At 38.9% G+C, this 144,179-nt stretch overlaps 2 protein-coding genes across 5 annotated transcripts; one reads left to right on the forward strand and one right to left on the reverse strand.

Annotated features, from left to right (window-relative positions):
- Window positions 1–29,841: 29,841 nt before the first annotated feature.
- On the reverse strand, window positions 29,842–83,704 carry LOC141927238 (neuroserpin). 2 transcript variants are annotated; one of them, XM_074834320.1, is made up of 9 exons: window positions 83,594–83,704; window positions 56,247–56,514; window positions 54,290–54,520; window positions 51,402–51,596; window positions 50,351–50,555; window positions 41,941–42,038; window positions 35,753–35,839; window positions 34,404–34,493; window positions 29,842–32,606 (listed from the first exon to the last, which is right to left on the reverse strand). In XM_074834320.1, exons 2-9 carry the CDS (start codon window positions 56,494–56,496, stop codon window positions 32,530–32,532), a joined length of 1,233 nt encoding a protein of 410 aa, XP_074690421.1. In that variant the 5' UTR covers window positions 56,497–56,514; window positions 83,594–83,704; the 3' UTR covers window positions 29,842–32,529. The 2 variants fall into 2 exon arrangements, with proteins under 2 accessions (XP_074690421.1, XP_074690422.1); XM_074834321.1 differs by lacking the exon at window positions 83,594–83,704 and adding an exon at window positions 79,783–79,931.
- A 133-nt stretch (window positions 83,705–83,837) lies between these two features.
- PDCD10 (programmed cell death 10) lies at window positions 83,838–97,303 on the forward strand. Of its 3 annotated transcripts, none has more exons than XM_074834322.1 (8): window positions 83,838–83,970; window positions 91,167–91,378; window positions 92,023–92,076; window positions 93,399–93,516; window positions 94,165–94,291; window positions 94,670–94,748; window positions 95,051–95,133; window positions 96,819–97,303. In XM_074834322.1, exons 2-8 carry the CDS (start codon window positions 91,283–91,285, stop codon window positions 96,898–96,900), a joined length of 639 nt encoding a protein of 212 aa, XP_074690423.1. In that variant the 5' UTR covers window positions 83,838–83,970; window positions 91,167–91,282; the 3' UTR covers window positions 96,901–97,303. The 3 variants fall into 3 exon arrangements, with proteins under 3 accessions (XP_074690423.1, XP_074690424.1, XP_074690425.1); XM_074834323.1 differs by having other exon boundaries at window positions 83,841–83,975; XM_074834324.1 differs by having other exon boundaries at window positions 83,841–83,970; window positions 91,256–91,378.
- Window positions 97,304–144,179: the final 46,876 nt, after the last annotated feature.

A 144,179-nucleotide genomic window follows, 5' to 3' on the forward strand; every position in this document is an offset into this window, starting at 1 on the left:
AAGACGTGTAATGCTGAGAAAAGGTGAGAGCTAAGTACTGACTGAAAAAGGGATTGGACCCCTAAGCACAGATGCAGTCCCTCGTTTGAGTTTCCTTGAGTTCAGAAAAATGGAACTTTGTACGTTTTACACAGAAAATTAAAATTGCATCAAAGACACGTCTGACTTCATCATTCATGCCTCTTAACAGGACCATCCTTAAACTGGTTCAGTGCTCAGGTCATAAAGAGTAATTGTAGCAAGAAAATACACTGTATGTAGAGTAGGAATGGGAAATATATGATGTTAACACATAGTAAAAATAAAATGATCAGTATGAAAAAGAAAAAAAAAAAAAAAAGGCTTGGATTTCACTCCCCAAGGCTGACTGGACCGTTTCCTGTAGGTTGACTGTTCATGAACTTTCTGGTCATTCCCAATTTGTTACTGTCCACGCTTGTCTCGTCCCTGTTATGGTCATTAGGTTTATTTTTATAGCTGCTTTTATCCAAAGCATATGTTGCCAATGGCCTTCTTTCCTTATCTTCAGCGCTTTCAATTACATAATGTAGCATGGTACCTGGCAATTCCAAAGCAAATGTATCTTGGATGATAGATTACAAATGAAAAATGAATGCTCTGGGACATCTTAATAGCTTATTTCCACTCATGCTTCCTGCCAGTGTGCCTCTGCATGTCTCATACATGTATCCAAATAGATCAAAACATCAGTCACTATATTCTCTAAATTCATTTTTTCTTTCAGTGCTGAGAGCAAGGAAATCATCAAAAATGCTGAAGGTTCTTTATTGAACAGCGAAATTTAAGTGGCAGTGATCGAAAGCTGCCTTACATAGGCCAGAAAGTATTTGATTTTAATCAGTCAGGAAGGAAATGGTAAAACAAATGAATATACTCTGATCTTCAAAAAGAGGTTCTCCAGGGAAAGGGGAGAGTGTTCTGCTTCTCAAAGGTTAACAGCCTCATAGTGCCCTTTTTGGTAACCCGATCCCTGATCTGTGAGTAGTTTCCTTCCTTCCACACAGAAGAATAAAGCTGTGCCTCTGCAGCTTTGAAGTCACTGGAAGTTTTGCTGTTGAATTTAATGCTGGAAGGACTTTGGTAGTCACTTGTGTTCGGTGAGGGAATATGCAAGCGCTGAAAGCATCGCTGTGCTGGCATCACTGATACACAGATACCATGAACAGAGGCCAGACACAAGAAAACTAATCCCCTTCCTGGCCATAGGGACATGCAAGTCAGTTCCTGGAGGAAGAGCTAGACCATGTTTAGCCACAGCCAAAGCAGAGCCTGCCGTGCAGCGCGATGTGCAGCCCTCAGTGCCGGCTGTTCTGTGGTTTATGATGATGCAGCAAGCACCACGATCCACCACCTCACCCAGATCCTTTCCCACAGCATATTTCAAAGTGTGCCAGGCACAGTTCTTACAGGTACAGAGACCTGAGAGTTGACAAGGACCTCAGGAAGTCACTTGTGATGTCCTTATAACCGTTTTGTGCTCCAGCACAGGCTAAACTCTTGGGAATCATCGACAAGTTATTTACTCTGTAGAGGTGTATAAATTTGAGCTTGAGCATTAACATACATGATGATGAATTACAGCCTTAATTGATCACCTCTGATTTGCCTCTGATGCACTCTGTCATCATAAGACATTTTTGCAAGGTCTCCTTTTGCAAGGAAAGCCATTGCTTTCCTCCTCACTGTATTCACATCTAATACTGGTGCTGCAACGCACAGTCCTGGAGAAGGATATTGGCTCAAAGTCTTTATGTCCTGAGTGATTTAAATAATTTGGACCAATATAAACATGGTGTTTTTGCTTCATGTTCTACAAGGTTAATGTGTGTATGAGCAAACATCTTTGAAATGCTCATCAGTGTTTGATGATTTCTTCTCCATTACAACTTTATTTGCTTCCATGACCCACGTACTATAATACTTAGAGATTTTTTAAACCCTGCTCTGGAGTTCCTGGGATTATAATAAATGGATTAAATTAAAAGACTTGTTTTCCCTCTGTCCATTTAAAGAATCTGTCTTTTGATTTGATATTGCTCACTTTTTATTTTGTATTGAGATTTAGACATAATGAGAAATAAAGAGACAGTTAAAATGAGACTTGGGAACTCATTTCTGAGCTCTATCACCCCTGGACTTCTCTCATGATGTTAGGCAAGACTTTGGGAACACTTTGTTAAATTTTCATGAAATGTCAGGTTTGAAGGAATCTTTGTGAATAATTGGAAATTGATTTCATGATACTTTGATACTGAGCTCACAGGTGGCAGCTATTATTTTAATTTCAGAGTGCAATCACAATGATGAAATCTCAAAAGCTCTAGCAAAAAAAAGGCTCTACTTCTGTTCCATTCCTTCCAGATTTTCTTGAAGTCATAGATTAGGTTTAGATTAGGCCACTCTGTAACATAACTGTGGAAAAGCAAGGGAGTAAAACTCAAGAGTAATTTGCTGCAAGCCTATTTTTTCTTGAGTGAAGCTGAGTGTAAATTTGGCAGGAAAAGGAAGTTAGATAGTAATAATCTAATTGAGAACCCAAAATGTGTATTAATTTACGCCTGATTTGGCATGAACTTCAGGCCGGTTTCAAAAGGTTCCTGCTGCTGGGATTTCTAGTTGACTGGTAATGTTGCAGTGCAGCCAGTGTGCTTCCTCAGTCTATGGCTGCTGTCCAGTCAACCAGCTGGAACCTAATTGCTCTTTTTTCCCAGTTCCCCATGTGACATTGTTAATAGTGAACATCTCAGTTAAATCTCATTGCAGCAAAGTGACTCAAACATCACCAGTACATTCTTGCTCCTGGATGCACTTTAAATAAAATCCGTAAGGCTCCCCAGATATTACTTCATATTTCTCTGGGATTCCAAAGCCAGAGCATTAAAACAATGAAAGGAAAAATTATGAGAGTAGAACCAACTTCCTGTCTGGAAAGAATAAATCACTGTCTGTGCCTCTTTCTTGTGACTGACCCAGGACTCGGGTCTAAAGAGCAAAGCCTCTGAGCGTGATCCTAGAAGAGAATCGATCGGCTCCTAATTTCATGTGCAAGAAGTGGGTGGTAGGAGCTTGTAACTGAAATGTCAACCCATGGGACTGGAGTGATTTCCCCTCTCAGTCTCATTTTCTAATGCCAAATTCTGGGAAGAGAGCCTAGTCCTCAAGTGCTTTTTATTGTAACATGAACATGGCTGATTTGAATGCTCCTTAGTGTCTGATACCTCAGGAAAAGACCGTTTCCCTTTCCCGTCTCCAGACTCAGCAGTCCCAGCGAGCTGCTCACTGCTGGCTGTCTCTGCCCAGGGCAGTGAGGGTGGTCCTTCAGGCTCTGTTTTCTCTCTGCTTTAGCTCCCTGCCTTGCTTCTGAGGAGATGGTGTTTTCTCACATACATCCTCAGTTAAGAATAATAAATTTCATCCTTTGTTTTTACCCTTTCCGTTCCCAAACCCACAGTGGGGGTTTTCTGTTGGTTACTGTATCATACTATATCTGCATTGACTAAATACTAGATCTGAGGTTGACTACTAGCCTCATTCCTCAGAAAGCTTTCAGGTTTTCTGTTATCTTCCCCATGTGAAAGGTTCCTGCTCCTCTGGCCCACTTTGCCATGCTGTACAGCACACAATGTTCTGCTTTTCCCATTTCAAAGCTCTGGTTGCCTTGTTGTTTCTGTGTAAACCACATCATCTCTCTCTGAATCTGTAGAAGCTTGTTGCTGTGTTGAACTGCACCCTCTGGATTCTGTGGTATGTTTATGGAGGGGTTTGTCGTAGCGTGGTCTGTTCCCATTGCTGGGGTGGACTGCACTGCCTGGATCTAGTTATCAAACCCTGTGAGCATGGAAATAGTGGGAAGGAACTGGCCTGCTTCTGTGAATCGCAAGAATATTTCCTGAGTGTGAGCCCTCAACCTGACACCTCTTTGCAGTGGTCCATTGTCTTTTTCCTTTCACAGCAGTTGAAAATACTCTGAGAGAGATACTGTTACACATTCCAAATCTTGTGATCTAGCTCACGCAGTATTTTGATCAACAGTTTTGACTGCTAGGCTGTGGGAGATGTAGGGACGGTCTTAAGGGAGAGCCTGGAAGCTTTTCAAGGTGGTCATTTCTCTTGCCTGAATCCAATAGAGACATTATCAGAGCTGCTGCGACCTTTCTGCTGCTAAGTCATTGCACTGCAGAGCTCGACAGGGCTGAGCAGTCATTACTCCTCCCCCTGTAACTGAACCAAACCGAGCCTGCAGCCAATGCACAGCAGAGAATTTATTGACTGTCTCTGGAATTAGGCAATTCTGTTAATTGTCTTCATTTTCCAGGACTCTGTCATTCTTTTCCTGAACCATTAGTGGCACAGCTATTTGTGCATCAGTATGAGCTGCCTGGAAAACTAAAATTGAACAGCAAATGAATCAAAGACAAGGACAGATACTTCTCAAAGATAATTGTATTCAGATATCCTGGGGAGTCCTTACAAATCCCTTTTCAGGTTCCACAGCTCTTTTCCCTCATTGTGGCTCTGGTTTGAGGAACCTCTATTAAGAAACAAAACATTCCTAAACAGCACCAGCAACAAGTTGAAAGATTTCTTTCCTCTTTCATGATTTACCTCCCCAGTGCTCTTAGCCATACCAAATTCCCAAGCAAGGATTTTTTTCATTATTTTTTTAAATTTTGAAGTGGCAAAATGATTGGGGTGGGTCTGTGTTTCCCATCTACAAAGTACATTAAAGAATACTAGGACAGTGGTGGGACATAAAGGGGAAAACTGCATAGCCTGTTCTTTAATTCTGGATTTTTTTTTTTTTTTTTCTTCTCTCCTTCACAGCCTGGATGTTAATCCCCATTCCATTTCCAACAATAGACATGTGGTCTGAACTTGGACATATTTTAGGTAAATGCAGTGGGAGTCAATAATTGTGAGTTGTTGTCTACATAGAGTTCCTAGACAAGAAAGTCACCCAATATTTTTAATTCAACAAACTTGTGACACTCAGCATACACATTATGTCTTATTTACATGACACTAATCCATACTTACTTGAAGTCTGCAGTATCACAAATGCATTCAAAATAATTATATTTCTGCTTCAATACCTCTTTGATAACAAAATATAGTAACTTCCATATACAGGATTTATTGTACCTTTTAAGTGAGGTGATTCTAGCACATCTGCGATCCTACAAAAATACAGCGCTAGAGTAAAGTACACATTTTGAAAAAACCCCTGATATCTGGGGTTGAACAGTCCTCTGGCAGTTTTGGGATGCCATCCAGCATTTTCAAAGTTGGCAAACTGGAGAATACACTTAAAGAGAGACAAAAGAAAAACAGAAATTGAGATAAATCACCTTGCAAAATGTTGAGAACAAAATAGACACTGAGAAAAAACAAATAGCGGATTCAAACTTATCCAAAATAGATTTGTATTGATGGAAATCTTGATTTGTCATTTGTTGCAGAATTTATCTGATAAAGAGCTAATTAAAAATATTCAGTTTTTACTCTGTTGCACAAGTTTTACATCCTAGACTCAGTAAAGAACTACAAGTATCTACATTTCTATTGAATCAAACCAGTTGTCTAACACAAAAGAGAGGACACAGTGTTAACCTAGACTGAATTTCCTAGACTGCTGAAGACCAAAGATTCAGACTGAAAGAAGCGCAACGCAACTTTTATCCTTCTGTGATGAAGAAACTGGGCTCCCTGCAAAGCTTTTTGCGCTTTTGTTAAAGGTTTTCATTAAAGACTTTCTTTTAAACTTCTATTATTTTTCCCTTCCCAGGAAGAGATGACTTTTTAGCCACATGCTGTAAGGTTTATCTCAAAAATATCAATGCTGCCTTCTGTAGATGGCTGACATGACTCTGTTTGTAATGGGGAAAAACATGCAACCATGCAGATTTCTGAAGAGTTCAGAAGGAACACGCTTCCAACTTCCCAACCTGTGTGCAATTTTTTTTCATGGCAACAGGGTTTTGGAGTCAAAGCAAGTGGCGAAGAATGGAATAGGGGTGTGAGTGTCAAAACACACATGAGACTTAGAATAAATTATCTTCCCCTGAATTCTCTACTCTATCTCAGATTTGGATTTTCATTTCCAGTGCCCAAGGCAGCTCTGTTAAGTCTACACTACACTGCACTGCCTGCAACATGTATCTACTGAGTGGGGTATTCAAGGCAGTGCAATATCCACAGTGCTGCCACAGAAAGAGGAGAGAACCCAGAAAAATCAAATGAAGGTAACTCGGTTTTCTCTTCCTTTAGCTCCAATCTTTCAACACATCCTTCTGATTCCATCTCTGACATGTAATGCAATTTAGACTCTTTTCAGAATACACGAGGGATGCAATGAGACTGAAGAGAGTTTGAATAATAGGTAGTTCCTATTAATAAAAGGGAATCTAATTTATCTGCCCTACTCACTGTCTCTAAACTTGATCCATAGATTTAGTTCAGCTCAAGAACTGCCAGTCATGTGATTAGAAAGCCTCCTAGGCAGTATCGGAATATTCTGTGGCTATTATCAGATACTGGCTCATCAGCCCATGTTCTGGGAGCATTTAAGACAGTTGAGACTATGGGAAAATAAAAAGGTTGCTTGGGAGAGCTTGTTGTATTTGAGATTCTATTCCTTTTGAACTCACTCACAAACATTTCTTTGTGTCGATCAACTTTTGTTGGCTGCGAGATGGCAAGACTTACAGTTGTCTGTATCTTTCTTGAAACTCACAGGGATTCCTCTTGAGTATAAGGGATTCAAGTGGAGTATGTCTGAAGTCTGATATTCCACTTAGTGTCAGAATGTTATTTTCCGCGAGTGATAAATGCTGAATCTGAGGTACCTTTGGCAGCTGTTTGAAGGATGTAAAGTGGTTTTTGTTGACATTTAGTTCTCTGCATCTGTAAAGAACAAAGCATATGACATCACTGATCACCTCTGTAATAGTATATACCTGTAAGCCAACACAGGGACGGCTCTTCACATTGTTGAGATCATGGCCACTTAAGGCTTCCAATGAGAAATACAAGAATCTGATTCCTCAAGACCTGCTTTCACACTGGTTTTCCATTTGTGCTATTTTTGCCTACCCATGGATGGCGAGATCAGATCTGTTCACTTTATACTCTCAGCTTTCTCTTTATTGTACAATGGATACATCATTATTCCTGTTCTCAATATTACAGCTTTCCATATATCTAGACATACGACAACACTAGCAATAAATTGATTGTAAAACTATAGTTGTCATGGTCACACTTGGCCTCTCTGCTTGGGTTATGTTCCACCATCTCTTCGTATAGATTCCTTCAGTGTTGAACAACTTTCCCTTTCAGAACAAATATCACTGAACTTGATGAGACTTGTTAATTATTCACCAGGAATAAAGGGGACATCATCTGATCTCCTTGCAGGATATTTTCAACTTGGGGATGACATGAACTCAGAATAGCAATATACTGATGGATTCTGAATATAATACTCCCCAAAATATCATATTTTGGCAGTTCTCAAGAGTCTGCTCCAGCTATTACTTAAGTAAACAATAATTTTTATTTCTATGATATTACATAAAAACAGAAACAGGACATTTTGTCTACCTTGGCAACCTTATGGCACTTAGGTCTGTCAAAGCATTGTCCACCAACCAAAGTTTTTCCACCCGAATCAGTCTTTGGAGAATCCTTTTGAAGTTTTCCACCTGGTAAAGATCACCCAGGTCCTGAAATGAAAGGTTTAACTCCTGGGAAGGGAAAAATAAGACAAATCACATATTATTTTTTTTCCTTGCTTTCTAAAATAACTGTATCATTAAATCTTTTCAATGTCAGAATTAGTTAAAAGGTGAATCTGTTTTATTATGCTGCTCTTATACAATTGGTGGTGTCAGTTGCCAAATTCACCTTAGAATCATAGTGGTGCACTGTGCAATTCTTTGAAAGTAAAGAAGAAAGAAACCATCTCTTAAGCATGTGAATCTTACTGTCCAGCCCCTCCTTCCTCTTTGCATGGGGATGCCAGTGTGTGTGCTCTGGGTGGAGAAAGCAGGACTAAGTGACCGTGGTTTATTGGTTTGGCTTCTAAACTCACCTGGAAAAATAGTGTTGTGCAGCAGCCAGATACCAATATTCTCCAGTCTGTATCACGTGTTTATGCATAAGGAGAGGCGTGACCCAGAGTGCTGGGTCTCAGTGTTAGATGAAGGTACTACCTGGCTTCCTCTTTGATCTTAGGGAGGTTGTAACTTACCACTGATCAGACCAGCAATAATATAGTACCTCCAGCCAAAAGAACTGCTCAGGCTGGTATGAGGAGGGAGTGAAAGAGCGGAAATGAAACTATTCCATTCTCTAGCTATTCATTTATCATCAATTTTTGAGGAAAGCACTAAGCAGGTAAAGAATGTCACTAGCTCTTATATGCCTGAGCACAAATGAAGCCCTGTCACAACACAAGAGTTTACTTTTTTGGGTCACAACCCAAATAACAGCATATTCCAGTGTCCAGCTTGTAAAAACCTTCTGTTTTACAATGTCATGGTGCCAACCAGAGCTTTAAAACTGCTAACTGCAATGAGCAGCCAGCACATTATTATTTGGCTTATTTACTACTACTGTAGAAAATGTTAATGAGAAACTTTTACAGCACAGTTTTCCCAGTTCTCTTGCAGCTTCTTTTGCCACTTCTCTGTGTCAGTTATTTGTTTTCTTTTTTTCAAAGTATGTTCTTCTCCTCTGAAAAATAGCTCTTCTTCTGAGGGCCCTGGTCAGAAAAAAAAGATTTATAATAGTGGATGTGATATGGAACTGGCACTTAGTCACTTGCTGAAAGATTATATATATGGCTGGGAATATATCTGAAATGAAGAAATATATATAATATTACAGGTGTGTAGGTTTGCAGGCTGCTAAGATGTAAATTAATGTGAAGATTTTTCTACCATTTCTGGGCTCATAATTCAGCAAGCAATCTAAGGTTGTGATGATTTGGTACATGGTTAGTAAATGAGGTTTCTTCTACAGCTCAGAATAAAAGCTTTTTCTAAATGGTTGAGCATAAGCATCTGAGTTCTAACGTACTGTTTCTATATATTCTTTCACATGCTATGAATTTATATAGTGGTTATGTACTTAGTCTTTAATTGTCCTGAGAAAGGAATATGTTTGTAACTTCCAGACCACTTACAACAACTGCAACTGGTCATTAGTCATATTCAAAACCTCATTTGTATTAAGAACGACACATGCTGAAGACTTAAAGCCTTAAGGTTTACTGAAATACTTAGAGCTATGGATATCTTCAGATTCCTTACTAAAGAAGGGAAAGTGTGGAATTTTTCCACTGTTTAGTCCCAAACATGCAAACACTGGATTTTAAAAGCCACCTTCCATTCTCTATTTTGAGTGTGTCTGCAGATTGCAACTGGGCCAATTCAGTCTTAAAATATATGTGCCACTGTTTGCAGGACCGGATTTCACTCTTGGTTTCTTGTTTGGCATATTGTTATTGCATTCTGAATAGTATTTAAAAGTTAATGAACTTTCAAGAGCAGTAATTGGCACCACATTAATACTAAAAATTTTCAAATTACAGTTCTGGCTTTTGTTTCCCATTTTCAGAATTATGAAGGGTATTTTCCTAGTGATTAAAAAAGTAAGCATGTACAGTATGGGACGAAATCCTGCCCCTTTTCAAAACAAAGGCAGACTCCATTATTTAAACTCATAACATTTAAGGACATATGGTTTGAGTAAATAGAGTTAAGGCTTAAACGTGGATATGTCTTTTTGATCTTTACCTTCTCTCACTCGGGGACAATGAAGCTGATTTCCTCGAACATCATGTTCTTCTATGTCACACCAGCCAAGATACTTGAAGGAATCAGAAGGAAGCTTAAAAAAACACAAAGATATAAAAGAATCAGTTAAGGTTTTTCAGTTTCTGGCATTGTATTTTCTCGTATTTCTGGCCTTATTACAGTAGAAATAATATTCATACATGCTTACAATGTTTTCTGCCTTAATGCCATCTGGTGAATAGCAAAATGATGTGTGGAAGTGAGGATACAATGGCATGCATTGCGTATGCATATATATGTAAACTCATTTCTGGACAAGCTTACGTACAATATATCCTGAATGCAACTGAGGCACTAAATCTTAATACAGAAAACCTACCACTGCAGTTGAGAATATGAGGTTTCTGCCCATTTGCTTTTTCACTACAACATGTTTCATAATTTCCAGAGCATCCATCTCCCAGGAGGGAGCAAGGACCAAAGTTTCTAACTCTGTCTGTAGTCTGTGGATGAGGTGTGATTTGCGTCCTGCCCAATGGACACAGCACCACGATTGCCTACTGTGGGGGAACCTCTCAGGGCAATGCAGCTGGGCATTTGCTTGAACTTCCTGCATTTCTGTCACTGGAAGCCTTGATGGTGGATTTGAAGGGGGAGGAGAGATGGAGCAGACACCTCTGACTCATCGCCTGCAGTTGGAGCCACATCCAGAAGCTGATAAATGCTGTGGGAATTCACAGTTTAAGTGCAGAGTACCACAGCCCATTCTGGTTTACTTCCACAAATAGGTTCAAATATCAGAGAGAGATCTCACAGAGTATCTGTATTGTTACCTCTTAGAGCACTCCTGGTTATGTCATTTTATAGCAAATGTACTCAGGCTCTTCAGGACTTTTTATATACTTGCCCATTGCATCCAGTTCTCTGCAGTGTCCTTAAAGGCTGAGTCAAATCCCTTGCCACAGCTGACACCATATCATATAATCTTATTTATAATCTGACCTAGCTTTGGAAGATGAAAGGAGACAAAACGTAATCAGCTTCAAAGCTGAGGAAGAGATTTCTGCCTTAGTTACTCTTTGTCAGAGTCTCTCTTCTACCAACTTGTAAGCAGACTGGTAAACCAAACACTTACTGGGGAAAGTAGCCCAGAATCACAGTTCTGCCTGATGATTCCTCTGTTCTGTGAGAAGACTGGTGCAATAGTGTGTGTATCACTTAGGACTGAGCAGCAGGATGAATAGGGTTTACAGAATTTTTGATTGCTTGCAGTCAGACCTGAGGAACTGGAGAAGAAATGTTAAACCAGTAATTGATTCTGTTCAGAGAAATGCAAACTATTTTATAATAGAAAAAACAAAGTAGCAAGGGGTAGGATTTACCACCAGACAATAGCCACATGATCCTGAGGTCAAACTGTAGGTAATGCCCTCTAGTCCCTCAATGAGACCTCTTGCCTAAGTACGGTTTACTTACACGTATGAGGCTTTCACAGATGTGTCCAAACATTAGACAGAGGAACTTACTGGCAGTTTGTTAGAAATACTTGGTCTTGGAGAAAAGGGAGAACTGAACTTGTTCAAGAGCATGATATGTCCCCTTCTACCCTCTATAGCCCTGCTTTTGTGGATCCAGGGTGTATGAAAAGGTACATCAACTGCATATTTATTTTAATCCCTTGAGTATGTTTCAGTAGAATATCAAGGCTCCAGAGAAGAGTTGAACTTTATTCAATAGAGTCTTGAAGTCATGTGCTTGTGTGCTTTACTAGTTCATTGCCTAAGAACAATTTCAAAAGTACATTTTATACACCCCAAATGATACAGTTTCTCCAATTGTGCTTCAGAGAGACTGAATAATTTGCAGACCGGCAGCTGCAATTTAGACATTTACCATGGAATACTTAAAAAAAATATTTTAATTTAGTAAGCGTGTGCATACAGCACTATAATTTGACTTTTACTGTACAAGCTTGGTGAAAGCTTGCCAGAAAGTATCAGCTGTCAGTAAGCATCATTAAAACAATTATAGTCAGGAGCAGAAATGGAGAATAAAAATGCAGCTTTAAAATGGTCTAGTGAGGATGGTAATGCAAGTTTCATATTGAGTATAACAGACAAGCTAAATAGAACATCAGTTAAAACTTATGATTACATATTATTGGCAAATAATCCTGAAGAGACATATACTGTTGACCTTGCTAGGATTGTTTTGTCTTTTTTAAACATCAGCAAAAGCCAGTATTACATCTTTCCTGGTTTTTGCCTGGAAGTGCATACAGATCGCACAGAACAGTACTGACATACGAAAGTGCTCCTTCCTTCATGCTTTATGGTGTTGTTTTTTTTTTTTAATAGGATCAAACCAGCTACAATAAACCGTAGATGACTTAAAGAAGCTGAGCAAGATCAGCATTTCTGGAAATAACTGCTATTTACTTAGGCATTTTTAGAGGTCAGCCCATTTTCATGTGTGTGCGCTGCTACAGATCAGCAGGCATTCACACACAGAGCAACCCTGTGAAAAGAGGGTTTACATTTGGTCGATATTAAAAAAAAAGTTCTGGGAACTCTTGCTTAGCCTTATCTTGCTATTTGTTTTGCTTCTGCTTCTTTGTATGTTAAATGAGGTCATACCAGAGAAATATGTAGAAATTCTATTATATTTAAGAGAAAGATCGGTAATGTTTTCAGTTTTGGAAAGCAATTTGTTAGGATGTATTCAAATGACTATTTATAACTGCAAGACTTTTCAAAACCTTCCTCTCATCTAGATACTACCTCCTCTGCTGAGACATGAATATACACTTCTAATCCCTTGAAATGTGGGATAAAACATTTTAGCTGAACCATTTACCATGATATCTATCCTGATCTTTTGGCAGAAACCCACTCACAAAATTCTGTATCAGTAATAGAAAATAAAACATAAAGTTCCAGAATGAATATGTGATAGATAAGACTTCTCCAATCAGGTGGGTAGTGAGATTTCTATTGGAAAGAGTGACAGAAGGAAACATTTTTCATCTCAAAACTGCCTGTATTTAATAAGCACCAGCTGGACCCTATCATTATGTCACAGGAGATTTTTCTGAAGGAGCAAGTGCAACACCACTTTTCTCTCCCTTGCTTTGTTTTCCTTACTATTTTGCTGCAAAACTGATGCAAAAGAAATGGTAATGAATGAGGCAGGACACAATTCCAAACAATTACAGATCACAGAATACATGAAAGTAACAAAATTTTCTGCCTTGATTGTGAGGCCCTTCGGCTGGATATGAATCTCCAATGACACCTCTGGGAGCAGCACACTAGATTATGTCAAGCATTAGGGGGAAAAAAATTAGATTCATGATGTCTGTCCAGGCTGAGTCATTTCCTCTCACTTTGCCTGCAGTGAGAAATTGGTGGTTATCATAAATCATAGACCTAAATTCTTATGAGAGAGGAATTAATTTCACTAATGGAAACCCTCTGTGGCAATAGCATACCTCCATTCTCTCTCTTCTTGGGGTGTGTGTGTGTGGGGGATAATCTATGATATGTTTTAAGCAGAGATACTTGACTATATTTTAAGAATGCTATAAAAGAGGATTGGAAAGGAAACTTAAAATGGTAAGAGGGAAAAACCTTGTGTGTGACCAACTTCTAATTTCTGAGGCTGGCCCTCAGTCTAGTTGTTTGTACCATAGTTACAGCTTTGCCACTGATATCAAATCCATGTACAAAATTTCAGAATACTCAAGTCAACATTAAACATCTAAAAGCTCCATCTGGTTAAAGTATGATTTCTCCCACCTAGCTGGGGTTGCCAGCCTTCAAAGCCAGGCTTAGCAAATTTTCCTGGTTCCCCCTACAGTCAGTGGAGACAAGGCGGTATGTCCACACACCCACTTACTCAACCCGGCCTCGATGCCTGTTATTTTCAGCTGGAGTGAACCACAGCCCACACCATCTGCACGAGGAGCCCAAAGGCTTTCCTGAGAGTGGACACAACTTCAGAACATCTGAAGTGTGATGAGGAGGATCCCACTTTAAGTGCCTCAAGGGTGCTCTGAAATAGCAGGATTTCTGATCACTTCGAAAAAGCTCAGGGAAAGCATTCTGTTCCATGTAGCATTATTGAAATATATAAAGTAGCCATTTCATCTAAATAATTAAACAAACAAATTGTAGAAAGCAATCCTTTGCTAGCACCTTGAAATCTAGAGTGTTGCATATGAGCTGAATAGAAGTAACAGGGAGTGTGGGGGTACTCATGATTAACCCAATGTGTTTTATGCATTTTCCTCAGTGGAAGTCCCAGTGGGGAATTAAGTGGCTGAAATATTTTGTAAACTGGAAGGAATGAGTACAGAACAGCTACTGTATTTTTCAAAACATGATTTATGGGGTATCAGGCCATATCTTGGAAAATCAGGCACTTCTATAGAGTTCACTGACAAACCTCACACTTTATCAAGATGTCAATGTCAGTCGTGTGTCCGTGAAATGGGTCTGCTTCTCCTCCCACTGACATCTTGGCAATATTTTTATAGGCAACAAAATGCTGCAGATTTCCTAACTGCAGTGCAAGTACCTTTGAGTCCAGATGACTTTATGGGTAGAATATATTAAAAGTCCATGAAATACTTTGAAGAGCTATAGCTGAGCTACTTCTGAAACTACACCAGTGAAAGATATTCTGAGTGAAAAACATTTCTCCTGTGCATTATTTTAGATATTTGGTCGTTAAGAAAAGACTGTCAGTCAAAAGACTCCTTTCTCCTGATATAGCTGTCAGCCTCTATAAACAAAGAGACTCTACAGCAGAGGTTCAGCTTTCCCTCACAGAAAAAAACAAATGGAAATCTCAGTGGGAGTAAGGATAAAGAAGGTTATAAACAAACTCTTGTGATTGGGATTTGCAAGGCTTTTGTCCCAGTGTTTCGAGCAGTTTTGGGGTCTGGTCTAGCTTCCAGTAGTCTTATCCCCAGCTACTTTTCATGAACAAGCAACCTTGTGCAGGCTTAGCTTTCACGGAACCATGGGTGCTTTCCCTGTAGATGTGAAATGCCCTTGATAAAAGATTTGGGAACAAGCAATAGGGCTATTTATACCACCTCCGCATATTCAGAGTCAGAATTCCCATGGTGCTTGCTTCACATCCCACCAAATCACAGAACATGGATGATGGAAAGGCCCGTGCTCCCGTGGAAGTCTGGTCAGATTTGTATTTAACAGCAAAGTGCTCCACGCTCCTGCTACTATGGAAGCGAAAAAAGGGACCATTCTAAAAGAACCAAATCTCATGTATTTTAAGATCATCCTTAAGAAAAAGAAAAAAATGCAAACAAATGAAGAAAAGGGCGATAAATCCTCCCAAAGCAAGGAGTTCTTATATCTAGGTCAGAGCTGCTGGTTTTGCATAGGCTCTAAGAGAGATGGTTACGGATCTGTCCAGACCACTTGCACAAATAGCTGTTTGCTCGCATGATACAAACACCCAGTTATTTATGTTGTCTCAGTCAATTGCACATGACAAAGCTGATCAACATAAATGAACTGCAGGTTTAACTTACAAACTCAATTTGTATAGGTATTTAAAAGACAGCAAACTCAGAATTCAGGCTGTGCTTTGTTCATAATGCACACAATTTACTGTTCTGTAGCAGCTGTTGCTTGTATGCAAACATTTGTTATGAGAACTCTCTGAACTTAGAATAGTAGAGGACTTGGACGTAGTGTTTCCATGCTCTATTACCTTTCAATTACTTTTTTATAGAAGTTTTATGAGACATTATGCAACATTTTGAACCAGTTTGAGCATAATTTAGTGACAAACACACCTGTAAGTTATGGTTACAATGCATCCTTGCTGTTAGCTGTATCATCAATTATCTTGCTTTATGCATCATAAAATTGCCCCCCCGAAAGACATAATTAACATAATTAGGTCTTATCACCATAATTATACATTCCTAGCATATTAACTAACATTCCGTGCAGCTCTTCATGGATCTAACTTGCAATGATACAAATTCCACATCTCAATCAATGTGCCTTTCAGGCATTTTTACAACAAATTACACATTTTTGTTGAGACACCTTTTGTCTTTCAGTAATCAGCCAATGACATCAAGAAAAAAAAAACATTTTTCTTCCTGTTTTCACTGCACAACAATCTCCATCAGCAATACAGGTTGGTACATTTTAAAAAGATACTTAATCCTGTAACACTATCTTTGTTGTCAAAGCATGTCAAGCCAGCTGTGCAATGACTACAGTTACTTCTCTTCTTTCACCCTCCTACCTTTCAGACATGTCTTGCTGTTTCATAAAATCCTCACATCTTGCATAAGGCTATTTGTCTACAGCCAAAGCTTATCTTCCCATCTTTGCCCCTGCATAGAGAGGTAGTTCTACATCCTCTGGAGAGGTAACCTGCAAGGATCCTGGCTGGGGCTGTATGGATTCACTGTCTCCAAGGAAACACTGTCACCTCGCAACGCAGTCACGTTAGAGCTATTGTTACCAATCTCTTAAGCACATCAAACAAATTCCTGTGCTGATCTAGCTGGTATCAATGAACTGTCTTTCCAGAAGGTGGCTAAAGATAGGTTGGTGATACCTGTAGCAAGATACGTGATCATCCGGATGAATCTCTGGTGTGCTCACTCCAGCGACTTCACTTTTCTGAATTGCTTTCACAGTTTTGCCCACTTGAAGTTTATCTTTTCTTTGCTTAAAATATCCCCTGCTTAATTAATGGCTGTTAAATGCTTTATTAATTTACCCAAGAACTCTGGATGAAAAGAAAATTGATACTTAAAGAGCCTCATATTTTACATAATGTTCATGAAAGTTCTTCCTGAGCATCTCTTCACTCTGTTGAATGTCCTTGCCTCATTTGAACGTGCTCAGCCATTTTATAAACAATCTTCCAGGCTTCCTGCTTGAAGTGTGCATCTGAGAATGAAAACAAGAGACTCTTCTCTTGGTGGGAACTGACAGGTCAGTTTTGTGTCTATTTTTATATTTTTCTTAAAACATTAAAGCTATAGGTTAAAGCTATAGAATAGTGAAGCTATTCACTTCAAAATGTGTTTGATATAATGCTCATTTGGTTCACTCAGACAAAGTGTAGACACTGGCAGTGTGCCACTGATGGAACTGCAGCAGCCCAGTATTGTTAGGGGCTCTGGTGAGTTCCTGCTGAAGCTTAGAGATGGCTTTTAAACTCCAACAGTAGTTACAGGAACCAAGTTTCAGTGCTGTGCGGTGTAAGGTTATAATAGAGTGGTCAGTCATGCCCTATTGATCTGCATCTCCCACATCACAAGCATAGTTCCTCCTTCACTTGAGCTCCTAGGCTCCATGCTGAAAGAAGAGGGGATAAATAGATCAAGATCAATGTGGAAAAAAGTACCCAGTAAAGCCCTCTGCCCAGGGATATTCAACTGGAAATACCATATAGTCACAAACCTCTGTGGTTCAGACTTCCTACCTTTCAATTTCTTCACAGAAAAATTATTCCCTATCCTCCCTTTCCTTCAGATTTCTCTTTTCTCTGCTTGATCATTGTAAAGGCTGATCATTATAAAATCTTTCTGTATAGCAAGGCATATTCTTTCTCCAACAGTGACTGAAGTCTCCAAAACATTCTCTTAGAAATTCTGCTGGCAAACTTCACTGTGACAGTAAAGCACAGGAGCATAATTTTTATCAGAAAATTTCAGCTCCTATGCAACGGTATTTTGTGGTTCCAAATGCTGAATTGTCAGATCATTATCTGAAATTTAACAAAGTCGTCATTCCACACAGGTTTCTCGAAAACTTTAGGTGGAATAAAAATAGGTTATTACAGGGTGGGCAAAGGACGGCGTGTTACGAGTTTCAGGTCACTTGAGCATATCTTTTCTCTATCTACCAAAAAAAAAAAAAAAATTCTAAATTAAACAAGACTGTAATTTGGGGCCTTTCTACTTGCCATTTTTCCTCTATATATAAAATGAAAGGTACTGGTCCACATCACAGCCTAACGGGCTTCAGATCTTCTATGGCAAATGCATTCCTCATAAAGCATATGAAAAATTATCTATGTGCTGTTTCAGTGAAATTACATATTTAAGATGGTGTTGGCCTTTCCATTATAAACACTATTTTTCAGATCTTTACAACCTTCCCATAAAAATGTGCTTCTGCCAAGAAATTCAGCAGCATGTCCCACCCCTGCAAGAAAGAAATAGTTTTTTCTACTTTATCCAATTTTGATACGTAATTTTGTCTTTGAAATGGCTGAGAAGGGCTAATACAGGGTGGGTATCAGTCTCAACCACGTGTCTCTCCCATCTACATTCCACCGATCGGATGCTTCCCCACATGTCCTACAGGTATATGAAATATGTATGAACTGGGCAGAATAGGTCTCATCCCAAGATCTGATTAATGATGGAAACAATTCCAATTATTATGACCGCTGTAGGCCACAAGAGGCCCTATTGTTCTGAGTTTGCTCCAGAGAGTTTGTAGTCTAATTGAACAGAGCAGACAAAGAGTAGGAGAAAGGAAATAATATTATCCCTCCCCCTTTTACATAGAAATAACTGAAATGCTCAGACCATGAAATCCTGGCGCTGTGGTAGTCAACGGCAAAAATTCTGTTAATGTGAATAGGGTCAGCATTCATACAGGATTCACAGAGACTGACTTCATTAAGATCAGACTAGATGAACAATCTGGCTTTAAAGTCTATGCATTTAAATGGCTGAGTCATTCTGATCTGACATTGTGTTAATCATCGTTAAAGGATACTTAAATGGCACTTCTCTATTATAACATTTTTCTGATTCAGGGATAGAGCAGTTTGTAAAAATCAGTTTGTTGATGTAATTTCATGTTTTTTATATAAAATTCTTACTTTACCTAGTGTTAGTTTGATACTTATTGGTGATATCAAACCATTAGGTTGATGCCACCAGTAAAATCAGATCTAAAAACTTCACGACATTATAGCGACAGCAGAAAGTTAATTTCTATATTGATTTTACCTGGTTTGGTTATATCCAAGAATTCATGGCATTCCTGTTGGATTAATCAGTTAGAGACAGAATTTCTTTGAATAATTTGTTAGTATAAGCTGCCTAGATACTCATAGGAAGCACTAGAAAAGGAATGCAATATGAAACGCATATATGCTCATCTGTGCTTAGGCAGATAAGCAGGCACACTTGCATAAACTAACCGGTTATTTTGCTGAGTTACCAAGGCAACAAATTTCTTTTTGTCCTGCCTATTCAGTATTCCAGTAAACTATTTGACTCCCACTGGTAGGACTTGGAGAGCATTCACAGGGAAAAGCCAAGTACAGCAGAATACAGCCTGGATAGAAGAAGAGCAGAGTTAGTGAAACATTTCATCAGGGTTACCAGACAAAAAGGAATCAACAACTAGCCGCATAAATAATTGAAGTGAAAACTATATATGTCTGGTTTTCTAAGGTGTTATAAACCCAGGAATTCCAAGAGGGCTGGAGGGGCTGTAACCAACAAGTACTGAAACTTTTTTCTTTCTTCTGGAAAAACAATGGGCTTGCAAGTCATAATATCTGGCACTGAAGACTGAGTCTTTCCATTGACTTTATGGTCTTTGGATCAAGCCATAAAAAGAGATGTTTATGGGATGAAGAATGGGATTTTTATTTGGTTTAGGAGAAACTTATTTCAGTATCAAATCTGACTTTTCTAATAAAATGTAGGTCAACAATTTCTGGATAAAGTAGACTTTTCCTGACACTAAAGAAAGATCACATATAAGTAATGTTTTGAGATTTTTCGTCTCAAAAGTTTCTTCTCAAAAAAATAATGGACATAACTTGCCATCTCTTGCACTGAGCAACTTATCTGTGCATGTATGAAATAGAAAACAAAATCATATCCCAAGTGAAGTTGGTGGCATGCAGAACTCCTCTTGATTGATGTGTAATAATGATTTCCCCCTTTATATGTCTCACTGAGATGAGATATATTTCTGCTTTCACCTTAAAACACTGCTTTTTATATTGAACAAAATTATTGCATCCCTAATCCACAGATGCACATAAGCTTATGCTTAACCTTTTAGCCCTTAAGAGTACTGCCATTGAATTCAACTGGAGCAGAATCAAACTTGCATGTGAACATAAGAAAAACCCAAAAGTTATCTGCCAGGTATCTGCCAGATATCTGCCAGATTTTTCACAAGAGATTGAACCGAGCATTCTTTTACAGAGGTCATGGTTTAGAGCTCATTGAAATTGATAGGCAAACTGCCATCCATTTTAATGAGCTTTCTGTCAGTCTTCACTTGTCCAAATGACAGTTCTGTCTAATTCTTAAAATTTGAAACATATTATCCAAAGCTGCCAAAACAAACAAGATCAGACATTTGACGAAGACACCCAGAGATGAAAACTCCTCTATGAGGGCATCCACATCTTTTCTTACGAATCTTGTGTTTCGTCTTTTCATATGTTAATTGTTAATAATTCCTGATGGAATACAACATTCATTAAGGACTTCCTAATTTATTGAACACAAGTCTCATCAGGTAATTTTAATCATATGAAAATCATTCTAAATTAATTTTGATAAACAATTTCCTGTTGCAGCCTTGTAGGCTTCCTTTTACACTGTGTCATTTGAAGCAGTATCACTCATTTGTCTCCTGTCTAACTTTCATCATTGCAGATGCCACCATATTTCCATAAATTGCTGTATTTATTTATGTAACTGCTGCCAACTGCTAAAGAGTTATGTTTCCTTTTTTTGTGGAGAATTGATTACCTGAATTATATTGAAAAAATTGTTTCACTTCATCCATCAAAACCCTGCCTTCCTGAAACTCAGATCTTGCAAATATGGGAATACTTAGGAGTCACTAGAGCACTCCTTTATTAAACTGGCTTTACGAAGTTGTCATATGTTAGATATTTAAGATAAATAGGCATAATCTCTTTAAGTATGGAATGGGAAAACTACTCATAATACATTTGACTCATTCAGTCTGCCATTATCAATACCAGTGGTTCTCAGATATTTAATACTGGGCAGCCTTTCCTTTTGTCTGAAATACTTTGCACCTTTCCCTCCCTTTCTTTCCTCCCCAGTACCTTCCTGTACCTCACACATATATCTGTTTCATTCATATACTGAAATACATTTAGTTGTGTGCATACACACACAATATAGCAAACCCCACCTGCACAGCAAACCCATTTTACATGCATGTTTACAGATATGCGTATTTGTTCATGCACATATTTGTGTGTGTGTGCGTATACACGTGTGCACGGTTACATATGTAACTAATGTGCAAAGACAGGCAGGGGAACAGGGTGTAAGTATTCTTGTACAGATAAAAATTTCATCAAAGACCACTGAATTTCAGTACAAATGTGCTTTAAAACATATCTATTCTCTTTCAAATGTCTATCCATTCTTACATTTGTTTCAATGATGCAATACCTTTTACTGAACTACACTTCTGGTTGACGTTACTCCATTGCTGGGCCAAGATGGTAAAAACTACCCAGCTCTACATATGCTAAGAAAAGAGTGAAAGAACAGGAAAGCATGCAAAAGCAATAGAGTTGAATGATAAACATAATTTGGTTGTTTAAAATTCAGAAACACCTGCCCCCACTGCAATGAAAGAAGGAACTGAGAATTACAAACGTGTATTTACAGGCAGAACTTGTTCCTGACATCTCTGATTTTTTTATCCCTATTCTTTCCCCGAGTCTTTTTGCCAAAAAAGATGTAGTTCAAATGAATGTCTTGTTATTCGCTGTCTGCAAGGATAAAAAAGATGTTCTCTAGCTGAAAACAGAAAGCAGAGCTTCCGTGACCATGGGGAAAAGAAGAGAGAAGCATTATGAGGAGAACCATCTATTTTTATTAAAGGTGTTGTGTTCATGCAGCTTTTGTCAGGAAATCCAAATACTTTTCTCCCACTTGCTTTCAGTTTGAAAAAATGGCAGCCTTGTGTTACAAGAAAGGAGAAACAGCCTTGTTTCTCTCCAGTGCTTTTTTTATAGGAAGAAGACAGACGCACTGTAGCTGTCCACAATTCCTGCATTTCAAGTTAGAAACTGGCATGTCTTGCCAAAAGAAATTAAATGTAATGAAAATGTGTTTCTGGTCAAAGTCAGAGACTGCATTTGCTGTACCACAGTATATGAGTCCCGAGGGCTACACGACGTTCTCCTTTCAGCAGCACTGGGGGTGTTTAAGCATTCTTGGCACTGGTTTTCCATTGCTTTGTCCCTCAGCTAAGTATCTGTACCTGCTGCTAAGCAGGTGTGAGTGCTAGCCTCACCAAATGGGGATGTCTGAGTAACAAGCAGTTTGCATTCACAAGGCACAGATATAAATATCTATTTTAAATCAGGTCTACTGACTTCAGTAGAGAAGGGATTCTTGACTCATATATATTCAAAAGACAAGAATACCTTAAAGTATCTTCAGCTGGATGATGCACCTTCCCCTTTCTCGCCACAATAGTGTCTTTCCACTCAAGTTTTGGTACTGCAGGGCACCAAATCTTTTGGCGGGACATCCCAGAGCATGTGTTTGTAATCACTGATAAGGGGAGTGCACCATCAATATGCATTAGCCTTTCCTGCCAACTGATTAGTTTCAAGCAGGGCCCAGTAAAGACAATCCACTGGCTTGAAAAAGAATGACTTCATCCAGTGCCTCTCTCTGCTTTAGCAGTTTTCATCCAAAATCCCCTCTGAAGACAAATCTATAATTTTTCATGGGTTCGCTTCCCACCCCCCCTTACATTTTTGCTTTAACAGAGATGAGGCAATAGAAGCAGCAGCTTTTCTTTAAGAAAAAAAGAAAGATTAAAACCCATACTATTCAGATCCATCCTGATCTTTGGACTTCAATGAGTCTAAGGCCACTGCTGGCCTAAGGTGGGGTTATGAAGGTGCTGTTAAACTACTTTATGTTACTATATTCTCCAGTCACAGACCTGTCAGGCCACTGAACTAGTCTCAAACATAAGCTATACCCATCTTTCAGCTGCTCCACTTTGACTTGCCCTGCCAGCTCCACGCTGTATCCCAGCAGTTGGGAAATAGGAATTTTCTTTTCTCCTTGACTCGCACTGGGGAACGATGGGGGCCTTGTCTTCAGCAGAAAACGTTATGTGTTGTTGCTTCTTCAGGTAAACAAAACATATTGAAAAACGAAGTGACCAGGTGTAATTCTCTTGATTGAGGTAGTTTAAGATTTCCGCTCATACTTGTACTTTAATATCTTCTTTCAGACCTCACAGGTTTTGCAGTTAAATTGTGAAACATCAGCAGCTGAGCTTCAGTAGTATTCCTCCTCATTTTGCATGCTGCCTCTGCTGTTTTGTAGAGCTACTGAATACAAAATGAAGCTGCAAGAGTGTGTTTGTTCTATGGCTAGCAAGGCATGAAGTACTTCTTTCTACAGCTGTGGAGTACATCCAGAATATTCATAACAGTGTTGCAGGAGATGTGATTCAATGTGTGACATTTGGTGTGCTATTGTGTGACACCAGATGATTAATGCTCACAGCAAAACACAGGCTGGTTTAAATAAACAAAATTAAATATATTTTTATGATTACAGAAATCATGTGTTGCATCTCTGAGGGAACATCAGCTGCTGCTCCCAAATGCTTCATATTTGTTGGCTTGTTTTTAAATGCTTTGATTGTTCGCTGGATTTTTCTACCACATAAATCCATTGACACTTTGGCCCAACAAGGCGAGTCAGTGATTTGGGACAGTAGCTTGGGACACAGAGGGTAGCTGCACATCAGTCTTCATCTTGGTTTATGATCAGCAATTTACAGCATCATATTGTTCCAATTTTCAGCCTTAGAAAGACATCACGAGAGTTTAAAAGGGCAGGGACCTTAACCCAGTGCCAAACTAGCAGGGTTCTTCCTTCCCTGCCCCAAGGCCATTAGACTAACTGTATTTGTTGGTCACTCAGCACGAGGGTTACTGTCTCTGTTCCAGCAACGCCAGTTTTCTGTGGAATGAGACACTTGGACTACAGTCAAATGGGTGGACCAGAGACCAGTTCTGAGTCCAGTGTGTGCCCGGGCAGTGCTTCAGCCGTGATGCATTGGAGCAAAAACCCCTGTGATTCAAACTACCATCCCTCTGCATCCCCCTCACCACGTGAAGGGAACACAGGCATGCAAACCACTAGACTGTGTCACACACTAGTCAGTGACTACAGGCACAGGAGCCGAGGGGGAGCCAAAAGGAGCACCAGCCTGATGGCAGAGGCAGAGCCACCATCACTCTTTGGATCGTAGATCTTAGCTGACAAGGCAGTAAAATACCATTTTCCTGCACAATAGCCTTCTCCCATATGAAGCAAAACCTTAACCTGCAAGGTTCTAGGTAAATTCTGAGCTTGAGGACAGGAGCAAAGACTGGGATTTTATACTGTTCTACCAACTGTGTTGGGTAAAAATGAGTCCTAACTGCTGTGTCTGTGCAGGCTTCGATAGTGTTACAGCAGCTTAAGTCACCAGCAGTGTTACTGCCACACTTACAACGGCGTGACACACAAAAGCACAACACTTAGATACCCTTTAGTTTATTTGGAGACTGTCTTCCATGTGTCTGTGCTGAATGTGAACACACCTGCAAAATGAATAATCTCCAAGCACCTTTTTAAAAAAAAAAGTCTTTGTACAGAAACTCTAAAAAATAAGCTGGGCTTTACAGCACTGAAGGAGATACAACTCTGAAACCTGTTTTCTACTTCAAAACCTTTGTCTATGGAGTCATCCATATGCATTTCCTAGGGAAACAGCAAAAACTTCAATCTGCCTTTTCCTTGAATGCTCTTCAGCTTATCATGCTTACAATGAAGGGTGGGAAATGGGCTGCCAGATGGTTAATGGCCCTTCTGAAAAATAGCCTTTTACGTTCCTTTTTGGAAGTCACTTGTCATGGAACTATCATAATATAATCTCTGTACTCTTGTCGTTCATAGAGGAAGCATATTTTAAGCAGGTGTTATCAAGGCTATTAGAGCCTGAATTAACTTGTCTTAAAGATACTTCTTAGTGTACTGCCAATAAATCTACTAACAGGTTGCTGTATCTAGAAAATACATGCAAAGTAACACGGAGGCAGCATATAAGGGAATGAGTTCTGCCAGCTCAACTGGGGGTCATGGCTCCTCCTCAGGGCCCTCCATGTCAACAGTGGCTGGGTGGCTGGTGAGCTTAGCCACTGCTCATCGTCTTAAACACTGATACCTGTTTATTTCCCCAGGATTCTCTACCTTCATCTGTCTGCTTATATTTACCTTGTGAATTCTCTGTGCAATGGTTGTAGGCAGAGGAACGTACTGCCCGCAGTTTCAAGAGGCCTGAATTCATCTTATTTAACTTCAGGGACCTGAAGACAGGAACCTAGCCAAGCTAGGCTCCCTAAACAGTTACTGAGAAAAGGAGAGGGGCAAACAACCCTTTTATTCCATTATATGTATCCTGCACCAAAGAAAAGTCCTCCAGCCTCTAAACCAAGAGGCACAGAGTAGCTTCATTATTCTGCACTGCATTATCCTATGGCTTCATGCAAAGACACATAGGTTAGGTTTTGCTTACTTATTGTAACATAATAGTAAAACAGTAACAGCATTTGTGATTCTCATAGTATGTCCACATTTAATGGAGTGCATGCATGTGTGTAGACATATGCTTACAGTCTTGACATTTTTTCTGTAGAAAAACTGTAATTAGAAGTCCATTTCATATTTTCAGGTAAATCACCTGAAATAATTTTTGCAAATGGGGCAAAAATTGAGTTCTTACTAATCACCTGGTTCTTTGTACTCATGCTTCAGGGCAAAGCCTGAGAGAAATCTGCACGTGGTTCAAAACTGACTGAAACTAATGGCAATCTTTTTTTGATGCACTACAAAGGGATTTGGAACTGGCTCCAGATGACTCTGATTAAATTTAGCTTTTTCTGATGATGCTCTTTGCTGCGAGTGTTTTGGACACCACTTGATTTTTTGCTTCATTTAAACATTTAAGGTTATGGAACTAGATATTCCTTAATTTCTGCTCAGAGGTAACTGCACTTTCTCCCTTAGGATGGCTCACGCCTACCTTGTTGTAATCGTCATAGTGAAGAGGAAGAACTGGTAATGTCCTTGGCTTTTGTAAACGCCTGATACAAGGCAAGCTATTTTACTCATGGTTCCACGCTGTCTGTCCCACATGTGTTATGATTCAAAAGGTCAGTAATCAAGAGATCACCTCCTCAGAACACTTCGTTCCATAGATGTATACACATTCAACTTGGAACACTGGAAAATAAATGAATTTAAAAAGCTCAAGGTTAGCCTGTTCAACTTGCACCCTCTTAGCAGTAAGACTAGCTCTGAAATACTGTGACAATTCACAAATAATTTCTCTTCAAATAACCTGAAGTGAGTTTATAAACTGTAGCACATTGTCTCTGATTCTCTTTTTGTTTAGACCAAGGAGAAAATTCTGTAGAGGAATAATCAACGGAGACACAAAACGTAAAACAGGCAGTAGCAACACTAGAATTGGTCTCTTTTACCTCTCTGTGGGTTTCACTGAGGGCTTTAATAGCAGCTCAGCTGATGAAGACATATCCTCGGTTCAGAGGCAGCAGGAGACTTTTATCTGGTCCTGCTCCTGGAAAACAACAGACTGTCACTATATGCTGGTAATTCCAAGCTGCAGCCTGACTCAAAGAGAATGTTTCCCAGGAGAGCCAATGAATTTTAAGACCGGTATTTCTCTTGCAATAAGCTTGAGAAATTTTATTAATTCCTGTGTCAAACTATGCCAGCTTTCCGGCTGTTACCTTTAGAAATATGTCATCTAAAAGTATATTGACAATGGAAAAAACCTTAAATAAACAGGCTTTTTGCATTGGACTGTTGGTGACTGATGAGATTTGGCATTGCCCAGACCATGATCCTTACAGGTCTCAGGGCAAGATGGACTTCATGGTGTCTTTTATTTCTTAGCATGTTTTGACATATTTCTTTCATTCTATTCAGGCAGTGCTATCATACAGTTACTGCTTGTAAGCATTCCAGCACTGCAAGCTGCTTTGTTTTAAAACATGACTCTTAACAAATACATGTAAATAGAGTAAAAATGTTAAACTATGATTGGGTCTAAACTCTTTCGGTAGCATTAAAATAGTTGAAGTAATGGTTGAAGCCCATCTAAATAAATTGTTCTTAAAGAAAAAGCAATTTTTCTATGGTCAATTCCAATACCTTAATGAGAGCATAAAAGACATGATTTCAACACAATCCAGATTTCCTCCATATGGGTTTTTCTTTCCCTTACTTAAAAGCACTTCAACACAATTAAATAATAATTTTTTCTGTAGGAATTCTTCCCTCAGTTTGTCCTAAAGATGACTCTTCCTTAGGGAAGAGAAGATGCGTGTTTTTGAGAAACAGATAGTAAAACAACTCGTTATCAGTAAAACACGGGTCATGTCTGAAACTTCATTCATATTGTGATTCAGTGGGGCTGAAAAGATAAAAACTCAGGCAATGGGCTAAATTCTCTAGCTGCAGGAACAATTTCTGTCATTTTCCTCAGCCAGGTCGTAGTAGACCTAGAATTTTCCTACCACTATCTGTGAGATTAGTTTCCAGAACACAGTGTTGCAAACACATCATTAAGAAAAGAAACTTTCAGACGATTTGATCACAGTTGAAAGTGGAGAGTGCCGCGAAGACTTTTGCATACCATGCTTTTTAGGAACAGCTGCCAACATTTTGACCTTTGCTGTGCTTGGCTCGGAGTTGCACCTACCCGAGAATAATTAGCTGCCCAACTTCCAGGCAGAGCCATTAACGGAGTTTGGAGGCCACATTTGTAAGGTGCTTTGAAAAATTCTGAACAATTTCTAAAATAGCAAATGGAGCCGAGACTTGTCTACTGTTTGGATAATACATTTATCTTCACCACCCTTCTCCATTTACCTGCCTGCCAGAGCAACTGTGAATAAGTCTGATATCCTTCATTAGCCTTACAGCCTTGACTATTGCACTGTGCTACCGTCTGTAAACTGCAATTTAAACTGCATTTTATTACATGAGTTTTGTCTATCTTTTTATTCAGTTTGCCTAATGCCTAGAGCAATTGGTCCGTGACTCAAGCTTCTAATTAGTGCTGTGAAATGAAAGACATTCATGTGGATGTTGTTTTAAGAGCAGTACTATATAAAGAGAACAGCATTTGAGAAGCTCTGGTAGATGGGGGTAACAGATAGCGTTGTTCATGAGTTTTACAGCACCAAGTACGTTTGTGTATTGCGAATGGTTTCTCATTTGTAACTTTGTTTTATAGCCCTTAACTGATGCCAGTTGGAAGCCAAAGACAAGCTACTGAACCCATTACCAAAGGTCCCCAGTAAGCAGGCAGAGCCTTCATTCTGTCTGGACCCCCGTAACTACTGCAGCTTGATCCAAAATCCTTGGGGGCTACAGACAGCTTTACAAGCCAAATTAATCTACAATTTCTCATCAGCTGTGTCTGTAGATGCAGAGTAGCTCACAAGGGAAGTCAACCCACTTCTTGCTGGTATTATTTGAGTTACTAAGATAGTTTTTCTCCTCCCTGGCACTGGGTTTCAGGGGTAAATCATCCATCTCTTTAATCCATGTATTTCCATTTTCTACTGTAGGGACAAAAGCAAAGATTGCCCATTAAAAGGGACAGAAACAACTCAAGAATTAGCTTGTAAACACCAGTTTTGGAGTATGCCTTGTCTTTTTTAGAAAATCCTCATAGGAACAATATTGCCTCCTCTCCATGAAGAGTAGAACACCCGACAGTGGTGTCACCTCACTGTACAAGGGCAGAACACGCTGGGAATCTGCTCGCACAGAAATTCTAGTGACTGTACGTAAGGGAGTGTACAGCAAGGGAGGGGGGAAATAATGGTAAACAAAAGAACAACAACAGAACAATAGGGTCAGTGTATCAATGATTTCAACCATAGATATTCCTCTCTTGTAGTTAAGAAAATGTGTCCTATCACAGCACTGATACTCTGAAGTAACCACACAGTACAGCTCTGCTGCTGTTCATGGAGATGAGTTGAAAGAACAATCTTTTTCTTTTATTCACCCTACACCAAGTGCACAAAACAATCATGCAAAAATTCCCTTACGAGCAATGAACTTAATACAGCAACCTGTTATCAAGAATCAGAGAAAAGTTTGCAACACAAAGCAGGTTTTTTCTGGGGGTTTGTTCCCACCATCCCCATTTATGAATCTCAGGCACTTGGGTCTCATTACACTCTCAAAGTCAAGCCACTCTCCTTGATTTTCCCAAGACCTACACACACTTGAGCACCATTCAGGCTCTTTGGCTTTCCAGCAGTGCCAGAGGATCACTGTCAAGGGGAAAATGCTTCCCAGCTTCTTAGGATAGAGTGACATCTTGTGGTGTCTTCTTTTGTCCATCATTGAAAAACAAAAGTTAGCTTTGACTACAATTTTTGTTTGTTTCCAGCATAACACTAAAACCTTGTTTGTCTGAGGAATATTATGTACTTGATTCACAGAAATGGATACAACAGAGTTTGCTTTGCCATCATCAAGGCTTGGGGAAGAATAGTGAAAATTAGTGCTTGGAACAGCAGCAAATCATTCTAATTCATCCAACATGACAAATTTTTGCTTGAATGTAGCACTAATCTAGAAAAACTGTTTGGTGCTCAATCATGTACAGGTGGGATTCTATTAGTTAAATAAGTGAGTCTCCAGTGGTAGCACCACTACTGAAAGGATCTGTAGGGAAAGTACTCTTTCCAGTTGCAGCTCTGAAAAGCATTTCCACCTGGGCTCCAGAACATGTACACAAGAAAGAGAGGAGATGACAGCATTAGGCAGCTGCATTTCAGACTTAAACTCCATCTGCATCACAGAAAGATCTCAGTAGACAGTGTCACAACATGGGTCACTTACACAGCACAATTATAGAAGTTTCAGTAATTTATTTTCTGATATAGCCTCCAACACAAAATACAATTTTTTTTTTTAAGACTACATACCTAAACTCACATATGAGCCACTAGTGACAAATTCCCCTTACCAAAAGAAATCCAAACAAAAAGACAAAATAATTTTGCTAGTTTTGTCTTGAAAAAGCAATAGCATCTTTGAAAGGAACATTATACAAAATCTAGATAAAAACCACAATGGAATAGTATTCATATTCCTCAATAAATTGGTAACAATACTTGAGATATTATCACTACTGAAAAGCAGTATTGTTTGAGAGCTGTTCTCATTGTGGTCTACAAATAACATCTTTGCATAATTTGGTAATACATCAATTCATGTTGTTGAAAACCAGACAATTCTTGATTTTCAAGAAACATGAACTGGCTATTTTGTATCTGTAAGGACTAGGAGATCATCAAGTGAAATAACTAGCGTTTGCATTTCTGTTTCTGGTTTTCCTATATGCCCATTTAGGCAATCCTCAGAATCAGATGTGGAATATGTAATTCCACATCATTCCACTTATACCTCTGCTCAGTTTAACTGCTAAGGAAGTCTGCACTTGCCTGATATCCTCTACAAATATTTCTGACTGGCAGCTGTCCTTCCATAATTCCATGGCTTTAGTTCAAATCTATCTTCCGTCCTTCCCTTGTAAGAAGCATCTATGCTGCAAGGAACTAATGCAAAGAAAACACAAAATTCATCAGGAAGAACTTTTGATGGACTGAAAATAAACATGATTGAAGGTTGTCATCTGCTTTCTCACATCTTTCCAAATCAGACTGAACACCTCAAAAATTAGCCTGAAAAAAATGCAATAGCTTAAAAATTAGGCTCCAATAAGGTTACAACCACAAGAGATCCTTAGCATATGGGTCGTTTTTACAGGCATTAGGTGATGTTCATAGAATCATTTAAACATGAAGAACCAGCCCTTGGGTGACCCCATGTCAAAGGAGCTGGTTTTACCTGCAGAGACTAGTTCTAGATCTTGGTAATGTTAGCCCCTGCTCCTTCTTAGAAGCACTCCCTTTTTATCTCTCCCAAGAACAACACTTTTAGCTATACAGAACTAAAATTACAATTTTTGTCTAAATTTGATTACAAAAACTGTCCCACCAAGTCCAGACTATAATATTTTAAGGGTAATAAGCAACAGCAGTACACTAAGGAGCTACATTTTCTTCTGTGCAACAGAACTAAACAATTCAAGGAGGCAGGGCTATTCTCTGGGGAAGCATAACCAGCCCCCACAGAGAACATCCATCACTTTGCAGTTTGATCTGCATGATTTGCACCAGCAGTATAAAAGAAGTAAACGATGTGTCAAATTTTGGAAATTCTCCTTCCATGAATAACTTTGAGAGCAATATCTATGCTGTTTTGAAAGGAATGTATGCCAGAGAAGCCTATAACTAAAGTTCAGCCAATATGCATTTGTTTCTATAGAAATCAAAGGACAAAACTCCTATTGACTGAGAAGAAAGCCACTTGTTATCCAAAAGTTTGTATTTATGATCTGCTTCAAAGGAGCTCCTCCCCTCTCTTCTCCTACTCTCTTACCTTTTTAATAACTTCTGTTCTTTTTATATTTTGCACAATGAGGAAGGAAATAATTATATGCCTCTCTGGTGACAACTGGTACTTCTCCGCTTGCAAATGGAAAACAGCAGCTAATTCCCCTCCCAATATTTACTTGTGGTGTGTGTCATTCTCCTCTGTCAGCTTATTCTCAATAAAAGGGAATAAAAAGGATTATGTTGTTCCTTTAGACATTTATTTATGAATAGAACATTTTTAGACACTTAATTTTAAGGGTAGGTTGTTTTTTTTTTTTTTTTTCCCCTGTTTGTTTTTTTTACTCTGAGAAAGATCATTCTAGATCCCTGAAGTGAGATACTGCAAAGCTTAGGTTAAAGCAGAACAACTACTTTGGGAGAAAAATATGTCCACACGAATGACATGACTATTCAACTATTTTACTTCAATCACATACATGGCTAATTCTACACTGACTAGTCTCAAATATTCATGCGATCAAATTTTATTGGCATCAACACTTACGGAAGGTGAATTGCAGAGTCACATGCAGGAGCATTCATAAAAGCAACATTTTAGAATCACACGTGGGAGAGTTCACACAAAGTCTACCACAGTTATTTTATAGAATAAAATCCACTAGGCTTAATTTGTTCCATTAACTTTGATGAGACAGCATATCGCAGTCTGTTTACTACTTTTACAGGAACAGATCACATTTTCCAGATGTAGTTCTTCAATATAAATTATCATCAAGGTTTGCCATTTGCATTATTCAGAGCTGCACACATTCTGCTCCTGTCTCATTGATCAAATCAGTCTTTGGACTGTAAAAAAAATTACGAATAATGGGTTTGCAGTTTTTTGCTTTACAATTCACTAGAACAAGAAACAGTTGTTGACATGTACACAATTTTATTTTAAGGACACGGCAATCACAATGACAGAAACAGAACCATTACTTTAATACTGTAAGCTTTCCTCTGGGAACTGACTTGCACACAGTTAGATCCAAAAGCATTTAAACAGTATCTTGGGGGAAAAACACAGCAAACCTTAAATATATTAACTTCAAACTTTATGTGCTTATCTCCTCTTTTTGGTAGCTGTTGGCAGTTAAAGCTCTTCAAAGTCATGGCCACTTGTATTCATTGCTTCAGGGTGCATTACCCTTCCCATGAATAACACAGTACCTGTGGAAAAAGTGGGAAGGGAGGAAGGAAAGGAAAGATGTCAGAACCAAAAGAAAAGTTGAGGTTATAAGATGATGAATACTGGTAATAAATTTTAGGGCATGCGGTGCACAATTTTTATAGGAACATATGTCTCAGAGAACTTGGTACCCATGAAAGGCAATGGATCAACAGCCCTAGAGAAGGGGACCTCTTTGAATTCAGAACTGATACAGTACAGACAAGAACTGTGAGATCTTCTGCATTTCAGAGCCCCTCCACTTATTCTAAAAAGGCCTGATGGAAAACCCACCAGAAATTAACACAAAGGTTCACTTTCATTTCAAAGGTTCAGATGAAGGTCCATGAAGTACGGCCACTGGTGCCAAGTGCCTATGATGCAGGACTGGTTTCTAGGCTGGGGGGACTCCAGAGGTGGCAGCTAACCTTAACTGAAGTGTGAACACCTAATGAGAGTAACCTTTGTGATCACTTCTGACCCTCGCATGCCTGAGCTGCTGGACAACGTTCCTCAAAATTAAAAGTGAGCTCCAGAAGCTCCACACCAATCAGTTAGTGGTTATTAATAGATAGATACTTTGAGTTCACAGATTTACTCCACATTAGAGCATGCAACCCACAACAAGGAATTCTCTGTATGAATACGCTCCCCTACGCTATTTAATCACCATTTACATCTTCCCTGTTTTTATACATTTCTATCTAACCTGTTTAAAGACAGTAATCAATCATGAGCACCCAGAGTATTCTTGAGAAGAAGCACAATCATCACAAATTTTTTTTCAAAATGTTTCTAATCTTAGATTTCTAGATTAGTAACGAGCTTTTGGGATTTAACTACAGTTGTTGACAATTCCTCTTTCTACATGCAACAGCAAGGCCCATGCAACATTAACAACTGACCCAAAATTACTCTGTTCTGATTTAAACTTTTCTTTTTGGGGAAATTTTTTTTATATTGAGTAGAGAAAAGAGCAGATACCCTCCTCCAGATACATTTTTGCCTAATTATATGTCTACAACAGCAAGGAAACTCAATTTAGTTTTGGTCAAAACTCCCCCCCAAGAGTTGGTATCATGCCTTGTGCATGAGTGACCCTACCTAGCTAGACTGTATTACTGCAATCTAAATGATTTAATAAACATTGATACCTATGATGGGGATCTCAAATACAGAAAAAAACCATCAAACCAAATCTACTGGAGTTTGCTTGTAGAACATGTAAGATACCACAACACACAGACCAATGACAGTTTCTGGGTGCACGGTAATGGTTTGTGATCCAGTCACATCCACATCGTTAAGACAAATTACAACTACAAAACTAAGGAATTACTTATTCATCATTGCCCGTTTTGCTAGTGAGTGCTGTTCTCATCCCTCGCCTGCCACAGAGCACTTCAAGAGCACAACAGAATTATTCATAGCTGTAATATCTGTCCATTATGCAAATCATTTGGTACCAGGAACATATCTCACTGGTCTTACTGCAGCCAAGCTCTTACAGAATGCAATGATTATGGATATTCAGGGCAGTAACACTGTGCTCTCTGAAGAAAAATGGTGAATTTTCTTCCCCAGGGTTTTTGATCATGTAATCGTGAATATTTTTCAGGATTATGTAAGATTTTGGTGTTTTACCTCGGAGAAACATTAAGGGGACATAGAAAAGGTGAGTCTTTCAATATTAGGTATTTTAAGACAAATTAGGGAAAAGTCATTTTACGAGGCCAGCTCATTGATCAAAATATGCAATTTTCTTGAAAAAAATGTGGAAGAGGCTGCAATATTCTCACCTGTTCTTCTGTTTCTGACCAGAAAGAAAAAGGGATGGTCAACTATAACCTGGGGATACAGCACTGCCATTCTGCTAATGGCAATCATTCCTAAAGGAAAAAGAACATAGGCAACTTGTTAAATGTCACTGCATAATCCCCTGCTCTTTATGAGAGATACTTGTGAAGCTCATGAACAGACACCAAAGTCCTGCACTCTCAGCACTAAGCGTCACCAAGAAACAGCATGAAAAAAAAATCTCACTGAAAATGGAAGAGACCTACAGATTCACTGCATGACTGTTTATGCCTTAAGAATGATTAACAATGGAGAGTGGCACAATTTCCCAGGCTGAGGGAGCAGCTTATAAATTTTAAGATCCAAAACCTTAAGAGGAGTTATGACTCCCGTTCAGTTGTAGAAAGAAAATGCATTACGTTAGACAGCACTGCTGACCTGTTTTAAACAGCTCCAAGCCTGCAGTTGATAGTAAAAGGTAACCCTTAATAATTATGGAATATGCAACTAAATGGGCTTATCTTGCAGCTTTTAGCTTGAGCCTTTAAATAATACAGAGGTTGAAAGTAAAATTAACTGGGAACCAGGCAGAATTTGACTTTTTGTTATTTTTATTTGGAGATGCATGGATTTCTCCAGGACATTGTTTCCCAGTGTTTCATTTACTTTTACATTTTCACTGCACTGTTTATAAAGACTCATGCATGCCAGTAATCTCTGTCCATATTAATGTTACAAGTTACAGATATTCATGACCAGAGAAGTAATTCTTCCTTTCTTCAAAGGCTGGTGCAAGTACAGGCAATGAGAAATCACCTAACGATACATATAGGCAACTAATGTAACTTATTTTCAAGAAAAGCATGTGATAACCAAATAAATCAATGCTGGCCTCCTACCATTAATAGGGGACAGCTACATTTTTGCATTGAGTTCTTCCCATCTTGCATCTCTGTATACAAGCTTAGTAAAATGCAATTGCCACAACTCTCAACTCCTAACTATTCTGGATCAAATGCCTCTGACCATCTCAATTAGCAGATAAAAAATTACGAATACTTAAATTCCATTAAAAAAAAATAATTGCAGTCTATACCCTCCTGACAATCAGAAACAAAATAAAGGTTTTCCACAGAATGGTCAAAATTCTTTGTGAAACATACCATGATAAGAAAATGCTAAAACTTTTCATTTCCAGAATTCTCTTCTGAAAAGCAGTATACTTGCTATGCTGTGTCTTCATGCTATATACTATGTAGCTTTCCTTGCTCTACAGCAAGTCAGTTTTAAAAAATTAACTTAACACAGAATAACCAGACATTTGATTTAGTTCTGCTTTTCAGTCAGGTACCTGAGGCAGCAGCAGCTTCTGATCCTTCCTCATTAACTTCTAGAAATGCCTTGTGAAATGCCTTTGCAAGGTAAAGTTCCTTGTTATCTGAAGAGGAAAAGGAAACATGAATTTCAAGTGGCTCTACAGTAAGATTGAAGTATTTTAAAAAACTCAAAACAAACACTGCCGAAACCCCCAACATTATTATCCACCTATATCAAGTAGGGAAGGATAAGACCTTTGTGCATAGGAATTGTATTAAAATACTTTCTGCCAATACCTTTAATAGCACCATTTATCTTGCTTAAATTTCTAGTGCTCTCCTATGCTACGTATATTAAAATAGGATGGCACTACCTAGAGCACCAGTACACCAGACAGAGTAAAAGACAATCCTTGAACACAAGATTTCAAATGCAACTATTGGGAAAAGGGGTTATGACAGAATTTCACTTCTGCATTAGGTGCAATATAGGCTTCCTCCAGGAAAATTAGGTATTTTCTTTCTTCCTGTCATTATATTTAAAAGAAGCTAAAGAGAAATATTTATTGCAAAAACCACCATGGAACTTGTTTTTTTTCAGTCTTGTCTGTTTGTCATCCCTCTTTGTCAGAATTTTAATTTCAGTCCAAGGCTACTCCTGCTTAAGTCAGCGGACGTTTCATTACTTTTCTTCAGTGGCTAAATGATCAGACCTAGTGGAATACTCAGCACCTTTCAGGAAGCAAGACACGTGACACCATTTAATCTGTTTGACTAAGTTTCATCAGTAAGACATAACAAGGATTAGATATACATTTATTGTACCTGCATAAAATCCACAGTAATGACAGAGCACAACTGGCAGTTAAGAAAGGAATAAAAGCTTTCTCAACAGGGAGATACACAACCATGAAAAACTAATCTAACCACCCCAGTGAGACAGCTATACCGTTTTGCATTTCTGATCCTTCACTAAATGTTCAACACCAAAAGTCTAGCTGACAGTTGACTAAGGAGGGAAAGCTTGGGACTATTCACCCAATTGTTACCCATTTATTTTGGCTTTCACGATAGCCACTAGTTCTAATACTAATGCAAGCCAAACCCACGAGAGACAACAGTTTAAAGTGTCTCTCCCCAGCAGATCTCATTACTGCTACATACACTCAGAACTGAAGTAAACCTCCTAAGTCCAGCTGCTTACCTTAAATCTCACCAACAAAAGCCCCAAATCATTGCCTTTGGGATTGTGTGTAGTAACACATATACTAGATTGCTAAATACTGTCCTAGTTCTAGGCTTCAGTTCCAAGCCTTCAGTAATGCTATCTTAAAAGCTGGGATAAAGTTTCCACCATGTTACTTTAAAACAAGGGACACAAAGCATCTGCTTAGCTTGAACACTAAGCATAACTCTCACAGTTTTTGTCTCTTTCATTGTTAACAGAAAGGCCACTTGAGAACACTAATATCACCTTTAAGGCTCAAGCATTACCTGTAAAAAATAAATCACAAGCTAACCAAATACTGCAATCAAGTGTTAAATAGTCATCCCCTAAAGCTCCCATTCCATTATGGGCCCATTAAGACTCAAGTTTTCAAAAAACTTTTTAGAACAAACACTGGATGTGCAAGCACATTTACATAGGTGATAATGGATAGATACCTAAGGCAAAAAGGGTGACAGATCCAGGCACCTCAGTAATTCCTGCTGTGCATGTCTCACTATGTCTGTGCTGTCTTAGTAAATGTGCCAGTCAACAGGATTCTTAGTAAGTTTATTGGTCAGTTCTGCAAATTTTAGCTTCCAGGCAGCTGTATTGTGCCACCGTTGCTTGAGTCCATTTCAAAGCTCTAGGGAGCATTTGAGCTATAGGGCACATACCAAAAGAAAACAATAACTTTGCAGCCTTTATAGAAAAATGATGTTTTGGAGTTCCTTATCTTAAACCCAAATACATTTTTATGTTTAATAACAAAGAAAGAAAGGCCCACTTAGCCTAATCACATATTTCCATCACAGACTCTTTTTTTTTTTATTACAGCACTTAAGCCTGCTCTTCTGACCTGTAATATTCACCACAATACTCAGTATATTTTCATCCTGAACGCTTTAGTTTGCATAGGGTGGTGGTGCTTCTGGTACTCCAAGGTATATTTCTGGTCAGAACATTTAGCATCTCAGAAGACTGGTCTCCATCTGATGAGCTTATAGACCCTAATTCAGACAGCATAAACATTGCTAACATTTGCCATCAGGTATAATACTAGGCCTACTTGTAAATGTTTTCAGGATCTGAGTATTAACAAACCCAACAATATTTTGTTGACAGAAATACAAAAAGTGCCACTGCAGATGAGACCAGCATGAGTCTAGCACACTGTGCCAGCTATAGTATTATTGTTGCTTCAGAACAAGAAACAAGAAGCCTTACAGATGAAAACCACAGCACAACCTACAAGAAAATATCCTTACACCCAGCATGTGCCTTATACCCTAAACCAAGTTTCTAATCCACTGAATATATAGAATGCCTTTATTCGATGTAGTATAGCTATTTTTGCTTGCTCCGAAGCAATTATTCTTTTTAATCCTACCAATCTCATGACCTCAAGGAATAACCGCAGAGATCTTTGCTGGGTAAGTTTTCCATAAGAGAAGTACTTTCTATTTGGTTTCAGTTTGTCTTTCACTTCATTGGATGTCTTTGTCCTTGGATGGTGAAAAGGGGAATTCCACATCCCAATTTACATTCTCCAGACTCTTTATATTGCCACCATCACATCCCTCTCATTTATCCCTCCCTGAAGTAAATGAATCTATTTTCATATGGAAGCATAATGTTGTCACTGCGCGTTGCGGCAGTCTTCTCTTTGTTCTAGTTTGTGATTGTTAAATCACTGGCTGCAATACTTCATATCATACACATCTTGTTTTTATTACACATCTTTCTTTTATGGCTTTCACTGTGGATAAGATGGGGCTTACTTGAGTATCTACTATCATGTCATTTTTCTCTCTAGTAACTTCTATGAACCTGGATTTTCATGAGAACCAACATGATTTTATTGTCAGCACCTCAGAACTAAGTCCCATGGAGATTTGGTACCAAAGTTTAAGCTTTCTGCAGGACCCTAGCCTAGATACCATTAATGTGTGGGAGTAATCTGAAGCTTACTTCTAATGTACATAACTCTGTTAGTATCACACTTCATTTGTCATTACACTCCATATGCTTGCAAACTCCTACTCATAGCTGCCAACTGGTTGCTCTGCAAGTCTCATTTTAAAGAAGCATGGAGGTTTATGGGCTTTTCTAGCTTAGATTGGCCCAGAAAAATTATACCTACTTCAGCCAAGACATCGAAGAGCTATTTACTGGACTGATGCTCTTCTAACTACTTTATACTGTGAAAGTAAGTCATTAAGATCACTTCACTGCTCACTGAAATGCAGGTCACCTTGAGGTTAAAAGCAGTCGCCATTTAAGGCATTATACAACAGTAAGAAATATTATAATCTTTTGAAAGAGAAGGGAAATTTTACTATTGAAATTAGTTCAAGGGTAAGTCCTAGGTGGTGTCAAAATACTCAAGTAGTGTGTTTATGCCCTGTGTAAATTATAATATCCCACATACCAGAAGATGTTTCAAGATTATTCTGAAACACCTGATGGAGTCTGAGATGCGAGTAAAACCTGCCAGTCTTTTGCTGAAAGCCAGAGCCTGAATACATGCAACTAGACAGCCAAATAGGAACGTCCTCCTACTCACCTGTGTTAATTGACCAAGAACTTAATTTCTGCAAGCAAGTAACATTTAAAATGTGTATTTGGTTTAATACTTTCTCTTTGGTTTCTCACAATCCAGCTATCCCAGAAGGTAAAGCTGACTCTTCTATTTCCATTTTTCAGATTGAGTGCAAAAAGCAAAAAAAAAAAACCTAAATATTGAAAAATAAGTCTGTAATCCTGCAGTTTGATTTATATCCACTAAACCCACATAGAATTTCACTGAACTCAACAATCTGTGCCTGGATCTGATTACAGGATTAGGGCTGCTGTTGAAATTGCAGACGGCTTTCCTTGACAATAATCCAAAAGCAAGAGCAACAGGAGAGGGGGAGGACAGTATTTTTAAACGCAACAGAAATTCTCAAAAATCTCCTTAGATTTCTTTTATGATTTGTATCTTCCTAAATTAAAAGTGTCCAGACAAACATTTTGCTCAAATACCTGCATTTAGGGTTTCATGAAATGCCTAATTTTCCAGAGGGGTGACACTGAGATGCATGTAAACTTCTGGCTTCAACTTCCCTGTTACCTAACATACTGTTCAGGTATTTGTGAAAGCAAGCTTTCAACATTTTTTTTTCATGATTTTTTTTTCCTCCCTTCCTCCTCCCTCCCCATTTTACATTGTGAAATTAGAGATAGGAAACATATTCTGTATTTTAATTACTTAAAATCCCATCTCCACCACATCAACAGCAGAGTTTTCATGAAAAACATTACTTCAAAAACTTTTTTATTCTTAATTTACAAATGTCCTTTTCATCACCTGGTAGCACATACACTTTTAAGTGAAAAGCAAGAATGTTACAGTAAAACTTAGCAATTCTCTCTATACACTGTTCTACATTGCTTAAGTTAATCTTTAAATGGCAGAGGAGTTAATTCAGTCAGGCAAAACATGGTATTTTGATTTTGTACAGTACAACTGTCAAAAATATTAAACATTAAAAAAATCATTAGACACATGGATTAAAACACAAGCACGTTCCAATCTTTCTGCTAACCTCTCAACTACAGAATTAGTCCCCCATACATAGGTGAATTTTACATGAAATTAAATAAGAGCCAAGCACTGCCTTTGTGGTTCAAGCTCCCGTGCATTTTCCATTCTCCTTAGTACTCCTCAAGTAAATACTTTTCTCTATATAGACCAGAATTTATTGCAAAGCTTACTTTTCTTTGGGGTGGCAGAGAAATTGAAGGTGTTTTTCTTCAGAAAAATGGTATTTCTTTAAAGAAGGATTTTTCATTTATTCAAATTCTTTTCACATTAGCTAACTCTAGCCTTTCCCACAATTTCACCAGAAAAGCGGAAGCATCAAAACTGTGGAATACACTATAAAAAGTATTTCAAACTTCGCAAAAATGAAAAGGATATGAAAGGATATGAAAATCGCAAACATTTCTACTGTAAATTTTAGAGAAAAATTTGCCTTCATTACAACCATTTTGAATAAGCCACACAGGTGTGATTGCTTCCAGAGACAGACAATTAAAAACAGGTATTTCACATCAGTCAAGGATCTATCTGGCTGATTAGGCAGTAACCCATAGCACAAAAGAACCCATACAGGGAGCAGTATATAAGCATGTTAGAAGAACAATGACAGCAATCTCACACTGGTGCATGCTTCTAGATAGAGAATAACCGGGTTTGTCAAAATGCGGGTCTGGATAGACCATGCTAAATACAGGGCTTGTGTGGCTACTTTCACACAAAAATGAAACAACTTCTCAGGCAAAGATGACTCACTAGCTTTTGTGCCACTTCAATACCTTTTAGGAAGTATTAAAAGCATAAATATCTAATTTCCACCTGAATTTCTAAATGTATTGGATATTTCAAGTTCTGAAAAGAAAGTGTTGACAACATATTGAAATAGGCAAGCAGCATATGTGACTAAATTGCTTTTATCTTGGAACTCTTCCTTTCCTACACTGCTTCTATACAGCAGGTATCTGGGGAGATGACGAACTGTACAACAGCTTAACGCTCTTAATGCTGTGAACAAATAGCCTCAGGAGGCAAAAAACGACAACCCCCTTGTTGTGCGACTCCCACATCCCTGATGATGGCAACATCAAGGCACTGAAGCCATATATTGCTCTCATGTGGCTCTGTCTCTTGCAGAGTATTACACTTTCTCTACATTTCTAATGAGACCCCCTTCTGAATTACTCAGAGTGAACTTTCCCAGGTCAAAAATCCCCCACCCCACACACCCCCTCTCTGATGGATTTCTCCCCTGCCCCACCTGCTCCCACAGTGAGCACACTCTTACATTATGCAAAAATCACAAAGGATCAAAAAATTGCTTAGTAGGTTTGGGGTTTTGTTCCATAAAACCACTCTGAAGAGCTTTTTGGCTCTCTTTAGGTGATTTTAGTACTTCCTCATATACCCTGAGAAACAACACAAGAACCTCTTACCGGACATGGCAGTGAGGTCAGCACTGCTGCTGAATAGCTCTGTAATTCCCAGACCTCTCCAAACATCTTTCAGATCGATTTCCTGTTCCACTGTGAACCTGGAGAATGTAAGAGAAAATTACAAAAAGCCCAGATATAAGCAGTACTTATTGTTATTAGAATGTTAAAATTTCTAGGTAATGACAATTGAAACACCAAAGTAAATAATGTAAAGTAGGAGACTCTGTGCTGGCAGTATAATATAGTGACACCTTCTACAAAAATGCTTACAAACAAATTATTCTCACAGCTGGAATTTTTTTTCTAATGCAGAAGCAATCAAAAATATGCTAATAGTATGCACAGTCCCTGACCATAAAACCTCAGTGCAAAATTATGCAGTAGCTAATGTAAATGCTTACTTTTTATACAAAAGGTTTACTATAAAAACTGAATTTAACTGTACACATACTAGAATAGAATATCAAATAAGGCAAAGGACAGCACAAACTTCACAGACAGCTGTTGGCAAAGGAGGAGTAGGAAAGTAAGAAAGATACTCCATTTTTGTTTAGACAGTATGAGCAAAGGCCAGCAGTTATGAACAGGAATATAAAGTATTTCTGACTCAGCTTCCGATTACTCTGGTGGCAAAATTTTAATTGGGTTTCGATTGTGAGTAAAGAAAAGAGAAAACAAATAGTTGTTAGCACAAGTGCCCATGTGAGTACAACCTGGCAGGATTTCAGGGTTAGCTTGCAAAGCCGTGTTCTGGGCTATGTTACTATGCTGGAAGGACAAATTGAGATTTATCCCAAGGGCAAGATTTAAGGGCAAAAGCTTGTTCCATTTACAAAGACCGCTTTTCAAACATTATAAAAGTTATGCCTGTTGTCAGTAAGAGGAAAAAAGACTCAAGTCCTTTATGTATGGCCAGAAACAGACTGGACAGCTGGAGAAAAAGAAATATATCAGAACAATAATAAGAATGGCAGCCCTGACTAGAAAATAACAGAAGTCTACAGACAACCACAAGAGACTAATTATAAATGTTTGTTATGGGTGAGTTATGGGTTCTCTATAGAATGATCAAACAAATTATTACTGATTTACATTATGCTGACAGTGACTGGTTATAACTGTACAACACAAAATATATAGCCCATGAGGTGGTGTTACAGTTTTTCCAGCGAGCCATTCAGTTAGAAACAACTGCAATTCCACTGCAGTCCTTAGTGATGGGTCTTACCTGTGCTGGAACCACAAATAAAATATGTGCTTCTGTGCAGTTTCCTTTTTCAGGATTAAAACTCCTCAACTACTTGGAAGAACACAATCTTTTCAGAAGAAAGCATCATAGCCCAGAACTTTGAGCAGAGAACAGCTGATGAGGAGCCAAGATATACAGTACCTCAGCACATACAAGCCTTGGCAGCTTGAAAAAGAATAATGTGGACATCAAAAGACAACTGGATAAGAGTCAAGTGGATCTTCCTCACTTACAACATTTACACAGAATGAGAAAAGTCCAATACACAATCTACATTCATAATGAACTTAGAAATGCCATTAGAAGCCAAAAATCTATGATGGGATAGATATTAGCCATGACCCAGAGAAGAATTTTATGCAAGTTAAAATAAGATCTGGAGATAGCTCAGGATCCATAAATCACTGGTAGCATCTCAAGTGTTCATGTGCCCTGTCCAGATGAATTCCAGGATATGCCTGGAATAAAAACACAAGAACTGATTGTTGTGATTTTATTGTTTTGGCAGTTCTCAAAAGAATCCAAAGAGGCCAACAATGATTTATGTACTAGAGGAAGCCTCTCATGGTGTTCTGGCATATTCTGCATCAGTGTGGCAGCATTTGTTAAAAAAAAAAAAAGAAAAAAAAAGAGATTACCTGAAAAGAGCCAATAGTATTTTAGGAGATGGAAATGTGTCCTGTTAGCTCTCTTCTCCTCTTAGAAAGCTGTGGACACTCACACTGGTCAAAAACTACAGTGGCAGGATGCTCACAAGACCTGATGTATAATTTTACCTTTAAGATAAGAAACAAATCTACAAGTTGCTCATTCAAATTTCCCTGGCTTCTAGGCTCCAAAACTACAGATCAGTTTTACTCTCCCTACTCACTTGTAAAGTAGGCCCAGGTCTGTTTTAGAGACCTCAGTAAAAACCCTAAGAAAGATGACCTGAGACTTGATTCCTAATGCTAAAGTTAAACAGTACAGAAGTTCTGTCTGTGCACATTGACTAAACCCAGAGGGAAAATTCAGAAATATTTCCTTCTATATTAAAACTATTTTATAACATTTTGAAAAATATGTCCAACTGTACCTACCTTACAAACATCCAGAAAAAAAAGTAAATTAACATTAAAATGTGTTTTATAAAAATTTCAGAATGGTGTGTTTTCCCCTTTTTGGCTTTTATTTCACCACAGTTAGTACTAAATTATCAAGCTTTCAAGACAATTTAGCTATTAACTAGCAATGTCAAACTAGTAAGGAATATCAGGACAGTAGCAAGAAAAGTCTGCATGAAAAGCCGAATCTGAGGTCACAAATAAGAAAAATAACTGCAAAAAAGCACATTTTCTTCCAACTGCAGAGAATCACTGTAATATATAAATGGAAATCAGGTGGGTTTAAGTCTCTGGACCACTAGACAGAAAATACGCTTATCTGCTACGTGATGAATTATGACCCAGAAAGAAAGCATGACAAAAGATACTTCTGCATCCTAATCAAAAGGTTTGGGGGATGTTTTTGAAAAACCCCAACCCAAACCTGTAAAGCCTCAGCTGAATATGCATCTGAAAAAAGAAAATGCACACAAGTTAATTGGTTATATTGATAAAAAAATACCTACGTGAAGAATAGTAGCAGTCACTTAACTACTGGATATAGGCTATACCTGACTGAAACCTCTGTAAAGGCAAATACTAAGCAAGTGGATGAGTGAAGGTCTCTACAGTATCTACAGAAGTGAGTTCCTGCTTTTATGACAAAAATACGGTAGACCAAAAATACCACATCAGCTCTATAAATACCAAAGTATCCCCTTACAAAAATAAAACTAATTACTTCCCTTCTCCCCTTTTAGCTTTGTCATATGGTAAAAACCCACCCTAACCCACTATTAAAAATAGTATCTCCCCCTCCTTTCTCACATGCTCTGAAGAGCAGGGAGAGTTACAGATAAGCTAGTAATGATATTTCAAATATTTAGCTGACATCAGAATTAGTCTCTTTTGAAAAATAATGGGGGGGCTTTTTGAAATTTAATTTCAGGCTACGTAATCCAAAGTAAACATTCGGTATGAGTTATCCTCCAGTCATATTCAGATTTCTTTGCATTCCTTATAGACAGTGATGTAGGTATTCAAAATCAAAGCTGACAACCTAGAATACAGGAGAGAATTTAAATCTCATTTCCCAAGCCAGGCATTTGCTGTACCTTCAGAATTTGGAAACACCAAGCTATATGATACTAGCCCTGACACATGGTTATTTGCAGTGTTTGTCACATATAATGAACCAGATGGTCATTTTTTTTTTTTTTTCCACAACCTTTTAGGTGTTTCTGATGCTAAAAATACAATGAAAAATCAATTTCAATACTTCAGTATCAGAAGTCATGGAGTGGTTGCAACCAGGAGCATTAAAAACCACAGAGGGAAATCCAAGAAACAGACACTGAAGAAAAGATGAGGTATTTTCACCATAGGACCAGAACAGAAAGACTGGTCTGTTGGGTCCAGAGGAGAGCTTCTGTACTTAAGCCATTCTAGAAGGTTCACCAACACACATGTTCATGGATATATGCTTCTCTAGACCACCTCAGAAAGCACTGAGCAGAAAGATATTAATAAGGGATAGTGACTCTGCCTATCATCTGCTAGCCAAAATCAAGAAGTGAAGATGTGAGTTAGCTCTGTATTTATTTTTACAATGTTCATTTCTAAAGACTCTCTACTTCCTACATGTAAAATGCAGTCCAAATAGCTGAACTTCCCTTGATTTCCACCATCTTTGGATCTCTCCCATATGAAATGAAGAACAGAATGAGATGCCTAGGAAGTAGAATTAGACTGAGAAACTAACAAGTAGTTCTCTGGAGAGTTTAGCAGAGAATGATGATATTTTCTTAGAATTTAAAACTTACACAAGCATTAGATTAATGATTAGATTAAAATCCACAGTCTCCTTAGTTATGTATGTGAACCTTTAGGCTTTGTACAGAGCATTAACTTTAACATAACATACCAGGCCATGTTTCTTCTATTTTACAGAAGACAGAAAAAAAGATGGCTTCATCTTTCATGATGCTGTGCAACCCTTCTGAAATGCTGAATTTTTTTGTGAAGTCCTTAGAATTGAAGTCTTTTCGTGAAGTCCTGATCCACAGAATCAAGAAGGATTAGGGTACACTTTCTAGTTCACTTCTGTTGTATAACTACAGCCTAGTGTGATTCATCCCAAAGGCTATAATTTCAAAAATTACTAAGAGTTCTGAATGAACCAAAGCAAGAAATACCAGGCTTTCAGATTGGTTCTAATACATTAAATTCTGCAGAACAAAGCAAACAAAGGAATGGATCTATTGCTTCAAATAACAATATTCTTGCTTGAAGGACAGGCCCTCAGGATCTGAATCACTATTTTAACCCAGCAAGCAGCCTACAATACAAAGCTGCCAGGTGATATCAAATCCAACGTTTTGGTTGGAATTTCAGCTAGGTTGTCCTGAGGTGCTAGAACCAGTCTGCATGATTTAATAGCCTGAAAACAAACAAGCAAGCAACAAAAAAACCCCACTAACAGCAAAACCAAAAAAACCCAGCTGCTCTGACCAGGTAAAGCAAAGCAGGTTATGGTTCTTTCTCTGGCAAGGTCCTTCTACCCATGGCTAAAAGCAGAGCTGCAAAAGTTGGCTGAGTATGTATTTCAGTGGGACAGTTTTATGTCTCTTCTGTGACTGTATCTCAAGAACAATCAGCACTGGCCTACTCCTCATGAAAAGGGGACTCAAACATGTTAAAAAAGGCAGGATGTCTGTTTTTTTTCTTTTTGTTTGGTGTTGTTTTGTTTGGATTTAGTTTCTTTTTTTGAGAGAAAACAACCTTCAGCTAAAAAACCCTTACCATTTCAACACCTTCTAAGTATTTTAAAGGTATTTTAAATGCACAAAAAAGAAAGAACATTATTATAGAGAGCTGGGCATACTGGAACAATCCTTAAGAAGAGATCTGCAGGCTGTAGCACTGTTATTAGGTACTAGCTCCTCCTATGCTCTTCAAATAATTTATGTTAGAGAGACAGCTTTGTAAATTAGATTCATGGTCTGTTTCACTCCTATGCAAAAAGTGGATTAAAATGTTGATCACTTTAGTCTGGGTTAAGCTGGAAACAATGATTTGAAAATGAAAATGAGAAAGTATAATTTAACTATTCTGTACAAATCTCTCCTTTGCTATTAAGAGGAATAATACACAATTTCATTTGCACACAGATAATGCAGACAGAAATTGGGAAGTTGTGATTAACTCTGCTTTGGCTAGTCATTCAGGTCCTATTACAAATGTGTAAATGTCCTGGTATCAGCTGGAATAAAGTTAATTTTCTTCCTAGTAGCTGGTATAGTGCTGTGTTTCAGATTTAGGATGAGAATAATGTTGATAACCCACTGATGTTTTAGTATAAACACTGCTTAGCAACAGTTAAGGATTTTTCAGCTTTTCATCCTGCCCTGCCAGCAGAGGCTGGGGATGCACAAGAGGCTGGGAGGGGACGCAGCCGGGACAGCTGACCCAAAGGGCTCTTCCACACCATACGATGTCATACCCAGTATAGAAACTGGGGGGAGCTGGCCGGGGGGCACCATGGCTTGGGGATTGGCCGGGCATCAGTCAGCGGGTGGTAAGCAACTGTATTGTGCATCACTTGTTTTGTATATTCTGTTATTATTTTCTCTTCCTTTTCTGTCCTATTAAACTGTCTTTATCTCAACCCATGAGTTTTACTTTTTTTTCCTCCGATTCTCTCCTCCGTCCCACCAGTGGGGGGGAGAGTGAGCAAGCGGCTGCATGGTGCTTTAATTGCTGGCTGGGGTTAAACCACAACAATAAGTTTTAAAAATGTTCACTTTATAATTGGATAGCATCTTTCAGGATATAAAAATTTAATTTTATTCCACTGCTGCTTTCAATTTCTCAGAGGACAGAGCCCGCAGGCCACATTTCATAACATGCCTTTCTGAGTCAGAGCATAAAATATTTATGAAGTGTTTATTTAGAGCATTGATAAAATCCTGTAGATCACCTCTGAATCCCTAATGGAAATCCAACACCTTGGGAGTATGCAATCAATCTTTGGAATTTTTGTAAGAAACTGCAGTATTACTATATGGAATTTCAGGCTCATGATAGTTATCTGTTATAGTCTGAAAATACTGAAGGTAATCAGCACCTGGTTGTACCTGTTTTACTTTTGTATAGCCTTAATTCACAAGTGTTTACCAAGTTCTTTGAGGTTCTTATCTAAGAGAGACAGGCACAGCAACTAGCCTGAGGACGGAATAAATAAGGACATTTCATGACCATACAAAACCTAGGTCTCAAACTCATGTCTGAGAACCTGGCTACAGAGAATCCTGGAGTCTCTGGTTTTGGTTAAGAGCATACAAACCCCAAAACTACCTCTATAAACTTAACTCAAGTCATAAACATAATGAATATGTTCTCAATGACATTCATGTATTTAACTTTAGATACCTAATTCTTAAATTTGGAAGCAAGTTTTCACAGATTCCCTGTATAATCAGTGGAGAGAGAGAGAGACTTCAGTTGTGGATCTCGCACTCTAGACTCTGAGAGAAGATGTCCAACTTCAGCACCTGACCCGCAGGCTGTGAAATGCTCCAGTTATAAAAGGAAGACTTAAGGGATGCAAGAATCCTCATATTTTACTTCTCATTAACATCTAGGTAAGCTTTGCCCAAGCCTGCAGGAGAGATAGTCTAGGAGAAATGCATCTTAGTGGACTGTTAATACTAAAGCTCCTGGGACCTGAAGTGCCAAGAGAAAAACAAACAAACAAAATCACAGGAATGGTGTACAGTAGGTTCAATTTGTTTAAAACCTGCAATGCAGCTCTTTGCTGCTCTCCCTGCTTCTTGAAAGGAAATACTACTTAAAGAAAGGAACTCTTACTATGGGACAGAGAGAAATAGCCCCCAAAAGCTTCTGTTCCCTCGCCACTCTGACTCCAAGTGTAATGGCTTTAAAGAGAAGTGGAATTCCATCTCGAGTTGGAATCAGGGCATGCTGACAGCACCAGTCCATCTCAATCTGATTTATCCTGGCTAGCCTTGTTTTATTGTGCTCAGCTGCAGTTAGCTTCTTGAAAGTCTTTTCTTTGGAAAGGAACCTGATAAACGGCAGGGATTCTTGCCCTCCTCTTTACATGTGAAATATAACAAACTCAAATCTCGAAGGCACCTGAAAACAAGGAACTATTTTAATGATTAAAAGGATTCACTACAGTTTATTTTTTCTGCTGCTGTATACCCACTGCACAGTGCCACAAAAGTAGAATAAGTGAGTGATCCACAACAAACTTCTGCCATGTTGTTATATAAACACTTCAATGAAATCAGTATGAATCACTTGAAGGACATCATCATCCAACTATACATTATTAGTGACATTTAGTAGTAAACAACTGTTACTAAGTCAAGTGTAGGGCAAGCATGAAAAATATTTGAAGGTAGATAAAACAGAATTCTAGGAAAGATAACCAAGTGGTATATGTGAGCAAATATGCCACTGAGCACACACAACTTATGTCTACAAATGAACAGAAGTTTCGTCCCTTCTAGTAGTAATGTCTTGTTATTCTATTGCTCCTCTAAGGAAAAAGAAACCAGCACTTATTACAACTAAGAAAAAAGACAGAAGACACAAATTGACTGGAATTACCTCTCGAAGCTCGACTCTTTGTATCTACACAGACACACACCATTAGAACTTTTTAAATTAGCAGCACATAGAAATTTAATTAGGACCTAAAGGAAACATTTAAGCCTTTGTTAATTCAGACTTGCAACATTTCTATGGCTCCTGTCTAAATGGAATTCATCCATAACGCGTTGTGCAATACTCTGAACATCATTCAGAGTGGATATATTCCTGATGACGAAGTTCTCCTTTCTGGAGCTTACATATGAAAGGGATGCAAATGCAGTGCTCATCTGCTGCTCAACCACTGCACACCCCCTGGGCTTTCCTGTCAGAGCAAACTTCACGTGGGTGCTACATAACTGCAGACTTGATCGAGAGGTTCAAGTTTTACCTACTCTGCTACTCGGATCAATTTAAATGCAGTCTTTCCCCTTCTGCTAACATGGGAGCATATTCTCACCTTGGTAAATACACTTCCACTTTTTGCTTCTTTACAGAATTAGCCCATTCATTAATCAATGAGGCTTTGACCAGTGGTTCCAATGTGATGAGTGGAACTTCCTGTCTGGAGAGAACGATCATCATACTGATCTCATCCCCCTCATATGGTATTTCCAGAACTTGATAGATACCGCCTGCTTCGTTGGAACCATCACTGAACTCTCCTACAAAAGAAAATCAACAACAAAAAAGCTATTAGAAGTATTTTCTATTTTCTTCTGTCTTCACTGGGGATAGGGGAAAACCAGAAGGCTAATACTAGGCAGTATTTACTAGATACTGGAACTAAAAATGATTTTGTTTATTCTATTCTGTATAACTGATATTAGTTTCTTCAGTACAGGATTTGAGGCTTACAACTGCTTTCTTAAAGAAAACTAGCTTACGTGATCACACAGTTTGTAGATAATCACACTTCTGAACCTATTACCTAACTCCCACTGGTTAGACAGAGAGAAGTCTAAAAGTTGTTAAGGCTGCCAAACCTTTCATGGAAATGAGCAAAGATTTTTTTATTCAGGAGAGATAATTTTTCAGTGATGAGACTGAGTGAAATACTGCCAATGCTAGACACTCTAGAACCCACTTGGAGTTCAAGCTCAAGTAGTTCTGCTGTTCAAAGAAGCCTATTTTACCTTTCTAAGGATATTACAACAGTAATGAGCAAACATTATTCATTTTAATATTTACCACAGCACAAAGAAAATATTTTAGTGACAATCAGGACTAGCTCGAAAGTTGTAAAGAGATTAGATATATGGATAAACATCCTGAAATCAACCATGTGGCAACAGACACGTAGGTAGAAAAGTAATCAAGGTCATTATAAACGTTGCTATCTAGTTATAACACACAAGCACACACATTACAAGAAGACATCAAAATCAGAGTCCCTTCAAACACCACATTTAAAACTCTAGGTGAAAGAGCAAACAAAAATGAGTATTGCTACCGCAAACCTAGTAAGGGAAGAGACTTACTGGCTTTAAATTGCTAATGATCCAACTCACCATAGTAAAACTCTCCCTGCTGGTACATCATTGGAATCTGGACCTCACTTTCATCATCTTTAGTGAAAGAAAAAGTTCTTGTGTTTTCAGGTCTGAACTGTGATTTCCAGTTGCCTTTGAAATAGATTGCGTTGATGAGAGCCAAATGGGTTAGAGCACCAAAATCTCTTGAAGACACAAAATCTTTGATCATATCTAAGAAGAAAACCGACTGTCAGTCTGCATGTCAAATTGAGCATTAAATCAAAACTTAAGACAGCTTGAAAAATGCAAGAAAATAAAAAGCTGTGCTAACATATAATTTCCAATTCAGATGTTTCATCAAATCTCAAATTAAACTGCCAGTGTTTTGTAAACCTAAATCACAGTGTAGGTACGTAAACCCTTCCATCAAGTACATGTTAGTCAATTGTTTCTTGATCACTATTTAAATATAACCCCCAATGAAACCGAGTGGAAAAGGGGTCACATAAGGAATGTTTACACTGGTGCTGTAACACAGCTCAGCACTATCGTCTTAAGGTCACAACTTCTACAAACTTTGGCTCCAATCCAAAGCAGCACTTAAATGGGTGCTTAATTTAAAGTGTGTAAGTATACCCATTGGAACTCCACCTGGGCCAATTTTGAAGGAAGCATTCAGTTTCAGTAATGTCCTACTGACTTCAAAGTAAGGATTAATCATAAAAAACCACATAAATTCACAGCATTTGTTCCACTGACATTAGCTCTTGAAAAGCAAAAGAGAAGAAAAACATCTAGCATCTGCTCTATTCATGGGAGGTATGTCAGCTGAGCATGGCAGCTGCTTTGCTCCTACTCCTAAATAAGTCATTTACATCAGAATACAGTCTGTTACCTGCTTTAGCTCATCTTAAATGGCTTGCTTTTCAGCAAAATAATTCTGAGTTGGTTAAATTTGGTGCACTGACCAGATTTGTCACTATTTTTGAAGAATTACAGTCTACTTCAGATAGCTTTCTCGCTCAGTTCTATTTTTAACCAACATTGCAATGCAAGGTGTTAAAATAAACACATTCCTCAGTCTAATTATTACTTCTTAATCCATGGTTTAAAATACAAATTAACTCTGCTTTCTGGAGCATATGACACTGACTAACTGGTGTGAAATTTGTGTATCATAGGGCAGTACTTCTTCTGGGTTGCTGTTTGTATTTCATTTTATCTAGAAGGTTCTTAGCAATGAGATGTGACCAATACTGCCATACTCGTTCTCCATGGTTGGAAAAAAAAAAAAAAGGAAAAATTAAGAAGGAATACACTTCCAGATTTTCTATTTCTATTTGGTACATCATATTCCCTTCTATTTTTCAGCCACATCTTGTTAAATACACTAATGTTAAGAATTTTTCTGGCCAGAGAAACCTTTGACAGTTGTTTTCTGCTCCGAGCCTCCCATCATGCTTAACGCTCTGGAATTGGAAACCTGCCTGTCTTGTACCCCTCTCCTAATGAGAAAATGAGCCTCTTCCGTCAGAGCTGGCAAGCAGGAGACGATGAGATCTAGTGGTCAGAGACTGGGCTGAGGGGCTGTTACTATCGCAACCTACTAAGAGACCCACAGCTGCCTTTGTTAGCTCTGCACAGCTCCTTCCAGGGCAACAGTTACGAGCCTGGTCAGCACACGTGGCAGGTGTTAAGCAGGAGAACTTGCTGTTCGTTCTGAAAGAAAGAGAATTTTACTTTTCCTTCAGACAGATACCACGTTTCTCTGAAAACACTCTGCAATCTGCTGCATCACTGCCATTCCCTCTATTTCTGTAGCTTGAGATAAAGCGCAGAATTTATTATGAATATAATAACTGCCATTTTCCCTTGGAAAAAACAGATCATTTCCAGAATATAATACATGTATTATATGAGGTGTTATTCCACTTTGGTGCCATACATTTCCATACAGCATTATGGATTGTTAAGTGCTCAGACTACATGGTGATGTGTTAATACCTTACACAGGATTCCGATACCTTCAGATTTACAATGGTATAACTGATGTTCGAGCGAGGCCCCTGTCAAGTTACTCTTAAAATATCAACCTTCAGAGTGTGCCAGATGAACTAGAATGAGATTATGCTTTGATCCCTACAACGGGGGACTAAGTTCACTCCCATGACTTGAGATTCTGCATGTATTCAGAAAGTGTCACATCTTTGGGATTCCACAAGCGAAGCAAGCACTACATCACACCGATCTGAATATGCATATTTACAACAGTAGTTTTCTGCTTACTCCCCTGCTGCAAATTTTTGTTGTGAAACTCTGTTGACAGTCTTCCTAAAATCAGCTACCCTCTCAACATGCTATCTAGTTTCCTCACACTGGAAAAGATTACATTACAGGGTCTGATTTTGTGGTTCAAAGCTATCTTTTGTATTCCTTGGTATTCTATTTCTCAGTACCTTGTAACTCTGAGTTCCTCAGAGAACCAGCGATACTCCACACATCCAAAGCATAAGTCAATAACCCCTTGGTAGACAACTTCTCTGCAGTTAACAATAGTACTTATCTATTTTAAAAAAAAGTTTCATACCAAAATCAGTATTAAAATACTACTAAAATGCCTACCACCAAAACATTCTCCTTTGATAAATGTTACAGATACTTTTAATATAGTAAAACAGGGAAAAAAAATATTCAGATACTACTATATGATTAGCAATGGCTAATATTACTTAAGACAGATCATTTCTGCAGAGGAAAAAACCATAATTTCAAAGAGTTGATACTAGAATTCTTTTCATGGAAGGCGATACTTTAATCTCAGACGGAACAGATAAAAACCAAGGCAACAATTCAACAACACTGTATAACTTTGGAAACACAAACACTTACTGCAGGAAGTATATAAAAGAATCATGTGGACTTACTATTTGTATGATTCTCCACCCACTTATTGATGTGGGTAGCTACAGCTGCACTTTGGCTGAAATCTATATTCTCTACTTCAGCTTTAAAGTATTTTTTCACCAACTGCAAAAACTTGTCACTGATATGAAATCCATTCTGCACATAGAGAGAGTTAGCAATATTCAGAACGTAATGGCTTTCTTCAGTAGTTGCCATATCAGAAAGGTCCTTCAAGAAGGTAAACTCTTCACCTGTGGGAAGAAAAACAACTTCAGTGTTTCAGAAAAGAAAGTTATTCTATGTTCTTCCCCTGCTGGAAATTCACAAAGACATTTTATGCAAAAAGAGAAAAAAATTTTTAATAAACTTGTTTCTAAACCTACACATACACCTTCATATTTGAAAGAACAATCTACAAGGCTGAACATATTATTTAGAACCTATTTTTTCCTACTATCTATAATTAGCATAATTAACGAGACATTTGGATCCCATCACAAAGCTATTGATGTTAATCTTTTCAACATCAAAAGAGTAATTAAAAAAAAAAATATTCTTACAAGTCACACTTGTATGTCTTGCCACCACAAATCCTTAACAGAATTTTCATTACATCCCAAAAGCCAGCTGTTTAAGGAAAAATGAACTTCAAGTTTTAAAGCTAAGGACTTCCCCACAGACTTCTCTCTGCAAAAAACAGGTCTAGAATTCCCCAGGATCCTGCATGGGGTAGTATAGAATCATTTGCTTGTGTAATGAGGAATCCTGAGTAGGATTAAAGTAGTCTGCTTTAAGATAGGAAGCTTGTACTGTTGCATCACCTACCTGAAGCTGAAATTTCTAATTTAAAAATAAAAAGCAACTGAAAAATTGAATGTAATGATATATTCCAAGCAGAAATCACTGGAGTACTTTCACTGACTACCACTCATATGCAAGAACAGTCAACGGCCCAGCTCAAATCAACTGTTTAAGTTCTTCAATTACAGCTAAGGGATAATTTATCAATGTTTTAGAGACAAACTGTAGAACTAAATACGTGCTGTAGTCTGTTAAGCACATCTTCAACACTGTATTCAGGAATTCCTTCCCAAGATCCTTTCACTGAAGACTTAAGTACGTTGTTCAAGTAAGAAATTTCATTCAGGTGTCAAACAAATTACTCTGATATCAAAATTCATAGAGATTGCCTCTTCAAAGTAATTTTTTGCCAGTCACTCATCCCCTCCATTCGCAGCCATGGTACAGCTGCTGAAGTCACTAGCAGGGTGTGCTTGCACTCCCCAGCACAGCACTACATCGGATGTTTGACTTCACTCATTCCACCCTACAAACGGGACAGTGTGGTAGAGCTGTTCTCTGCTAAAGAAATGAATCCTGTTCTCAGAAAGGCTGATGGGAACACATGGTGTATCGGGCTGAAACAGCCAAGATGCATGTATTTCCTAAATTAGCTTGTATATCTGTATGTGACATTAGGCAATGCAGACAGAACATTAACGCCATAGAATTAGGGTGAGGAACCTACAGGTTCTACCTGAAAGAACCAAGCAAGTTGTGTCAAAGAGACCATTTTCAGTTAAATTACTAAGATTTTCATACTTTCTTATAAGCAATATTGCTAAAACTACCACTTTCCTTTTCAGGTTTCATTATAATCCCTAAAAAGAATGTTCCTAAAAATCTTCTTATAACTCTAGAGGCAAAGGCAAGCTTATTTTGCAGACTGAAACCAAGATCTGCAGTTAGCTGCAATTGCTTAATATTCAGGTGCCCGAGCCAGGGTTGTGTGTTGGCATCCCTCAGTTCATGCAGAATTTGCCCAAGCATGCTTCACCCCACCAAACGGGGTGCCAAGGAGCCTAGTGATTAATAACCCAGGGACAGGACCGGGCCACTTCCATTGTTGCTCAGGCATTGCCATCTGTTTCTTTAAGACAAAAACCCCCATAGTAAAACATGACTAAACAGTCTTACCATTTTTTAAGCTGTCAAAACCCAAGGCATGTCGAATTTCTTTCAAAGTGGTTCCATGGGCTCCAAGCTCTACCATTCCCATGGCTATTGCGATGCTCAGAGGAGAGAAAAGAATATTCTCATCTTCCCTCGCAGCTCGCAGCTGATTGTAAACATTCACAGAAAGCTCAGCAATGGTTTCATCAGGAAAATTTGTCTTGAAGGCTTTGCTTTGCAAAACAAGCAAAGACAACAGTCCAAGGAAATACATGTCTTGAGATTCTAAGATCTGCAAGATAAATTTTAGAGAAAATAAGTTAACCTTGTTTAAGAAATAAAAGATTCAACTTGAGAGAAAAAAGAATAGTAAACTATTTAGTCTTAATTCTGTGTGGAAAAAAAAAAAGTCAGAGTTCAATGCACAACTCAGTTATTTGGAGGAGACACTAATACACATACTGTTCAAACTGCAGTAATGATCTATTTTCAAAAAAATAACCTACTTCATTATGTAACTACATGTTTTTGAAATCTTTCAGCCATAGATTAACAAAACACGGTTTCTACAGAAAAAGACCTCAAAGACATAGCAACACCTCTCCTACTTTTACTTTTTGATGTTGCTGTTGTCGTTGTTAAGCAATGCTGATCTGGAATTGGTCTGTATTTCTGTACTTTTTCACCAAGGAGACCCACAAATCCATTTCTTTCATCTGACCTTCCAGTAAGATGCAACTTATCTAAGTCACTCTAAGCCCCAAACTGGTAAAACTATTTCAAGCACTGTAAGAGAGCTTGCTGACACTGGTGACAAACGAAACTGACCATGATGTTGCTCAGTTGCAAAACACATGGCAGGCAGCCAAAACTTCTTTGAAAGAAAAATAAATCATGCTTTAGTTACCAAATGAAATCCCTTTTGTTAGTAAATAATGGTGAAGAGGTGGGTACTTATGCTAGCTAAGAGACACCACCTGCTCAGAGGGTAAAGTTACTGTACACAGCAGTGAGAAAGATCCAACAGGGGAAACGAGAGTAAAACTAAATAGAAAAAAGGGTTAGCACTAATGCTTTTGACTAATCCACCCTCCAAGCTTTGCTAAAATGCTTCAGTAAGCAACAGTTCTCACCCTGTCCCAGTTTAGCACATCACACAACTACTGGTATTAAAATTTTAGCTCCTGGAGCAGTGTATATCTGTCTCTATCCTCCCATTTTTTCCTTTAAACTTCATGCTACCTTGGCATCTGACCCACTGCTGCCAAGTGGCTTGGGTCAGGAATACAACAGAACCCCCATTTCAATTCCTTCTCTTTGCTGCTTGCAATCTCTCTTAACACATAACAAAGCAAAGATTCCTGAAGCAGCAGGTTAGACAGCACAAGACTAAAAGCTTTAGTCCAGAAGCGTTTACATGTTGTTGTGCCAGTCTTCAGGGCTTGTCAGCATGGGACAAATTTGTGTGAATGTGCTATTTATTCTGTTGCTCGACTGAAGTCAATTTGCATGCAGCCAGCCCAAGTGCTTCTGCCTTATGCTTCCCAGCTCTCCTGTGTCTGCAGTTACCATGGGTTTCTATATACCTGACACAGAGACCCTTAGTGAGCTTTATACAACATTTATATTATGCATTTCATCTTCAAAGGACTATGTAGCATTATCTAATTAACTCGCACAACACTGAATGATACATAATTTAAGCATTATTACTCACATTTTCTAGGGGTGGAAATATAAAAAGCAACAGGGTACACGTACGTGCCTTGGCAGCAACTGATGCAGTCACTAGTTAAGATCCTTCCTGTCCCCTAGACACGGATCAGCCTTTTGTTTATTTTTGCCCTGAGAAAATTAAATAGATGAACCAGTGCAGCAATCACACACACTTCAGGGGAAAAGGACAGGCTCTTAGTGTGACATGGTAGCTAAAGCCTTGCTTCTCCCCTGCCTCATGTCTCCTTTCTGATGATTGTTTCCATATATGTAAGAAATATGCCTCATTTCTCAATTTCTAATAAGTCCTCCTCTATGCTGGCATCCCCTCATCTCTCTGGCCTACCTGATCAATCTTTCTCCAGTTCTTAGCAAGATATCAAAAACCTCCACCAAAGACTCTCATTCTATTTAAGAATGGCACAGAATAAGCCATATAAGCCTAAAGCACCAGCTTCATATTGTGCTTATTACTTGATGACTACATATTTCAGTACACTTATAAAACCATCCAGCACTTCACTGCTGCCCAATGGAAAACCCTCCAGTCTGAGCCATGACCATTGCTATTTATTTCATAAAGACTGAGACAGTTTTTTTATGGTCCAAAACATTATCAACATACCACACAATTTCCCCAATAACTGCTTTTCTTAATAGTAATTTTTTTTAACCTGCCCATTTGTTTTTAAATTTAAATTAATAATTTATTAAGTATTGACTTAAGGATATTAAGGTTTCTGTTATAGAAAACAACTGGGATTCTCTGTTTTCCTTGTCATCATGGGCATTCTAAATTTTTTTATTTTAAAAAAACAGAGCACTCCTCTCCCCCAGTGATACATAATATCAGACTTCATTCAGCACATCCCTGGGCTAGACTGAGCCCAGGTATTAGTCTCTCATCCTAAAAGCTGTACAAGGCAAGAAAGGCTTATAAACACGTCACGCAGGAGGTCTATGGCGCTGTCAAAAACGGTACTCAAAAAATAAGCAGAAGCTCATCTTTCTTTTGTTGGGGATGAACCCAAAGCATCATCGTGGCTTTTAAACTGACCTGCAAATCTGGGAAATGTCACATCCTAATCTAAGCAAATGAGTTGCATTGTTCAATGCAGATGCAATTATGCAGGTAGCTCAGCTTCTCCCCCCCTGTATTGAGAACTGTTTGAGCTCACTTTGAGACCTGACAACATTATAACAAGACATAAGATAATCTTCAGTTTCAAAAAAAGGAAATTTCTCCAGCCTTTTAGTTGCCGAGGCAGCTATTCAGCAGTCCATCACTGATCTTTGTCATACGTGCTATTGCCAGACAGGCTTAAATAATTTCAGGGGGAAAGGAAGAGGGAAATTTATACATCTTAACAAAGTGCTTCACATGCAGGTTAGACTATTTGAATGCTATTGAAATAACTGGTATCAGACAATGCCAAAAAACCAAATTATATACAAATCAAAGTCATTGTTCTTCCTGACCACTCTGGAAGAGCTCCTCATAATCAAGTTATAATATTTTTAATTATTTAGTTGGACAGAAAATAGAGTAAGTACATAGATGGGAACAAAGAAAATTTATACTGAAATGCTCTTACAAAACAAAGCACCAAACAAACTCAGTTTTCAAATACATGCTTAAACCCCACTGATGGCAATGTGAGAGGTTAAGCTGTGCAGAATTAAAGTTCCCAGTAGATGTGAATTAGACAAACAATTTAGATTTCCGCCTTGCCTCTTCCACATCACTTTTAGTCTAGAGAGGTTTTCTAATAGAGTTCACAGTGAAGTTCCCAAACACACATCCAGGGGAAAGGGAGAGAGCCAGGGAGGCAGGAATGAGCACCCAGGAACGGGCAGAGCATGCGACCAGCTCTTTTTCTAGCAGTGCTCTCAAGTTATTTGCAAAACTGTTGCTCTCACAATGTATGAATAAAAGTGCAATGCAAGGGAAGATGTTTTAAAGCAACCTGAAGATCTGTGGGTGATGGGCAGTGGGGGGAAGGCTGTAAAACAGAACAGACATCTAATCAATCCTTATCCATCTAATCCGAGATGTCTGTGGTGAACACTTCAGTCCAATTCTTCTTGCGCTTCTGGTACAAGCGTACACTGTTCTACTGACAACTGGGAATCCAGCTCTTAATTATCATTCCAGTCATAACAGTTACTGCTTCTCTGATTCTGCCTTACTTTAGGCTATATTACTTTTGGTTTTATGCTTCCTCATGCCTCTTCATGCAGGTCTTGATCCAACGAACAGCTGAGCACTTCTTATGGTGCAGCGTGTTCTCATCATCCCTCTTCAGTAAGGGTCGAGGGCACTCTTGTTTTGTTCCCACAGCAGTATGGAGAGCATTTTTAAAATTGACTGTACCCTATTCACAAACATACTTGAAGTGAAGGAAATTAAGCTGAACATTACGTAATGTATGTCCAGAAAGTTAAACAATTCCCATGACTATCCTCAAACTTTTTAGTTGGTCTTTTTAGACTCTTCCTCAGGGTCATCAGTTGTACAGTCTGTCACTGCTGTTCTGCATCAACAAAATCTAGTTAAATAATACTGTATCAGCTGAAAAGGAAGCAAAGTCCACACTGAACAATGCTTAAAATTAAGGAGTGATCAGTTTTATATGTCAGTGTATGTGTTTTGCATTTATCCACTACCTATATGAATGAAAAAAAAGCTGTTAAAATTACTTTCACTCCTCAATCACACAGATGTTAATATCAAAGATATTAATTTCTCCTTTGAGGGCCAGTCTCAGACAGAATTTAAGTTTTATTTTATCTTAATTGATGCATGAACACCACTCTCTCCTACCAGGCAATCAAAGAATCAGTGCAACTAGACAAACACTCTCCTTGCAATAGCCTTTTCTTGAAAAACAACCGTGTATCACAAATCATCGTCTGCTACAGAGGTTTGTCAGAGCATTGGTTTTGTTATTGCTTGCAACTTTTCTCAGGGAAAAAAAGGCAGTGACAGAACACTAAAGAATGCAGTATTGCTTCAAAAACCTGAGAAACACCTGTTCGTCCAGAAGAGAGATGATTGCACGGTTATACCCGTGCAGGTGTTATTTGGTGACTTATACCACAACTTCAATGCAAATCGGCTTCTCTAACATACACACGCTTCTTTATTTCACCAACTCCACTCAGTTCGACATTCCTACAGGACTCTCCTGGTGTTTCTGCTCTGGGTACAGAGACACATATGTTTTGTCTGGTGGTTTCTTTTGCCTGTGGACACTGTTCTATACAGGGTTTAAGAGTTTCTTGAAGACAACTTAAATGAAAGGCACTCCTCCCTCTGATTTTTTCTTATTTTTGTCACTTCCTTCACACATCACTTAATAAAAAAAGAGATCCCAGCTATATGTCATTCAGTAGGTACTTGCATTGAGGTCACGACTAGTTCAATTCCCAGGAAACTTTTTCATTTAAAATGTCAGAAACCTTCTGCAAAGATTTCATCAGTCCTGAAATTCAGCCCACCACATTTCTACAACAGGTCACAAGCAGCTCAGTCTAAGGGCAGCATTCCTGTTCGTTTGCCCTGTGGCCAGCACAGATGCACTCCTGTACACAGGCAGAAGGAACACCAGTGTTAACAACGTTTGAAGGAAAACATTCCTAGGCTAGAATACAGGACTGATTAACTACAGCTCTTGCCTTTCGCCAAGCATAAGGCTGGAATGACTAAGAGGAAGTAGAACAACATCGCCCCCTCACACCCACAAACTCTGAACTATTCAGTTCATTACATATGCTTTCAGAAAAATGCAAAAGGGGCAAGCATCCTCTGTAAACCAAGATACTTTGAGAGATATCATATCAACAAACTCAAACTGAGTTCACAGACATGAAGTACCGTGAATTTTTAAACAGCAAGAATTGGACTCAGTGTAGGAAAGTGCCAAAAATTTCAATTAAGGGTTGCATTCTAGTACCTTGTGCATGCCAGACAGGTTGAAAAAAGGGGTTATAATTTCCTTGTCTTTTACACCTTTACAGACTGTGGGTTTTATGAAGAAACTCATTTATGGCTTTAAAAAGCTACAAAATAAAGCTACGATATATTGCCTTAGTACCTCAGCACACAGCGACTAAACTAAGATTAGTTGCCTTAAAGATTGCTCTTGGCTACATGCAAGCTAAACACCAAAGGTGTGGGAAGCACAAACAAGAAAAACTGCTGATTCCTTCTGATCAGTGTATAAAAGAAAAGCAACAGGACTGATTACATTCTCTCCTGTAAAGAAGAACATCTGCAGGAACAGACATAAGTCTGGCAGAACAATTTTATAAAGTGATAGATGAATTTACTTAGGGAACAAGTCCTGCTGGTCAGAGGAAAAACCCACTATTTCTGTATCTAGGTAGGAGCTGGGTGCTTCCTCCTTCCCCTCAAACCCAACCAAAACTGTATCAAGTTTGTGACAGATTAATTATGAAAGGATACAAGTTTGGTGAAACTCAGCTACTACTGCTTTGCCAGTTAGTAAACATGACAATTGCCAGAGGCAGCTTTCCTCCAGATGATTTGTTCTTGGCAATCAGATCAAGCAATATAATATCAAAGAGGGAGGGACTGCATAACTAGTAATAATGATTTAGAAAATCAAGACAACTCTCCTTCCAAAATGAAAGCAGTGACCACCAGCTGAGCAGAGGAGATACACGGAGCAGTTAACAAGATCACCAGGACCAGGCGGTGGTTGTCATGGCTACCCTGAAGGATGTGCGAGGGAGGTACGCAGCCGTAAGGAGCTCCTGGACTGGTTTAGGCTTGCCTCGGGCATGCTGCCCTGCAACAACAGGGGACCGTGGCTGCTACCACAAATCTCAAGATTCTTACAAACCCACTCCATCAGTTTGTACTACAGAACAATATAAGACTCGTTTTTTCAATTCTTTCTGCTTTTTCCAGGAATCCAACTGCTCAGATTTTTATTTAAAGATTGGGCAAAAATTGCGTCTCCAGCTACCATTACTGGAACAAAAATTGTGGTTTTACCTCTAGAAAATACCTCCGTACCTCCCTGGAACCTTGTGGTTTTACCTCTAGAAAAATCCCACAGAGTTAATGTGACACTTCCCTCAGTCGCTTACTTTGTTCATCATCCCTTCCCTCCCAGTCCCTCAGTCACTCTCCCTCCAGCACAGGGAGTGCCAGACAGCGTACTATAAAACATGGCTATAGCCTGAGTTGACTTAACCTGGAAAATAATTTCTTCTAACAAGTGAAAACAGGCATGTATTCAGGGGACAGCAGTGCAAAGACTAACCGCTGTAATCAAGCATCTAAACGGGAAATCTACATCCTACCAAGTACTATAAAGGGTCTACTTACACAACCCACATGGGCATGCTTACACATGGAGCTGAGATACAGGAGAGCCTGCCTGAAGGTGACAGGAAGTAAACAAAAGTACCAATTCTCAGAGCAACAGATATGCAATTCATGAGGTATTATTGTTTATAGCCAGAAGAATATGCCCACGGAAATGGGAGAATAACTATATGCCCATAAAATGTTTTAAGTTATGGCTATCGTGGACAGCCCAAGCAGTACATGAAGGTATCTACAAAGTACTTTGGTTATTGGAAGTAGTTTGGTTATTGGAAGTGGTAACAATCATGTGAAATTATACATGCCTCTTGAGAGCAGGCAGGCACGTAACTGCTAGCTCTGACATGCGTTACATTTAGGCAGCAAGTCAACTCCTTCATATTAGGGTATATATTTACATTTTCTGTGTGGCCAAAAATGTTTATCCCTAAAAAATGTTTATCTTTAGCTTATGTGACCATATGACCTTGTCAAACAGAGATTCTACAGACACATCTAAAATCATTAAGCTTGTTTGAATCTGTTTCAGAGATGTGCAACAACATCCATATTTCAATCTGCACAAACTTTAGTAATAACATTATGGGATTTTATCACTATCTGTCAATTATGGAGCCATTGCCTTCTGGAACAGGAAACTTTGAGGTTAATTTCGTTAGAAAGAAGCACAGTAACAATATATAAAATACCGGGGTATTTAAACTTCTAATATATAGTGACTAAGATGAGTCATTCTATAAGAAGTGCTTGGACCATACTAAAGCCTTGCTCCCCAACACACAGCAAGACACGCTCCTCAGGATTCTTTATTTCTGTTTTTTAAATGACCCCTTGACACCTGCAGCTTTGAGAAAACCTGAAAGGAAAGTGGTACAGTGAAACCTTTTGTATTGACAATTTCTACCATTAAATCCCAAGTGTTTTTAAACTTTCATGGAGCTTGGCACTGAGTCACTAACCTGCTGAGGTAATTATGCAAGCCAAAGTTGTCTTAATTGAGCTTCCTCAAGCATAATCCCTCAGCTCCAATTAAAAAATAAAAAGAGATGCTGAGAAGCCATGTCCAAAATAGTTAAATTTGAATAGCCTAAAGCAAACATCTAAATCCATGTCTAGACAATTAAGAAAAGGTGGTCTTATTAAAAAAACTACTAATACAAGGCCTACAATTGTGAGGACCCATACACAATTTCTCTATTTGTTTCTTTTGTCTAGAAAAAAAAAGTTTTAGAAATTATTTGGCAGAGTGCTTTTATTTGTGACAGCTACAATGTGCCCCACAAAGTAAAAACTATAAATAAGAAAACACAAAACAAACAAGCTCTGTGAAAGAGAAAATTTGAGGTATTAGAGAATTTGGGGATTCTAAAGGCTCAGAATTAGGGGTGTCCATGTGGCCCTTCTGAGAAAGTCAAAGCAGCCTGACTGGGGAGAGCTTCAAGGCTAGAGATTGAAATACTGTATCAGATCTGCTTTCAACAGATCAAAAGCAGGGTCTAACCTGCCAAGTTCCATAGAAGCAGCTTAATCAGGCACAGATTATTTTTTTTACATATATTTTTCAGTGAGGGTTGTCAATCCTGTACAGCACTCTGAATAAGCTCACTATCATGTGTGTTGGTCTTGCCATGAAGATGTTGACCTGATTTCACTATGGAAGGAGGGACAATGCCTAGACACAGGAGGTGAAGTCGGGTCTTAGAGGCTCTCAAGAACCAAGTCTAACAAGTTCTACTTCTGGATTTTTTTTTTCTTTTGAACAAGAAGGCCGACAGTACTCCACTTACAGTCCAACCATCTAGGAAAGGCACCCCAAATGAGACAGTAGCTTTATTTTTCCTCCCTCAGATTCCCTTACGGCTGTTTGGTAAAAGAATGGAGAGGAAGGGCATGATCTGATTCTGTAGTACTAGTTTTCTATCAGAAACAGCAGAGATGGCATGCTGCAATCAGCTATTTTAGATACACGAACAACTTCTTGCCTGCTCTTGCATGTACTGCAAATTCCCTTACTTACAATAAGTCACATTTCTGTTATTTTACTGTGAAATTCAGTTGATCAGCAAGCTCCCAGAAGCAAGCTCCCAACTATAATTTAATTAAAAGGGCAGTAGCTAAGTTTCACCATATGCAACTGCCAGATGCAATCATCGCAGTCTAAGTCTAAAGGCGACGTTACTGCATGTACTGGAGCGTAGTTTTATAAGTGATGAAAGCTGTCACTTATGTCACAGACATCGCTGTAATGCATTATGATATTACCATTTCAGCAGAACCAAAAAATATTAATAATACATTTTGTGAAAGCATTTACAGCAAGTGAGTTTGGAACACAATGTTTCAAGCGCCATACACTTTTTCCTGCAACTCCGTGTTTATGCATAAAGTCACTGAGATATGCTACTGTGGTGGATTGACCCTGGCTGGACACCAGGGTCCCACCAAAGCCGCTCTGTCACTCCCCTCCTCAGCTGGGCAGGGGAAAGAAAAATAGAGCAAAAAGCATGTGGGTCAAGATAAGGACAGAGACTACTCACCAATTACCATCATGGGCAAAACAGACTCGGCTTGGGGAAAACTAACTTATTACCAATCGAATCAGAGTAGGATAATGAGAATAAAACCAGATCTTAACACACCTTCCTCCCACCCCTCCCTTCTTCCCAGGCTCAACTTCACTCCCCATTTCTCTCCCTCCTCCCAGCCAGCAGCACAGGGGGACGGGGAATGGGGGTTGTGGTCAGTTCATCACCCATTGTCTCTGCTGCTCTTTCCTCCTCACACTCTTCCCCTGCTCCAGTGTGGGCTCCTTCCCACAGCAGACAGTCCTCCATGAACTTCTCCAACATGAGTCCTTCCCACGGCTACAGTTCTTCACGAACTGCTCCAGCGTGGGTCCCCCACAGGGTTATAAGTGCTGCCAGCAAACCTGCTCCAGCATGGGCTCCTCTCTCCACAGGGCCACAGGTCCTGCCAGGAGCCTGCTCCAGTGTGGGCTTCCCACGGGGTCACAGCCTCCTTCGGGCACATCCCCCTGCTCTGGCGTGGGGTCCTTCCCGGGCTGCAGGTGGGTCTCTGCTCCCCCGTGGGCCTCCCTGGGTGCAGGGCACAGCTGCCTCACCATGGGCTGCACCGCGGGCTGCAGGGGAATCTCTGCTCCGGGCCTGGAGCACCTCCTGCCCCGCTTCTCTGGCCCTGGTGGCTGCAGAGTTGTTGCTCTCACATGTTCTCACTCCTCTCTATAGCTGATGTTTTCTGTTGCACAGCTTTTTTTCCCCCCTTCTTAAATACCTTATCCCAGAGGCGCTACCACTGTCGCTGATGGGCTCGGCCTTGGCCAGGGGTGGGTCCATCTTGGAGCCGGCTGGCGTTGGCCCCATCGGACATGGGGAAGCTTCTGGCAGCTTCTCACAGAAGCCACCCCTGTAGCTACCAAAACCTTGCCACACAAACCAAATACAGTTAAGACTATATACTTTTCCTGGCATTATAAAAGCTCTCACAGCCATTTTTAAACCTTCAAAAGCTGGAAGACTGAAGACGACAACTATTTAGGGATAAACAAAACCAGAACAGGAGCCCTTCCCTATTCAGTAGTTCACAAGAATAGGGAATACTGCATCAAAAGTACCTTAAAATTGTGTCTCTTTGGAGACTTGCTGAATGCATTTGAAAAGCCTACCAACCAACTCAGGGAAGTTTTTAAATGTCTTTAACAAAATGCATTGAAAAATGATAGTCTTTAAGTCATCCCGAAATAACTAAATAAACAAGGTATATGTTAGCTGTGAAACAGTATTTCAGAAGTTCAAAACAGAAGTTAATCTTCAATACATTGTTCAGCTTCCTTCACAATGACTTGAGAAGAAAAAAAAAGATAGGGCTATGGTATAACTGTGTCAAGAAGATGAAGAAAGTTAATTAAAATGTATCAGGATTTCAGAAGAGGAGTCTACCACTTCATAAACTGAATATAAGTGTGACATACAAAACAGCTTGCTCTCCTACAAAACAGTATTGGCTTGAGACTTGCAATCAACACTGGGCTCCATTTACATTTAGGTAATGTCACTATTGCCAGGAGAGTTATTATTCACTCATGTTAACACTACTTAGATCAGAATTAGTTTCTTACAGTACAGTAATAAGATATACAGATTGCTTTAGGAAAAAAACCCAAACAATTAACCGTAGCTTTAAAAGTAGATGTTATACCCTGATTAATAACAAACAGCAATTCATCATTACAAGGATTATTTATAATGCTTGGACATTGTTTCTCTAACAATTCTCAGCTTCATAGTCCATTTCTATAGAGATGCATGATCGCAACACCCGCAGCCACTGGTGAGCTTCCAGCCAGCTACAATTACTCTTAGAAGCAACTGCATGTATCAGACAGAACGTCGTGACAGGCACAGTCCTGAGAGCCAGCAGCAGAACCGTATCAAATGCTGGCTCACACCAACCTCATGCCAGCAGAGCTGCCCCCAGCCACCCCGGCAGCCCTGGCACCCCCGCACTGGCAGCAGCTTGGAGCCAGCCGGGGACTGCGCTGGCAGAGGTGGCCAGGCCATTACCATCCAGTTAACAGAGCCGTCCTGGCACAGCGGCTGAAGCTGGACAGGAACTGTGAAAGCCTGTTTTTAAAAACCAGTTGAAAGAGCTGTTTTGGCAAGTGTGCTGAGCCTGCCCAACAGAGCCACAGTTGATATAAAAATCAGAATGAAAACATCCTGTAAAGCTGGTCTTGCGCAAAAACTTCAGAGACAAAAGGACGAGAAAGAAGAGTCACTTGGAGGGTGTTTACTCCTGAACCAGCAAAATGGAGTCAATGAACAAGTACATGTCATCAAAATCAGTAACACTGGAGAGAAAAATTTAGCACTACTATGTAAGCTTCACCACTTCAAATATTTCTCTAAGATAACAGCATAACATCTGTTACAAAATAAGGACTTTTTTTCTAAAAACTACAGAATATTCTGGATGCAAAATTCAGCTAGTATCAGGATTTTTCACTCTGTATTTCACACAGCAGAAAATTCCAAACAAGGCAGATAAGGGTGTTTTTTTTTTTCCCCATGTGAAGGGTGTTGATCACTGATCTTCCCAAGGCAGTGAGAAGCACAGAAAGACCACGTACAGAATAAAATTAAACTTCTCCTTCCTCCTGCCCTAAGGCCAATTCCAATTCTTGCCTCTTACGCTTCAGCATCATTACTATCTGCTCTGCTAGTAGTTTTCATATATTTTCAAATATTTTCATTTTTCTGCTTATCTCCATGTTTTCTTTAACTCCAGAACTCCAATTTTATATTTCTTCCCCTTGAGAGGAGCTCTGCAAGTACGTTACAGAAAAAGAGAAAAGGAAAGCAACTGGGCATCCATCTGATTACAGACACCAATACAGGCAACTCATCAACTCACATAGTATCTGGACAGGAGGAAAAAACAACTAGCACAGTGGACAGAATTGCCACTAAAATCCTCACTTTTTTCTCCACATCATCATACAAGTTGTTCCTCCCTCTTGCTTCTTCATAAGCACCCATGCACTTACCGGCTTATCAGAAAAAAAAAAGGAAACAGTAGTAGCTTCATACTGCTCAAACTGGGTGATCTGGCAGGGTATGAAGAAAAGAAGCAAATTCAGTGCCCTACATGCATTACTGAAATTGTTCAGAAAGAATATCTGGAACAGCAGCAGTTTCAAGGGATAAATGGGAAAGTTGGAAAGAGAAAGGCAGAGAGGAAACAAAAAAAAAAATCCCTGCTGGGCAGGTATCTTATCCACAACATAAGAAGATACGTAACAATTGAAGAAATACAGCTTCTTCAGTTAGAGGTAAAACCCAAGGCTCTTTTTACTTGGGAAAAAAAAAAAGAAACAAAAGAAACTATGTGATTTTGTTCTAATAGTTTTGTTTATCCTGGCCTTGGAGACCTATAGCTGCTGATACATCCCCCTCGGCTCAACATGGACAAAACAGCTCAGTTCAGAGTCCAGTATTCAAGCTGCGCTGAGAAGGTGGAATCTGGCCTTGAAGTGCACTTCTGCGGATCACTGTTCAAGCCTCATTGGCTTGTGTTTATGAGAACTGATGCTGTTCCAAGTATCCTCTCAACGATGAGCCATTTAAACACCACATGTAGGGAGCTGAATTTGTCTTAATCTTGCTTATTCTCCCACACAGAGAAGTTTTGTATCATGTTAGATCCGATTCTAAATGCTAAAGCAATTCACATGAACAAGAGCAATCATGAAGCACTGCAGAAGCTGCCCACTTCTGTTGTTCACTGGCTCACATCTACAAAATCTCCCTGTGGTTAGATGAACACATTTGTGGTATGTTTTACAGAGGGGGCTTGGGGTTTTTTTGGTTTTTTGTTTTTTGTTTTTTTTTTTTTTTTTTAATGGGTTTTTATAATTCAAAAATTCAAATACCTTATAGAAAGTAATCAAGTAATTTCCAATACCCAGAATGAAAAGTGAGGGTTGAAACCTCATTGTCTCCCCCTCCCAAAAATCTGTTTTCCAGCAAATCTTAGGTGTTTCCTTTAGGATTTCCTATGGCAAGTTAATATTAATTCTACCTTTTGTTGGAGAGACTATAATAAGACTCCAATTTTTTGTATTATATGCTATGATTCATGTGCGTCTAATATTTTACGTTGGTGGGTAATATACACATTCTTATTAAAAATTAGGTTAATCTTTTTAATTAGCGTGGCTTTGAAAACTAAATAGGCTAACCTGAATTCTCATGCCTGTATAGATTCCAATTTTCAAGCTTCCCACAGGTCATCTTTTTCTTATGTCTAAATTAAATTGTTAAATAGCCTACGTGGACAGCTGTACCTCAAAGCAAGGAATTTAGACCCAGTTTGTGCCAACCAGTTCCATTAACACGGCCACAGTAGAAAAGATATTTTAATTTTCAACCAATATATCTCAGCAGCAAACTCATTAGCCAACAATCAACCAGAATGCATTGCCTCATACAGACCTCCTGGAGTTGGTGCAGCTGTACGCAAAGCGTTGCCCAAAGCGTGCACTTTTTTTTTGTTATTCACCACAGAACAGTTATTCTATTGGATCCAAATAAATGCCAACATGCAAACAGGCAAAAGCTCATCTCTAAACACACAAAGAATCTGTTAGTCCTTGAAGCACAAAGAGATCAACTGTACACCTTGTGTTAACTAGACTGTATACCTCAGCCACCTCTGCCTCATCATCAGATAAAGTTTATCACTATGATACATGAGATACTATTTAAAATTATGGCTTGCCCACCTCTTTGAGGGAGAAAAGCAGACGTGGTGGTAGAATTTAAAAGGGGAACATTACTTACAGTATGAAATTATCTTATTTCTTCTTTGTTCAAAGTCACCCAAGGCTGAAGATAAAGGCTCAAAGATTTGTTGTTTTAAGCAGTAAACTGTCTGTGTACAGGTGAAAGCAGCTCAACTGTATCAAGTGTTCAATCCTGTGTGATATTCAATGGCATGGATTTCTTCATGGCTTAAAGAGCAAATCAGCTGAGAAACCAGCTTTGTGTGTGTTTTCATAAAAATATAGGGAAGCCAATTACAGCAAACATCAAGCCTTAAACAGGGGACATGTCTTTTCTAGCTCCCGAAGTCTGCAGTAACCAAGCCTATTCATAACAATGGACTAAAAGTTCACTACACGTTTTTTCCCCAATGATAAATTAAAAAGCTGGACTTAAAACAATCCAGTCTTCACTGAATATAGAGCTGTAGTATTTGCATACTTACTGCAGCTACTAAATACAGTATTAATGATGTCAGACATGATCATGCACTTGCCTAGGTAAGAACTTATGTCTCTATATAGCCAGAAATTAATAGCCTAACATTTGTTTTCCCATGATTCATGGGGTTTCAGGAATTGTTACGATGTACTAGGAGGGGCAATGAAAGGCCTAATAAAATAATGGCTTAAGAAAACTCTCAGTACAGCAAGACTTGAAAACACACTTATCACAGCTGTAATTACAAGCCTGAATGGCCACAGCTGATCCCTGACCTCAAACACTGCTTATGCTCCCATTCAGTGAGTCTGCATTAGGAAAAAATCTTTTCTGTGGCCTTATTAAACAAACATTTCCTTGTACTTGTTTTAAAGGTTCTACTAGTTTAACCTGTTCATATAGAAAGAGTCAGACCATGACATTACAAAATTAGAGGATTAACTATCCCAAAGTCCTCCGGTTCTTCAGATTTTCATGGGTCTCACCACTGTCTTTTTGCTGAATTCTTTCAGAAACCGAACTGCAATCACATTCACCTGCTATTTGACATTGGAACTCAACACTCCCTCTAACAATTGCTGAGATTACTTTACCCAGGAATGCATACTAGAAATTTTTCCCTGGAATGTCCTGATCAAATTGTGGATGTCTCAGATAGTGTATGTTGTTTATGATATTGTTAATGAATTATCAAAGGGGTCAAGCTGGTTACTGTGAAATAAAAGCTCATATTCTGAAGTAGTGCCTTTCAAAAACCAGAACTATTTTCTACATCCAAGTAATTTTCTCCTAAGGTTGACTGTGACACCAGTCCAGCTATGAATTCTTTAAGGCAGGTGCTCATCTTTTAATTGGACTGACAATGATGCCAGCTGAGGTAGCCAAGTATGAATGTAATGTGGATTTCAAAGCTCAAATTTTGTCTGTTCAAGGACGTTTATATCTTTTATATCAGTTGTGGACAGAGAAAAAAAAACAGAAATAAAATACTATTCTGAATGTGTACACATAGTGGATGGGACAAGAAGAGTCCCAAATTGTAGTAATGTGAGGCTGGACTTTAACAATAGCTTTTTGCTGGCAAAGACAATGAAGCTCTGAAGTAGGTTGCCTGGGGCAGTCTCTAGATCTACCCACATCCACCAGGTCCCTTTAAGAAGGGTAGACAAGCACGTCAGGAGTCAAGAGACAGTTGACAGTGACTTGGGAAAGTAGATGAACTAGAGGGGTGAGTTTCAAAGTTCCTTGCATACAGCCACATTTTCTCCATCCCTCATGTTCTGAGAATGATACATATACAGATGCATGCATGTATACATACACACGTACATCCCCACCCATACACATTGTATGGCCCCACTTTAAGAGCCATAAAGCTATATACCTCTTGAATACTGAACAACAGTGCTGAAAAGGACTACCTACTTAATGAGTAGTGATCTCACATGGAAGATGCAAGAGAGGGAAAGCAAGAGAAAGAGGCTATATAAACCTGCTCCCTATCTATGCTCTACACAAAATGGAACAACTGTTAAGGGAAAACAAAGAAAGGTACAGCTCAAAATCTCTTTTGGTTCAATGATGTTGGAACTCTTTGACCAAGCAGGCAAGTGAGGTTCAAATCTTGGTTCTGTGTCAGGTATGGAAACACAGAAGTTGCTACTGTTTTGTGAGTTTTATGGCTGACTTATAAACCCCATTAGGAACCAAGTTCTGTTCACCATGCATCTCTGCTTTTATTTAAAAGGCCTAAAAAATTAAAATTTTTTCCCTTGGCTTGAATCAGTATGACAAAATATTATGGAGCTACTCAGAAAATTTTGCGTGTTTAGCCATTCAATCCATAGGGGAAAAAAAAAAGTTAATGATACAACCCAGTTATGCATTTAATGTCCCAGGGCCAAGTCACTGTATGTCCACAAAAAGCATTAATAAACACAGTTTATCTCACTTTATAAAACTTGTGATTACCATTTTTCAATAACTGAAGCTATCAGCAATATGATACTTCTGTATACCTTATGAAATTGAACCGAAATGGCAAAGACTATTTGAATTGAGCTCAAATGCCAGTCCATTGTAAACATGTTCTCTTTTTGTTTCTATATATAATGTCAAAATTCAGGGCTGAATTTTTAAGAGTGCAGCACATCAGGGGTCAGCTGAGAACAAACACGGGGAGCCAAGCACATAACAAGCCTCTATTTTGGTGCCTAAATGGGAGATAAATATTCCAGGGTTAAAAAACATCCAAAAAACTCATACGCCTGCTTGTTTTCAGAATCTGAAGACTACATATAGAAATGGTCCACTTTGAATTTCAGTTACTGAACACACTAGAAGTATTTAAAAAGATTCCTCTATGGAATAGAAAACATCACACTATTATGTACTTATAGTCCAAGACTCATTAAAGTCAATTGAAAGACTTTAATTCTATTGTATTTTGTATATATGGAATCTGCATACATGCATTAAAAACCTTTTATAAGTTCATAAAACTCTTTTTTTGTAATGAAAAATGTAAAGTCTATTGAAGGAGGAGTACATAACCTTTCTGCAACTGCAACACAACTTGAGTTGAAAGACTCAAACTGAAGACAAATCTCTTCGGTTGCTGATACAGGAGGAACTTAAGCGATAGCATAGACATTTTATTTTCAAATATCAGAGACTGGCAATAAAAGAAAAAAATGCTGAAACTTCTTTGATCTGTAACAATACAAAACCCATTGCCACTTGGTGCTTTTACCTCAGCAACCTGACGCCTTTGTTATGGATTACTGATATTCTGCTTCTGAACTGCTACTGAAATACCACCACCGTGACGGCTCCCATTCAAATACCAGCCTAGCTGCCTCTTCCTTGTTTTGAAAACAGACAAAATAATTGTAAATTGGCATATATTGCTGTAAACTAGCAAAGCCTAATATTTCAATTTTGAGTGAAAGTGAGGAGATTCCTACTAAGGAAACAAAATTGGTAACTTTCCTTGCCACACAGACATGATGGTTACAGTGTAATTTAACATATAAGCAAACTTTATGAATTGTGTGCTAAATTATGTTCAAGTGTAAGTCTTCCAACAAAATATACATTTCATCAGCCTTTGATATGCTTAGTTTGATTCAGAAACATGCCATCAGCTCATCAGGTAATCACTTCCAACACATCAGAATACAGGAAGGTCTAAATACCAACTTTCACAGTATGTACGAGTGCTTGCAATCCCTCTTTGCATTACCAGATATAATGATGTCATGATTTTTGAAAGGCATTTTTACCACGTAAAAGCTAGTGTTAATATCACTATGCCAGGCCTTTTTACTAGCAACTTCCAGAACTTAAACAGTGGTTCATCCAGTATATGCACACAAGATTAGTCCAAGGTTAAGTCTTACAATTTTAATAGTTCATCAGAATAAAAACATTCAGATTTTTATTTAAAACCAAGAAAAAGATCACATTGCCTCAGAAACAGTTAATCTCAGGTGAATCTGTTTCAAAGGCTACAGCCCAACACTACTTAGGCCTAGAAATATTCTAAAACAAATTAAAAAATGTACCAACAAGAAAAATAAATTATTTCCCTAAGTATTTCCATAGCTTTCATAAAGACATCAATTATCATAGCTTGTCTTCTAAATTAACGATTCACAGTGATGGATTATTCATGCAAGTCGGCCAGCTGAACATTACACTTTGACTCTGGGGAGAAACTATAGCGTGTCTTAATTAACTATATTTTGTATAAGGCAGAAGACAGAAAAATGTTATTTTTCCGGTCAACCAGGTAAAAATGTAAGAAAATAAAACTAGTGGTAATTTAACTGTGAAAAAAAATCTTCCATAGTCTCCATAATTCATATTTAAAGTGAACTAGCAAGAGCACGTTGCCTCAAGTGAGCTCTGTAAAGTAGTTCCAAATTGTTGTTTTGTTGAATGATCTGACATCTACTCTGTTTAAGTGTGAAAAAGATGGGAATTTCATGTTAATATGCTGTTTCCTGTTGCATGTACAACCTTGCAAGACTTCAGTGATGGCACAATTTCTTGTTTCAAAAGGACACCAAGTATTTTCACAGCCTTGACCGAAATTCAGCTCAACACTGAATATTTCTATGAGTGAACAATACGTTATTATCTCAGATATTTTCTAAATGAATGTTATATTCTAACAGCCTCCTTGAATGTACATAACATTTACGTGTTGTGTAAGTCTATTGACAATATTTGTTACTTTGATTAGGACAGTGCAAAATACCTCTACAATTCAAACAATGTCTAGGATTTGCAATTGTTAGCTTTCAAAGTGCTATTCAATGAAAGATTTACAAAATAAAAATGGGAAGTCTATGACAAATGTTACCATTTATCTTTAGAGTAAGCAAAATGAATTATCTAATATCTCTAAAAATCTATACCAAGTTGGTCCAAGACAGCAAAGACCGCCATGCCTGATGAATTATATGACCACCTAGTTGCTTACACAGCTTATATACAATACATTAAGGTTGTTAAAAGTATTAATCACATTCTAATAGACCTTTACCCTTTTACAAACTAATACCCAGATGCCTCACACTCACTACTAGACTTTATTTTATGAGTAGGAAGAGTCTATTCTCATTTTATATCAGAGAAACACAGGTTAAGTAAAGATTAAATGACTTGTCCACTACCAAAGGCTCTAAAAAGAAGTTTTTTTTCTTATTCCTTTAAAAGTATCCTATCCTTTGTGTTACCTTCTTTGAGCTCCCAGAACAACCCTGGAGCCTTTGAAAGCAGAAATTTAATTTTGTCCCCGCTCTCCTGGTGTTTCAGCAATATTTGTGGGGATTCTTCTAAAGTCCTACAATTGTTAAGGAATTAAGTAATATCTCAAAGATAGGATAGTTACATAGATAAGGATTAGGAAAGGATGGTGAATATCAATTCAATTAGTCTCTAACAATCCTGAAATGACAAACAGTGGGAACATGCATTATCATCAATCTGCCTCCATATAGCTTTCACTACAGGTAAAGGTGATATCCCATTAGACCTAGCTCCTGGTAACAACTCTTATATACAGATTTGAATTTATGTTGCTTTCCTCTCCTTCCAAGCACAAGATATCCTAGTGTTCTTATTGAGAAACATGCTTCAAGAATTTGCTTTCATTGTGACTGAGCGAAAGCTTGTCCTCTTCAAGCTAAAGGGCACTTTGTGGCCACTTCATATATGAAGATCTGATATCAGTTATGTCAAATTCACAAGGAACTGTGGTTTCATAATGTATACACATTTTCCTCTCTCACATTCATACATGAAAAATTACCAATGGCGTCTGTTTGCTTCATGCATATCATCCCCTCAAAATAAATCTACTTACAGTCAATTTGTTTCTTACTCACTTTCATGGATATTTTCTCCATACGCCCTGCTGCTCCGTATCCCCCATAATTAGACATTTCTGCTTGCTTGTTTTCCTGATATTTGTTTTTCTCGGTATCTCATCGTAGATCTAATATACTGCTTTCTTCAGTATTTCAACACATGCATGGTGGAGAGAGCAGATGGAAACTGCCAGCTACAGATGACGACAAGTAGCTTCTGTGCAAGTGGAGACTCCAAAAGCTGTAAAATCCACATGGGTTTTTGCGCTACCATGACATTTTCAATGCCTCAGAGATGCTGAGGAGGGACTGCTCAAAGGCACTCTCCTCCAGGAAATTAAGAACAAGCATGGTTGTAGCGTGCAGTGCCACAGAGGTGGATTGAGGAGCTGCATCCAGGCATGCATGGCATGCAGACTTCAGAACCCATCCCCAGGAAGCAGCGGCAGAACACTTCCAGCTACACAGGCTGCTCAGTCCTACCAAGCATCATCCTTCTATTAAGAAATGGTACTTCCTGTCTTGCTGAACTCCTGATAGGTATTTACAGATGCTCTTTACACACCTGAGTTCGTCAGATGAGGGCCAGATAGTTATTCATCAGCCATTCTCTTGTCCCTGGCTTCAAAAAAACCCCATCTTTTAAAAACCCCACATCTGAACAAGTTCACATGGTGGTGGGATATTTCACAGACCACTGTATTTTCTGTTTAAACAGGTAGTAATGAAACTATTCCTGCTTACTTTAAAAACAAAGCCACAGCTAGTACTCCTTACAGTCCTGCTTCCTTGTGATGGTATTTTCAGAGGACAGAAGTAAGGAGATGGGCAATGCCCCTTGGAGATTAAAAGAAGCAAAGATTTTTATGCACACACCGCAGGAGCACAGAGCACCACGAGTATAGCAGAGGAAGTGCTAGAGCAGGTGAAGGGAGATCTCCACAGTCAGGCCTGGGCGCTGAGGGAGGCTGATACAACAGGCAAGCAGACCGAGAGGGAAGGCCTGGTTCTGATGCAGAGCAATAACCTAAGGCAAGGCAAAACATCCCTTCCAGACTTTCACTACAAGACATAATCCGTTCCCAGGGATACTTGTGTCAACCTTACTGCAGGATGAAAAGGAGATCATAGCAACCAAAGGCCAAACCAGTGCTGCATTAAAAAGTTTCAGCTCTTTATTTGACTATAGTTTGTCAAATATCTGAATCTTTATTTTAGAAGTATGGTCAGCTTTGGTTTTTTTACTTCCTTTAATAACAAAAACACCTGCTGCCTGAAACATTACTGTGAATAAACAATGTTACTTTAATAAAGAGGTTTTTATTCACCATATGTAACTGCACATGCTTTTAAAGACAAAATAGAATTACTACATTGTTTTAAAAGTCCATATCCAGTTTAATAAGAGACTAGTTTATTCCTCTTTAGTACTTGTAAGAATCATTAGACATCTTTCAACTCCCACTGATTACTTTGTTTTTGGCAGACATTCCTGTTTCCTCCTCCTGCTTTTTTGAATAAATCTGAAATTAACAAGTCAATAAACTGACATATTTACAGTAAAAATAACTTGGCTTTCCTTTCTTTTTCCTCCCACTTCTCATATTTCTCTTTGCAGATGAAAAGGTTATCACTCACCTACAGGCTTTACATATACTCACAGCAATGTGGGCAGGGACCTAGGCATCTCCCCTTTACACCAACAGGATCTCAAGGTGAAGACCTGATATTACAGTAAGCTGTTGGTGTTGTCTTGGGTTTTGATTAATAGCTTTAAATAGTTTAGAAACTAGAGCAAATGCTTCTTTTGAAAAAAGATAGCCAAGAATGAAAACACGAGTTGCTTCAGTGAACTCAAATTGCTATGTGAAGTACACAATCATTAAATGCTCCAAGAACTGCTTTAATTTAAATGTGAAAAGAAAAGCATTCGAAAAGGGCAGTTTTAGTGTACCAATTAAAAAAAAAGATGTCTCAAATCTTTAAACCTATTTTCTTTCTAACTACAACCTACATAACTGAGATGTATGGGGAAAACTGGGGCAGCGAACATTACCTCAGAAAGTTACTGAAAAACGACATTTTGCTACACTGCCAAGGAAGGAGGCCATCTCCAGTGGCTACGCGATTGTGAGGAGTTCAGACAAGCTGTCTTTGGCAAAGTACCCACGCTCTTAATGTTACCTTGACATGACAGGGTCAGTTAAAAAAACCATGTTGAAAAGTAGACATCCAAGTTCTCCAGCTTACTCCAAACGTCTAGAGGAGAAGCAAGGGCTGGAATCGCATTGCTGCTCAAGAAGTACCAGATACAAAATGCAACTAGTGAGGAAGTGTTTGGGCATATTATCTTAATGAAAAGGCAATTAAAATGTTTGCTTTTCTGAGGTGTCAGCAGAATTCTCAGAATTCAGTCAGAATTCCAAAAGCGAAACAAAACCTTAAATATGTTGTTCAGAAAGTTAGAAAGGAAATGATAGTTCCCTCTTCTCAGATGAGGAAGGTCCCCACACCCACTGTGCACACAGAAACACGGGTGACAAAAACAGATGAAAACAGAAGAGCACAGGAACCACAGTTCTTCCGAGGTCTGGAGAGATCATTCCTAGCTACCAAGTGCTTGGTTTTGTATGTTTAAGAAATCACACTGCACACATGGTACAGCTTCAGTTTCATATCTGACAGAATCGGTCTTTCTAAAAGCAGCCAATTGTCCATTAGCCCCATCAAGTCATCATGAGTTTAGAACTGTCAGACATACACAGCAGATTAAAAATGGTTTACATTGTTAAGCTACTACTTGTTTAGATGTAATGGTGCATGGCTGAAGTACATAAATAAGTGGAAAGATATCTTCCAATTAATAGGGTATTTGGTTAAAACTGAATACAACCACATTGCTTGAACTTTCTTCTTCTAGACAGTATATTACTTGTCATTATTGATTCTTCCTGAAAGAATAGTCTCAGGGTCTGAAAAAAATATTTCTCAAGAATTATCATAATATTTAAACACTCAACTAAACCAAAAATCCTTTACAACACAGGAGGTCAAATCTCATTAACCCAAAAGCCAGACACATATTTAACTCATTAGCTTGTATCAATAAGAAATTTTCTCTTTTCCCATCTCATAGCTACAGCTGCTTTGCAGTGACTCTGAAAGACCAAAAAGGATGCGGATAACTCATGCAGCTTTTATCACATTAGCCACGGTCTGCAGTTCTCATAATCATTAGCTTTGAAGTATATTAAACAAAGCAGAACATGACCTTACAGTTGATACTTTAATCACACCACGTAAGAACAATTCTTTATCATACATACTTTATTAAGGCTACGGAACCAGATGCTATTCAGAACTACTCAAAACACAGCCAGGCAGAAGTGAGCACTGCTGTTGCAGAGCCAGGCGAAGGCAGGCAGTGACCACACCACCAGGAGGGTTCGCGCTTTTAGACGCCAAGTCACCAGACAACTTTCGACACGTATCTCAGCGTCTGGCTGGGCTGAGGGACCAACGAGAAGCAGAATGAGTGCGTGTGTACAAGATTCACAGAAAAAAAGAAATTGAAGCTTTTAGTTTTAAAATAATGCACTGTAGGGTAGCTTTACTTATTAGCAAAACGCACAATTATCTACATTTATGTTTGGCACAATATGTGATTACCTTTTTAGAAATAGAATTTGGGGATGGGAAAGTGAGAAGAGATGACATGGCGTTCTTTCAGCGAAGTCAGGAAATTGAAAATATTTCATATAGGAATTCATCCTACTTGGATTCTCACGCTACTGGGTTGTTAGAGACCTTCTTCAACATTAATCCCCTTTTCTAATGACTGTACTAAGGTATTTACACTATTAAAAAATATATTCCTAATGTGACTGATGCAGTTTACTTACTCCCCTGTCATTTCGTACTGCTTTAAATACCAAGTGCAGAGGGAAAGTAAGTCCAAAACTTTACAGATATTATTGAATTGTGGAATTAACTTTTTATCTTGAAGTGGCTAGCTTCATTATCTCCAGCACAATTTTAGAAAGAAGTTTAAGGAAAACGTGTTGTTCTTTCAAGTCAATAATTCAAGATTCAGAACCTACTTCCTTTCCTCCTTCAGGATACATGTTACCTAACTTTTCCCCCATCCAGGTTCCACTAACCTTTTGTCATCCCAGTTCACAAGACTGGCAGTACTCACAAGACATGAATTAAACCCAGGAATTTTTAAGGTATTTCCAAATTTAAGTTAACTACTCTGGTCTTTGATGCCTTTGCAGAAAAACACAAAGTTACCACTAATCACAGCTGATTATGTAGATGTCTTTCCCTACCATCTGCCCATTATACTGACATGTAATCAGAGATACCAACTGTATCAGAGATATACCAGTGTATATAAAATAAAGGAAACCAGACATTAATTTTCAAAGCCATGTTTACACACCAATTTTTAACATTATTGTGAACACAGAACATAATTAAGATGAGGACAGCCTAAAGACTGAGTATAGGACAGATAAACACTATATAATTAATACTCAGCCTGTGTTTTACAAAGATAATGTATTGTCTACACAGAACATGGTTTGTTGGAAACTATTTTAAAAGCTATTCAGCCACGCCCAAAATGCGTCTTCATGGATGATGAGCAACCTGAAAACAAACTTGAAATTTTGAGAAAAAAGTTAGATATGTTAGTTGAAAAGGACTTCAAAGAGCTAAAACTTAGTAGCTAGATCTTGATGTGAAAAATCCTACCAGCACTAACCCCTCTCCGCTGTTACATTTTGATATGCAGGATTAGAAATTGAATTAAACTATGCGTAAACATGACATTTACATCTACAGAATAAATTTCAAAAGTGTTATTACAACACAGTGTTGCTAGAACTCCGCTAGACTATATGAACATATACACATTCTTTCATCTGAGAGGAAGAAACAAGAGACCCAAGTCTTAAGCACGAACACAAAACCACACCACATCAGCATGCTCCTGCAGGAACCAAATCACTGAGCAGCTCAGAGGTGCATTAATCCCAGGCCATTTTTGGAATCAACTTGAGCCAGCAGCTAAAGCCTTCAGGAGGGCAACAGGCACACAGCATATTGTGTGGTTTCGAATAGGAAAGTAGATGAGTGACAACATCACGAATACTTCCACATACATGTGAATGAATCGTTTGCTGAAAATGGTAAATGAGGAGAAAAAGTCAAAGTAAATTTTAAAACCCAAACTCAAACTCGACTTGAGAATGTGAACATATAGGATAGTCAGTCATGGGAAGATAAATTTTGGAACTCATGACTGAATTTAATAGCAAACTTGACACTGCCACAAGCTTTCACCTTATATTACCTCTTAAGTTGCCCTGTGTAATTCTGTAGACAACCATACCATAAAGAAAGAGCCAACAACCCTTCCTCCTCCCTCCCTCGGCAATTATTCCTTATCACACTCAACCAAGCCACAACAATTCTGAAAAATACAATGGACATAAAATAGTAAAGTATGAATCTGATCCAAGACCTCACTGCTATAAAAAAAAAAAAAGACAAAATCTGTTAAAGTATTCTCTATTTTGAGTTGTTGCACCTGTAGGACTGCAGCTTTGTAGCTTTACTCTAAAACATACTAATCTTACTGAAAGGATAAAACACCACAGACATGCATTTGGCTCAGCCTATACTATGAATAGTTTCAGTAAACGTCTCTCACCTAAGCAGAACAGCATCATTTTCCATTAGACTGAAGTACTGATCACATCAAAAATGTGGAGACAATTGGGGAATTGGAGATTACAGGCGATTAATAATACACAATTTATATACACTAAGTAAGCTTTAAGCAGCCCTTTAATACCAAGATGTGTGGAGTATTTCATATATGAGATATCATACATAGATCCGATTAAAACAAAACAAGGTGGTGCGGAAAAAAAAAAAAAAATCAGTACATATAATAAGGTATAATAATCCAGGTGCTTTTTTATTTTCTTTTTGTCCCACCCAGTGTTTTTGCTCACATACATGAAGGTGATAGGGACCGGTAACGTGCATGGGTGTGTGCAGATGATCTGTCCTTTCCACAGACAGACATCAAAGTCTTCCCACTTCACCATCTCACTGCTGCAAGAAGTTACAGCCAATGTTTGACAAGTTTAATACTTTAACTATTCATTCACATGTTCGCATCGGAATGCATGTATCTTACTAGCGTTAGGTATTTTTATTTTTTAAAACGCGAGTTTTAAATACTGATGCATCAGAAATGGAGATACAAATGCAAAACTGAGGTAACATTTTAGCAATCGAGCTCATTTTAAACACAATTTAGAACTTGAAATCTTCAAGCTTTCCATAACACAGTTACCTCGATAAATAATATTCAAGTTTAATGTTTTTAGTAGCCAAAGGACAAAATACTCTGTATACGGTCTGCAGAGCACACAGAACAAACTGACAGAAGGAGCGTGCCCTACACGACAGAAGCCCCTCAAAAAAAGAAAAAAAAAAAAAAAAAGGCTTCGGGGCACCGCTCCGGGTGGGTAGTGACCAGAAAAACCCCACAGACCCGCCCCACGTCGTCTTCTTGGGCACGGACGGGTTTTTAAGAACTACGGCCGCAACACTTACCACAGCGTAACTTGAAAACAAAGTGCTCGTGGTGAAGCGCAGACGCTGGCGAGCGGGGCTGAGGGCTGCCCGGAGGCGGGAGCGGCTCCCTCCCCGCCGCTGCCAGCAGACAGCGTACGAAGTAGGGAGACAAAGGGCGACCGAACACCTGAAGGGGCTCGGGATTTGTTTTGGTTTTTTTTTTTTTTCCCTCAGAAGTTCTCCCTCCCCCGCTCCCGCACGCCTCCCCTCCCCGCCGCAGCCTCCCTCCCCTCAGGCGTTAACGGAACGCCGCGGCGGCGCCTTCCCGCGCGCGGCGCGAGCCCGGGGCGTACTGGCGCTCGCACCGGGGCCCCCCACGGGGGTGGGCGCTTCCCCCGCACAACCGCCACCGGGACATGCGTACCCACTCACACCAACGGAAAGCTTCGCTCCGTTAAAGGAATAAACCAGAGGCGCCACGCAGCACACACGCACACACCCATCCAGCACCACCAGCAGTGGCGGGACGCCCGCACTCACCAGCCCGCCACCGCCACACCCCCGCCGGCTGCCTGCGCCCGCCGCTCCGCGCGCCGCCGCGGGTATGCTCCCCCCGCTGCCGCCGCCGCCGGGGTAGTCTCACCGCCCCGCGGAGGCTCCGCCCACCCCGCCGGCCCCGCGCTCCGATTGGACGCGCTCGCCGCCTGTCTCCGCCCCCCGCCCGGCGCCGCGGGGCATTGTGGGGTTTGTGGTCGCGGGCCTCAGACTACAAACCCCAGGGCCCCGCGCGGGTCCGGTTAGTTCCGGACAACGCCTGGTGTGTGGTAACAGCGGCGGACGCTTCCTCCTCGCAGGCGCTTCCGGCGCGGTGGCGAAGCCCACTCGAGAGCTCCGAGGGCTCCGTGGGTCGGGGGGAGGTGAGGTGGTGCCGCGCCTTGCCCCTGCCTCTCCCTTCTCAGCGTGTGCCCGCAGAGGGGCCGGCGAGTTTGCGGGGTGGGGGGGTGGTTCCGCTAGTGTGTTTGCGCAGGGCCTGGTTCGCCCTGTGGGGCTGCGCCGCGTTACGAGCGTAAAACTCTTTCCAGCATCGGGGCCTGGCTGAGGGGTGGGCAGGGCGGGAGGGGGAGCGGCAGGAGCCGCCAGCAGGTCCCGCCGCAGGTGAGCGCGGCCTCGGGCCTCGCCGTGTGGGGAAGCTGGGGGGTTCCTCTTCCGCTCCCCGCCGGGGAGAGAGTCCGGCCCTGCGGGGTGTCTGCTCTCTTCTCTCTCGCCCCAGAGCGGTGGTGCAGCGGGGCGAGGGCTCGTCCTTCCCCCTGCCCTTGCCGGTGCCTCGGGTGGTTTTGGGCCTTCCCTTCTTCAGGAGATGTGTGCGTGGGGTGGGGGTGGGGGGGCTGCCCAGTTTGAGGCCCCTCGGCCTGGACGGCTCGTGGGAGGGGGGACGCCCGGGCCTGGGGAGCGTAGGCCCGGATGTGGGTCTTATTTTTAGCTCGTCCTAATGTGGGAGGGGAGCGCTGTCAGGTGGCTGCGGTGAGCGGCGCGGCCGGTGCCTCGTCAGGTCGGGGAGAGAAAAAGGCCCCTTAGCTCCTTCCCGCAAACCGGGCGGCTCCGGGGCCGCAGCGGAAAGGAAAAGCGCCGGGCAGGGACAGCAGATAGCGCGGGCTGTACTCTTCTTAGTGACTGACAGTCTGCGGACACGGGCAGTGCTCGGGTGTCCCATTAAGTTGCTCACTTAACTGGTGAGTTTGGCTGGTTCGTGTGGCTTACACATGCTGGGCCACAGGTAGATGGCTGAAACCTTGGGCCAGGTTTGTGCTGTTCCTGTTATCAGAGGAACTAATTGCTCTCTGGTATTTGTTTACTTGTTAGAATGTATTTTTGTGCTTGAAACTGTGTCTTACCTGTTAGTGTTTGATAGAGTAATAGCTTGACTTTGACATTTCCAAAGAGGAAAAGAATACAAACAGGGATGTGTTGCTGTGATTTTATATACCAATAACCATGACCTGTTTCAGTTATACTGTACAATAATTTTAATGTTGCTAGCTAGTGACACTGGGGCACAGTCCCTGTAGTTTCTCAAGGAGTAGGCAGACACTAAAGGTGGGTGTATTAGGACAGACTAAATCATTTCCATTTTGAAGTTCAGCATTGCAAAAGAACCTGAACTAATTGTAAGCCGGACTTAATTGTAAGCCTTACTAGGCTTGGATTTTGTTTTCAAAGTTGATATGAATCTAAAAATAGATGTTTTGGGTTTGTGTGATTTCTGAATTAGTCATACGAATTGCTCTCACAGTAATAAAATGCATAAGCAGTTATGCTTTGTCAGAGTGAACCCAACTGTAAGTGGCTACTATATGTGTGTGGAGATGTTTGAAAACTGCATACCTCTAGTCTAGCGAGAGGAATTTAAAGATACTTTTAAAACTTCAATGCTATTTTCCGGTCACATTCCTCTTATTAACTCTTCAGTGAAACTGCTGGGTGTGAGAGTTAGTAGAATATGAAATCAGTGCAGTAGAGTACATTTTTTTAAGTTTCTTGTTACTTTTACTGATTTTAAAATACAGAGATTGTTGTTGTAACAGTTGATCTGTATGCCGATTCCATTTAATTCACCCATACTATCATGAAGTCATCTCAGTTTTAAAAAGAAGGAAAGTAGTTCTGAATCTGAAGCACAAACCCTTTAAGCTTTGTACCGTATAGTCTAAGTTTACAGTGGGAAATAATTGCAATCTATAATTGAAATACATTTCTGGCACATAAGTTGCCATCTGACAAGGAAAAGGAGCGTGGTTTTTTTTTTGTTTCCTCTAAGTGACTGTTAATAAGGGAAACTTAGTTACCAAGCTATGAGTGGAGTATGCATATAGTTCAAAGATCATATTCTGTATTTTTTTTGTAAAATTTGCAACTGTAATTAGTAAATTACCTAAACTTCCTTCTCCCATACACACTGGCCTTACAAATAGGAGCCAAGCTCTTTGCCTCTGAATTCAGCATAGAATTCATGCTGCTATTTTCCTTCCCCCGTTCTTTCCTCCTGAATTTAAATTAGGATTTTTGGTAACTCAGTGAGTCTCACATCAGGTTAAAAGTGAAACCTCTTCATGAATCCTCACTGCAAAAAGTGAAGCAGAACTTCTTGGCAGTAAGGATAGCCTTTGGTAGCAGGAATAGAGCTGCAATTTTTGCTAGAAGCTAAGCATTGAAGTAATCATTCTGGTAGATCACTGCCTCAGGCCTTGTTCCTCTCCAGTACTTTTCTAAAAAAAGAATATGAATGTCTTGGTGCTTAGTTTTCCAGATCTAAGGTCCATGGAGCCTGGAGAAAGGAATAGACATCAGTGCATAGGTAGATCTACTGATGACATAACTGAAGATGGAAATCCTGCCAATTGAACTAATGCTTCTGTTGTTTTAAAACAACTCTATAAAAGTTGTAGTCATGAGACTCTGCTCTCTTCTCTTTAAACACTGTTTCAAAATATAGTGTTAAACAAACACCTTTCATGGGTAACTTGCTTGTTTCCACACTGGCCAATGAGCAGCTGTGGGTTTGGGGAAGATTGCTGCACTCTGGAGTTATCCTGTGACGGTTTATTCTTAAGTAGCTCTGCAGTTCGGCTACTTGAATTTAGTGCATGACCAAAAGTCTGTCAGTAAATGGCACAGATTAGAGAAAGCAAATTATCACCTTAGATACTGTAGTTGTACATTTTGGGAAATGGCTTTTGCCATTTATGCTTTTTGGCTTACAGGAAGTTTATCTTAATGTAGTTGTTTTCCTCATAAAGGTCAGCTGAATGGTTTAAAATGTCTTTGGATGGATTTGGGGGAATAGGTCTATCAAAGAATCCTTCCAAATTTGTTCCTCATCTAAAATTTGTTCCTCAGTTCTTTCAGTGTTTGCTGAATACCTGGGGTAATATTTTGGTGCTGGAACTCAAGGGTTAGAATGTAAGATTTATACTGAGAGTGAAAATATATGCTCCATGTTAGTACATCTCTTGGAATACAGCTTGATGTGTTCAATACTTTAAGACTGAGCAGCCAGGATTGTATTAACTGGCATCTTAGCACAGTTCTCAAATTTAGATTCTCTTTAAATTCCCTATATCATTCTGTACATTCTCTCTGATGATTGATTTCACCTGATGTAGCACAAAGCGTGATTCTAATTGCACATACACAGATTTGAATCTGTGGGGTCACTGCAACAAAAAATCAGGCTTGCCTGCAGATTACGATTTGGCAGCATTCTACTATCTTCTCCTTGTCTTTCCCCTCAGACCAATTAACAAGTTTGCCAGAAGTGTAACACCTTTTTTTGCATCTGCAGCAATTTGCCAGGATTTTTTGAACAGCATGACTAAATTGTGCTGTTCTAATAGATCACGTTCTCATGGAATCTTATTCCATCTTTTTTTTGAGAACCTAAAAAACCAATTGGCAGATGAAACTAGGGTACACTTGCCTCAAATAAAAGAGTCTTTTGAGACTGTAGTGAACTGAAGTTAAGCTTTTAGAAGACAGTGTTGTCGTAAAGCTTGGCAGCTATGCAGATGACTGCTTTTGATCACATACCAAAAGAAATACTGAAAGCTCCTAGTTGCTGCATGATAATGTGCATTAAACTTTGGCTTTAGTCAGGACATTTTGAAGGCTAGTGGACTTTCTAATAATTTATATAAATAATAGAACAGAAACTTCAGTTTTCATGGGGATTTAATCCATAACTGGGATTGAGACCTTCTTCAAAGAATTAGTATGTGGTTTAGTGCAGCTATGACAAACGGTCTTTCTGTAACACAAATAAATGTAGTTTTTTGGTGAAGATTTTTATCCCTGCTATTTAATACTAGCAAAGACTGCAGTGCATCTAAGTTGCATCTGAAAGAGGTGAAGAAGTTGATTCCTAGCTGCAAAGACAAATAGTGCAGCAATGTTAGCAGTCAGATACTTGCATGATACTACATGTGTACTACTAGTGTATCTTCTGGAAAATGGGAGGATTTCTGCAATAAGGAACAACCAGTGTGATGTATCAATATATTTTATTACCAACATATGAAAAGAAAGTACTTGATATTCTTACCTATTTCTTGTGTGTACGTGTATTTAAATCTACCTCTTCAGTCACAACACTTACATCCTTTGTGTCAGTAAAAGTCCAAGGTTTTGTATTTCGTTTGAAGAGTGTCAGTGTCTGGTAAAGAGGTAATAGATGGTGTATAATTGGTTTTATATGGGGGGGTTAACTGTACTGTGGATTAGTAACAATAGCTTATGGCTCTTCAGGAGAAAATGAGTTCTTCATGGTAGTCCACAGTGTAATAGGTGTTCATCATCATAAAAATCAATCATTTCAGTTAGTATTTCCTTTTCTTTGTGGATATGCTAACCCATAAAACCAAAGTAATTGTATCTAATGGTTATTTTGTCCTTTTTTGCCCTTCTTCCTATGATCAAAAATCTTGTGGGTAGACTAGAACAGTGTTCAATGACCTGATTTAACTATTTTAAAAACTTACTCTGAGAATACAGTACTCTAGCTAAAAACTTGCAGTAAATGAATCTGTGAATGCTGTCTTCAGTGGTGCTTGTTAGTGTAGTATCTTGCATGAGTATCTATTTTTACTGAGCTTTCAGAAACACAGAGTTAAACAGTTAAACAGCTCTCCATCCACTCTGCCCCTTACATGCCAGAGTCTTTAGTGCAGGGCATATGCACGTATAATAAATGGGATGGATTGTGCTTGCAGTTGTGAGTGAAAACTTGTTTAGAGAAGTTTGTTCCCCCCATATGAGTAGATCTTGTGTGAATTTATGTAACTCTGAAATAAGTTCTTTAATGACATACAATTTTTTGAGGTATGATGAATATTCACTTGGTTTGTCCATTTTCTTGATAGCTCTAAAATATCTACGAGTAGGTGCTAAGAATGTGAGAGTCTTGATTTCTGCAATTCCATCTGTGTGGACATATCCATACGGACCCCTTCTTAAAGTCTCTGTACTCCTGTTCCATTACTAGGAATCTGTTCATGTATGTCATGGTGAAAGGTTGGAACAGGAAGAGGCTCAAAGATGAGATTTTTGCAATAAATAGTCTATGTCAGAAGACTTGTATAAAGAGCTGTTGCTTGTTACTATAGTCATGTTTAATTTTTCTTCAAATCATGTTTTAACTGTTGGCTGTGTCTGCAGTCTGACCAGTTCTTCACTTGTTTTCTCACTTTTGGGTATATTCATACTGCCTAATCACATGCTTAGATGAGACATGATATTTGTAGTCATCCAAGTTGTTCTCTGTGCTTACTGTAATCAATAACAAATTTCACTTGTATAATTATAGCTAAACTACTATATATCTGCCCTAGATGAAAAACAGTATCTGTTCTTCTATTTAAACAGCCTGGAGAGTTTTAGCCAATGCAGAGCATAAAGAAGAATATAGCTTGAGGAAATACCTTGGCATTTTTTAACCTGTTCATACTATTGGGAAGTGATACTGATTACTGCAGTAGCTTCTGCTCTTTCTTAAAAATCCACTTTTTTCACTTCTTACTAAAAGATCAATAAAATCAGTCCATGAACATACAAATACCTGGTGTCTGAGGCTTGTTAGGAGGAAGAAAACTTCCCTAGTGTATTAAGTACTCCAAGTAAATCATAGAATCACAGGATGGTTTGGGTTGCAAGGGACCTTAAAGCCCATTCAGTCCCAACCCCCCTGCCCTGGGCAGGGACACCTTCCACTAGCCCAGGTTGCCCAAAGCCCTGTCCAGCTTGGCCTTGGATGCTTCCGGGGAGGGGGCAGCAACAGCTTCTCTGGGCAACCTGTGCCAGGGCCTCACCACCCATACAGTAAAGAATTTCTTCCTTATATCTCATGTAAATCTCCCCTCTGTCAGTTTAAAACCATTACCCCTCATCCTATCCCTACCCCTCGATCAAGAGTCCCTCCCCCCTTTCCTGTAGCCCCTTTAAGTCCTGGGAGGCTTCTCTAAGGTCTCCTCAGAGCCTTCTCTTCTCCAGCTGAACCCCCCCAACTGTCTCAGCCTGTCCTCACAGGGGAGGTGCTCCAGCCCACTGAGCATCTTTGTGGCCTCCTCTGGACCTGCTCAAGCAGGTCTGTGTCCTTCTGATGTTGGTGCCCCCAGAGCTGGACCCAGCACTGCAGGGGGGGTCTCATGAGAGCAGACTAGAGGGGGAGAATCCCCTCCCTCGACCTGCTGGCCATACTTCTCTTGATGCAGCCCAGGGTACAGTTGGCATCTAAAAATGAAAAATATTAATCTCTTTCTGTGTATCATTCCTAACTTGGACTTTAGGTCTTTAAACTCAATTGAAGAATCTTATGAACAGAAAATATAGCAGGAACACAACAAGGATTTTTTATGAACTGTAGGGTGACCTTTTTTCTTTACCACATAACTTCTGGGTCTGAGCAGTGATCGCTCCATGTTGGATGTGATGAGCGGGACTGGGTGGAGAACTTCCAAAACCTGGGTTCAGTTACTGGAACAATAATTTTCCATTGAATTAACGTAGCTGTTGACACACCCTGAGTGAAAACATGACTTAAGACTTTTGCTTATATAAAACCAAAGTATTTGGAATTCACATGGGTAGAAAGTAGGCACTGATCTCCAGCAGAATCACAGCTTAATGCATATGCAAAACTATGGAGTATTTATAGGTAGTCTTAAAGTTAATTGTTATAATGCATCTGTATGGGTTTTGGGTTTACAGCATGTAATGCTGTTCAACTTTTTCTGTACGTGAGTTCTCAGGCATCTTATGCCACTCCTTACAAGTGGTGGCAAGATCAAATAAAATCAATTTCAGGAAAATTAATTCCATAAGAACTTGGAGTAAAACATTTTGGTAGTACCTTACTTGTTAAAATATCTGTTTGCTTAATAGATTTCCGTTAAGGTTTTGAAGTTACATGAAGTAGTCATTCCCTATTTACTCAGCTCGTGTCACAAGTAATTCCTAGTTTCTAGGCAGTAACAAATTAATGATGTTCTCTGCCTTTTCATTTTTAGAACCTCTCAGTCATGAGCATTCATAATTGTGTGTTTGTTTTTTTCTCGCACAACCTAAGGACGGTATATTTTTCAAGTTCAAATATTCTTGCACAACGAGGAAAAAGAAGAAACATTTCAGTGAATGAGGAGTTTTTTGCTTCTATAGTGTTTTCCTTGAGAAGTGGGTCTTTGAATGAGGATGACAATGGAAGAGATGAAGAATGAAGCAGAGACCACTTCTATGGTTTCCATGCCTCTCTATGCTGTTATGTACCCTGTCTTTAATGAGGTAAGCTACATTTTGCTTTAGAATGTAATAATCCCCTTTACACCGGGAAATATTATCACAGTAATAGGTTGCTCATCTTGATTGGGAAAGCTTTGTGTTGAACACCATCTTCTTTCTATGCATTGTTTTACCCTTCTTTCGACGAATACAATTTCGTGCTCATCAAAGATTGCTAGTTGTTTTGGCCCTGATCTTTTTTCTTCCCTTTTATAGAGGATTTTTACAAAAATGCTAGGTCTAGCATTCTATGACAGGAAGTAACATACAGTTGAACATGTACCTATGAACAGCTTGATACATTTTAATTTTGCTGCTAATGGTTATAATTTAATAAGATGTTTGTTTTTCTGTGGGTATCGGAGATTGTCAAGATGTTCTCAAAAACTTCTGTCAGGCTTCTGCTGTAGGCTGGATAAATGCAAAATATGTCCACTGACATGTTTGATTTTTGTTCTTATTTTGCGGGGGGAAGTCTTTCCTTTGGGATTAAACTTTATAGTGTGTCTCTCTCAAATGAGACCAGTAATTTGAATGCTTCAATCAGTTCCCTTTTTCATTATGCTATATAAGGCAAGGCATGAGTACTTGACTTGTTTTGTTCTGATAACATTAGAATTGCTAATAATTCTAAACTTTTATTGCAGCTAGAAAGAGTAAATCTATCTGCAGCTCAGACACTGAGAGCAGCTTTTATTAAGGTGAGAAGTAACTTGTCTTGAAGAGTGACTGTTTAAAAGGTAAACCATCTGTGATGAAGCTAAAAAGTCAGCTGTCTTGTTTCCTTGTGTCTTTGTGTTTGAAGACTGCATCCTTGATCCAGTAGTCTAAATGTACTGGACAATTACATGGACTCTAAGTTTGAGATATCTGCAAATGTTATGAGTAGAAATCTGAATGACACAAGCATATTGAGCAATTTTAAACAGAATCTTGTCTAGTCCATGTAGTACAAAAGCTTAAGTGAGGAATCAGTCAGTGAAGGTAATAAGATAATAAACTTGGTCTAAATATGACAAGATTATGTAGAATAGGTGCTCATGAGAAATAGGCAGACCTTGAAAATGGTTTACAAAGTGAATGGTAATGGGGGTTTTTTGTAGATGAGTATAAGTTTAATGTTTGTATTTGCATCCAGCAGTAAATGAAAAAAAATTCTAACTGTTCTGTTATGTTCCCACAGAATGAAAATACAGATATGCCTTTATATTGCTTTATTCAGTTGGTGATCTTCTGAAATTCTTTAAACAAAAATAATTCTAGACATGATATATCTTAACGTTGAGCTGCGCAACTAATACTTTTCTATACTTAGATTTAAGTGTACCTAGACAGTCCTAAGTCTTAACTAGAGCTCATACAAATTAAATGTTTTTAAGACTGTTGGTAAGGAGCTAAGCTGAATGCAAATAATGTGAAAACTGAGATATTGGTAGAAATGGTAGCGCTAGCTAAAAAAAACACACACCCTCATTCTTATTCAACACAGCGTAATTTTTTGATAGCAGCACAGGTAGTGTGAATACCTCCAATGTTAGTCTGGTTTAGCTTGGATATGTCATCAATCAAAAGGGTTTTTTTTCTGAAAAAGCAATTCCAAGATGATGTTTGAGCATATGATGTGATTCATAAGAGGCACATTTATAAAATGTCATGTGAAAGATGGGGGAGTAGCACCTGTGTTTGAGTGAATTAAATCCCAACGGATACAATATCTTTGTCTCAAAGCTTAGTGTTTATGAAAATAAAACAGAACATAGAATTTATGAAAAACTTTCTTATTCAAATTGAAGTGAGTTGAAAGGCTGATTGGAAAAGTTAGTTATACAAAATCACTGATGTAATCCATGAAAAATGGATGTTGTGGCAGGAGAATGGCTTTCAATGTAATCTGCTAGTGTAAAGCCATTAGACTTTTGAAGTTTCTAGAACTCCTGCAGTATATGAACCAAGGTACATGAAAATCTGCTTCCAGTATTCAGGTCTTACATATTTAAGAATAAAAATTTTCCTTGCTATACAGGCTGAAAAAGAAAATCCAGGTCTTACACAGGACATCATTATGAAAATTCTGGAGAAAAAAAGTGTGGATGTGAACTTCACAGAGTCTCTGCTGCGTATGGCAGCTGATGATGTAGAAGGTAGTATCTTATCTCTTTTATGTTGAATAAATGTATCTTTAATTACACTGTTCATTAGGAACATGCCTATTTTCAGAAGAGGTTATTTGTTTCTTACTAGATGTTTTTCAGCATGGTAGAATAATATTTGTATTTTCTGAATGTCTCTTTTGGAGAAGTTAAATCTCCCTAAAACCCATACTTGACTAATAATGGAAAGGAAGATGATGAATGTTTAGAACTATGTTTATGTGGGTGCATAGTTCACCTTCTGCAATGCTAACAACCAGAAAAAAGCATCTATAGAGTGTGTATACCTTCCTTTTCTCTGCTTCGAATTAAAAGCAGTAGTTATACTGTCAGAGAAGGAGAGTGAGTATACAGTAGGCTTTAAGTTGTTTTAATACTGCATCTAATTAGTGTAGTGTCAGTGTCTCAAAGTAAGATGGGCTCTTTTTCCAACTTGCAATATTAAAGATTATTGTTGCACTGTGTTTCTATCGATGCAGAGTATTCACTGCAGTTTTCTGGTCATGGCTGGTTTTGTGCTGTTCACCTTCAGATGTAACACGGCAATAACAGCTGCATTTTGTGAAGTAGTGTTTTTTAGCTATTACTAGAGACTTGAGGAAAAACCAATGGTATTTTTTATTATGTTCTTCTTGTTAGAGTATATGATTGAAAGACCAGAACCAGAATTCCAAGATCTCAACGAAAAGGCACGAGCACTTAAACAGATTCTTAGTAAGATTCCTGATGAGATCAATGACAGAGTGAGGTTTCTTCAGACAATCAAGTAAGTACTGTATTATATATTTTTCTGCAGATTTGAGGGGTCAGACGTTTTATTTAGATCTGAACGTTCAAATGCTGTAGGGGATGTTAGCGACACCATTCCTATTGGAAAAAAGCCTGTTCCTTGTTTATAAATGAACAGACAGAATTGAAGATTTGTAATGAGATTTTTTTTGTTACTAGACCAGACTTGACTTGCTGAATCCTAGTTTGAATTCCCATGTCACTGGTCTAGCTCTTTGCATTTGGTCTTGCTACATCCCGTCTGACACTCTGTGGAGACTGTTTTAAGAAGTATTTGACTACTAGAACGGGATTAAATTCCGACATTTAAATGGGATAGCTTACAGATATTACAACTATCTTTATTGCCCAACAGGGACATCGCAAGTGCAATAAAGGAACTTCTTGACACAGTAAATAATGTCTTCAAGAAATACCAATACCAGAACCGGCGGGTATGTGCAATAACTCTTTTCATACAATATTTTTAATAGTAGAGGAAGCATATCCTTTTGATCAAAAGATGAATAGGAGAATTTAACTGGTCAGTGACATAATACTTTAACAGGGTTGTTGTATGGTAGGTATCAGCAGTTTTGGATGAAGAGGATAATTTCTCTGCATGTCTTCTAAAATAAAAAAGCTTCTATACCTAATGTAAGGTTAGCCAATTCTGTATCAGTTTAACCTTGAGACTCTGACTGTACCCAACAATATGTGAACTAAGGCTCCACTTCTGGTGTTTTTGTTTTCTTAGGCACTTGAGCATCAAAAGAAAGAGTTTGTAAAATATTCCAAAAGTTTCAGTGATACTCTGAAAACCTATTTTAAAGATGGAAAGTAAGTATGTTTTTGTACTAACATTTTTACATAATGGAAGTCCTTGTTGACTAACAGGGGAAAATAGGGCAAGGTTTGGGGCATAAGCTACCTTCTTTGGGATGTGCCTAATTTTTTTTCCTCACCTGTGTCCTCAGACCACCATGGCTGCATGAAAACACTTCTGTTCCTTTTGTAATGCCTTTGAAGAAAGGGAAATTGGTTAAATGCACCACCATACAGCACCCGTGTTCAGTATTAGCTTTGAACTTGAATACGTCAAGCTAAATTTCATGGCCCTCTGATTTTTTGTCTGTGTGTATACCAGGACAAAAAACTTAAGCTTTATTGAAAGAAGTAATCTACCAATTTGAAATATCACTTGCAAATGCTAAACTTCTGTGCAGTGTTTTCTTTGATTTACATTTTTATTGTCCTCTTCTTTATAGCTCCTTATAGTGCTTTGCAGTATTTGGAATTACTCAGCTGATTAATCTTTTTATATTTGAACATTTTAGCCTTCAAACTGAGGCTTTTTTTGGGTCTTTGCCTTGGGTTTTGAAGTCACTGTTACTGTATATTTGACTGTGGTGACTGTTTTGGATGAGGAGTATATCCCCTCAGATTTTGACAGTGCCAAAATGTGCTATGTGCTACTGTTATAAAGATGAGAATGAACTTTCATGTCTGGTCTTGTTGAGCTTGGCAGAGACTAAGAGCACCCAGGGGATGGCACATTACTAAAGGAGAGAGAAGTCTTAAGACCAACTGTGAATACTACTAGCTTGTTCCTCTCAAAACATTATTGTTCTCCTCCTATTGAAATTGGGGCTAAATTTGGTTGTGATACCAAAATGAGAAATTTAGACCCTGGTAGCCTTATGATTACCGAACAGACGTATGGTTAAGTTTTCACATGAACTAGGTCTAAACAGTCTCAGTTGATTAGAAAACTATTTGACTGGAAAAATGGGGGAAGGGTTGGATGTGTTGTGCATGTACCCCAGCCATAGTGAAAGAGACCAGCTGTGTTTAGCCCCGTGCTGTGTATTGCAGCCATAAGCTTAGAGTGTGTTAGATGTTAGCAGTATTGCAAGAAGTCCCAGGTAGGGCTTGTATTTCATATCCTTGTGGAATCAGAAGTATTTTAAATCTCTGAACTGCATGTTGAATAAGATACCCTGCTCCCACCAGAATGTAACAGCACTAAACAAAATAGTCATGTTCAGATGTCACTACTGAGCTGAAAAACTCAGTGACTCCACACCTATTTCTTAAGAATATAATTAAAATAGTATATTGCTTCTGTATGTGCACATGCTTAGTATTGAGAGAGCTGCAAATTCTGAAATTACTAGGGAATTATGTGTTTGGCTTTGAAAAGAACAGGCGTTTAATAATAATCTCCACTCTTCTTAGTTAACTAAAGCCCCTGAACTAAATGATTGAAATGTCAATGATGATTGAGAGCCAAAGTCTTTAAGTTTCTGCCAATAAACATAGTCTTTCTAGGATTAGCTATGCAAAGAAGTCTGTCTGTTTGCCAGTGGTAAGCTTCAGGTAGATCATAATATGGTAGAACATGATTATGCTTCCAATTTGCAGATCCTAAATGCCAGTATATTTAGTTGCCCAAACTTAATGCTGTATTTATTGAATGACATGTTTCTAAAAATGTCTGAAGCAGTATCTTTCTCTTTTAACAGGGCAATAAATGTGTTCATAAGTGCCAACCGACTAATTCATCAAACCAACTTGATACTCCAGACCTTCAAAACTGTGGCCTGAAAACTGTATATGTGGAGAGTTGTACTTTTCAATGGTGGATAGGGTACCTTTATATGTAAATTTTAAAGTTTTGACTGTATAAATTATCAGCCCCTCTTGAGGGGCCTAATGCAGGATTTTGAATGGGATTATTGCCATCTTACACCATATTTTTGTAAAACATTGTAGCTTAATCATAATCTCACAATGAAGATTTTGCATCACTTTTTGCTATTATCATTCTTTTCAGAATTATAAGCCAAAAGAATTTACGCCTTAATGTGTCATTATGTAACATTCCTTATAAGAATTGTAAATATTTGGTGTTCTGTTTCTGACATTTTAACTTGAAAGCGGAAAACTGCAAGATTATGTATTTAACAATATTGGTGGCAAATATTCAATAAATAGTTTACATCTGTTAGACTGTCTTTTTGTATATGAACAAAAATGCATAACTTTCTAGAACTGCAGAACATGCATTGAATGGAAAAATTAATTATTTGGGTGCTTAAACCTACTGGCAGTTCGAATCAGTATAAAATGAAGGTTTTTTCTTAAAACTGAGATTTTGGCTGTGATCTAATACTAGACCAGAATACCAGAATAATTCTATTAAAATGTCTTTGACAAAATAATAAAGAACCCCAGAAGTGAGGTGTGCTTTTGTTTTTCATAGAATCTAAATCTCACTTCTTAATCTTCAGTTGGTGGTGAGTTAATAGGTTTTTTTACTCCTAGACTATTCCAAGCTTTTGAGCAGAGGATAACTTTAAAAATATGCAGCTGAATATGCAGCAAAGGGTGAATTTAAAATACTGAGATCAGTGGGTTTTATATTGGTACCCTTTTGGGAGGGAGGAGGAGAGAAGATAGAACTCTTCCAGGTAGCACTAGTGATGTCTATACTATGCATGCCATAAGGCAACATTTTTTTTCAGGGACTGAAATCATATGAGGCCTCGATTGAAAAAACTTGTCTATGTAGATGGTTAAGAACTGCTGATGGACAGATTCAAATTTTATCATTGTGATTTCAGGGTAGTATTTCACAAGGTCTGATGAGTATCTTGCATGCCTCTTTGAAATGCACCTTGAGTTTATTTTGAAATAGAATCTTTATAGTATAAACCTCCGAAAGGTTTTTGAAGTGCTTAATGTGGCCATAATTAGTAAGTTTAGGGAAGAATGAAGCAGTTTATAAAGCTGCTCAAGCTGTTGGAGGAGGATCACTTCAGACTGGAAGAGCACAGTTGCTACGGAACTATTCCTTTTTAGTATAAATGATGAAGGAAAGGTACATCCAGACTGTTCTTGCACACTGGCCTGGTGCTCAATTGTTCATCTGGGGCAAGTGCCTTATCCAGAGTACAACAGCTGGGTCTTTGAATTTGGTTATTTGCTGAAATGATCTGAAAGGGGAGAATGTGATCTTTAGCCCTCAAAAATTGCTCTGGATGTTCTGCTGTCTATCTGTGCATGGAAATATTTCCTTGATGAAAGCACTGACTGTAGTGCAAAATAACAATGTGAAGGAGAGTATTATGTAAAAAATGAGTTCTTAGGAATGTATGTTGTGAATTTCTTGCTTACATGAAGCTATAAACAGGATGTGGTCCTTAAAGCTTGCTGTTCAGGCTCTTTGCTGTTCTGACAGCGGTGTGGTGCGCTTACTAGCAAATTGAGCTTAGTAACATGACGAAGGGATGCGGATACAACTTATAGTTAAAACCTTTTGTTATTTATTAAAGCTTGGCATGCTAAACTGTCATTTCTTGTGAAGTGGTAGAACAGAAGGAATCTTAGCAGCTACTAAGGAGGCAGTCTGACTAAATTAGAGTAACATTTAATTTGCATCTTTGAATTCTGTAAGGAAAAAGGTTGAGTAGACCTCCTTGCGGATGATGATAACTTAAATCGTAGCATGAAAGGGCTTAATGAAAATTTAATTAGGTAGAGGAAAGGGAAAGGTACCCAGAGCTGCTGCTACTTCATTTGTCTTGAAAAGAGTACTTGGTGCTGGGGAGACTGCACCAGTGGCTGTAAGGAGAGGTGTGAAAGCTTGGGTTGTAATTTGTGAATTGGACTTAATTCTGATAAAATTCTGAGATTTTTTTTTTTTCTGTCTTCTTGGATTGAGAGGGACAGTAGCTCGTGTGGGCAATCACTAGTTGAGTGATATGTTTATGTCTGCAGGTATAATAAAAAATAAATTACTTGGGTCTCAAAGGAGGTGTTGTGTTATCTCCTGCTAATTGATTCCTTGAAGTTAAAAATCAAAGAGGCTATCAGGAAATGGACTGTTCCTGTTCATCAGTTCTTCCTAAAACCTTTATTGGGTAAAAGGGTACCAAGTATAGGGCTAAGCTTCAGGTAGTCTGGCCAATACATTTTGTTTTATTTGTAACCTTATTGTGATTTCTTTTTGTTACCCTTAAAAATAATTCATTGTAATCAATGTCTGGTAATGGGAAAACTTGAAAACTGATGTCTTCAGGTCACACTCTTCTGTTGTGTGCAGTGAATCCATATCTAGTGGTCTTACAAACTTTATTTTCTACTGAGTATGAGCTGGGGCATATGTCTGTCAAATTTTATTGTGGTTTTGCACTTTATTATTCAAGTTACCTGAGTAGCTAAAGATAAGTTTCTTTTAAGGATTTCTAATACAGCAGTTAGTGTTGCAAAATGCTATTAGAAAATTTCTGCTGTGAATGTGGGTTATAACTGATATGATAATGTTAACATACAGAAAACCAATCTAATAAAATAAAACTTTGTATGTTTGTTAATGAAGCAAAGAAATGTCTTAATCACTTGTTTTGGTCTTTCTCGGCCTATAAAGAAATGAAGAAAAGCTTAGGTTGACTTGTTTCAGGTTAGAAGCTTCTTGTTTTAATAGATAAAAAGTTTTGTTTAAAAGTCTGTGAGATGTGCCAGGTGCCCAGCTCAGTATAAGCTTTATCTTGAGTTGACATAAAGTGGTAAGTATGAAATTTCATGGTGTTCTGGTGTCAGAACTTCCATTTATCCAGACAGTAAGATGAGATAGTATGTCTTGATTAAGCAGTATCTCTTCATATGATCTGATCTAGATGACCACCAAAGTGTTCCTTCATGTTCTTTTCAGATCTTTCTCTGTATGTCAGGGGAAGACATGCCTTGTTTATTCTGCAGGTGTTATCTGCTCTCCTTATTTTACAAAGAGATTGCGTGTGCTTCTCTGAATCGGGTGGGGAATGAAAAGAAGGTTATCTAGACAAGCTTGCCACAAATCTTAAGTTTTAGATTATTCCATTGTGAAGGGGAGATAAAAGAAATGTAACTTAGCGTGTGCCATACTAGTAACTGGATTTGCTACAGCAGTGGTGATCACTTACCTTTGGAGTAGGCACTGGCTGTTCTGCTTGAGAGTATTTTGTTGCCATGCTCAGCCTGGCTCGTGTTCCCCTGGGACTAACCAGTGCCCTCTGAAAAAAGTATTGCAGGCAGTTTCTACCTGTGAGCTGTGGGAACACTTCTAGCTTTGCATAACGATTCAGTGTTTGTTCACTTCGTCTTTTTTCACTCCACTCATTTGGTTTTCCTCATACTCTTCTGGGCAGTTGTTGCTTTTAAGAGACGAGTAGGAAATGTGCTTCAGGAACAGAACCACTTCCAGCAGCAAACTTAGTGCTAAAAACGAGGACTGAAAAGATGGTCCTGGGTCATGAAGTTTGGCTTCCTGTTGCAGGATTTAAAAAGTACCATATAATAGTCGTAAATCTGTCCAGTTCTATTTTAAAGCCAGCTTCTTTGTCCTCGTTGCTCTTGTTAGATGTCATGTTAAAACAGTCTGAAAGAAAAAAAAAAAACTTCAAATATTGAAGTCTAATATGCTGCATAAATTTAATTTATGATGAAGAATTCACTAACCTTGCCCACAACCAATTGTTCTTTTTCCCTCTTCACTTAGTCTTGGGATGAATTGTATACCATCTTGGGCTTCACTTCTTAAATGTACACAATCCCAAGTGTTTGCTCCTGTCTAAAAAGAGCAGAGGTGTTAGGCAATGCAAAATTTGCTCCTTTGAGGCCAAGACAAAGCAATTGTCCTATGCTTGTAACGCAGCTTGAATTTTGCAACTCAGTTCGTTGGCGATGATGTCTCCAAGGCACAGGAGGAGGGTTTGGCTCATCTAGAGATTTCTGTGGAGGTGACATCTCATAGCTTCTCTGTCCCTCTCTCCTGTGTCACAGCTTGGTTATGATTTTATGGACATAGTGCTTGATTTCTGAGACAATGCAAAATGCTTCTGACTAGGCACAAGGCATAGCAGTTGTTTGCTGGATGGCATAAGTGTCTTCTCCATAACTTCTTATTTTGCACCTTGTTCTCCTTCACCCCCACTGAGATGTGGCTGCTGGGAAGTGGAACATGGGTGCTGCAGGGTCTGCAGGCAGCATGTGGTCATGCCAAGGGCTCAGGTAGCGTGGGGGAGAAAAGGTCTTCACTAGGCATTTACACCAGGATCAGTTCCCAGGTGATCGTGTGGGAGTCTCCTCTAATTTAGCGTACATCATATGTCGTACTGACGACTCTTTTTGCAAGATCTGTGCAAGTACATGGCATTTTGAATGCCTGTTGTAAGGATGACGAGTGCAGCTTGGCAACATTCGAGGTGCGAAGATTGTTTGTGCCTGCGTTGCATTCATCATAAAAAGCTCACGCTCTGATAACAATACCTGGACACTATCAGAGTATACGATTATATGATAAAGCGTTTAATCTCTTCCCCTTTTCTGCCACCTTGCAGTGCTGCTTATCACAGGTCAGACTGTGCAGATCAGTAAGACTTTACCTGACAGCATATGCAGTAAGAATTCGCAATTTAGGAGTCTGCTGTTCCAGAAAATGTGCATGAGGGTAAAGACTAATTTGGTCAGAAAATTTCAGTTAAAAATTTGTCTTTGGTTAGACTTAGCTATTGCTGTTCCTTTGGAATTTGTTTCTTGCTATTAAAGATTCATAGGTGCTTCCTTTTTTAAGCAGTAACCAAAGGCAGCCATGGAGGAAGTTCAGTTGTTTTTGTAGGGTCTGTCAGGGACTGTGACACTTGTGAGCACCAAGAGGAAGGGAAGCAACAGACTGAGCATTGTGAATGTTCAACTTTTCTCACCCTAGAGGCAAAAGTGTTCTACTTACTAAGCCTATTCAAGAAGGAAATGTGTTTTAGTGCTGTAATTCCATTATTGGTGTCAAGGTAAGCAAAATAGATTTTCAATTGCTGATTTCTAATGCACATGCAGATATGCTGTATAAATGTTTGTGAATTTGCATTCAGTTTCACAATCAAAGGGGTAATTGTACCTGACGAATATAATGATTTTAGAGAATATTTTGTAGTATTTCACTAAGCTAAAAAGTTTAAAACACTATATCAAAATCAGACATGTCTTTGGCATTTTATTATTTCATAATTGTAACTACTAGACTTTTCACAGTAGGTAATTGCTTTTTTCCCCAAAGCTGCGTTACTCTCCAAGGACAAGTGATGGGTGGAATAGAAGCCTGAGTGCCTGAAGTTTTAAAGTAAAGAGAATCAAGTATGAGCTACAAGTATAATTCACTTAAACACCCTTTTTGCTTCTGGGTATCTAATCTCTGATAGAGCCACAGTGAAAAATGCTGTGGAAGAATTTGAAAGGAGACTGAGTTATAACCTTTAAGAAAATTCAGGACACTTTCATGGTAAGTGAATTTTCTAATTAAAATGTTAATTGGAAGGATTTTGCCTTGCTTATCGAAGAAAATGTGGTAACCATTTTTCACTGCTGTTTGCATAGCCATGTGGTTTTAATAATTTTGTGTGGTTTTCTACATCTGCTTAATGAGCGACAAACAGAATTTTCTTAAGTGGTTTGGAACAGATCAGAAATTCCTATCAGGGATGTAATGCAGTAAAGATAATAAATATTGCTTATGAAGGTTAAGAAGCAAAACTCAATCCCAGCTGTAAGCTTCCTCTGAATCTAGACAGTTTCTGTAATAGCTATATCTAAGCAAAATTCCCATGTGTGTGACACTACAGTTGTAGACAAATTGTGATCAGTTAACCCAGCGCTAGAATTTAGGGAGCCATGCTGCTGATGGGAGTCTTGTCAAACTCAAATTTAATGCAAGTTTCCCTGAAGCCTCACAAAGAGCTTTGGTTGCTGCAGATAATGGGAGAAAAAAATCCCATCTATTTCTATTCAATAAGAGTTATGAAGTTTAAAAGGCAAAGGAGAACATAATTAGAACTGAGTCTTACCTGCAATTTTTACATGATTGTAAATATAAAAACCAAAGCAAACATTTAATAGCAAAGCCTTGTGCAAGTGGTATTTTCTATCAGAAATACCTGAATGAGAACTGCGATATTCTTTAAAGAGAAAACAAATGTCCACATTACCAAGACACAAAAGCTGTTAGGTGGTTTTTTTTCCCTTCCAGCATAAGAAGAGAGACCTTTCTATCATGAAATACAAGCAGTAACAACCGCTGATGATGCCAAAGTGAGTGAAGTTCAACCTGTTGACCTCTTTCTATCTGGAACTTTTTCTCATGAACTTGCAATAATGCTTCTGTAATTCTCTGCCGATATAAGGAGGCAACTTGCATTAGCAGAGAAATGCATAAGAATACAGCTGACATGCAAAAAAACCTGTTGTAATCATGTCTGTTAGACACAAATTAAACAGCAAGGCTGATGTGCTGGAATAATTAGAGATCAAACCTGCCATTTGGCCAATTCTTATTTACTGAGATGTCAAGTGTGATGTGTGACCTTGTACCAGTGCTTTATCTGCAAGGATGCTGAATACGGGGGGACACGCTTGGTGTTCCCACGCTGTCTTTACTGGGGGAGGAAACCAACAGCCCCCCCAATCTGAGCTGACGTTGCTTTGTTGACCCCGTTCTGGAAACAGTCAGTGAGCAGCTACCGTGTCTTCCTCCACATGATACATATTGCAGTTCTGAAATGTAAGAAGAATCAGGTGCAAACCTTCCTGATTGTTTAATGATTTTGACACTGGTGAGGCCGCACCTTGATTACTGGGTTCAGTTTTGGGCCCCTCACTACAAAAAGGACGTTGAATGACTCGAGCATGTCCAGAGAAGGGCAACGAAGCTGGTGCAGGGTCTGGAGCACATGTCGTACGAGGAACGGCTGAGGGAACTGGGGTTATTTAGTCTGGAGAAGAGGAGGCTGAGGGGAGACCTCATCGCCCTCTACAACTACCTGAAAGGAGGGTGCAGAGAGGGGGGATGAGTCTCTTGAACCAAGGAACAAGCGATAGAACAACAGGGAATGGCCTCAAGTTGCGCCGGAGAAGGTTTAGGCTGGCTCTTAGGAAGTATTTCTTTCCAGAAGGGGTTGTTGGGCATTGGAATGGGCTGCCCGGGGCAGGGGGGGAGTTCCCATCCCTGGAGGGGTTGAAGAGTCGGGTTGACCCAGCGCTGAGGGATCTGGTGGAGTTGAGAACGGTCAGTGTGAGGTTAATGGTTGGACTGGAGGATCTTCAAGGTCTTTTCTAACCAAGATGATTCTGTAATTCTTTCTACAGGTGCAAATCTGTCTCTCAGTATAGCTCTTGGGTTTAGAGCAGGCACCGGTGGTCTCTGGGACTAGGGTTGAGGGCAAGGGGACTAGAGTCAGCTTGGGTCCCTGCTCTGCCCACAGCCGTTCTGTGCAAGGCAACAGCCTTAGCTCAGGGGCATAACTTTCAGCACAGACTTCTTGTTTCCAGACTCTTCTGCTCCTGGAGCCTTTGAGGCTGCTTAAAATGGATGGAGTTCATTTGTACAAGGTACACCTACACACTGCCATCTATTTTCATAGCAGCAGTCATTGGGCTTCGTTTTGTGTGTTCAGACTGCAAGCTCCAATTTCAGTTCTTTTCCAAGCTATTAGTCATTGTCCTTTGAGCTGAACTTCAGGAACAAGTGGAAAAGTTCATCATCAAAAATGCCTAACGTAAATGGATTTTACTAGGGGAATGGTCCAGCTGCAAACTATTGTTGCTTCTGTTCATCTCTAGATTGTCTGTCTCTCTGAATCAAGTACCTGGAGCTAAATTTTAGGAGTTGGCAGCTTTGTGGGTTTTCTGACTTATTAAAAGCTAATTCAAAACCTGTACTTTCTGTTACTTGTGTGCCTTGCAGGCAGAACTTTTTGTCAACTTCTATATTTCCAAAAAGCTGTTTGGAGGAGAACAATGTGGTAGAAATGAGTGAAAAACTTGGCCTTTACATTTGGGTTTTCTTGACCTCTGAAAACTATCCAAAGAGGCAAGTGTTAGTCTTGTGTTATGTTTTGGTTTTTTGGGGAAGCGGAGTGAGGGGATGATGATTACAAGATGATCTTCAAGGTCTTTTTCAACCTAGATGATTCTGTGATCTTTAAATAATTTCTAAAGATGTTTCCATCTGAATTCATGAATATGTGGCTCCTCACCCCAGTGGAAGCTGGATAAGATTTTTGGTTATATACTGTATATGCTTACTGGTGCTTGGGATGACATTACTTCTCTTCTAATTGCCTTTTACTGTACTGTTGGTAGTCTAACTATATGGTATACACATTGGAGACTATAGTGTATTAGCATAGCTTAATGTGTGGGGATTTTACATGTTTTGGGTGGTTATATTTAGGACCAGTTGCAAGACTGTCACTGCTTTGCTGAAATATCTCTCTTTCTCATGAAGCAAAGGAGTTGTAAAACCCGCTGCATCTCTCAGATTTTTGTAGCTGAATTAGCAACAGAAACCAAAGAGATAATTCTGTATGGATTTTATCCCTGAGCTAATAAGAGTTCAAAAAGCTAACATACAATCTACACCTCTCACAGATGATACACCTGAAATTCTCTGTCTTTCAGTCTCTGCAGTAAAAGGCTGCTTTTCTACTGATACATCTTGGTGAAAGAAAAGGCTGGACAAAAGAATTCATGCTATCGGGAATGGAACTTGAAAACTAGGAAGGCAATATTTGAAATTCCATAATTAAGTATTAAAACAAGGATTGAGATTTTTCTTACAAAAAGTGTGACACTGGAACATTATTCCTGAGAGCTGCCTTTGACAGTATTAAGATTTCCAGACGTGGCAGAGTTGGAAGCCTGTTTCTGTAGGAAAGTTTTGGTGTGTGGCGAAATGTGCGCTGGCTTTAGCATGACTGTAACTCCTGCTATTGCTTCTTCACAGCCTCACAACAATTGCTTCCCAGCTTAAACATAGTGTTAATATGCCTGTAGTTAATAAAATTGTATCTTTGTTTTGCAAACACTGTATAACAGTATATAAACTTTTTCCCAATGTGTAGAACATCATTCGATAGGTAACTAAGTTGAAAAGGAAAATCAAATCCAGTATCATTTGCAGGTGCAGAGAGGATTCAGTTTCCTTTTTCCATGAATCGTTGTTGTTAGAGGGTCAGTTTGCTTATTATGAAAAATCACTCCTTTGTGCTACAGTATTCAATACCCAAGTCAGAATTGCCATCAGTGTGGCACTTTAAAAATAACGATAAAACCCTTTTAGTATCTTTTAAACACCCACTGAATAACTAGTCCCCATACTTAACTCTTCTCAATGATAAAAATCAAACATTTTTTTCTGGACACTGCCAACAAATTTGTGGCACCACAAGATTTATTTCCCATTTTAAAAGAAGGAAGTCAGATCTTACTGTGTTGCACATGACATGACTGGAAATGTCTGCTGTGAATTGCCAGCCAGCATCCCTTCCACCTAGAGGGCAGCCTGAATTCATACCTGGTCTGGCACGATGAAGTAATAGGTGAGACAGAGCCTGGAAGAACAGGGATGTGGGGCCACATGTGTGCTGGACTTGTACATGCATTTGTCTTATTTTTCTCATATTTCTGCTGTATGGTTGGCATAAGTGGTCCCTTCTTAAAAGCAGCGGACCAGTTGTTTTGTCTCTAGTTTCAGTGCAGTTTTGACACCCCATCAAAGACTGGCAGAGAACAAGGGTGGCCTTGTCTCAAATGGGAGCTGTACTTCCAGTGATCCTAACCTTTGTCTGACCTCAATCAACATGCTTAATTTCTCTGTGCCTCAGTTCCCTGTTCATTATTTAAGGAGTACACACAATGGGGCCCTGATTTCAGCTACATTACTGTAATAATAATAAAATTTCCCAAGCATAAAGGAAAGATTTTCAAGCCAGTGAGTCAGTTACATTTTAGAGTGCTGCATAGTCTTTAGAATGAGAAACATTTTAATGTGAGCAAAGGCAAATCACTTACAGTATGGGAACATTCCAAAACTAGGTGGTGTCTTCTAAATATTTTAGAATTGAGGCAAAATAAGTAAGTCAGTCTCTTTCAGCTGAAAGAGCTCAGATAATTTTCTGCATGGATTATATTGCCAGAAGAAAATCAGAGAAGCAAATACTAGGGGAGAATAGTCATAATTTGTAGAAAACGGTTGTGTGGAAGGTGAAAATCTTTACTATCTCATTAAAATGTCTACTGCGAGTTTTCTTCCTGGAGCAGGAAAATGCTAAGGTATCTTAAATGGCTCGTTCCTCCCTGTAATACCTGCGGAGGTGCCAGGTGGACCTGCTCTAGGGTTCCCTGCAGCTCTGTGCTGCTCTGTGGGCCGTGACATTATCTGGACATCTTGCAGCCCCCCCATTGCTACTGCCCACCTGCCCTTCCTCTCCTGGCTTCAAGCGGTGGCATCAGCAGTACCCTGACACGCATCCTCCTCCGAGACAGTGCTGGCTCAGATGACTGCTTTATTCCAGCAGCAGGGCCTCAGGAGCTGCTCTATAATGTGCTAGCTCGCTCCCTTTTGCCAAAGAGAAGAATGGGAACCGAAAAGGCAGTCTTACCCACCCTCCCTATATGGTTCAATAAGTTTTATCTATATCATAGATAGAATTTCTGAGCTTCATTTTTTTTTTTCTGAAGACTGAGAGCTTGAACAAAATGTCATCTTTAGCACCTTTTCTATCTTAAGAATACAGTAGGAGCTCTTAATCTTTATGAAAAATTATTCCTAGGTGGTCTCTATTTCAAACTCATTCCAGAAATACAACATTATTTATTGTGTTGTTATGCTGAAAGTTGTCAGTTCAGAGTGGGGTCTTGTTACGTTTCATTTTGTGCAGAGATACAAGACAAATTAGGGGTGAAAGATCTTGGAGTTCAAAACAGTATGACTCACAGAATTGGAAAGGAAAGAGTTTTGCCAAAGTTTACTGGCATAGTGTAAGTAGAAGAGAGGTTTCTTTTGTCCAAACTATTGAATTATGTCACTTCTTTATAGACCAACCTGCCTCTGTAAGGGGGAAAAGTCTTATTGTTTTATTCCAGTGATAAAGACTATTAGGACAGGATGTCACAGAAAAATCACACAAAGGTAATATAACTTGTAGTATCCCATTTAATAAAAATATATTTTTTAAAAAAAAACCCTTGATGTAAGGTGGTGGTAGTGGAGAACAGACTGACCTTTGACTTCAAGCTGTAGTGTGGTTATACACTCTCCCTCTTCCAAATCCTTGGCTACCATTACATGCTGGTATTGGGGTGAAAACAGTGGAGAGCAGGGCAAATTGGCTGGGTTAAAACAATATATCTAATCTTTTGCTTCAGAGGCTATTCGCAGGAGACAGCAGCAATTCTGCAGCACTTTAAAATTCTGCAGTAATTTAAAAAATACATTTTGTAATTGAGACAAGTTGACCAAAGTAGTATGGAATGGAGAATGAGGCAAGTGAGAGGAAGATGGTGGTGTCAGAAGGGATAGAAGGGAATTTTTTTACATTAAACACCCTAGCAGGTTAGACTCATAGACCCAGCTGTCGAGATGTTTGGCACATACTGTCTTGGTAGCTAAGTATGTGCTTACAATATGCCAAGTTGTTTGGGTTTGCCTAATCAAGGCTTAAATACTGTGTTTACTGAAAATAAAAAATAAAACTGTGGTGCATATCTTGGAAAATCATTGCTCTAATATTTTATTCATGTAGTTTGCATGTATTTGCTAACAAATACTATTTTTTCTCTCTACTACAGAGTAACACTTTTAAGCAGCCTGACCACTGATAGACCTGAAGATGACATTTTGAGTCCCATGCTGGAAATGAGGCAGATTTTTTTTCATATCTCAGTGAGTTTAGGCAGATTGGTTACATGCAGAACATCTCAGGGGTATATCTTGGTTGAAGAACGACTGTGGTCACCGCTGTGAGAGCCATGAGAAAGAATCCCATGATTATTCTCTGGAAACAGAGTAGATGAAGCATCCCAAACACATTTAGAGTCAGGGAAGTATTTTATAATTACAATGGATAGTGGTAAGATGACTTGGAGAAGTGTACGTATGATTCTGGCTACCTCTGTTCAGAAAGATTGCCTTGAATGGAAACAGAACCAAAGAAGTGCAGTTAAGAAGATCAAGGGAATTGATTAATCTTCTAGTGAAGAGAGATTAAGGGTTTGGCTTGTTCAAAATCTAATCAAGGTCAGAAGAGAGATTATGAATCTCTACTTAAATATTTGGGATAGATAAAAAGCGAATTGCTTCAGCTAGAAGCTGATGTGATTGTGTGATCGAATTATTATGACTGTATGATGGCTACAGTTGTGTTAGCTACTAATAGTGGGGTTTCTTCCTTATTTGGGGCAGAAGCTGTGAGTTGTTCTGAACCCTTTACAAGGAAAAAGAACCTAAATGGCCTTAAGGTGAAATTGGAGTTCTTGGAAGACATTGTGTAACTAAGTGGGAGAGTCTGGGGAACAGGAAATTAGATAAAGTCTATAAATACCTGAGGCTTATCTATACTGAAGAGAAGAGGGTTAAAGGCTATGGAGTGACTGCTTTCCACACAAATATTTGCACTGTACCCATCACATGCTTTTGCTGGTCACTCATTAGGGCCAGGAATGCACTTCTTCCCTTTCTTGAATACTAGTGGGTTTTTTATTTATTTTTGGTGTGCGTGTGTGTGTGGCAGGGGGGATGTTTGGGCTTTTCTGACTTTCTAAGTGAATAATTTGTCTGCAGCCAGCTAGTGTTGGTGGTCCTTCTGGTGTAAATGCTTAAGCACCTGGGTAGCGTAAACTCATTGTGTATGTGTATATGATATACTACAGGGGTAAGACAACAGCAATTCCCTTTATCGTTCTAGAGAAGACTTACAAATTGTAAATTGCTCGGAAGGGGGTTGTGACCTGGAGTGTGTGATGATATATTGAATGGATGTACTGAAGCTTCATTCTCATGTAAAGCTAAGTGAGCTTCTTCGACCACAAAATTCTTTTGGAATAAAAAGTGCCACTTTAGACTGATTGAAACTAGTTGCAAAAATGGATCAAAGTTTGTACTTAACTAGCAAAATAAGTGTGTATATGGGGAGAATATTATTAAAAATAATAACCAAGATTACTTAGCTCAACACTTGCAAAAGAAAGTTTTACCATTTTTGAAAAATATTACTTTTAGAAATTTAGGTTTTAGGCCTTGAGTTTTTTTAAAGTCTGAATTAAAGCATTTCTAGTAGAAGAAAACTCACGATTCATCTTGAAGACTTTTTATACATCATGAGAAAAATGATTTTGTTTTGTTTCCTTTTAACTTCAAGTTTCAGCCACCAAGATACAACATGAGTTATTCTGTCTCTGTTCTTACTGTCCCGCTGGCAAAGCACTTAAAAAAATCAGGGTTTATTTACATTTCATAAAGCAGAGATCCTCATTCTCATGAGTGAAATAAGTTATAATTCAAATATATCATTTGCAGTCTAGACAATCATGATAATGTAGAACATAGACTAGCAGAAATAGCAATAAGAAAATACAAGTGCTCCAAGAATTAGTTGTGATTTTTCTACACAAGTATTACAAAGCTGAATTTCAATTCTCATATTTTTATTTTACATAGAAACAAGAGTCAGCATTTACTAGTATAGACAAGAATTTGTCATTAAGATGGGACTGTCTTCCTAACTTCATTCTCCACCGCCCTTCCCTTGCCCCCTGCCCCAAGTAAGTACATACTTCTTGCTAGTAAAGGACTACTGAAAAAATCGAGGTAAAATGTATGTTGGAGGGTAATTGCTTAGGAGATTACTAATAAGATACAGAAGCTTCCAGCCAATTTCACCAGATCAGGTTAAGCCCAGCAACCAAAAATCGTTACCGTCCGACAGCTACTCAATAGATCATCTGAAATAAGCTTGTGGTCTCAGGTGTCCAAAGACCAACCCCCACCCCTCCTCCATTAGAACTGGAATTAATTTACACCGTTCAGAGTTTCAGCAGAGTGACTGGCCTGCAGAGAAGGCAACACCACTGTATATTCCCCAGGGAATTGAAAAGTATTGGAATTGCCTTTTTGAGCTAAATAGAATGTATGAAATTCACTCTTGTCATTACAGTTGTAGATTATAGCAAGTGGTGGTACAAACATTTAATCCCTTAAACCGTGGAATAAACTCATCCCTGAATGTGCTGGAAGTCTCCAGAACTGTCAATTCTGTCTAAAGTTCAAAATATGTGCCTCATGTTTTTAAAAATGCTAATCTTACTTCAACATTATTACATGTTGGCACAGCCTTTTGGTATTTATGATGAGATCAGGACTGGTCTTCTGAGTCTAAACACTCACACTTTTGTGTGAACTTCAGAGATCTCTATATATAAAATCAGGGCTGATGTATTATTATATGAATGTGTTTTATATTGTGCTAATTAAAAGCTACAGATGGGTTATTTTAAATACGATCACAACCAAGATATTTTGGGATCTTTAAGAACTGGTGGCATGGATACAACTCCAAATAAAGCTGGTTTGGCTCCTTGGTAAGTACAATTTTAGATTTGTGAGCAACAGAAGACATCCTATAGTTATTTTCTTGCCCTTTCAGAGTCCAGGGTGAAAGGGGTCAACTGAGATGAGGTTAACCTAGATGCCTGTAGGAATCAGAGATGCTACTACCAGTTGGTAGCAACAATAACCGGTAACCAATTCATGGAAGTTTCTGTATAATCCATTTTGATAGGGGGATATCTAAGTTGTTGAATGCATTATTTTTTATTTGTGGTGACCCTTCTAAAGCTGCTGTTTTTGCAAGTTAAACAGATTTGCTTCTGTAACCCAAATTCCAGCAAGAACTCTTCTCAGTACAGACTGTACTGGAGTGCTTGTACAGGAGCACTGCTACCTACGAGCTTTGTCAAGCTTATAATCAGCATGAAGTCTTTCTAACATTTGGAGATACTAATGCTTGGACACTCATTAGCACTCTAAACATAATGTCATAATTATATTTTGATGAAAATTCTATAATAACTTTTAGTTCAGTTTAAAATGAAAAATACCTCATTGAGTAAATGAGAAAGCAGACTCCTCATTCTTCTCATAATCTTTCACAGAGAGTGGTTTTTTTGCAAACCTAGAGTTTTTTTGTAAGTCTGGGCTGAGGGAGGTTGTGATGGCATTCATATATGTATTTTAGGGTAATAAATGGATGGAGAAAAATGTAGTCAGATGAAAGGACAGTACTGGCACAAGAACTTATATAAACTGGCCTGAACTCATATGAACTGGCCTTGAATGATTTAGGTATGCAATTATCATTAGGGCAGCTAGATTCAGTACAGCTGTCCAGTGGGAAGTGTAAGAAGAAAATACAAACTATCAAACAAGAAAATACCCAAATGGCATTACTTCATTTAGATGAGAGATTATTAAATTTCTGGGAAGACTTTATAATATATTGCTCACAGCATCACCGGGTTTGACCCACTGGCTGAGGAGGTTTGTTCTAGTACCTATGCATGCCCTGAATAAAATGCAAACGTAGGAAGGAAATATATCACTGAATCATAAGATGATGGAAATTACAGGAGGAAAAAAAACTCTCTCGTGTCATTTAGTCCATTCCCTTGGCAGCACAGAACATGAATTCAGTGTCACTGTTAGAGCTTTTTCTAATATTCAGGATAAATTATCCTCATCCTTGCTGCATACAATTTCTCCCATTTATAATCATTGTACTTATACTAAACAGGTTTTTTTCTGTTTATGTTGGCTGCCTTCAATGACTCTCACACTTTGTCACCCTTTTATTTGTCACATACTCAGATTGCACACGTTTAGGTCTCTCAGTCTCTCATAAGAAAACCCCTCCTGTCTCATTAAGGAAAATAGCCACAACACTGATACTAAAATGTAAAGACCTGCCAGGTAGGGGTTGTTAATAAGGTGGGATCTCCATGCTGTGGTTTATGCAACTACCTTGATAAATGTCCTGATCTGAAATTTCAAGGTTGACAGAACCCTTTCCCCCTGCCTCCTCTCCTCAAGTTAAGTCTTTGGCAGGTATGAGTTATTTTCTTCACTGCTCTAGTTTCCTTGTTTGACTGACCAACTAGTTCTAAAGACAAAGGCTGCAAATTTTTTTTTATCTTGAATGATCAGATGATCTTTCCCCTCAGAACATCACATTATTGCAGTGAGCAGTAACAATTGCTTGTGTACATGCAGATTCAATCCTTCACTTCGGATGTGAGAACTGTTTTTCATTTTGCTTATTATAAGGGAACTCTGAGGGCTAGATCCCTGTGCAATGAAACTCCCAAACCAGCTATGCTGGTGTGTACCTGCCAGGAGTCTGCTCCTTGGAGAAGGTTTTGCTGAGTATCTGGACACTGCTGAAAGACGATTTCTAAGAATGAAGTCAGTCACTGTCAAATGGCTGAAAATCAAATGCTGTGCTTTTTAAAATAGACTTAGCATTCCAGTTTTCAGAGCAATATCTGAGTTTTCCCCTTTTGAGCACTGTCATAAAGAAATTAATTCCATCTCAGCCTGCTCCTTTTCCCCAGTTTTCTCCTCTATGAAGTTTTTAATTTCTTGCATAGTTTGATGTTATGGAAATTACTTTAACATCACCTTTTAGTCAGACGTTCTCTGAGGAGTATGACTTTTACAATACAATTTAGTCAGAAACAAGTTTATGTCTTTGTTAAAAACTGCAAATTACAAAGCTTGTGAAGCACAACTTTTCTCATAAATGCCACTTACAACCTTGCAGATTCAAGTCCTCGAGCAACAATCAGGCTTTTCAACTTCATTTGTCTTTCTGTATGGACTGCAGAGCAAAAATTAAAAATGCATTTGGGTTTTAACTAGAAGAAAATAACAGGGGATTTCTCAGGTAGTTATGCGTTTTGATCCTATCATCATACTGCAGAGTAACTGTGTATTTGTGGAAGAATAATTAGTGTATATTGTAAGCATTAGATACGAGTTTTGCTTTGCTGAGTGAAGAATAGCTAGCCTAGTAGCATGGGCAAAATTGAGGTAATTTGTGAGAAATCACCTCAGAACTCTAATTAGAAAGAAACAGCAATGGTTTAGAAGTAGTTGTTCAGTCATTCACTCTTTCTATATGGATCCAAACTATATAAACTGTATATTACATAGCAGTGCAGTGTGTTTCACCACCATGGACTCCTTTCTTGGTCCATTCTGAAACAGAGGATCTCCTACAACTTTGAGCCCATAAGGGCTGATGCCACTGAATACCTCACAGGATTAAATGTATGTTATCCAGCACATTGACAAGTACGTGTCCTTGCTCTCTATAGAGTCATCTAATATATGCCAAGAACCTTGGCGGGTCTCCAGGAACACACTTAAGCATGTGAGCAGTCTTGAATTGGAGCATGAGTGCTGGGGACCTTGCAGGATCCAACATCTCAGGTACTTACTCAGACAAAATGCAGCTCATGGTTATGTGGGGAGCTTCCTTAATGGTCTTGGTATCAGCCTGCAGGTGAAGTTTAATACCTTTCTTAATTATGTGCCTAGTTCTGTATGTATCAATTTCTTGATTTTTTTTTTTTTGTCATAGTTGCATATAGTTCTTCATTAAATGCCTTTATTTCAAGTGCAAACAGTGTTATTAATATACTAGTGCTGGTGTGCAGGGGGGGAGAGAGGGGGAGAGAGAGAGAGAGTCTCATTTACAACTATGTGTTTCAGAATTGCCCAAGGAGTTTATGCTCTTGCTTTCCACTCTTAACTGATCTTAATCGTTATACTAAAAAATTTGAAATTAATTCTCTCCACTCATTTACCATGATTTATTATGATGGCTATGATTGTGTATTGTACCAATATTTCTTTTACCCATATGCATATTACCCATCAGAGTGAATTATCGCATCAGTTAAATGGTGGCTGTGATTTCAAAAGATAAATCGGCTTGCAAAAAGAGAAGGTTCAGGTTGGAAAATAAGTTTGTCGAAATTTCAGGTAATTGAAGATGGAATTAAAAGAAAAAAAAATTATGTATGATTACCACCATAATAAAAGTTTAGATTTTAAGATAATATAGATGGTTGGACTCGATGATCCCAAGGGTCTTTTCCAACCTGAATGATTCTGTGATTCTGTGATGTCATGCACTCATTTTCTGAGGAATGAGATAGTTCATTAAGTAAAATCTCTGCTTCTTCTGGATGGCCTCTTGCAGCAAGGGATCCAGGGAAAAATGCATGGCGAACCCTGTTTGAAGGAGCCTGTTTGTCGATTACTTGTCTGCATTTTGTTATTGATATCTTGCAGCTGTATGTTTTCAGGAATGCTACAAAGAAAGGGCCCCCGTTGTCCCTGGAGAATGGGCGATTTCCTGTGATCTGTAGCAGTTACTGCCATAGACTTATTAAAAGCCCTTTACAAGATACCAAGTAAATATTGGTTTAGAAATTGCCTGTTCATTTATGTGCACAACAGACCATGATATTTCGAAGCCGCTAGTCTCTTCCATCAGCCCCTCTATGATTCCACAGGAGATTTTTACCGTATCGCTTCCTAACCGGCCTTATTGGCTGCAAAGCTCATGTATAATATTTCCAGGTCTTTGGAGACCCTTGCAAAATGAAGGTCTGCCAATGCTGATGGTTTAGCTTTTCTCTGATAACTCTTAATTTCTTTCTGTGTGCAAGAGCAAGAGACTTTAGACATAATGGCTTTGCTTCCTCCCATTTGCCCGATTATCAAACAAATACGTTTCAATGCAGACACATCAAATGGGAAAGGCATGAACTGTGGAAAAGAAAATGAGCGTGATTCGTTAGCTGAGAGATTGTATTGTATTGAGATCAGAAACAGGACTGATCGCAAACCATGCTCTTTATCTACTTCACGACCTTGGATAAATCTCCTGTTTGCTTTTTCCCTCGCCTTTGAACGTAAGCCTGTCTAGACAAAGACAGTGTCTTAAGAACAGATGACCAGAAGGGCTAATGGGGATCGTGGAGACGATTCCCCTGCCGCTGCAGGCAGCTCTGCACTAGGTGTTTTGTTTCGGGTGTCCCCGCTGCCCTGCCTCACAACCCTGTGTATCACAGGTCACAAATCTCTCTGCAGCTCCATACAACAAATGTGAAATCTTTTGTAAAAGAACGTGAAAGCCACAAAATGTAATGGTATGAAGCAGGAACAGGGTATCACTGGAATATATTTTCTATTCATGCAATGAATAATAGTACAATGGGGCCCTGGCTATTGATGCAAAACAAATAATAATGGAAAATGGTGGTTGACAACTCTTTATAAAGCAAACCAAAATGTGTTTAGTGGTAAATGATGAAAATAATAAGCAAGGCAGACCTTCTGCAGTGCGAGCTATTAATTTTTGAAACCCATTCTGAAACAAAAAGTGGAGATAATTGGTGATTTCTCTATTATGTTCACAGGTGTTGAGGATCTGGGGCATTCAGCATCAGCTGTGCATCCAGAAGATTGGGCTTGTTCCCAGAGATCTGAAATCCCCTTCTTCTCTCTGTTTTAATGAAACTCAGAGATGCCCCTTTATCTCATTTAATAATGAACTGATGTTACTGGAAATGGAGCAGGAAACTAGTAGAAGGGTCAGAGGCGGTGGGAAAGCTGTTAGTTGTGTCCTGTGCGGTTCAGTCTTGAAGCAGGTAAAGGAAAAAGGCAAACGGACCTTTCTGCCTTTCCCTGAAAAAAAGCTTGAAAGTGTGTCATTGGAAGAGATTTCTGAAAGTTCAGAGGGATGAAAAGAAACAACCCTTTACTTTGGATAGGAAATTATCTCATGCTGATGTAGCCTAATTGTGATGTTTTGTGACACTCCCTGGAGAGAAATATGGGCAGTCAGCTTCTCCTGAATTCTAGTGGAACTAGTGGCACACTAGCTGAAGTCCCCCCGCCTTTCATATTTGAAAGGGGTTTAGTTTCTGATAAAGGGTCGGTGTTTCAAAGGGATACAAAATCTTCATGTGTCCTGCGCTTCAGTGAAACAACCACAATAGAAATAACACTCCAAATCTGAGATGTTCTAGGGTTATCTCTGAGGAAAGCTGGTCTTCATGTGGCTGCCAATTGTAAATGAACTTGGTTATAAAATTCCTCTTTATTGCCACCTTTCCGTATCCCTGAGGTTAATTCTGAAATATGCATGAAATGTAATTAGTGCAGATCCATTTCTGCCAGCACGTTTTACACAAGTGGCTCACAGTGGCAGACCTGGATGTATTCATACGAAAATGATTCAGTTAAATGCAATACCACTTGGTATGCAGCATGAGTGTTGTTTGTCTTCACAGTAGTTTAACGATGCACTGCAGTCTTTGGTATCGAAGCACTACCTGCATCTCAATGAAGAGCCATGGTTGCTATACAGGGGAACGCCTCTGATAACGTTTTCTAGAGCTCAGCCCAAACACCATCTTTTATCTACTGCTTGAGATTGCAAACCTTAGAGCGTATTGTGTTCTGATATGCGGTATCGTGACTTTTTTCATCACTTTGTTTGGTGCAAATGAACATTTGTATCATGGCAGCAGTGCTACAATCTGATTAAAAAAGAAAAAGAAAAAAAAAAAAAGCCAAAACAAAGAAAAGCAGACAGTGATCTAGTTTGCTGTCAAAGCCATCTGTCTGTGCCCACCTGTCTGAAAGCACAATTCAGAATCCTCTTCCTCTTGACAGAGTGTTTTCAGGTTAAAGAAACAAATGTTTCTTGAACATGTCTCCTAAAGCTTTAAAATAAGCTAAGATTATTTTAAACTCTGTTTACGAGAAATTACTTTGCTATTTCATTAATGGGGACACTAATGCAATCTCTTCTTAGGAGCCTGTATGGTTAGCAATTATCCCTTTACAATTTTTTTGTCAGCCATCACTCAGCACAAAAACAGCTTTTAGAATCATTGGAGCTTATGCTGGTAAATTGTAGGCTGAATTGTCTTTCCCAAATAGCTTTTGGTGCACTTGAAATCTATCATCTTCAAGTGTAGCTTGTATTTGGATCAGGCTCCAAAGCGAGATCGGTATTTGGGAGTTTTTTCCTGTCTCGGGAAGCTGAATCAAAATGTCACTTGCCAGCATGTAAGCAGAAAATTGTTTGTCTCTAGCTCAGTATAGATGCATTGTGCCATAACAGCAAAAGAATGGTGCAGGCTTAGAGCCAGAAGAGGTAATAGCAACCTTCTGAGAGACCTTATACGAACACGTATAAGGACTAAGTCAGTGTCTGAGCAGATAAGGAGGAGATACAGGACTTGCTCTTGATGTTGGGGTAAATGGGCTACTGAAGGGAATGATTTTCAGCTGTGGTAGTGAAGCCTAACTCAGCTCAAGGAGTTACTAACAGTGGCTCAGGAAGTTACTGAAAAAGCTGAGTCTTTAGCATTGGTATCCTGCCTGGTTTTCAGCTATGACTGTTGTGTTTTGCCAGTACTTGTCCTCTTCTGTTATAATTGACTAAGAGTTCTTCCTTCACTACCCTAATGCTATAAAACATACATATGCATTTATGGTGGCAGTAGCAGAAGTTCCCTGGGCAGTGAACCAATTCCTGTACATTTTTTGTTTAAGACTTCAAAGTGATTTGAATATTAAGTATAAAATTAATTTTGTTATTAATAAAGTGTTACTTAGCATGAGGAACACTGTTTTCAAGGTACATATGTTATCACTTCAGCTGTTAAAACTGAAGGCTCAAAATCAGCCACAAAATCAGAATCAAAAGGAAAGGATGAGTAATTCCCTTAGAAGGGAAGAAGCATCACCGGATGCTTTTATTTTGGGGACGAAAACATCTATAAGGATATTTTGGTAGTGCTATTCAGAAGTTAGATGTATGCCTGAATTTGGATGATCAGTTTGTTCTGATGTAACACTGAAAAGTTAAATACCCAGAGCACAGGCAGTAATGTGTGATACAAAACAGTGCTGAGAAGGTGATGCCAATGCGGCAGCACTGAGCAGCCCTTGCCTCAGAGCCCTGTGTCAGTGCTGGGCTGAGTGACGGTTCTTCACCTCAATCTTCTTCAACTGTATGCTGCCTTGGGCCTCTTACTGCATGTTTGTCATGCTTAAAACAGGAGCAATGGAGAAGTTGATTCCTGTGGACAGGAGAAAGGGTACTTTTTCCTTCAGGATTTCAAAATATTGCTATATATAAAACTCATGGAAAAAATCATGGCCTGGCCAAATGGAAACAGCTACTGCTCAAATAGTCTGGGCTTCCTATCAAGAGTATTCCCTTGTAAAATTAAGCCTAAATTTAAAATTTGAAAAATTCCCTATTTAAAGCTGGGAAAAAATGGTGGCTATTGGTTGTTAGAAATCTTTTTGTTTGCTTGTTATCAATCTCTCTCTTATTTCTACATACAGCATTTCATGTAACTACTGGAGAGGCTCAGAGGAACAAGATAAGATGTTGCTGCATAGTGATTTGGGAATAGATGCTTAAATACCACAGCTAATTCTGGCTGCAGTGAGCATCATGGATTTGACATGAAATGTTGCATTTTTAGCTCATTTTTCTAAAGTTAAACATTTCTTCAAGAAAGCTTGTAACAAAGTAATACCCATGTAAAGGAGAACAGAATCATCGCAGAAGAGCTTAAAATATAAGTCTGGTAGTCTGTAGATGAATCAGCCTCTTCCATAAAGCAAATCTGTCTCGCATCTATAAATGGATATGATCTAGATAACAGATTTATTTCCCTCAGATATTTAGAGTAGGTAGTGTCTAGATTTAAACCTAATTTCTTGCCCTGTGGCTTGTGTTTTTTATTACTGAAGCTAGTTTTGCTTTTTAGTATCTGGAGCCATGCCTGGATGTGAAGACAAGTACATCTAGGGCAGGTACCTGTGAAACTCGTGTTTTCTGGGCTGCAAATGTACATCTTCACTTACACTGATGTATGGGCCTTTGATATCCCCTGTCTTGTGTTTTATTTTCCCCTGTGCTATTTTGTCTTCTACTCATTCAATTTTAGATGCTGCTTTTCTTGAACTGAGCAGTGTCTGTCTTCCAGTAAGTGTGTCTACTCAGTTTGGCATGTTCAGTATCACCCATTGATAGATACAGAATTGTATTATCTAAAAGTTCTGTTCATATCATACTGGAATGGTGCCACAATGTGTGGAGGGTCAGCCAAAGCTGGGCAATGTGTTCCTTTTCCACTGGCACATACTGCAAAAACTGAGTTACTCAGTTAGGATACACTCTGCCTGGTTTAAAAGGCAAGATTTAACTATGCCGCTATACGCTGAAAATTGTTAGCAATTATCAATAATGTATTAATAAAAATACCGATTTGAAATTGCTGAAAAGGGCCCGGGGAGGGGGGAAACCTCTTATAACCTCTCATCCAGAGAACTGGTCTTTGCAAAAGCAAGGAAGCAAGGCATAGAATTGAATGCTAAATTCAATGCTACCTTCACCATCCCAAGTGATCATATCCTGAACTGCTCCCACACTGGCTGGGTAAGCTTGAATAGGTAAGCCTTCACAGAAGCAACTGGTCTGCTAACTTTGCTATGAAATCCTTGTTAGGTCAAGTAAATTTGGAATTTTACTGCTTTGGTAATTGAATCTCTCAAGAGCAATAATGAAACTTTAGTCTCTAGAAGTTGTCTGGAGCTGTAACTATAACTGTCCAGTCCTAAAACAATTTCCCCACCTTTCTGACTTTCTCTCATATTGGGGTCCAACCATATTTTCTGGCTCTGTTGTGCCTTTTATCTGACAATCATGACATAGTCAGCAACACAGCTTCCATGCTTGATGTCAGTTCTTTTAATTTATTTATTTTTCCCCATTTTTTTATCCCTAGATATGAACTTCTCTCTCACATTCCTTGTTTAATTTACCCTGGATGAGTTGACCATAAGCCTCTGCCTGCCAGCCGCAGAGGAGAAGCGGGGTCTCGGGAGGCAGCCCTGTGCCATTAAAAGTTGTTCTAATGTATTTAAAAGTTCTAGTAATGGAGTCTCCATTAATTTCTCAAATAATTTATTCTAGACCTATGTTGTCCTAAAGAAAAAGGCTTTTAAAAAGCTTTTTCTAATGTCCTAACTAGGTTTTTCTTCCTTGAGGTCCCCAGTGCTTGCCTATCGTCCCATGGTCATGGACAACAGATAATTCTCTTCTCACAGTGCAACAGCCTTCAGGTAATTTGAGATTCTTGTTGTATCCTTCCTTGGTCCCCTCTATGCTAAAACAATCACGTACTTTATGCCTTGTTGCTCTCCATGATCCATATCTTCTTCAGGCCTCTCTCCAGCACTGGACTGGTCATGCAGTGGAAGCCTTACCGGTTCTAATACTTCACAAGTCTTGCAGATGAGTAAATATATCATTAGCTGCTGGGTTTTATAAGAGAATAACAGCTCAAATTATCATGATTTCTAATTCTGTGTCCACTGGCAGGTAGTACCTCCCAGCTCTGTGCCACCAGATCCTTTCCATCATCCAGATGGTAAATGAAGTCACCGGAGGGAGCCAGCCCTCTGCCCACCGCTGACACACGGTGATGTAGCACGCCCTCCCGCTTCGGTAGTAAATCACGGTAACTATCCACCTGCTTTGCTTCTCTCCTATAATAGTTTCATCTTGACAACTAATTAGGAGAATGCCTGCCTAAAATCAAGATATATGAAATTAGCTGCTTCTTCCTGTTATGTTGCAGTGAAAGGAAATGAGATATGCTTTGTTCTTGACGAGTGAGTGATGGGCACTGCTCACCTCGTTACCCTTTGCTGCTTACCAGTAATATGATTATATTATTTCTGATTATTTTTATTCCAGGACGGAAGTAATGCTGTCATGTTTCCCTGTTCTCATCTTTTCTCCCTTTTCTAGCAGACAGGGAGAACAATTGCCTTTTTTAGTTTCTTGCTATCATGCTTTTTTCCATGATTCCTCAATGAGAATTGTTAAGATTTTGAGGTTCACTGCTCAGACTTTGAAAACATCTGCCTTGTCCGATTATGGTCTGACCTATTTCTCTTACCCTTCTGTCATTGGTGTTAACCACCTGCTTGACATCCTTAATAAGACTAATTAAATAATGCATCGAACACTTTGGCCTTCTTGGCATTGCTAAACTCTTACTCTCTCTCTTTCTTCAACCAACATTTTTCCCTGGTTTTCCTCTTATTCCTCTTATCTTTGACTCTGGCAAGTTGCTTCTCACTGTAGTGTGCCTTGGAATTTTTTTTTTTCTAAATTTTTAAAAAAAATTTTTGTCCTTTCATATTTGTCTGACTGTACTGTTCAGTGCTCTTGAATCTGCTAGTTGCTCATAAAGCGTTATATATATCTATCTATCTGCATGTATGTATAAATCCCTCTGAAATTAGTGAACTGTGGTGAGTCATTATAGCTCCCATGATCTGCTTTTCCCTTTAAGTTTTCCAGCATATTTTTGAGAAAGTGCATGATTTCTTAATATACGAGATAATCTCTTTTCTTTGTTTCTCTTCCTTTCCTTTCTGAGCAACTGGTGCTCTCTCAGTATACTTCAATAATCAGCAGAGAGAAGGTAATTTGGTTATAATCAGAGTTTAGTTTTTGCTCTGCTTGAGATGTTTTTAAGGGCAGAAGCAGTCTTTGTAATTTGGTAAGTACAAAGTATATTGCTTCTCAAATAGGTTTAAGTAATTAAATAAGACCTTCTAAAGGGCAGCTTCATACTGCCTTCCTTCAGTGAAATTTTCTTACAAGTATACAGGAAAATATCTCTCGTAGTTTTGACCAGGCGTTGCTACAATAGGTTAGTATTATATTTATGGATTTAGGTGTTAAGATCAAATATTAGTTTATGCTATAAGGTTTGTCCAGTTTAGTTGTATGCATTGGCTGCGAGAACCAGGATATTTGCTTAGGTTTGGATTGCATTACGGTCTTGTCTTTTAGAAGTTCAGAGAAATAGTGAGAAAATCTTGTGAAAAGAATTTGGAAGGTATTAGGCATTTGCTTCCACAAAAAATTCCTGAATGATTTTTGCAGCGGACAGGGCAGCGTGTATGTTTTACCTGTGAGATGAAAATAACACTGGGTGAGTATGAAGCATCTTTACACGAACAGTGGCTCAGTCATGAGCTGACATGCAGTAGACTCACTATGATACCTCTTAAGTATCAAGTGCCTGACACAGTTTTATTTTATAAAAATAGGGCTATAACTGTGATAAGACAATTAGAAGTGATCCTTTCTGATGCATTGCAAGGTGTTTTCTTGACTTTGGATTGAAGTAAGGCGATCAGACATGACTCTCTGATGTAAGTTTACAGCAAACGATAGTAGGAGTTTGTAGTTTTTGAGCAATTTAATGTCCACTGACCAAAACACAGAAAAGAAACAATCACAGTGGATTATAAATGAAATTTCTCCTAACTTGTGAATCTGATTTCATAGATTAATTCTAAAGTACAGCTGCTGCTCTTCTCACTCTCCTTGAATTTCACTTTCCCGGGGCTGGTGATTTATTACTCAAGGCATCAGTTATCCGAGAGAAATAAGGCAGATCTACCTAATCACCAAACAGCTTCTCTTAGACATGTCTCCCAAACTGTAAGTGGCTGTATATGCGGTGCTGCCCTGCTTCACCCCTGCTGATGACTCTCAAGGAGCAAGTCTGCTGCCTTCCCAGGAGCTTTAATAATATGGGGGCAGAAATCTTTTTAATGAATTGAAAGGGGGGGGGGGGGGGGCGGGAAGGAATCAATGCCAACTGCTCTGTGATTTGCATTTCAGATTTTAGTGTGTTGTAAGTTCAGAGCACATATGTCTGAGATTATTGTAATGAAGACGTATATAGCAAGACTTTGCATTTCATCACAGTTTCTGCTCTCCCCTAGGTAATTAGCTCAAACACAGGATCTACTGTTATCTTCTTGCTGACTGACAGTGGGCAGAAAATCAAACTGTTTACTGGTTGTCATGGGGATGCTGAGTTATAGCACTGTGGCACTGGATGCAAGTGAGACGAGGCTTTTAACCAGGAGCACAAGTGGAACTGTAAAGGTGTAGGAAAGACCGTCCTTCTCCTTTAGCCTTTCAGGGTTATTGGCTTCTCTCCCAGTTTTACCCAAATACAAAATGTCAAAACAATAGCACATTGTTTTCTGCTGCCTTGCTAAGAAAGACATTGAAGCCATAATGCCGTGGAGAAAATGGAGTTTGATTTCATTGCTCATCTAAAACCCTACATACACACATAAACCATGACATATAATCCTTGCTTCAAGGACTGTGCAGCATATGGTAGAAATCCTGCTTTTCTTACTCAATTATTTCCAGTCAGCTAAATGAGAGAGGCTGTATCAGAAACCATACAAGGATCTGACCTCAATGGGTTTTGGTGCCCTTTAGTGCATCTTTCTAGCAGTCCCTCTAACACGCTATTCCCTGTGGAGTATGAGACTCTTGAAAACCAAAGCAGGACATTTAGTTGGAGTACTCCTCAATTAGAGAGATGTGTCATCAACTGGTTAATACATTTGTCACAGCAAGATCAATATTTTGAAATGGGAGCTATGTCAGTGAAGATCATACCGTAGTTTCTACACTGGCAGTGCGTATTCACATGTTGGTGTGTTAAATAGTAACAATTAAAGAGGTTTGTAATGTTCTCAAACATTTGGTTCTGTTGCAAATCACACCTGACCTACGGAGACTTTAGTCTTGGACCTTGGCATATATATCTCTGTTCCAGGTGAAAATATCAGCCTCACAAAGAACTGGCCAGTATATAACGCTGTTAAATTTTAACCTGAATGCACACTAAACTCCTTCTAACTTACTGACCAAATGGACTTCTTCAGAGGGGGCCAGATCTGATGCATCCAATTTCATTTACTAGCTCCATAATAAAACACATCATATATATCAGCAGATGCTAGCAGAAAATCCATCTGCAGAGAGTTCACGGTGCTGCAGAGCAAAGGGTGGTAGTGGAAAGAGTTCTAGCTCAAAAGCAATGCACAAATTCAGCAGCTGAGTGGGCCAAGGAATCAGTCTTGTGGTCCCAAGCATGGCCCTTGCTCGCCAGACCATGCTGTTGTTTAACTTTTCTGGTGATGCTTTAGAAGGTCACTACACTTGGTTCCAAAAATATTGTATATCCAGCTTATCCTGGGGACTGGGCAAAAGGACTGAGTTAAGTCACAAACTCACCGAAAGCTGGGTGTGTGCTGTGTAGCTGTAGGAAATACGGCAGTCTAAATCGAATGTACCAGTTCAAAGTATTTCTGGTATCTGGTGGTACCTCACAGGCAGAAACTTTCTCTGTATAATGGCAAACTCTTTTAATCATTATGTTCTTGCTTGCCTCGATCTCAGTCTTGTAACAAAGATCAAGCTTATGCCCTTATGCATTTCTCCATTATCCAGAATGCTGATGCAGAGGTTAATGTGAATTAAACTCTTGTCTTTGTCTAGTAAGAAGTGCTCTGAGAGAAAGGTTAATTCAGAGAAGTGGGAAGCCCTAATAAATAGTAATAATAAGATGCATTTCCCAGAAAAGAGGCTTCTCTTAATGTAGCATTAGGACTTGTCTCAATACAAAAGCTCTGTCTTAGAATATTAGGTCTGTTAGGTCTCCCATGTATTATACCTTCAATTTTGACTTGTTAAAAGTAGCATTACAAAATCATAGCCCTATTTTAAATAGTTATAACAAGAAAAAAACAGGTGCAATGGTGGTGCTCTTCAAAGAATAAACTAGGGAAAGTAAAAAGTTTTAAGAACAGTCGGAGTTTTAAATTAGTGTCCTGAAGCTGAGGTCAAGTGTTTCCAGCAGGGATGAGATAGCAAGGGAATTCCTTATTTCAGTTTTTCTGTCTTGTAAATAAGACTTGAAGATGAAGCCTCCCTGAATCTCAGTTACATAAAACAAATGTATGCAACACCTTTGAAACAGATTCCTGCCATGAAATATGCATAGCTGGAATAGCAATAGGTGAAATGCATTCCAGCTTTAATGGCAAATACATCTGATCTGAAATTACTATCAATATAAATTATCACTGCATGAATTATATTGCATTTAAAATGAGATGTACTACCAATATTTCCCAAAACTGCATCTTTTGAAAAGCTATTTTAATCTGTAGAAGCCAGACTGTAAATTAATGAATACCAGCCTAGGAAAAGCACATGGTGGTGTGTGGCAACAACGTACAGACCCTCTTTTACTGGGTTTTAGCATGATGTTGGGCTAGTGCAGGGAAAACTCAGTTATACATGGAAAAAAAAAAAACCACTGCGTAGAATGTGAGTGTGTTCATGCAAAGACAAGCATTGATCTAGGAGGGGGCACATCGGTGACCTGAATTTTCCTTCTGTCCTTAGCCTACTCAGTGGAGATGCGGAGGGACCTCTACAGCCCTGTGAGTGGTGGTTGAGAATCCAGCAAGGCACTGGGTTGGAGGGGTGTCTACAGCCCTCTGAAAGGGAATAGAGGCCACATGTACCTATCAATGTCACTACTTAGGTAGCAGAGTGCTAATTACTCTGCCACTGGTTAGTATTTTAACTTGTAAGCCAAGCTGACCATATCCTGCAATCCTAGGCCCTGTGCATAGCTAAAGCATCTACGTAACACAGGCTGCATCTTGTACGTCCCAGTACATTATTTTTATTGCACATGAAATAGCTCCTTCTGCGTAAGAGCAGGAAGTCTGCCATATTCTGGAGATGTCAGGATTGCTGAATATGCATAAGATTACCTGAAAAACAGAGGAATTTCCTTCAAAGCATTGAATTATGCAAACAGAAGCATGGGGATTTGGATAAAATTTACATCTTCTAACTGTCACGTCATTGTTTCATATCCTGCCTCTGATATGCAGTTCTGTTACTGTCTTACTTTATGACCTGTAACATGTAATTTAATTTTTGTCTGCCCATAAAATGTCAGTGCTCCCTTCTTTTGTGTCTTGATAGAAGAAAATCCATAATGGGGGGTATGTTATTTTGTCACAGTAGTATATGACTTAGTAATTCCTATCACCTAATTTTTTTGCTTATATAATTTTTTTTTTTGCTATATTCCTTCATTGCTTTATTAGCTCTGAAATTACTAGAGCATTTTTCTGCTTTGTTTATACTAAGGTTTTTTTTTTTTCCTTAACTAGAAGTTTGATTTCACTGTCGTTATACACTTAGGTGTTGGAAAGGACAGAGCAGTTGACATCTCCCAGATCCTGGTACTAAAGAGGATGATAACAGTTAACATGTTGAGACAGATACTGTGCATGTTATAAGCAAAAGCAGGGAAAGATATGTGTTGAAATGTATCATTTATTTCAGTTTTTTAAAGATAAAAATCTATCAAAGTCTAATTTGCTCAAAGATTAGTAACTCATTGGCTGATTGGCAACTCAGTGCAGGAAGAATATTTAGGTCTGGCTGCACATCACTGAACATTGCTTTAAAAGTTGCAGCACAGTTGAAGAAATTCCTTACAATGTCTTTTGCAAACTAAGGCACTAGTTCTGCACAAGAAATCCTGTTTCAAGTCATGGGTCTGTCCATATTCAGGCTATTGTAGAATTGGGGTTGCCCCAATTGTAGATACGGCTTTGATTCTTTTAAATAAAGCTGAGTTTTGTTTGGCATGGTGAGTAGAAAGTCAATCTACAGACAGTAAAATATCACTGTGCATAAAAAATATTGTTGCGGACTGACTAAATTCGGTTTGTAATCTGCACATTAGACAGGACTGAAAGGCTTCTATTTTGGTGAAGATCAGTCTGTTTTTTCTTCCTACCAGGCTACTGAGCCTATGATTTTTCAGCTGGGATCACTTGACTGACTTGCCTTTTTTTTTTCCTAAAAGCAAATGGTAAAATTAAAGAAAATATTATTGTTACTTGATTATTTCTACCTCCTATTTCTATCTAGCAAAGTTTTATTAAATAACCATAGGTACAAAGACAGCTATCTTGTTTTCCCTGATTGTAACTTTGCCATGTCCACCTGTATCCTATATAATCTTGCTGTTGTGATCCCTTGAGGGGATATAAATTTTTCTATCATCTGGTTCAGTTTGTCTCTTTCCATTTCTGTTTGTCTATTGATTGAAAGAATTTTATCAGTGAAATGCTTAACTGAAATTTCCTTAGCTCTCATACAATTCTGTGTAAGTACTGACATCTTCCTAAGCACAGATCATTGGAAAAGCAACGACACCACTTCTTCAGGTGGTGAGAACTAGATACCCATGTTGTAGATCTGAGGTTTGAGGTTAGGATGTCATTGTACTTTATTGGTAACAGATGTTACGAGATACTCATATGATTATGTATCTATTTGGGTCACTGCAGCCATGGCACTAGTAATATCACTGATCTGTCTGCTGCTAAGACCGTACATCCCGTCTGGCTGGTGCTGCTGGGTGCAGTGTTCAATGATGGTAGAGAAATAGTATTTGTGGCTGTGCCTGTTTTACCCTTTGATTTGTCAGCAGACAGCATTTTTATGGCAACTCAGTTGAAAATTCAGTTCAACCTATTAGAAATAATAATCATGTTTAAGACAATATGGATAAAACATTTCTCTGTAGTGGTAAGGCGTGACTAGATTAATTTGTTTGTGACTGGTTTATTTGTGCATCTTTTATGAGGATAATTGCAGCCTTCCACCTGAATAACATGAAGCAATTTTCTGTTCAAGCTGAAGGAGGGAAAGGGGGGTCGGTATCAGTATCACACCCTCCGTGCTGCATTTTGCTGCCACGTACTCTCGTTACAGGTAGCAGAAGGTTTATTGCCTGATCGATCGGCTGGGAACATGGCCTCGTTACCTCTGCTGCGTGGGAGGACTGAGCACTGGCTGGTGGCCAAGCTCTGTTACTTACCAGATGTGACCAAATCAGATCATTTTTAGAGTCAAGGACAAATGTATGTTTATATTGAGTTTGTGTACTGTGGACAAGCTTTTTTTTTAAGTGTAAACAATTTTTTTTCCAGAGGTATGTATAGATGTGTGAGACAGAGCAGAGGGACTGAAAGGAGAGTTGGGTTCACATCATCGTACAGTCATCAAAATACCATTTTCTGTGCAGCAAATATTGCATGAAAGTACAATGTACACACAAAAAATTTAAAAAATATTTCATATGTAGTGCTCTATGTAATCTTTACTCCTCATTGATTTCATTTTGAATCAGTATGTTTTTAGCTGTTTAAAGGACTCACAGTTGGAGTGTGTTCCTCAGCAGCTCATTGTAGCAGAGAGGTAAAGCATTTCAGCCTTTAATTTAGATGCTTTTTGATACTGAAGATTGCAAGTTCAACTTCTGCTAATAGAATTGGCAATTACACAGGCACTGAAAGCAGACACGAGCCAAAGCTCGTGTCTTGACTTTAAGGAGGCAGGACTGAAAGCCCTTGAGAATGCACCTTATTACTGGCCTAATAGGGGCAGTGAGAAATGCTCCACTCCTCCCCGTTTCTCCCATCCTCCCATCTCAAAGACTGAAGGAATCAATCTGGGCAGAAAACTAGTTCAAAGTCTGCAGGCAGTCAGCACTGAGCATTTCTGAGATGGTCCCAAATGTCACCCTTGTAAGGCAGAGCTTCACATTCATGCCACAACTCTGCATTACCCTGAGATGATCCACCCTCGCCTCATTCCAAGAACCTGATACGAAGCCCCTTCGCTTCCAAGGACGGGGTTACGTTGTGGGGGAGTGGGAGTTGCTAGTGCTGCACAGAACAGCAGAGTCCTTAACACCAGTTTCTCACTTCCTTAGAAAAGCTTTCCAATATTTTAATATATTTATTTCACCTTTTTTCTTTTTTTCCTTTTTTTTTTTGGTGACCAGCGTTACACCCATATAGGAATGCAAGTTCTGTTAACCATTTTAAGGTGAACTTTCATATAGCACATGAAATATTATGCACATATATATTATGTTTGGTAAGAACTTTTTTTCTGTAAGTTTGGCTCAAGATTGATTGATTTATTTAAAGTTAGTGTTGTTTAGCCCACAGAGCGATGTTGGAAAAGTTGTTTGGAATAGCAGTATGGAAAATGCCTACCTTAAACTGCACTTCAGTCCTCCAGAGCCTCTGCAATCCAAATCAGGTGAAAAAGCAACTTATGCGAGTGATTTTGTTGAGAACTGGAGATGACATGCTATATTTTCCTGTGCATATAATATCCTGGGTGCTACCAGATTACTGATAATTGAGTGTAGACTGGGGGGGGGATTATTTACGACCTTGCTCTGTCAGAGTGACAAAAAGCAGCCTTGAGGTGGTGCTCACTCTGCTCACCTCCACACTTTCAATATATTCTCAAGGCTATTGCTTCTGTCTACTGTCACAGACCTACATCAGCATTTTCATATCATTACCTTCCACGAGGAGCATTCCCTTAATTTCTGCCTTGTTTAGTTCTAGACTATAAATAACATTTAACTGCTTGTGAAACCGAGTCTTGCAGAGCCCTACCCTGGAGGCTACTCAAACCCTGAAAATTTCATTGGTTTGACAGTCTTTACAGACTAACATCTAATATATAATAATCATCATGCCAGTTGGAAATCCGTAATTATGGCCCACTCTAAACTACAGCACAGCAGATGAGAAATAATGTAGAGTACTCCACTAAGGAAGTTACTGAGAGTATCTGTCAAGCCATTTTCTCTATGTGGTTCTTATTTTGGCTCCCTCTCCCCAACTCCTCAGTCAGTATGACAGGAAAATAAATATAGATATTTATGCCTATTTCTGAGAATGCAGTTGTCTCAGCACATACAGCACCCAGGAGGGCTGTAAGAAATAAATTAGTGATCTACTGCGTGTATATGCCAGCTAGGATGTGTATCTGTTTGATTGCTTCTAAGGAGCTAAATATTTTAGATGAGGAAGTCTTACAATACTGTGAATGTCACTGATATGTCAAAGGAACAATAAGCTTATTGAGCTTTTAGGGATCTATTCTCCAGCCTGCTGCTGCTGCTGGTATCCAGAGTAAACTGGTGTAGAGTTGTTGCCAGTGCTGCTGGGGACCAGGTTGCTGCAGCCCTGGGGTTCCCTGGAAAAGGTGTGTGCTGCCAATCCTGCAGGCCCACAGACCCTCTCCAGAAGTCCGGAACCCAATATTTAGGGGATATAAATTCTCCATCACTGCTGATCTAAAAGGAGCAAGGCCAATTTACATTAGCTGAGGATCTGGCCCTGTAATTAGGCAACACTTTTTCTGTTCAGGCAGCTGCTTGTGTGTAGACAACTCATTGATGTAGTGGCTGGGATGTGCAAATGAGGTAGAGACTGTGTTTTGTGCTCATTAAAGAAGACACTAGAAATCTCATATGGCCACCATCTGCCGCCTTGTTTGTTGGGTTTGATCATTAGTCAATGAATGGTTCTGCTGAAACTCAGTGATTAATCTCCAGGATATGATTCTCTTTATCATGATGAAGGATGGCAGAATTTAGCTCCTTATAATAAAACTGTACGAATGTGCAAATTCTCTTCAAAAGAGATTGGGATTCATAAAGCAGTTAAGTACAAAAAGGAAAATTAGCTGTGAGGTTTTGTAATGCCTATTTACAAACACAAGCTCCTTGATAAAAGCTGGGAATATCTCTTGAAGATACATGGTGACTAAAACAGCAGTGTGGTTGTGCCTCAAGAAGGACTTCTAGAAGGCACAATGTCAGCAGGTGATTTTAGTGACTGACATGGATTTCAGCAAGCTATTACGAGGCTTTTCTTTCTAGATGGTAGAAGGAATATTTCATTGACAGGTGTTTCAAAGTACTTTTTGTACACCGGCTTGGTTCAATTTGTCTATAATAAATAAAATGAGTTTTAGGGAAAAAGGGGAGTTATTAATGGCTCTGATTTATTAAGTATGTAACAATCTTTAATTTTCTCTTCCTAACAAAAAATGGTTCAATTAGAGACCTTGGAGTTTTTAATTGCATGTTGGAATAGTTTTTCAAACAACAAAGCATTAAGTCTTGTTATGGATCCATTTCACTTTTTATGTGAAATTATTTGATCATAACTGATACTGACAGGGAATTTAAATAGTCTAAACCCAGTCTGGCAACAAACGTAGAATCATAATATGTACAGATTTACAGCCCTTGAAATTGCTCTAAAGTCAGTGAGGTTGCAGAGGATATACGTCACAGCACATTTTTTTTACAGGTAACTTTAGCTGTTTTCTGACTTGAGAATGTAAAATATATTCTCTGTTGTTTTTACTGGGCATTCTTTGAATCTGCATCATATGTCTAAAAAACAATTTGAAAAGCTGCGGATTTATTTACTATGTTCAAAGAAATCTGTTCATAGGGCTATTGATTTTTTTTTTCCTCCATCTATATTGTTTCACCAGTTACTTTCAATCCTATAAAGAAAACTGTTTACACAGAGATTTACTTTGGATCACAGTATTCATGAATAGAAAATAAAGGTTAAACTTCTGAAAGAACATTTTTTGTGCTATAACTCTTTTGCATTTCACATTGCTCTGGGAAACAAATGCTTCTAGCAACCCACTTGCACTCTGTATTTCATGTGGATGAAATTTATTTGCAGATTTGTCCCATTCGGTATTTAAAAAGTGATGGGAACAATGAGTTCGTGCACAACAAAGGCTGCTTCAGTAGAGAAGTGCTCAGCCTCCCATTTGGCTGCACTTGTGTTTTAGGAGGAGTGTGGAGCAAGCTCCTGTGGAAGCTTTGCAGTACCCTGGGGAGGCGGCTGGAGCTCGGATGCTCCAGCGATGCTCCGGCTGGAGCTTGGATCCATTATCGATCCGTTATCGCGGATACTGATAGAGTGAGGCGGCATCTCCCAATGGGTCAGGCAAGTGAAAGAATGGAAAACAGAGGTAGAGTGCAAGGAAATCAGTCCACTTTATTTTTTTGTTCTCTAATTCAATAGGACAAGTGCAAAGGAATTGAGTTTTACTTGTGGCTTTGCTTTTTTTTTTGTTTGTTTGTTTGGTTGGTTTTGGTTTGTTTTTAGCAAAAGAAAAAATAGAACAAAGCTTCAAACTTCAGGTCTAAGCTATTGAGTGGAGTCCATGGGAGCCCTTTAACTGACTCTAATGAGTGTTCAGCCAGGCAGCTAAGGAAAAACTATTCCCCCTTGCACCCACCACAAAAAAGGGATTAGCAGAGGGACACTCTTCCTTATCAATCCTCCGGGGCCTCCAATGGTCCTTGGAAGCTTTCAGACTCCTCCTGTCTGTATTCTGGTACCTGGGTATTTTCTTTCTAGTCCAGGACTGCTGTCTGGGTCCCAGCAAGGAGGTACCCAGCCCCATCTCCTGCCTGGGATGTCCCAGACACGCTGGTCCTGTCACCCTTCGGAGACCTGTGTGTGGAGGGATGACGCTTACCCATTCTCTCCGTAGTGTTGCTCTGAGTGACATGGGGAGCGCTTGCATCCATCAACATATTTCTTTCAATAGCAAAAATATAGTTCAGTTACTTCCCATTTTTTTGATGGGTGACTTCACTGCTAGCTCTTCTTCACATCCCTTTTCTGTGTTACTGGAGCAAGACTCAGGGTCTCTTTCTGTTCAGCTGTACCAGCTCTTTCTGTGGAAGGCTGGAATATTTTAGGAACAACTTTTCCCTCTTTAGGCAGTACTTGGGTACAAATACAAATAAAAAGTAGCTGTGGTATGGTAGTTATTCTGACTTTTAAAAACAACACTTTTAAGAACTGCCGAGGTAGAAATAAATACTATAGCTCTACTGATGTCTCAAGGGAGATATGTGCTTGCTTTGTGTCTCTCTTTTTTTTTTTTTTTTCTTTTGGGAAAAGGATGACAACTGATATATTTATATATAGAAGAGTCTGCCTATTTTATTTGAAGACTACAAGGAATTATTCAAGCTTCAAGCAACTCTTTGCTCCATACTTTCAGGAAGAAAATCAGCAAATTGAAAATCTTCTTGCCTTTCACAGGGAGTATGTTGCAAAAAACAAGTACAAGAAAAAAGGCTGCTTGAGGATGAAGACACAAAGAAAAGCAGAAATTCTTCAAGAGGAATTTCCTAATTTTGGTATGGAGGATAAACAGTAATTTTACTTGTAAGTAACTTATAAAAGGTGGGTTTATGCAGTGGTATGCTTTGACATATTGTGTCAAAATTAGATAAAAAGCAAAAAAATATAGGACACTTCAGACCCAATTTTTTGGAGAATGATGGAAGACTTTGAGATTTTGTGTTAAAGTAAAACATTGAAATTGTCCCTGGTTTGAACCATTTGTCTGTTAACCTAACAGAAATTATATTTTAAGTAAATCCATGTGCTTTCTCGAGTATTTAATGCTTTGCTTTCCCCATCCTCCAGTTAGGAACATAGATTCGTGCAATGTGCAAAGAGCAAATGGAATGATGCCTGGATGTCAGGTGCTGAATGCATCTTGTCTATGTGCTAGAAACTGTCTCCTTGACATGGAGAGAAGATGGTATAGTGTGATGCCTGTTTGCTAATATAGTGTACATGGCTTTCTTATTATATTTATGGACTCTGTTTTCTCGAAAGTGATGTGTGGTTTGTCAGATGCTATTACAAAATATAATATTTAGTCCTGCTGACAGTATGATGTACTAATCTTTATTGCTTTGGTATGCTTTTAATTATTTCATTCTTCACTAACCTTCTATAGCATGGACTATACAAAATACAAGCAGAGTAAAATGCAATTGTACTAAAATACTTCGTTGCATTAAATTTTCTGAACGTAAAATCTTGAAACACACAATGAAAATACTTTGTAGATAACATTCACAAATTTAATCTTGGCAATACCATCTGAATCATCAAAATGAATTAAAATTGAAGGTAATTTTGTTACATGTGGGTTTATTTCTATATGGGGTAAAGTATTTGTTAAAGACTGAGCGGCAGATAAAAAGAACACCAAATGAAAAACATTTTTGATATACTTTAAATCTAGAATCTAATTTCAGAGCATTCCCCCTAGATTTTACTCTCTAAAGCAGTTAGAAATCAGACCTGAATTGGGCCCAACACCACAGTTTTTAGTATTCTGATAGGAAAACAGCAAATTGCTAAAGAAGTACCATTTTGTGAGGTCTGTATTTTTCCGAGGCATTGCCATTTCTTGCCTGTTCCCAACCACGGTAATGAACATGGAGAGGTGCCAGCCTCGTCTTCTACCTTCCAGCCCAACGGGTGCCTCGGCAGACCGCTTTAGGGAGGGGATGGCAGAGGTTTGTTCTCTGAGTTTTAGAAGTGCCTAAAGATAAATACATCAAGTTGTTCCACTTTTGGTACATTTTTACAAGCACATGAAAAAGAAACTGGCTTTTGGGTGTTCTTGTAAATATTTTACTAGAAAGTGGCCTCATGAGGGACCCTCTCTTTTGTTAGAGCCAGATTCCTCCAAAATAGTGCTTTTAGTAAAAATTGCTTTGGGATCACATCAATGTGTCCTAGTTTCCAGTTCTGCAGTGATGTGAGGCATTTCTGAGAGTATGCTCTTTTTTGGAGACATTTATGGTAATGTATAAACCTCTAGACCAGTTACTAATTTTTACATCATTAAAATTTCATTAAAAAAGGATGATTAGGAGCCTTATTATGTAAGTTGAATTTCTGGCTCACTTGCTAAACATCTAGCTTGTATTTGTATGAGTAGGTCATTTCACATATGATTTGCAAGTGGCTATTTACCTGATCTGAAGCCCTCCAAAATCGTGAAGAAAATTTATCTTGGATTTAAACTTGTTCTTGGATTACACCTAGTTCTGTTGCTTATGCTCCCTGAAACAAGACTTGCAAACACATTTGTATGTCCCATCCTTCCATCCTATTGTGGAAACAGCAACTATTTCTGAAAGCAGAAGGGGGGCATCTCAGGGAAGGGGTAGAGTACATACTAACCTTTGGATTTTCTTGTTTATACTTTAGCCATCCATTTTTCTGGGAAAAAATCACAGAGGAAAGAAACTTTCAAATGCCAAAACAACATGAAGCAGTGAAGTGGTAAACAGCTATTTTGACATAATTTCCCTAGTTACATGCGTATCTAAGCACAGAATATTCTGGGGTTGGTTTTTAATTTGTCTTTTCAGAATGGGAAAAAAAAAAAAAGACAAAAAAAAAAAAGAGTCTTCCTACTGAAGGACAGTTATAGTTTCAAACCTCTTTCTTCAGCCATGTTATAAAAGGTATCTGCCTAAATGCAGAGCACTACTTAAGTGTTCTTGTGGCTGTTTAAAGTTTACTACTTAGCTGCCAGGCAATAAAACTTTTACTCTGCCTTCTTCCCTAAAGGTCTGCTTCATGCCATATTTACATACATATATACATAAATATTTGAAGATAAAGATATAAAATGTATGTATATAAAACATATCCCCCCCAAGTGCTTTTCAGATACAGATGAATCTCACAGTTCTCTAGCTAAGAAAAAGACTGAAGGCGACAGCATGTGCAACATCTAAATGCAGACAATGGCAAGCAACCAGGGGATAACTGCTCCCCAGATCAATACATACAGATTCCTCCTGTGAGCCTGACCTTGAGGGAGATGCTTGCATTCGGTGTGCTGTGCTTGAGGAGTCCACGAGTGATGTGACTTTTGGGCAGGTACAGATTTATTTCAGCTGACAATTTTACATTTTATTTCACAGACATTTTGGCTTTTGATTCCCAGCTGACTCTCTTGGTATCATTGTTTCAAATGACATCTAAATATTTTGGCAACAAATGAAACATAGCACCTGAATTTTTCTTGGTACAGACTTGTTTTCACAAAACAAAGCAGTAATTAACACTATTAGTTATCTTCAAGAGGCTGGCCCAATTTCCCAGCACTTACTGTACTACCTGAGTTCATCTCATTTGGGAAGGATCCCATCTAGACTAGGCAGAGTTTTGGCTTTTTAACTGAAGTGGAAGCTGATTTTAGGAAAGAAAGGTAACTTTTTATTTCCCCTAAAAGCTAGTGAAGAATTGACTGTCTTAAGGAGCAAAAAATAATCATGTTTCTATCCTACACATCTATTTAGAGGCCCTGAACATTTTTTGCCTGTAACTATATTGCCTTCCTGTAATACTATGAAGATTAGATAATAATACTATGAAGATTAGATGAGAAAAGTTAACTTACCATAGAAGCACAATTGCATTTGATTTTTCAGTAAACCTGGATTTTTAAGGTGTTTAGGTCACTGAATATTGGAGCCCTTAAGAAGATTGACGGCGTGAATGAGTCTGACTTTGTTCTTCTCCCTGAGAAATACTTCAGGGAAAAGACATAGGAGTGGTGCTCTGAAAATCTAAGTCTTCCTACTCTGTTGGAAAATAAGTAGACCTTCATTATATTCTCATTATTCCAGCTCTCAGAACAGAAAGGCAAAAAATAAAGGTCACCAGCTTTTACCATCTGTGCTAAAATAAGATTAAGGTAATGGAGGACTCCAAGATTTATTGCTTAGCAGCTGATTTGAGGCTTCAAGTAAGTAGTAAGACATATAATCCTATCTCAACAACTTAGTTTGTAAGGGCATGTTCTGCAACCCACTGAATTTGATTGGAAAAATCAGAATGTCTTTCATCAGGGACTGGATCAGGCTTTACAGGTTAATTGAAAAAATGAGTCTGAAATACTGACTTCCGAATGTGTTTGACTGAAGAAAAAAGATTTTAATTCATGAACAGATTTTTAAAAAATACATCCAAGAGCATGAGAGGAAAATGATGATTCCTGCCCAGGTATGATGTTTAATATTAAAGATGAGAGACTTCCCTCAGTCCATTTGGAAAACATAAGCTTTGTTCATCTGTCAAATGGCTGAAGATAGGAGAATGAAAGCTGGGCAAGAGGCTGCTTCAGCCAGCTTGAGAAATAATTTTCTCCTTAGCGTAGTTACAGTCAAAACCCAACAGCATCAGACAACTACTAATTTCCCTGACCAACGCTGAACGGGTAAGTGCCTGGTGATGCCTTAATTGCTCCTTAAAAAGAAATTTTTGAAATGGAACAAAGTTGGAGATGTTTTGGAAGTAAACAGTGCTAAAAAGGAGGCAGGGAAAACCCAATTATTTCTGTAGCCTGGCTTTACCAACCACCTTCAGACAGACCATGCTGCTTTCCGTGTTCCTACTAAACAAGCGAAGTGCCAGTGAAATGTCAGCAGCATCAGTCTCCTTAAAATAGGTATTTGCCATCTAGGTGTGGTCTTGGTTCAGAAACACCCTTCCACTGTTCAAGTCAAGCTGGCTCTTGGCAAGGTTTGTATAACTGCTTAAAATGATTCATTAAAGAAGTTGACTTGTGCACTCATTAGTGTCTTTGCATCCTTGATGAAGCTTTCTGATGGCTCTGCAATTTGCTTTGCGATTTCTCCCTATTCTTTAGAAAAGCTCCTCTCAAAACATAATAGTGAAGAAGCTGACTATGGTATGAAGGATATATGACACTTGTAACCATGCACGTTATAGCATTCAATTGATTGTGATTTGTAGATCCAAATATCAGCTATTCGAAGGTCAGTATTTGGTGCTTTTCCGTAAGACACTATCAGCTTTCAGGGAGATGGATAGCAAAGGTCAATAGCGAAGCTCACAGAAAGAAATGAGGGGAAAGAACCCGATTGTGTTAGACACCTGGCAGCTGACTCAGCAAGGCCAAACGTGCAATCTTTAAATTAAATACTTTGAAGCTGAATTAATTGTCGTATGAGCTTTAATTTTTTTAATCAGGTGCCTGTTTTCATCTGGCTGAGGGATGTTATTTCTCAGTAAGGATTTCATTAGCAGTGTCTCTTCTGCTCCGTGTCCCTCCCCACCTCTCTGCTTTTCCTGTGAAAGGCAAGGTGTAAAATACTGTGCTTTTAATATAGATGAGTCCAGAATTTCAGAACTTTCCCACTATTTTAGGTTTAATCCAAAGCTCATCCTTGTCAAGCAAAAGAAGAAGTAGTCTTGCACTTCCACACTGCTCAAAATGAGAGATAAATGAGTGATAATGCCATAAAAATAGTGTGGGCAGCGCAATTCTAAAAGCAAAACTTGAATGAAGTATAATCGCTATGTGTGAATATCCCCATTATCAAACTAAATCAGCACAGCTGTTAGTAAATCCGTATTTTATTTCTAAGTAGATGTGGCTTCGCAGTGACCATTACATAGAGAGGAAGCAGCTGGAATGTTAATACAAATCTCTGTTGCATCGGTCCAGTTTATGCCACTGAGTATTTTTAATGTATTGTGGACAGAGTCCTGCCGCAAGCAGACTGATTATTGGGATTTTTCCTGCAATGGCTGTGCTGCAGACACAGGCACTGTGAACGGATTTGTTGTTTGAGGCTTTGAACCATTTCTCATTAAAGCCAACAGCAGCCCTCTACTGCCTTTGGGATCAGGGTATTGGTAAATTTGTATCAGATTCTTTTTGTAGCTAACTTTAACAACTCCTAGTCAAAACTGTTCACATTTAAGTGTCTGTTTAAATTTCTTTCTTGCATCTGAAATTAAGTGTTAAGCCCAGTAATGTATTAATTAGCTTTTTTTTTTTTAGTTTAATGTACCTTTTAATTAACTGAAGCCAGAAATACAGCTTACATCTTTAAAATTCTAATCCTTTAAATCATTGCAAGTTTCATCCTAAGCTTACTGAGATCAATAGATAAACTCCTATAGCTTTCCCAAGAGCCAAGTACCTGTAATTATAGCTGTAAGGTGAGATTCCACAGTTTGGACAAAAACTTGTCTTGAATTTTTTGCTTCTTGGTTTCCTACTCTGCACAAAAGGTATCGTTTCCTGCCTAAGCAGTAATGAGCAGGGCTCAGTGAGTATTGTGTACCTTTGATTTTATTTTTTTTTAATGGTCTCTACAGTGTTAACAATCACTTGGGAATAAAATTCAGTCTTCGCCCACTGGATTCATAGCTTGTTAAATGCAAGTGAACTTTCAGCGTAAATGGCTGCTGCAATTTTGATCTCTGCAGCTCATCCATGTTCTGATGAGCTAATGCTCATCATCTCGTTAACAATGAATGTGTGTATGAAATTCTTAACAAGTTAATTCCTCGGGCCTCTTTCCCAAAGAAAGTAGTACAGGCTTCCAGCCTACACTGCTCAAATGAGATACTATCAGGTGTCATAGTAACAGCTCAGTGAATATAATTTAATTCTTATTCATGAACTAGTCTGACTTTAGTGGGAGGGGTATATGCACATGAGAAGAAAGAATCTTGTCCTTAATCTGGGGCTGGAGGAATCCCTGAAGATCAGCCTGCCGCAAATATGTAAATAAATGGTTGCAGGGTAAACCTGCTCGGTCATGCAGACATTCAGTGAACAGTTTTAATGCTCTTGTTTCAATAGAGGATAATTTGATATTTTTTTTCTGAGTCCTTAATAGCAGGATAGAAGTTATAATACATTAAAAGAATGGAGATTTGGAGAAAGTTAAAAAAAAAAAAAGCCATCCTAGTCTCCCCGAGTCAAGCAGGGGATTATAACTGCCTCTGTGAAAAAGTGAAAAGCAAAGTCCTGCTTGACACTGGAAGGGTTTTGGTACGGGCAGCAGGTACAGGGAGGGAGGCCTCTCCCTTTGGTTGTTTCAGGATCTCCAGCTAATTTTTAATACAGAGATTTAAGTGGGGAAGAAATAAAATATAATAAGCAGTTACAAAAGCACCAGTGAAGGCACATTCACAGGGATTTCTCCCTTGAGACTGACCAGATTTGACTTAGTGCCTAACAAGGTGCTGGCTCTGGCAAGGATTTTGCAGGAACGGAGGCATCTCCAGAGAAGGGCTGTCCTCCCCTGATCTTTTACAGGCACCAAAGTTACCTTGCTGTACCTCTCCAAGGGAAAGGCTTTTTCTCCTCCATCCAGTCCATCTGTTTTCCTGTTTTGTAGGAATTAAGTTCTCTAGGACCTTCACTCTTCCACCAGATTTGTCAGACCTGGCCAATGAACACAAAGGTTGCAAGGGAGAGATGGACACAGCATGGTCCTCAGGCCTGGACAAGCCTCAGTTCCCTCACTGGGAGAAAAATTACCAAAAAGCTAAACTTGTCAGCAGAACTGGAAGCAGAAAATTCAGTGGTGTTCTCTGTGAAGTACAGTGCTTGAGGTCTGCCTCTGACTATTTTTTTTTCCTCTTCCAGTGGCCTGATTTTCACAGTGCACCTCACCAAATGTATAACTGATTTTGATGTGGAATTCACTCCTGTTTTGTAGCCTTGAAAGCTGTATTTGATGAGAAGAGCCTGTTCCCAAAAGAAATTCATGATCATGAACAAAAAGCAAGCAACTCTGTGAGTGAGGGTGCAGTGAAGGCAAGATTAAAAAGAAATAAGAAGCAAGCAAAGCTGGAAGATAAATAAACCTTCTCTTACAAAGAAAGGGGTGTATAAAGAATGCCGTATACAGAGTGAAACTGCCTTTGCTACATGCTATTAGTTTTTACAATGAACTCCCTTTTTTCTTAGGGGCAACATTTTCAGCCATTACTTGGGATCTTGTCCTTACACAGCTCTTGGGTCCTAACTAGGATCCCATCTCTCTAGCTTGTCCTGTGTTTTTCATCAAAGTAACTGAAATCAATGAGGTTGCTTTTATGGATTTTTCTGTCCGTTTTGAATCATTTCTCTGACTGAAGTCCAGCTGAAGGCATTCGGATTTTCTTGGTGTGTTTTAAAACTGAGAGCGATCAAATCCAGATCTGATTTAAACCAAATAGTTTGGGTCTAGAGAAGTTATTTGTCAGTTATTTACCCTCTTCCAAATTTAAGGTTTTCTGTAGGAGTTTCCTGTTCTAACACTAAAATGAGACATGCAAGTGTGAGGTCAGAGAAGAATCTGGTTTGCAGGGATTTTCTTCCTGAGCATGTGATGTCCCCAAGATTTGATATCCATTAATTCAGATTAAATAAGTACTGACCCCAAAGTTGATCTTACACTTATATCAGAAGTCCCTTTGTATCTGTGAAGCCATATGCAAATGACAATTAGCAGCTGAGCTGGATGCTTGATTGGATTAGATGGTGGCAAAACATTAATCATGGCTCTGTTTTCCTTGCATTAAAAAATGAAAAAAATATTTCATGTTTCTTTGGATATGAAAAAAAATACCCCAATATTCTGACACTGTTTTACTCTAATCTCCTTTTTGAATCTGAAGGGCAAGAAATCTCTGTAGACAACCTAATTTCCTACATTTTCCAGCTTAATACCTGTTATGGATAAATTTGGGGAAAGTAATTGACTATTCAAGTGCTTGCCTAAACTGACAGAAATGTTTTAAGAGGTACTTTTTCTGAAAACTCAAGCCCTAGTTCTTTCTCCGCCGGGAGCTTTGCTATTCATTAAGGAGCAAGGTCAGATTATAGGAGGAAAACAACAAGCTGGTTTCCAACCTCAGATGCAGCTTCTACTGAGGAAATACAGCTCTCTGCAATGTGTGGTTGAGTGTTTGTCTCCTCATTTCTACTGAAAAATATTTTTTCTCACTATTAAAAGGATTTTATTCAAAGCAATTTACATATCTTTCTGAAATAATGTTAGTATTTTGGCTCATCCTCAAGTTTAAGTCAATATGCAAAATATTCTGTTGTGGAATAATTTACATGTGTAATTTTCCAGACCAAATCCTGTAAAGATTTGTGATGTTAGTCACACTGAATTCAACAGGACTGTTCAGGTTTACATATGCTTTTTTTAAAAAAAATAATCTCAAGTGCATAGTTGTTTACAAGGTCAAAACTTGTTTTTTCCAGTATCATGTAAATTTTAAAGTAAATAAAATCTCTTCCTACAAGAACACAGTTGCATAGTAACATGATAATGGGTAATATCAAATATGTGTTCATAAATTCAGAGCCATTTTAGCACCTAATGGCATGGATATAAGAATCAGTGAACAACTTCATGAAGTAAAGCAAGCTGAGACGAGTTAAGTAATTAAGCCAAAGACTTGAAGAATAGAACTTTAAATATTTTTTTTTCCAGAACTGTATCTCATCTCTTCTGTCTGTGTTTTCTCTGATAATTTTTCACAGCTCTCCTGTATTATTGCCTTAATGATTTTAGGACCTCAATTACTTGCATGCTAGATGCTTGATGCTAAGTGGTGAAAAATTATCCTTGCTCTGAGAAATACTAATTCTAAATTAGATAATTAAAATTATATAACTAAACTAATCAAATAAAACTATAACAAAAATAATCAAATGGCACAGTGAAATGAAACAAGCAGTTCTTACACGTGAGTCTGTAGGTAGGTTTGTAAATGGAATGGCAAAGATCAACAGGAGGGTCTTAACCACAGGGTAGAAGTGGATATTTTTGGCTGACCGCTGCATGGTCAGAGGGTGTGAAAAGCAGAGCGGGGATTATTATGAAGGGTGACAGAAAGATGTATCTGCCAGCACAGCGGGAGCGGAGGATACTTTCCCTTTTGACTGCCTGATGCTCACACGAAACATTTTCTTCTTCATATCAGTTAAACTTAATTTCAAAGCTGAGGAGTTTCAAGCAGAGGCCAATTTTTAAAAATTGATCTGCTGTAGCGATGCCCTTTCTTGCCTCCCAGAAATGGAAAGCAATTGTTGCACATCTGCCCCAGATCAGCACTGTGCAGGTCTGAGGTGCAAATGGGCAACAGCTTTGCGGCTATCAGTGACTTAGGCTTGATTTTTTTTCTGTCCTCAGGGCTTGAAATTAAATCTCTATACTCTTGAACAAAGAAGATTCCTGCCCTCCCACAAAGCCTGCTTCTAGTCCTAGAAGATGGCAATATACTGGACTTTAAACTAGGGTCACCTTTATCTACAGGAAAGCTTTTTTGGTCAATCTCAGAAGTTTCTAAAACATTATTTATGGCATTCTCTTCCTTTAAAGCTTGAAATATTGAAATTTAAAATATGCAGAGTGACAATGAATGTTTTAAAATAGCCACAAATAATGTTTTTGGTATAGATACA

Source organism: Strix aluco, chromosome 9 (genome assembly GCF_031877795.1).
Source record: "Strix aluco isolate bStrAlu1 chromosome 9, bStrAlu1.hap1, whole genome shotgun sequence".
In the NCBI taxonomy this organism is placed as follows: Eukaryota; Metazoa; Chordata; class Aves; order Strigiformes; family Strigidae; genus Strix; species Strix aluco.

Excerpts from the sequence above, each read along its gene's own strand:
- LOC141927238 (XM_074834320.1), bottom strand. The coding sequence starts at position 56,496 with ATGTATTTCCTTGGACTGTTGTCTTTGCTTGTTTTGCAAAGCAAAGCC. Across the intron at positions 54,521-56,246 it reads TTTTGACAGCTTAAAAAATG|GTGAAGAGTTTACCTTCTTG; the intron begins GTAAGACTGTTT and ends TTCTTCCCACAG. Across the intron at positions 42,039-50,350 it reads GTGGAAGTGTATTTACCAAG|GTTCACAGTGGAACAGGAAA; the intron begins GTGAGAATATGC and ends TACATTCTCCAG.
- PDCD10 (XM_074834322.1), top strand. The coding sequence starts at position 91,283 with ATGAGGATGACAATGGAAGAGATGAAGAATGAAGCAGAGACCACTTCT. Across the intron at positions 93,517-94,164 it reads GGCAGCTGATGATGTAGAAG|AGTATATGATTGAAAGACCA; the intron begins GTAGTATCTTAT and ends TCTTCTTGTTAG. Across the intron at positions 95,134-96,818 it reads ACCTATTTTAAAGATGGAAA|GGCAATAAATGTGTTCATAA; the intron begins GTAAGTATGTTT and ends CTCTTTTAACAG.